This window comes from Megascapheus bottae, chromosome 38 (genome assembly GCF_031878675.1).
Source record: "Megascapheus bottae isolate mThoBot1 chromosome 38, mThoBot2.hap1, whole genome shotgun sequence".
Lineage (NCBI taxonomy): Eukaryota > Metazoa > Chordata > Mammalia > Rodentia > Geomyidae > Megascapheus > Megascapheus bottae.
Window position 1 is genome coordinate 4,242,072 of NC_143546.1, and position 139,211 is coordinate 4,381,282.

The following is a 139,211-nucleotide window of genomic DNA, read 5'->3' on the forward strand; positions in this document are numbered from 1 at the left end:
TATCACTTGATCTACAGCTCCACTTTTCTCTCTCTCTCTTTTTTTCCCCCCTTCTTCAGTTGTGGGGCTTGAACTCAGGGCCTGGGCACTGTCCCTAAGCTTTTCATTCAAGGCTAGCATTCTACTACTTGAATTTTTGAGCCACACTGGCACTTGTGGTTTCCTGGCAATTCATTGGAGATGAGCGTCTCGTGGACTTTCCTGCCTGCACTGGCTTGGAATCATGATCCTTAGCTCTCAGCTTCCTGTGTAGCTGGGGTTACAGACGTGAGCCACTACGCCCAGCTTGCTTGGCTTTTTCACTTCAAGGCTGGCACTTTCCCACTTGAACCACAGCTCCACTCTCAGCTTGCGACACAGACCTACTCAAACACCTCCAGGATGGCATGGATTTGTTCAGGTATGGATATGGGGACAGAATCAGGTTTATCCGCTCCAAAGGCAGACTGATTCGTGCTAAGTGACACAGAGATCCTGCCACAGTTACAGAATTGGGGCTCAGGTTGTTATAGCCTGGGCTCTGTCCCCCTTTTTTTTTTGCCCAAAACTAGCTCCATTCTCGCTAGAGATAAGAGTCTCCCTGACTTTCCTGCCCTGAGAGCCTCAGATCTCAGCCTCCTGAGAAACTAGGATTGCAGGCATGAGTCACTGGTGCTTTCCTTCCTGGTTTTCAAATGGTCCATTTTTGCTGTCTTCCTGTGGCCACGGGTAGACTGGAAGGGGGCATGCTCTCTCCTGTCGAGTCTTATGTGGGTGTTCCCTCCTCATGATTTAATTACCTCCAAAAGGCCTCATCACTAACACCCTCAAAGACTATCACATTAGGGGTTTTGTTCTGATGATCAAGGACAAAAGGTCTTTTTTCTTTTGAGATCGCCTCTCATTAGGTTGGCTAAGCCAGCCTCAAACTCTTGGGTTCAAATGATCTTCCTGCTTCAGTTTCATGAATTGGCCTCATTTTCCTTTTATCTCCTTTTCTGCTCTTCCTCCTCTTCCTTCTCCAATGAGGATTGAACCCAAGGCCTTGTGTATGCTAGAGAAACACTTTACCACTAAGCTACACTCTCAGCCCTAGTATTTCAACATAGGAGGCACCTGATTTCCCAGACTTCTTTGCAGTGGTTCAAGACACTGAAGAGGCTGGTGTGTACCCACCTTTGGGTGATTGGATACAGGAAACAACAAGGCTCCAGAGCCTTGTTGGTTTGTGGTTCTACAGAGTTGGTGCGTGCAGGCATGGAAGCCCGCCATCTACCAATCCACAACAGTTATAAAAGCTCTCCAGAAATAAACTGGCTAGGCCCAGGAGTGTGGCCTAGTGGTAGAGTGCTTGCCTAGCATGCACGAGGCCCTGGGTTTGATTCCTTGGTACCACAAACACAGAGCAAGCCAAAAGTGGTGCTGTGGCTCAAGTAGAATAGCATAGAAACACAGACCTGAGCCGCCACCACTAGCCTAGAAGCCAACAGCGCATCTCTCTCCTTGGTCACAGTCCAGTGCTTAAATCCCCTCCTGTGTCTCCCTCCCCTGTCATGCGTCTGTTTCTCCATCAGGAAGGCCAATCCCGAGTGTTTCCACAGGCTGACCCTGAGATTTCCCTCTTCTTCACTCTCATCTAGCTTTCCCTGCTTCTCAAGAGTGCACAGACCCCTGTTCTTGGCTTCTCTTTCCCTAGCTCCCCACAGCTGATCACTGAATATATATAATTTTATTATTTTTTTTTGCTAGTCCCGAGGCTTGAACTTAGGGCCCTGTCCTTGGACACTTTTTGCTCAAGGCTAACTCTCTGCCACTTGAGCCACAGCGCCACTTCTGGCCTTTTTTTGTTGATGTTGTAGGCTCAAAGCTTGGAAGAAGATCGAGTAAGATCAAGAATTCCTAAATTCTGGGAGTGTGGCCTAGTGGTAAAGTGCTCACCTAGCATGCATGAAGCCCTGGGTTCATTCCTTGGTATTACATCTACAGAAAAAGCTAGAGGTGGTCCCATGGCTTAAGTGAAATTGTACTAGCCTTGAGAAAGCCCATAATCTAGTTCTACCTTGCCTAATTCTATTCTGCCTATCCAGCACACCCACTGGACCCAGCACACCCCCTGGACTCACCTCTCCGACCTCTCTTGGTCCTGAAGTTGAACCAGTCCTGCCCATCAGTTGTTGGACACAGTTCCTAGTGTCATGGTGTGAGCTCTGGGGCCGCATGACGAGTCTTGGTCCTTGTTGGTCTTCTCTGGCAAGAAGCAGCTCCAGCAGGCCAAAGATCCTCGACCCACAGTCTTGGTTAAGGCCAGCAGAACTGCTGTCCTTCATTCTGGGTCCTTGGCTTATATCCATCTTTGGCTGCTCCTTTCTGGCCCAAACTCCTTCTTGTTTGATTTGGATTGGGCCAGAAAAGTCTCTTTCCGATTGGTTGTGCCCAGGGGTGCACTGGTGTCTTACTCTGTCTCCTACGGCCAGGTGTCTGGACTCTTAGTCATTCACGACTACTCTGTCTCGTGTGCCTGGGTGTTGTCACTGCCATGCTGTTCTAGTGCTTTTATCTTTTATGCCCATATGCCCTTAGATACAAGCTGGCATTGACAATATACTTCTTTAAGTATTAGTCATTATATTAGTATTTTTCACATCATATTCATTTAGCGTTGTCATATCGTATTCACCATTCTAGCATTTTCACATCAGATCCATCGTTATTCTTTATTGTTAATTAATTAGTTAATGATTTTGCCAGTCCTGGGCTTGAGCTCAGGGTCTGTCCTTGGGCTTTCTCAAGGCCACCTGAGCTTTTACCACGCGAGCACCCCTTACAGCTCTGTCTACGTATGTGGTACCGAGGAATCAAACCCAGATCTTCACGCGTGCTAGGCAAGCACGCTACCACCAGGCCAAGCTCCTGGCCCCTCATTAGGGTATTATTTGCACAGCATATCCATTATGTCAGTATTTTCACATCATTATCCCCTGTTTTACCTTCACATCTTCACCCTCCTCACAGTGTGCCAGGGTCTGGGTGCTCTCCTAGAGCTTTTTTTCCACCCAAGCTCTGCTATTTCAACTCCCGCTCCACTTCTGGCTTTCTCTGGTGCTTACATGGAATGAGAGTCTCTCGGTCTCTCCTGCCCAGGCTGGCTTCGAACCGTGATCCTCAGACCTCAGCCTCCTGAGTGGCCAGGATGAGCCCCCTGGCACTTCCCTGGGGCTTTTCAAGAGGTGTGGGAAACTAGCTAGGGGAATCAGACCCTTTTAAAGGTCCCTCCCCAGCTACCCAAGGTGGCTCAAGGATGGAGAACGCCTTCAGAGCCCCTTTCCCCACCCCCAGACTGAGAAAATTCACCCTGAGGCCCGACCTGTGGCCGGCAGCCCCGGCCACAGGACATTCTGCGAGTCCAGCTCCCGGGCGCAGCCCTGAAAACTACAAGTTCCAGGATGCTCCGCTCCCAAGGTCCCGCCCCACCGCTGCCGTCGCTCAAACCATTCCTCCGCTCCTCATTGGCTCACAGGCCTAACGTGCTGCTCCGCGATTGGTTTGCGGTCTTGTCACTCTTAAGAGCGCCTTGCCGAGGCCGGCTGACTGGGGCTTTGTAACCTCCAAGAGGATGGGGAGGCCGACGATCCAGACGCGGGGCTGTCCGGCCCGTCCATCCGCTGGCCGCCTTGCCTGCGGGGCTTTGCCTTTGAGCTCCTCGGGGACGCCGGGGTGGCAGGGCTTCCGGCCGGAGGCCGTTGGGTGGGACACCCGGAAGGCGGAAGTCCGGGGGCGGAAGTGGCCCCGAGGAGACGAGGATGGCGGCCGAGCGCTGGTTTTGGCGCTGGGGCTGGGGCCAGCGGTGCCCGGGGAGGCCTGGGCTTCCTGGCCCCGGCCCTGGCCCCGCTCCACTTCTTCATTTCCTCCTGTTGTTCGGCTCGGTGGCCGCCGACATCACCGACGGCAACAGTGAACACCTGAAGCGCGAGCATTCGCTCATCAAACCCTACCAGGGTGAGCGGCCTGAGGCGGGAAGGAGTCCGGGGTGGGGGGGAGGCCGAGGCCGCGCCGGGGTCCCCGGGCCACCTGAGCGTCTGCCCGTCTCTGCCCCCCCCCCTCCACAGGCGTCGGCTCCAGTTCCATGCCGCTCTGGGACTTCCAGGGCAGCACCATGCTCACCAGCCAGTACGTGCGACTGACCCCCGACGAGCGCAGCAAAGAGGGCTCGATCTGGAATCACCAGGTGAGGAGCCGAGCCCCGGCCGTGTGCTCCACGGGGCCCTCGTCTCCCGGGTCCTTCTCCATCCTGATCACGCTCGGAGAAGGTTGCCCGGGTCAGGAGCTGCACCCGACTTGGTACCGTCGGCCCTGGGGCTGGAACTCAAGGCCTGGAACAGTGTGTGTGTGAGCTTTTCCACCCAAGGCCGGCTTTCTACAACAACTTGAGCCCCAGCGCCAGTTCATCAGAGGTTAAGAGTCTCATGAACTTGGCCAAAGCTTCTGCTGGAGGCCCACTGGGATGGGACCCTCAGATCTCAGCCTCTAGCCATGATAGGCGTGAGTCACGAATATCTGGCTTTTCTTACCTTTCTTTTTCGTGTGCGTGTGTGATGTCTGTCCTGGGATTGAACTCAGGGCCTTAGCACTTTCGTTTTGGATGGTTGTTGGGCTTGAACTCTGGGCCTGGGCGCTGTCCCTGAGCCCTTCAGCTCAAGGCTAGGGCTTTACCACTTTTACGCCATATCATCGCTTCTGGTTTTTCCCGTGGTAGCTTTGAACCTTGATCCTCAGATCCCCAGCCTTCTGGGTAGCTAGGGTGACAGGTGTGACAGAGCCACCTCACCCCGCGCAGTTTAACTTTGCTCTGGTTAATTAGCGATAGTTTGGCAGGCTCTTCTGCCTAGGCTGGTTTCGGGTGTTCTGTATCTGGATTGCATCAGCTTCCAGAGTAGCTAGGGTTACAGGTGAGCCCGCCATGTTCAGGCTCATTTAATGTCTTAAAAAGCCATGCCAAGGTTTGCTGAGAAGCTAAATAAACCTTGGAGTCGAAAGCGCCCTTTCACCCAGTGTCACATAGCCAGAAAGCAGAGTTGATATTGCATGAAGTGGATCTTCTTACAAGCGGGAAGAAGGGAACAAACTGGATCTTTCTTGGCTCTGTGTTAGGCTTGCCCCAATCATACCTTGTAAGATTTCATTCTTACACATCCACTCTTTGGAATACAGAGCCTTCATGATGAGCCGCAGAAAGAAATGTCTTCAACTGACATGTCTGGTGTTTGTTCCTCGCCGTTTGTTTGTTCCTCTTGCCTCTTCCCTTGAACATTTTTGAGGACTTAGGCTTCTTCTCCAGGGCTTGGCTGAGGATCTCGTCAGCAGTGCTACAGAGGGTCTGGAATCAGGGGCAGTTTTAGTTCTGCGACTCTTGCCTGGACGGTGGGTAGCTTGAGTTGGCATGACACGTGTGAGCAGTAGCCACACATCAACCTCACAGTGTTGATACAAAGGAAGTCCCCGACGTGAAAGGGAAGTAATCTTGGACTAGGTCATGGCCTGGCAAGGAGCCTGTCTCTGCTTGATCCAGCCTACCACAGTCTTCACTGTTGGCTCTCTGCTCTCCTAGCCTGACTGGCTGACTTTCTCATGTGCTTCGAGAAGCCTGCATTGCCCCGTCGTGCCTCTGCACAGCTGTTAGGGGACTCCGGGGTTACTTTCTCTAGCTTTTGCCAGCAGAGCCTGTAGCCTCCTCTGAAGGTGTAACTGTGTATCTTCCTAATTGTGCTCCCTTATCCTTTTGTCAGCTTTTCTGGCTGCCTTCCTGCCTCAGGGCCTTTGCACTTGTTCTCTCCGTCTGGGACACTGCCTCCTGGTTCTTCATGCCTACTTGGCTCCTTTTCATCTGTGAAGTCTCAGTTCAAGTGCCACCCACTCAGTACTTTAACCATCTCTCCCAGATTGCATGCTGTTATGTTCTATTTTGGGCCTTGTTCTCTTGGTTCTTTTTTTTTTTTTTTGTGGTGTTGCATTTGAACCTACCACTGAGCCCCATGCCCAACTTGGGTAACATTTTTTAGGCAATAACATAGCCTTACGTTTTCCATAGACATGGATTTACTGTAGTTTTAAATGAGAAAGAAGAGAGCAAGGTACTGTAGCAGCAGTACTCTGGTTCAGCCACAGAGTTAGGTGCATTTGAGACAGGTGGCTTAGATTATGTTTGCAGGTCGCTGCCAGTTTACACTGCCAGTGGTTTTCTGGGGCCCACCTGTCTTAACTTTCAAAGCCCCTTCCTTCCCCCACATCTCAGCTCCACATCCTTTTCTTGCAGGCCCTTCTCTCCTATTTGCCTCATACTTGGAGTATTTCCTGTGTTTCTTGAGAGATGTAGCTCATAATTATTAAGACTTCTCTGCCTTCCCCTCCTTTCTTGGAGCTGGAGAGATGCTTCCTGCACTTTTCTCTGTGTCTCCTTCACTTGTTCCTGGAGAGACACTAGACAAGCACTGGTACTGTCTGAGCTGTGGCTGTGACTGAGAAAACTAGAGGCCTGTGTGCCTGAAGGCTGGAGCAGAGGACAAGGGGGCAAGAGGCCTGTCACTCTGTTAAATAGTGTTCTTTACTTTTGGTGATATACCCAATCAATCATTGCTTATATCTAATAATGTGTGTGTATGTGCGCGAGCGTGAACGTGTGTGCGTGTGTGAGCGCGTGTGCGTGCGCGAGCTAGGGCTTGAACTTGGGGCTTACCTTCTGTGCACTCTACCACTTTGAGCGGCATCTCTCACTTCCAGCTTTTGGGTTCATTGGGGATAAAAGTCTCATGGACTTTTTGGCCCAGGCTGGCTTTGAACCATAATGTTCAGACCTGAGCCACCAGGGCCCGGCTAATCATTTTTTATGTTATAAAAGCTGTATTGTTAGCCAGGTGTGGTGGCTCACGTCTGTCATCCTAGCTACTCAGGAGGCTGAGATCTGAGGATCATGGTTCAAAGCCAGCCCAGGCACTAACGTGAGATTCTTATATCCAATTAACCACTAGAAAACAGGAAGTGGGGCCGAGGTTCAAGGTGTAGGGCGGTAGCCTTGAGCTGAAGAGTTCAGGGACAGTGCCCAGGCCCAGAGTTCAAGCCCTGTGACCAACAACAATAACCACCAAAAAAAAAAAAAAAAAAGCTGTATTATTTAGCTTTTAAGTTTGTGTTATTGATCCTTTGCTTTTTAGTTGAATTTTTAGTTGAAATAGTTGTCATTTCATGTGCAGTTGTAAAAAATATTAATGGTGTTGTCTTAGGGGCCCCAAGGATTTGTTTTGTTGTGACACTGCCATTTAACCAAATTACTGACACATCCATTTACGCTCTTGCTGTCTTGTGCTCTTTCTGTTGTGTCCTGTTCTCTGCTCATCTTCTCCTGAATCTTGATTTCTTTGCAGTGGTGGGGTTTGAACCCGAGGCCTTGGGTACACACAAGGCGAGCATTCTGCCACTGGTACCATACTCCTAAGTCCTGTTATTTTCTCCTTTGGTTTTGAGATAGGTGTCTCACTAACCTGGCCAATATTGGTGTCTACTGGAAAGGCTCCGCCGTTTCCCCTGCTGCAGCCCTTACCCCGTGTTCTCAGGCCTGGCTGCATGGCATTGGCGGGTTCTCGGTGCCCTGATAAAGAACAGAGCAGCTGGTGGCTCCAGCCCCAGAGCCAGACTGCCTGTCTGTGCTGGAACATAGTGGTTCGGAATCATGGAGCCAGCAAGACTGGGTACCGGCTGTGCTGGCATGGAGGCCTTTTCTCCTGACCAAGAGTGGATGTGGGAGCTAAACTCCCACATCAGCCTCAGCCCTCGTGGGGGCTGAGAGCTCAGAGGTGAGAGATGTGCAGGGACAGCATTGATTCTTTTTTTTTTTGGTCCAGTACTGGATCTTAGTACTTGACACCTTTGCTCACTGGCCAGTGCTCTACCAATGGAGCCACGCCTCCAACCCCTGCAGAGAATATTCATGCTTCAATAGTTGCCAGTCTAATAGATCAACAATGTCGCGTTGTAGTGTGTCTTTCCTTTGCTTATTTCTGTTTGTGGTACTGGGGTTTTGAACTTTGGACTCGCCTTGCTTGGCGTACTGCTCTTTTCTCTTACCTATCTGCCCCTTCCTCAAGGTGACGCTCGTGAAGGTTGGTCTGGCCATTTTCTCCACGGGCAAGTGTTTCTCTTGATTTGCCTCCACGATCCAGGGTGGAACACATGGCGGTGACAGGAAAAGGGGCGCAAGAGTTTGTCTGATATGGAGAGGGCGGGCCTCAGGCAGCCCCGCCCCCCTGGTCCTCTGAGGTCAGGGGCACCTTGCCCCGTCTGTGTGTGGCTAGAGTCTGTGCCAGGGTCACCTGTGTGGCCCGAGGCGTCTGAGCGGTCCCCTGTCCCCCTCCACCAGCCCTGCTTCCTGAAGGACTGGGAGTTGCATGTCCACTTCAAAGTCCACGGCACGGGCAAGAAGAACCTGCACGGAGATGGCATCGCCTTGTGGTACGCCCGGGACCGCCTGGTGCCAGGTGAGCCATGCTGGCTCGGGTGGTGCCCCCCTTGCCCTGTGCCCAGGCGAAGGGGGGAGAGGTGAGCAGGGGAGAGGCCAAAGCTTACCACCTAGTGCCATGCGCTGTGTCGCCTGGCTTTGTCCTCCACGTTCAGGGCCTGTGTTTGGAAGCAAAGACAACTTCCACGGCCTGGCCGTCTTCCTGGACACGTATCCCAATGACGAGACCACCGAGGTAGGCCCCGCCCTGCCCTGCAGCGGGTTCAAGGCCAGGCCGGGGGCTTTCCCTGGGCCCAGGGTGGCGGGGTCCTGGCTTCTCCTCACAGGCCAGGCCAGGCGTGGAGTAACCGGAGTCTTGGTCCCAGCGCGTGTTTCCATACGTGTCGGTGATGGTGAACAATGGCTCCCTGTCCTACGACCACAGCAAGGATGGCCGCTGGACCGAGCTGGCGGGCTGCACCGCCGACTTCCGCAACCGGGACCACGACACCTTCCTGGCCGTGCGCTACTCACGGGGCCGCCTGACGGTGAGTGCCAGGGCCGTGGGGGGCAGCGGGGGCCAGGGCCGAGCTGACTGCAGACCCGCCGCAGGTGAAGACGGACCTGGAAGACAGGAACGAGTGGAAGAACTGCATCGACCTCACAGGCGTGCGGCTGCCCACCGGGTATTATTTTGGAGCCTCGGCTGGCACCGGTGACCTGTCTGGTGAGTGGGGACCCACGCGCAGAGCCCATTCTCCTTGGTGTTTTTTTTTGCCTGTCCTGGGGCTTGAACTCCAGACCTGGGCACTATTTCTGAGCTATTTTTGTTCAAGGCTAGCGCTCTCCTGAAATAACCACGGAGTGGTTAAAGGTGACAAAGGAGGTTATGTGGTCAGCCAGCGGCCGTCCTGGCCTGGCCTCCCACATTCCTATTTCATATTTTCATGAGGAATTTTCCTCAACCATTTCACGAGGTCACATGCCGGAGCCATTAGGGCCAGGTGGCCCTTCTGCAGCTGTCCCTGCACATCAGAGGTAGCACATAGGCAGTGGGGGTGTGCACTGCATTCCGTTGAATCTGCCAGAGGCTGGAGCAAGAGTGACCCCGCTGAGCCCATGGGAGGTCTGCCTCAGCCCAGCTGGCCTAAGGGCCCCCCTGAACGGACTCGCAGCCTGCCCTCCTCACCCCTGTCTTCAGGGCTCCTTCTCTTGCTGGTTCATCCCCGGCTAGAGATCAAACCTACTTCTGCAGTTTCCCCTGCCCGGAGGGGGTGGGGCTGGGGCCGAGGGTGGCTGAGATGGACAGAGGCCATGCAGGGGACAGGGTGTTCTCTAGTCGAGGGCAGCAACTTCTCTGGACCCTGGCCACCCGTGGCGGCTGGCTGCAGCCGTTCTAGATTCCTCCTCGATCCTGCAGACAACCACGACATCATCTCCATCAAGCTCTTCCAGCTCATGGTGGAGCACACGGCGGACGAGGAAAACATTGACTGGACCAAGATCGAGCCTAGCGTCAACTTCCTGAAGTCACCGAAAGGTACGTGGGCACGCGCCTTCCCCTGCCACAGCCCCACGCTTGCTCCACGGCTGTCTGCCTTTCCTGGCGCAGGCCAGGGCTCTTAGATGTCACTGCCACTGGTGATGGCTCCAGCCAGGGGCTCCCAGAAGCCAGGGGCGTGGACTGGCCTGGCTCTGGTGAGTTTCTGGAAGGATGAATGAGTGGGTATGGGTAGAGATGGGGAGTCCTCACCCCGTGGCATGGGGTGCCCTGGACCGCTGCTTCCATCCCGGATGGGCAGAGGGAGCTCGGGAAGCCCGATACAGGGTCACCGGGTCCGCACCTGCTCACCGCCCTCTTTCTCCCCTGTAGACAACGTGGACGACCCCACGGGGAACTTCCGCGGCGGGCCGCTCACGGGGTGGCGGGTGTTCCTGCTGCTGCTGTGTGCGCTGCTGGGCATCATCGTGTGTGCCGTGGTGGGCGCGGTGGTGTTTCAGAAGCGCCAGGAGCGGAACAAGCGTTTCTACTGAGAGGCCGGGCGCCGGGGCCCCGCGCTGAATGTGAACTCTCTCTCTCTTTTTCTTTTTTTCTTTTTTTTTACTGGGATTGTAAAAGAACAACAAGGCGACCTTATTTCTTAACTGTTTCAAAGAATTGATTAAAGTATTTTCATACACTTGGCTTCTTGCCCAGCAGGGCCGGGGGCAGCAGCTCATGGCTGGAGGCCTGGCCCGGGACGCCTCTCAGGAAGTGGGGTGCCCGGCCCTGCAGGTGGCTGCTGAACACTGGAAGGCCCCCAGGCTGCGGGGGGTGGCTCCTGGACATTCGGGGGGGGGTGTGTACGTGTGGGTGCGGTCGTGGGCAGAGTTGGGAACCCTGGCCTTCTATGCAGCACCCCTACAACTCCTTCTGGGTGAGACTGGACGAGCCGTGTGGTCGGCCCATAGCGGCCAGTCGGCTAAATAAAGTGAAATCGCCAACCTCAGCGGTGTGCTGTTCTGAAGGCCTCATTTCCTTTCTGGTAACGCCAGCCAGTGCCCGCTTCCCAGTGCCTGGCCTCATTCCTGCCCACAGCAGACACTGGCGGGCTGGGGATACGGGGGTCCCCAGGCAGGGAAGCATGGGCAAGCATAGCCACTCAGGCCCTGCACGTGGAGTGGCTCCCCTCCCTGGCCTCCAGTCCATCTCTGATCCCATCTGGGTCCTCAGGGAGCTGTAGGTCAGTTCCGGTCACCCCCCCCCCCTTGTGCGGTAGTCCCGTCCTCCTGGGTGTCATGCTTGTCACTGGGGGCTTTGCCACATGCTTAAAGAATTATTAGCTGAGTGCTGGTGGGTCACGCCTGTAATCCTCAGATCTGAGCCTCCTGAGAGTAGGGTTATAGTCATGAGCCACCAGGGTCCCCCTCTATTTTGCTTTTCAAAGCTTGCTTTTTTTTTTTTTGAAACTTGTCCGTAGGGCGAGTTTGAGCTGTCTTCACCCGTGCCTCTTCCCCACCCGAAGCGCCCACTTCTGGTGATGTTTTGGTGGAGGGGTGGGGCAGGGCAGAGCCACAGGCCTGCTGAGGTCTCAGGTTGTGTGAAGCTCCTGTTTACCGCCCTCCCTTCCGCCTGGATCTGGGCAGGGATCCCTTAGGGGCAGAAACCTGCAATCCCAGGGGCCGAAGGAGGTACACGGAGTGGCATTAGGCCGCAGGCCCTTAGTGACAGGCCTAGGTTCCGCCCCAGCCCTAGACTGCTGACAGCTTGGCTTTTTCTGTGTGTGTATGTGTGTGTGTGTGGGGGGAATCCTGGGTCATGAGCATATTTTATTAGTAGAGTGCCTGCCTCTCATGCATGAAGCCCTGGGTTCGGTTCCTCAGTGCCACATACACAGAAAACGCTGGAAGTGGTGCTGTGGCTTTAGTGGCAGAGTGCTAGCCTTGAGCCCAGGTCTTGAGTTCAAGCCCCAGGACTGGCCCCCCAAAAAAAAAAATCCCTATTTGTTTAAACGCTTTTTTTTTTCTGTCCATGTGGGGCTTGAACTCAGGGCCTAGGCCATGTCCCTGAGCGCCTTTGCTCAAAGCTAGTTGTACTTTCCCACCTTGAGCCACATCTCCACGTCTGGTTTTTCAGTGGTACATTGGAGATCAGTCTCATGATGACTTTTTTGCCCCGGCTGGCTTTGAACTGTCAACCTCTCACCTCAGCCTGCTGAGTAGCTTGGATTCCAGGCATGAGCCACCAGTGGCCAGGTTATAATTTATTTATTTAAAATCATACGGGGCAGCCAGAAGTCCCAGCTGAAGTTGGCAGGGCTAAGACCATCTCACGTGACCTAGTATCTAGGTCGTGAAACTGGCATAACCTGGCATTTTGGAACTCCTTGGCTGCAGCCATGCCTCTGTGCTTTCGGATTCCATGAATCCACAGCTGCCTTCCCTCTGCAGCGTCTCCAGACTTCTTGTCTGGGCACACAGCCATACATGAGGCTCTGCCTGCCTCCATTTCACCTGATAACCCTGTCCCTAGCTCCAGTCCCATTCTGGTACCATGGGTTAGAACTTGAATGTTTCTCATTTGGGGAAAGAGAACTGAACTCAGTAGAACTTGAAGGAGGTGGGGGAAGGCCTGGGATTTTGTTCTAGTACCCTAGGGGAGGAAGAGTGAAACCTCATCAGCCATTCACTGAAGACACATGAACCTTCTGTTGTTGGCCTCATACTTGCTAGGCAGGTGCTCTGCCATCAAACCTTTGAAAGAGCTGATTATTACCCAGTTAAGTGCCAGGTTCAAGCCTGGCATGCAGTCTGCCTCTTGTAGGCGTCCTGCCACAGCCAAGTCATGCACAGACCTGAGCGACTGCACCCAGCTTCCTCAGTTGGGATGGAATCTTGCAGATTTTCCTGCCTGCACTGGGTTGGGAACCAAACCTTCCCATTCTCAGCCTCCTTGCCTGAGTGGCTAGGGCGATAGACTGAGCCCCTGGCACAGCACATCCATCATAAAAGGAATGGTTTTATTGTTACATTCTCCCATTTCCTTTATGTCTAAGCATGTAGACCAGTTCCTCATGAGACCAAACTGGGGCAAAATGTGAGACTCTATCTTAACAAAACAAGCCAGTAACAGTGATTCAGTCCTATAATCCCAGCTACAGAAGATGGTGGGGTCCAGGGTAAAAAAAAAAAAAAAAAAAAAAAAAAAAAAAAAACTTGGAAGACCCTATTTTAGAATTAAAGATATTTATGAAGCCCCACGGGAGAGTTAGAATGGAAGAATATGGGAAACAGAGTCGCTAAGGGAGGGAAAATGGGAAGTTGGCATTCTCAGCCACAGCCAAGAAGGCATAGACATCCACGTAACCTCCAGGAGCCGGTGAGGTCACCCGAGTCCATGCAGGCCGCTGTCCCTTTGCCATACAAAGGCCCAGTGTACCCTGCAGATCCCAGCAGCGGCAGAAGCTTGCAAGCGCCCCCTAGTGGCCTCTCCTTGGAATGACACACTGGACCAGAATAGAGCCATTTGAGAAAGTAATTTTGAGGTAACATAGAGCATAGGCTCCATGGCGTCTCTCCTTTGTAATGATTAGTGCACATCTAAGATTCTCCTAGCAGAGGTTCACAATAATCCAAAAGCTATATATATATGTGTGGTTCATACAGGATGAGACTAAAGGAAATGATCCAGGTTATGGAAGTAAGAGGTTTATCTTTGGTTTATCTTTGTGATTGTTCTTAATGTACAATGTGAAGTTATTTCTTTTTTTTTCCACTTATATTGTTAACTGGGCCTGACTTTGTTACCTGGTATATTGTGTATATGTGTATCTGCTTATTTGAAATGGGGAAGGGAAGAGGGAAAACAAGATGACTGGAAGGGTGGGGAAGGAAAAGGGGGCAAAAACATGAGAAAAGGGGTATCAAGGTTTGAGAAGTAATGTACCCATTACCTGACGAAAGTAACTGTACACATTATCTATACAATAAATAAAAATAAAAAAACAAGAACCTAAAATATTCCTTGTGTCTCAGATGCTGTGTGGCAGTCTTTATTTTATTGGTGGTGGAGGGGGAGAGGCCCTCCAGGTGTGTGGCCTGTAGCCTGGGATGCCATGGGTGGGATTGGCCAGTCACCCTGTCCTGGTCTACCACAGGGAGGTGCAGATGCTCAGGGTGGAGTCAAAGGACCAGAACGGCCAGCTCAAGTTTTCCAGACCACACTGGTGAGACTTAGCGACAGGCAGAGGAGCTGGAATGGACAACGGCGTGAGGGTCTCATTCACTATTTCTCCCAGCTGGCCCCAAATCACAAGCCTCCATATCTCCATCTCCCAAACAGCTGGGATCATAGGCGTGGGCCACCTTACCAGGCTCACTGCTTCTTTACCTGTTTTTCTGTCCATGGTCACCTAGGATGGTTCGATATCTAGGCAGTCAAGAAGAGGCTCATCTTAGCTAGCCAGGAGTGCAGCTCAATGGTAAAACATTGCTGAACAAGTGCCCAGGACCTGAGTTCAAGCCCCAGGACTGGCAAAATAATAATAATAATAATAATAATAATACTATCCTGTATTATGTGCTAAAACATTGTTCACCAAATTCGCCATGAGATACAAGTTAGGCAGGGGAAGAGACGACGCGAGTGTGTGCGGTGGCATCATACGACGGACTAGGTGTCCCCACTCGGGGCTTACCTGGGCCTTGGTCTGGCCAGGGATCTGCTCTGATTAGGGGACTGCGCCCTTTGCAGGGGCCTGGGCCACTTTGAGGGAGTCGCGCCGTTTTATGGGGGGGCTGCTCGGAGCTCCATTGCGTCGTGACTCCGCCACGGCCGAGGGGACAGCAGAGGATCCCGGCTCCGGGACGGGCCCAGGCACGGCTGCGGAGGACGGAGCCGGTCACCGCTCCGCACAGCAGGGAGCTGAGCCCCGCCGGGCCTCCGGGGGGGAACGGACGCCAGGGCCCGGGGCCAGGGTCCGCGGCTCCCCGCGCCTGCGCACTGAGGAACGCTTCCCCGCTCAATCCTGCCGCCGCCGTCTGGGTTTTCAAATTTGAAACCTGCGGCTTTTCCCGCTCGAACGTGAGGACCAGCGGGGAGGGAGGGCGGGGCCACTCCCCAGCCAATAGTGTGTTACAAGTTTCAAGGCCCCGCCCCGAAGATGACGACAGCGAGCCCTGGCAGGTAGCCCACCAATGGGCGAGCAGTTCTAGGACGCCCCGCCCCCACGGCGCCCACGTGCAGCCACGGCGCCTGGGACCTCCCCGGGGCCGCTTGGCCCTTCCTGCCCAGTGCTCCCTCCGAGGCGCGCCCCACCTGCGCGGGTCTGGGACGCCGGCCCCAATATGCTGAGGAACCGGCAGGGGCGGCTGAGCGAGGCGGGGGTGACGGGGCCCCGCAGGCCTGGGGTGCGGACGCGGGCGGGCGGGCGGGCCGGCAGGCGCGGTGCGGGCTGCGGCGGCCCGGCGCGCCGGGGGCGTGGCCACGCGCGGGGCGGGGCCGGGGGCGGGGCCGGGCCTCAGTGTTTGTTGCTCCGTGTCAGTTACATTGTAACAAAAGTAGAGTGGCGGCGGCGGGGCCAGCGCTCCCGGCGCTCCCGCCAGCAGCTGTCGCCGACATGGAGCCCGTGGCCAGCAGCATCCAGGTTCTGTTGCAGGCGGCCGAGTTCCTGGAGCGCCGCGAGCGAGGTGAGGGCGGCCCCGGGCCCGACGCCCCGCTGACACGGCCCGGACCTGGACTGGGCTCCAACTTGAGCGGTGCCCGGCGTTGTTGCCGGGCTTGGGACGGGCGGGCGGGCGGGCCGGCGGGGTCCTGCCCCAGCCTGGCTGTGTCAGGGGTATCTGCCGGCCCTGGCCCCGGCCCGGCCTGACCCGGGCCGGGCACTGTCTCTGGCAGAGGCGGAACACGGCTACGCGTCCCTGTGCCCGCACCGCAGCCCCGGCCCCGGTCCCGGGAGGAGGAAGCGGCCGCTGCAGGCGCCCGGCGCGCTGGACGGCGGGCGGTGAGCGGGGCTGGGACGGGCAGGGGCAGGGGGCTGAGCTCGCCCCTTCATCAGCATGGACCCCGCTGCTGCTCCTTCTCTCTGCTCCGCTCCACCTCCCAAACATCCACTGCCCCCCGTTCGTGTTCAAAGACTACTTCCTGCGCGCCTTGGCCTTTCCAGGAAGTGTGAACAAGACAGCTGTGGGTTCCCGGTGTGCCCCACACGGCAGCCCCCGCTCCCCTCAACTCTCTGCATATGCTTCTTCCTCCGGTTCGAAGCCCTCCACTGTCCTCTGAGGAAAACATGTTTAGGCTCATCGCCACCTCTGCCCCCAAAGCTGGTCTCGCCTGGCTGTCAGGGGAACCGCCTTTGAATCCACAGTCACCTGGGCAGGAATCGCACAGCATTTGGCTCTGGGCTGTGACACTCAGATTCCTCTTGTCCCTCCCTGGGGGGCCAGCACAGGATCCCAGTAGGGGCTTCACTGGGGGAAGGGATCTGCTGTGGATGTGTGTCTCTGTGCATGCATGTGGGCGTGTGCCATTACTAAGGCTGGGTGCTGTTGTCCCTGAGCTTTTTACTCAAGGCTGGGACTCTGCCCCTCGAGCTCCACTTGCAGCTTTTTGGTGCTTCCCTGGAGATAAGAGTCTCGCAGACCTTCCTTCTCCCGGTTGGCTTTGAACCCTCATTCTCAGGCCTCGGCTTCCAGAGTAGCTGGGATGACAGGCATGATCCCTCTGCTCCTGGCTTGGGGGGCTTTTGAGGGGCGCTGGGTGAGGGTGTGGACCAGTCCTTTTCATCCCGTGTTTCTTGGCATTGGCAGGTCTGTGCACAATGAGCTGGAGAAACGCAGGTGAGTCCCCCCTGGGCTCGGACAGCTGCAGACCCTGGAACCACCTCCCTTTTGCCTGCCCCCTTCCCTCCCCCGGCTGGCCAGGGGGACTGGCACTGCCCTCCAAACCCCTTCCCCTGCAGGAGGGCCCAGCTGAAGCGGTGTCTGGAGCAGCTAAAGCAGCAGATGCCTCTGGGCTCTGACTGTGCACGGTTCACCACACTAAGCCTGCTGCGCCGTGCCAGGATGCACATACAGGTAGGTGGGGGGGGGCTGCCCTCTTCCTGGCAGCTGGCCCGCTGTGCAGAAGGGTGCACTGGGGGAAGAAGCATGCGTGAACTGTGCAACTTGGACATTTCTCTTTGCTTTTAGTTTCCACTTCTACTAGGTGGAAAGAAACATAATGACAAGTTTGAGGCTTTAGCAAATTCACATTGCTGTTGTTTTTGTGCCAGGACTGGGACAATGTCAGGGACACTGTCCCTGAGCTTTTTTTTTTTTTTTCCCAAGGGTGGCACTCTACCAGTTGCACCACAACTCTACTTCTGTCTGGCTTTTTGCTGGTTTGTTGCAGATAAGAGTCTTGTAGATGTTTTCATCCCATCTGGCTTTGAATCCTGATTCTTAGCCCTCAATGTTCCAAGTAGCTGGATTACAGGTGTGAGCTTCTGGCTGTGTTATTGCAACCATTGCTACTTAGATATCAGCTGCAAGATCTCAGGCAAGTCCCTTGTCTGGCTTGGACCTTGTGTGGGGATGTGGGGATGGCTGTGATGTCCTGGGTCACAGTCTCTTAGAGGGCTGACGTCTGTCCTTCAGAGCTTCTGGCTGTGGTGGCTGTTGGACCAGGGAAGCCAAAGCCTAGGGCTGGTGCTCCTGGGCCTTGCTGCTGCCAGGATGGAGCCTGCCCCCTGGCGGACAGGCATGGGTGTGCAGGTATAAAGGCCCAGGAAGCTCCAGGATGGTGTGGGCACCAGATGCCTTTTAGATGGGAAGTTAGCCACTGAGGACATTCAGGACCTGGCCCCCTGATGTGCATTCTTCATCCACAAGTCTAATTTGAGCACCATCCACTGTGAGAGCTGTGACAGATCCACGTGCCATCCAGCCGTGGGAGGGTGTGCGAGTCACAGCCCGTCTCCAGCTCCACTGTGCCCGAGTACTCAGGTTGGCATGTGGCTCCCGCTTCCTCACGCGGAGCTGGCAGGCTGGCCCCAGGGCACGACTGGAGAGCAGGCCTTCCTTGAAGTCCCGCCATCTTGGCACATACTACTCCAGCTTCCTCGCTTCCTGTTTGGCAGGTCTTTCACTTTGCCCTAGAAAGAGCTTCACTGTACACAGCTCTGTCCAGGCCCATCGCTGACAGGACTCTTGACAGGACACAGCCACAGGATGAAAGTCTAGGCCCTCTCTAGCCCAGTAGCCTGCTTTTTTTTGGGGGGGGGGAAGGGGGGCATATATCTCCCATCTACGCCAGAAAAAAACATGGAGTTCTGACCTGGTGTCCACTTCTTTGTCTACATAACTTCTCCACCTTCTCCACCCTGACCACTCCCCCTGCCCCCTTTATTTGTGCTGATAATGGGGCTTGAACTCTGGGCCAGGGCACTGTTTTGCTCAAGGCTAGCACTCAATGTTTGAACCACTGTCTCACTTCCAGCTGTTTGGTAGTTCATTAGAGTCGAAGTCTTATGGACTTCCTACCCCAGGCTGGCTTTGAATTCCGATCCTCAGATCTCAGCCTCCCGAGTAGCCAGGATGACAGGCGTGAGCCACTGGCACCCAACCCATTCCCCCCTTTTTATTGGATAACTGAGGGCTGGGCATGGCAGAATCCTTGGCTTTCCAGACCCTGAACTCCAGTGGGGCTACTGGCCGGGGAAAGAGGGTCTTGAAGGCTCATGCTTCCCTGGGGTTCCCCAGAGGATTAAGAACCCAGTAGCTTAAGAACTGAGGGCGCACACCTGGAATCTTACTCAGGAGGCTGAGATCTGAGGACTGCGATTTAAAGCCAGCCAGGGCCGAAAAGTCCCTCTGAGACTCTTATCAACAGTGAACCATCTGACACCCAGAAGTTGGAGCTGTGGCTCAGGGTGGTAGAGCAAAATAGCCCAGGGACAGTGCCCAGGCCCCGAGTTTAAGCCCCACAACTGGCATTTGATAAGGAAAAAAAAAAATCACCATTCTTGGGGTGCCCCTCCATGCTGTATCTGCGGGCAGTCTGCTTCCCGGGTGTGGAGAGCCTCAGGTCTAGCTGGCACGGGCCGTGTGTCCACACCGGTGCCCAGGTGCTGACCCCACTCGTGGCCTGTGCTTCTGCAGAGGCTGGAGGAGCAGGAGATGCGGGCACAGCGGCTTAAAGAGCAGCTGCGCAGCCAGCAGCGGCGTCTGTGTCGGCGGCTGGAGCAGCTGCGGGGCCCGGCCGGGGCCGGCGAGTGGGAGCGGCTGCGAACCGACAGCCTGGACTCCTCAGGCCTCTCCTCTGAGCGCTCAGACTCCGATCAAGGTGGGTGGCCAGGGTTGGGGGCCCGTGGGCCCGGAGACCCCAGCCTGCTGAACCAACCCCTCTCTGTACAGAGGAGCTGGAGGTGGACGTGGAGAGCCTGGTGTTTGGGGGTGAGGCCGACCTGCTGCGGGGCTTCAGTGCGGGTCAAGAGCACAGCTACTCGCACAAGGCCGGCGCCTGGCTATGACACGGCCTGCTGGAGTGGACTGATGGACTCCTCAGGGGACAGCGGTCCCTGGACCCTGCTGTGTGCACACGGGACTGCGCCGCCTTCCCAGGCACTTTTGTGTAGCATCAGCTCCCGAGGCCCCGGGCCTCTCCCCCCAGCCCCCACTGTACAGTATTTCATTAAAAGCCTCTTTCCTAACTTCCCGTCCATTTGTGCCTGGCCTGCCAAGAAGAGGAAGTCACAGCCAGGCAGGATCCACCACGCCCCGGGCCTCTCCTTTTAGGGCGCCTGAGTGTTGACTTGCCCAAGATGTAAACCAAACCAAAGCTCTCCAGGGCTGGGGCCAAATGAATTGAAAGAAGGTATTTATTGAGCGCCTATTATGTGCTAGCGTTTGTGGGACACATAAGAGAAAAGCAAGGCGCCTGCCCTCAAGGGGCGCACAGTCTAGCATTCCGTCCCCCCCCTTGGCAACCCACACCTGCGGTCCGTGGAGGGGACACGCAGGCAGGGCTTGACGAGCCACGGTTGCCATGCGGGGCCCCTGCCCACCACCCAGACAACAGAGAGGACTCAAGTTGATTTTTAATCATGAATGATGGGGAGTGCGGCTGGGCGGCTATACAAACTGCTGCTGCTGCTGCTGCTGTTTGCTGGCGGCCTTGTTGGCGAGGTCCTTGGCCTTTTCCGTAGCTGCCAGCGCCGTCTCCTTGGCCTTCTCCTTGGCTTCCTTGGCTGTCTCCGCGAGTGTTCTGGAAGGGGCTTCACCTGTAGCCGAGGGCAGGAGGCTGTCTTCAGGGGGTGTTACTGATGGCCTGTGAGGGCCCTCCCCTCTGGGGGGGGCAGTCACCCCTGGCTCAGAGCACCCCCACAAGGCCCCTCTCACCTTGAAGTTTGGCCAGGATGTACTCAAAGCCCTTCATCGTCTTGGTCACATTGCTTTTAAACCGGGCGAGACCAAATTCCTGGCAGAAGACGGAAGAGGGAAGAAGGAAAGCTTGGGATTTGTCCCCAGAGCCCAGAGCCCCGGGCCCCGGCCTCCAGCGCTCACCTGGACGGCTCTGGAGACGCCAAACAAGCTGGAGGAGACCCAGGCTTCCCGGCGAATTTCGGTCCAGCTGTTGTTGTCAGAGTTCACACAGTAAACGCACCGTTCCTCCACCATCTGCGTGGGGCAGTCAGCAAACACGCCAAGACGCTGGCACCCTGACCACTCAGCCACACGGGCAGAGTTTGTTTTGCCAACTCACAAAAAGACTCAATCCATGCTATGCTGACCAGCCCAGCACCCATTTCCTAGGCTCCCTCCATCCCCAAATACAGATTCCCGAGCAACTGGGTCTACAGATGGGTGCCAGGATGCTAGCCCGGAGAGGGGGCGCTACCCTCCCTACATTGCATGTCTGCTGGGTATTAAAGGAGGCCAACCGACCTCCCCAGACCCCTGCTGGTTCTGGCGGGGACAGGGGCTTGCTGCTCTAGGCCCTGTGTCTACACGACACGTGGATGGCTACTTCCATAAGCTCTACACTGACTGCACACCACATGGTGTTTACAAGCAGGGATGGTGCCCTCTCAAGCTGTAGCCTTCCAGGGCACCTCCTGATCTCTCCCACTTCCCTCTTGGTACAACTGAGTCTTCTCAAGGTTACTGACACATGTCTGAAAGGTCATAGGCACTCACAAACAGAGTGTTTCTAATACTTCTCTATGATTAGGGGTTATTTTGTGCGTCTGAGCACTGTCCCAGAGCTCTTCAGCTCAAGGCTACCACCCTACCTTTGAGCCAAGCTCCACTTCCCAGTTTTCTAGAGGTTAACTGGAGATAAAAGTGTTTTGTGCCCAGGCTGGCTTTGAACCTTGATCCTCATAGCTCAGCCTCCTGATTAGATAAGATTACAGGCAGTGAGCCACCACTGCAGATAGATTAAGTTTTTTTGGTGCTTGAATTCAGGGCCTGGGTGTTATCCCTTCTTAGCTTTCTTGCTCACGGCTGGCGCTCTACGACAGTTCCAAATCTGGCATTTTGCTGCATAAGAGGCTCATGGACTTTCCAGCCTGCGCTTGGCTTTGAACCTCGTTCCTCAGATCTCAGCATTTTGTCAAAAGCCATTTTGAAAAAGCAAGAAATGAATGGCATGTGGGACATTTTTGCCCCAAATCTCCGGAGGCTGCGATCTCACTTGGTGACCAGAAACGAGAGGCTGCAACTAGGTTAAAACAGGACAAGGGCTGGGAGCCGTTACCCCGGCACATCCTAGAAAGGCTGGAAGACCAAGTTGAAACCAAACGCCTCTCCTTCCTCCCGCAGCCCTGAGCTCGGGGAGCAGACTGGTTTTGTGTTGGGGGGAGTCGCTGGGGGCCTCACCATCAGCCGGGCGTGGTTGATGTTCCAGGTGAAGGTGGTCATGGTCTGATTCTGTGGGTCCACAATTGAGTCCTCCAGAATGTACACTGAGTGGGCCACGTTGGCAGGGAACAGTCGCTCCGCCCAGCGGGGCATCCTGTTGGTCTTGGTCAGGAGTCTCCGGGACAGAAGCTTCTGGTCGGGGGTTACCTCCCTGTGTACTATGTCTTCCGTCAAGACATGTTTGCTGCAGATGCAGAGGAAAGGCGACCGTCGCTCGGGAAGGCTGGCTGACAGGCGGGCCTGCTGGGTTTCCCCCTGGGAGGCCTCTCTGGCTCAGGCCTTCCTGCAGTCTGGCACACGTGAGCGGCCATGGGGACGGGTGTGAGACCTCGAACCTTTTCATCTGGGGGGGCAAATTCCATCCTCCTCGACCTGGATTTCCAGGGACTTCGGCCCCATCGTGGCTCCGCTAGAGGGCGGCGGGGGGCGGGCGAGGCCCGAACGGCTACCCGGATCCCTTCCCCGGTTCTCCAGCCACCGCCTTTTCCTTCCTCATCAACCCCCAGAGGTCACAGCGGGGCCGGGGGACCCCGGAACGGATCCCCGCCCGGGCCCAGCCTCCCCCCCCTCCTCCCCCGGCCCCAGCCCCCCGATCCCCGCGCACCTGTACGGGTTCGGGTACCGCTGCCAGAAGGCGGCGAACACTTGGTCCCAGGAACTTCGGAGCACGCTCTGGCCCAGGAAATACTTGACCATCGTCCCGGCCTGGGCGGGCTCAGCACCCGCGCAGCATCAGGGGTGCGGGGCCCGGGTGTGAGGGAGGGGGGCGCACGCGCGGGGAGCGGGGGAGGCCGGGCCGTGGTCCGGTCGGTGCACGGCCGCCGCCAGGCTCGCAGCTCACTCGGCACCGCGCCGCGCCCGTGTGGTGACCGCCGGCGCCGCCACAGCCGCCGCCGCCGCCGCGGCCGCCGCCATGAGGGTGTGTTCCGCCGCGCACCACTTCCGGCGCGGCCCGAGCGGAGCCGCCCAGCCGCTTCCGGCGGGCCGGGCCACGTGACCCGAGGCCCCGCCCCTGCCGCCCCCGCCCGCGGGAGTCGCGACGCTGCGGGTCGGAGCCGGATCGCCGGGTCGGCCCGCGCCGCCGCCCCCACCCCCCACCCCGTGCTGCCCGCCCGTCACCCCACCCGTCCCGGGCTGGGAATCGGAGCCGGCGAGTGGGTGAGCGTCGCGCGGGCGCCCCGGGCCGAGCAGCCGGGGAGGGAGGCGGGCGCCGCCGAGGTGCGGGGCGCTGCGGCCGGGGTCGGGGCTGCGGCTGCGGCGCCGCCCGGGCCGCGGGGACCCCGGCGCGCGGCGGCGGCGGCCCCGGGAGTATGAGCGGGCAGCGCGTGGACGTCAAGGTGGTGATGCTGGGCAAGGAGTACGTGGGCAAGACCAGCCTGGTGGAGCGCTACGTGCACGACCGCTTCCTGGTGGGGCCGTACCAGAACGTGAGTGCCCGCCCGCCGCGGGGGGGATCGGCGCCCGCCGCGGGGGGATCGGCCGCGCCCCCGCCCCCCGTCCTCACCCCCGATCCCCTTGCAGACCATCGGCGCCGCCTTCGTCGCCAAGGTGATGCCCGTCGGGGACCGCACGGTGACGCTGGGCATCTGGGTGAGTGCCCCGGGGCAGCCGGGCGGGGGCTGCGGGCGGCCGGGCAACCCCCGGAGGACCTGGAGCTGGTGGTGACCGGGTCCGATCGGCTCTCCGCCCCGCCCCGCAGGACACGGCCGGCTCTGAGCGCTACGAGGCCATGAGCAGGATCTACTACCGGGGAGCCAAGGCGGCCATCGTGTGCTACGGTAAGGAGGGAGGGGGGCCCTGGGTGCCAGGCTGATCGCCGCCCACCCGCCGGGCCCTGATCGCCACCCGTGTCTCCTGCACGCTCGTGTCTCCAGACCTCACCGACAGCAGCAGCTTCGAGAGAGCCAAGTTCTGGGTGAAGGAGCTGCGCAGCCAGGAAGAGGTGATGGATGGTCCGGGGGTCACGGAGGGTGTTCCCCGTGTTGGGGTGACCCCCACAGTGCGTGTCTTCTGCCCCCCCTGCCCCTTCAGGGTTGTCAAATCTACCTGTGTGGCACCAAGAGTGACCTGCTGGAGGAGGACCGCCGGCGGCGGCGGGTGGACTTCCATGATGTCCAGGACTATGCCGAAAGTAGCTATGCCTCAGCCCCTGGGGCGGGGGACCCGGGGTTGGGGGGGGGACGGCCTGCCCTGGCTGGGGTGGCCAGGCACCCTCCCAGGACCTGCCCTGAGCTGCTGGCGTGTGTGTGTGTGTGTCGACCTGGACCCCAGGTGCAAGGCCTTAGTCGCTCTCTGTCTCTCTCCACAGATATCCAAGCCCAGCTCTTCGAGACATCCAGCAAGACTGGCCAGAGCGTGGGTGAGTGCATCCTGAGGGCCTGACAGGGCCGGGTCACTGGGAGTTCCCAGGGCCCCTGGCACCAGGCCCTCACTGAGCCTCTTCTTGCCAGACGAGCTCTTCCAGAAAGTGGCAGAGGATTACGTCAGTGTGGCAAACTTCCAGGAGATGACAGGTGTGCTTCCAGGCTTCCTCTAGCTTCTCCATCTCCCAGCCCCCTTCAGGACTACCCAGATCCCACCTCAATGGCGCTCAACTGCCCCTCTCTCTTTGACAGAGGACAAGGGCGTGGATCTGGCCCAGAAGGCAAACCCCTACTTCTACAGCTGTTGCCATCACTGAGTCACCATCACTCACCTGGCTTGGGGGATGAAAGGAATTCCTCCAGGGGCCGGATGCACAGCTCTTGCCCGGGCTTGGGTGGCCCAGGGCTCCTCAGGGTAGAGGTGGCCCTGCCTGTGCTGGCCCTGGCGATGGAGGCAGTACTGGCTGACTGCAGGCAGGTTTGGATTCCAGGCTTCTGTCATGGACAGTGCTTGCTTCTACAGACTATTTAAGTGGCTTCTGATCTGTAAATAAAATCAGTGCACTGTGACTCTCCCTTGGCCCCTTTCCCTGCCGGCTGGACTGGGTGGTGAGATGCTGTGTTCTTCCGAGGACTGGCTGGCCTCTGTGGCTCTATTGAGACCCATTTCTTACTTTGCTTGGGAAACCAAGCGCCTCGTCCATACACAGGGTTGTCACTGAGATGTTAAGCTTTTCTTTCTCTACTCACTTTTATTGGAGCTGGCTAAGGATTAAACTCAGGGCTTTCCTTACACATGCCTGTACCAACATTTCCAGCACATTTTTGTTGGTGTTAAGCTAGGGTGAGGCCCCAGGGCAGGGCAGCATCCCCCCTTATTCCTGCTGGGGGAGCACCTCGTGTTGGGATGACAAGACCAGCCACTCACTCAAAGCTCAAGACATGTGGGTCTGGAGGGGACCCATGGCACACACCTGGGAATTCCTGTGTTGCCCTGCAGTGCAGCTTAATGATGGAGAGAAAGAGTTTTGAGAGAGAAAAATGGTTTGATGGCTGCACTGTAAATTCTAATTCAGGCTGGAAGGGATCAAAGCTGATGGGGGGAAAAAAGAAAAACAATTGGGGGCAGTGGCTCATGCCTAGTCCTGGAGGGCTGAGGGCTGAGGGTCTGGGTTCAAGGCCAGTGTGGGCACTAAAGAACAAAACTCTTGTCTCTAATTAATCATTAGGAAACTGGGAAGTGGGGTTGAGGCTCAGGGGGTAGGGTGGTAGCCTGGAGCTGAAGAGCTTAGGGACAGCGCCCAGGCTGAGTTCAAGCCCCCATGACACCCCCCCCCCCAAAGAAGCAGTGGTTTGTAAGTTAGAACCTAGCCATCAGCTTGGGCTTCTCATTCTAAAACCTTGCTCAGAATTATTAATGTCCTAAGTGAAAATTCCATCCTTATCTCAGGGAGTTAAGGATGAGAGCAAAAATGGAGTGCAATGTCCAAGGCCCTCTGTACCTCCCCCATGCTGGGCCCTCCGACACCTGGGCAATAACTACTGGAGGATTATAACCCTTCGGGTGGGGTGCCTGTGAGGGTGTGGCCTGGCTTCTCTCCAGGTGGGTTGAGGCTCAGGGCCCCTGGCATCCCACACCCTCAGCAAGAGAGTTAAGAGCAGCTTGGGCAAGGCTGCCTTGCACTTCATACCTTCTTTTTAGTTCTTTTTTAATCTGCTTTGGTTTCACTTCTGTTTTCCTGGTTTCACTTCCTTAAGTACCAAATTCCTCAAAAGGCCTTCACTCTTAAGCAACTAAGAATTTCACTGGAGGGGATGGAGATCCTCACAGGAGACCGCAGGCGGGACCCTGCATCCCCTGACTTGTGCCAGGAGAATGGTTGAGGGGTTTTGCCTCTATCCCAGCCAAAGCGGTCCCCCCAGCCCTCTGGGCCCTGCCACCCACAGCCCACAAAACAAGACAGGGCAAGGGCACTTCAGAAGAGTAAAGTTAAACTTTACTTTACAGTATTTTTTTTCTATATACAAAGAATTACAGTACATGTTTACGGGGACTCCTAGCACAGGGCTCCGCTTTCACTAGGAGTTCCGTATCCAGCTGACCATCTGCGAGGACAGGGGTGGAAAAGTGATGGATCTTGGTTGAGCTTCCCCCCCTGCCCCCCCTTCTTAAAAATATATAGATCTCTGATCAGTTTGCTTGCTTTGCCAAGACCTAGAACGCTGCTCTTCCATGAGCTCCTGCTGCACTCACCGCCCTCCCCACGCACGCGCACGCACGCACATGCACACGCACACACACGTAGCAGCACCTTGACCACGAGGCCAGCTGCTCTGCTCACACTGAAGCCCTAGTGCCCGACTACTGCTGCTCCCGTCGGAGATGGCCGAACCACGGGGCTGTGCTGGATCGGGGCTAGCCCCGCAGCCCCCACAGACTGTGGTCTCAGCATCCCGGGGGAGGCCGCACGGGTGACTTGTACTTAGGCTGGTAAGGAGACATTTCTCAAGTGGTGGATCTCTAAAATAAACTCTTTCCACTTGCTGGGGGAGAACCCCCCCCCCCCCAGTCTGCATGAATGGCAGAGGTGTTCCCGTGAGGGTGGCCGGAGGGGGCTGTGGACACAGGGCCCCTTCCCCTGCACCTCGCCCACCTCTGGACTGTGCAGGCAGGACTGGGGGGGGGGGGGGCTCTGCCTTCTCCCTGCTCCTCTTCACAAGAAAACCCTTCTACTTGAACAAATTAACCCTTTTCCTCCCCAAAAGCCAGGCTTCTCAAGTCACCAGACCCTCAACACTTGGCAGTGCTTATTTATACCGTGAAGTTAGCACCATCGTTACTGTGTATGAAGCGATTATCTATTCGGATTGCAGTTTCCACTACAGCTGCCCGGGGGGCCAAGGAAGCTGGGCTGGGGGAGCCGCTGGCCAGGGCTCACCATCCGGAATGTCTACCAGAGAACCTGGCAGGGCACAGGCGAGAGGGGGGGGGCAGCTCTTGGCCTGCTGAGGGCTCAGGGGGGGCCCCGAGAGGGTGACAATATCCTAAGAAAAGTCACTTTGTGGAAGCTCGGGGCATGCATGGGCTCTGCTGCTCTCTGGTTTGCTCTCCATGAGGAACTGCGGGGACCAGGCCTTCTTCTGCTCTTTGGTTCCACAAGGCGACAGCAGAAGTCAGCCGGGAGTCCAGCTCCGGCGAGCAGACTGGCCTGGCCTGGAAGGAGCGCTTCCTTCCCTGGCTGTAGTGTGGTGGTGTGGGAGGAGATGACAGAGAATTCTAGCAACGCTGAAGATGTGGGTTTGGTTCGGAGGGCCTGCACAGTGACTTCGGGCATCCTGCACAGAATGATTTTAGAAGACAGCAGATGTCTGAAAGCACGGATGCTGCAGAAGCAAGGACGGCCGTTCTCTACTTGCATGGACTGGCTCCAGCAGGCACGGTGGGCGAATCTTTGCGGATTCCAGCAGCTGTGTGACCGGGCAGGGATGGAGAGGGTGGTCTCACAGCTACCTGTGGGGCAGCTGAGCTTTGACTTGCTGCTTGCTGCAAGTGGCCTCCAGGGAGCTGGCTCCATACTGTCCAACTGCTAAGCAGCCATACAGGACTAGAAGTGTGTCATGTTTTCCCAGCACTCGTGCTCTGCTTCCAATTACACTGTGACTCTTGCCGTGATTCCAGTGACTTGATGGTGCGTCCGGCAGCTCGAATCTCTACTTTCCACTTGATCATCTAGGAGTCTTTCATGTCCCTGAACAGAAGAGTTGCTGTTGCGAAGGACTGCCCCAAAATGAAGGACACAGCTCAGAAGTCGTATTCTCAGGCAGGTCTGGAATGATGCCTCCATGAAAGGAAAGAACCAAAACAAAACCACAGAGTGGTCCATCTCAGTCCCCGTCCCTCACTCCCTCTTGTCTGTGAGAAATTTCTAGAGAGCTGTCAAAACCACCTAACCAAAACCTACTGTAGAGAAGCTAGTTCAGGATCAAACTTCTCCGTGAAAAATTTTATATAGCCTGCAACACCCCCACACCAAAAAATAAAAAATAAAAAAAAATTCACAGTTTATTTCATGAAACAAAGAGCTACGGTAATCGAAACACACAACAGCGAAGGGTTCTGACGGTGCAGTGCAGATATCATTTCCTGATTACAACTACAGATGACAGGGCACAGGGCACAGGACTGGCACCAGGCAAACCTACTCACACGACCTAAGCGATTAGGAAAGGGGCTACTAGCTGCAGTTATATACTTATTATTCTCACACATGATAAATACTTAATATAATGAACTTTAATGTTCTGGATGAATTTCTTTAAAAATATCTTTCTTGTGGTTTAAAATCTTTAAAAACAAAATAAGATGCTTCACGCTTGGCTCTTCCTTTTGAACAAAGAGCTTTTCCTCTCTGCCGATGTGGGGGGAGAGAAGATAAAGGGGGTCCCAGGCAGGGGGAACTCGCCAAGGAGGCCCTGAGGTCTCAGCGGAGCGCAGGGATTGGCCCCTAAGCCAGGGACAGTCCCGCCCAGCAGTGTCCCTCTGCCTGAGCTCAAGTGTCTCAAGCCGAGACAGACTTTGGGAAATAAAAGCAGGTTCTATCTTCATTTTTTATATAAAGCACAAATGTTTCTGTAACAACTATTGTTTTTTCTCCTCAGAAGCGATGGGACTAACATCGGTGGGCATGGAGGAGGAGGAAATTGGGAAAGATATGGAATCTTGTTGAGGATGCAGAAGCCATAACCGAGATGGAGAATTCAGGAGATGTCTGGGCCAGGAGGTGGCCTGCTGAGTAAAGCTGCTGGCTGGTTGGCAAGAGAGAGGTAAACACATTCGGTCCGGGGACAAAGGGTGGGGTGCAGAAGAGAACTAGCCAAACAGCCTTTCCTGTTGGCAGTCAGTGAGCTGGGGAAGCAGTAGGGCAGGCTAGCACCAACAGATTTCCCAGCCCTTGGGCCCCAGCTCAGGGCAGCAGTAACAGATAATCAGCAGTGATGAGGACTCGTCTCTAAGAGGGAACATTGCTCCAACCGCCACGCATCTCCAGTCTCTCGGAAGGGCTCTGGCTTGCCTGGCGTAGGCTAAGTGAGCAGGCAGGAGCTCTCGTGAGAGCTCAGCAGTGCTCAGGCAGGGGGTGAGGAGACCTGACTCCTTCCCTCAGGAAGGTGTACGGAAGTCAAGGAGAGGAGAGATTTTCCATCTAGATCTGGCACTTTTCCTGAAGCTGGTGTGTCTAGCATGCCAGACACTCCCTGTGTTCACTGCCCGAGGCTGAAATCTGAAAGCACCTGAGTGTTTGAGGAATAGGGTGGGGTGGGTTCAGGGAAAAGGAGGGGACTCAGAGGAAGGGGAGGGGAAGCTTGCCCGGACGGTCTGCTCTAGGACTCCGCCTTCTCACAGCCTGGGTGAGCCCAGGAACCATTTTCAGACTGCAGGAGCACACAGGGACAGTGGTGACCCAGCCAATGGCAACCTTGACCTTAACATACAGCACACTTCCAGCTCAGAGAACCGTGTTGGTAAAGGAGCGCGCACACATCCGTGCACAGCCCAGCTAGGCGATACCAGCTCCACAGACACTTCTGGTCCCCCCTGCTCCTCCCCACACATAAAAATCGTGCCCCTCAAGACTGCAACAGCCTGGGAACCAAGCTGGGCAAACGCTGGGTATTTTTGCATCAGTGACTGACCAGCTGGCCTGGGACCCACGAACGCTCAAGAAACCGCCCCAGTCCAGACGAGCTCCTCCCCGGGGTTCACGGGGCGCCCTCAATGGTGGGCTGGAAAACAGCTCTGAGGGCCTCTAAACTTGCAAACTTGACCAGCCGAATTGAATCCCATGCTCGACTCCACAGCGGACCTTTTATTTTAATTGACCATGGTAAAGCTGGGGCAGAGAGACAAGCGTGTGTCTCTGGCCGGGACCCACGGATTTCCACACACGGTTCATACACGCACAAGCCGGCACTGGCTCCCATCATCAGAGTTCTGAGTGCAGGGAGGTAAGAAAGGACCTAACAGTGGAAGGTGGCGGGAAGGGTCTGCTTTTCAAGAGGGAAAAAGAAAGAAATGAAGATTCCCTTTCCCAGAGGGTGCCCGGCAGCTTGCGCGGTGGGCTGGCGCTGGCGGTGTCACTTCTGCTCGGGATCTGCGCGCTTGTGACCGCAGGGGGCCTGCTTGAGAGTGGGAAGCGGGTTTTTCTCTGCTTTGGGGTCTTGTCCTCTTCCAAGGGACCAGCAAGTCTGTGCCAGTGTCTGTGTACCCGCCGAAGACCAGCAAGACTGTGCCAGTGTCTGTCCAGCTACGATGGGCCAGAGGCCTGCCCCTGTGGACGCTTTGCCCAGGCCCCAGGGACTTTGCTCTGTGCTGCCCACTTTCTTCTCTTCGGTGGGGAGGGAAGTCGGGGCCTTCCCCAGGGACCGGAAGGACTGCCCGTTCCTGGCAGGAAGTCCGGGGAGCTGCTGGCTTCTGGCCAACTGCTTCACCAGGCCTGAAGCTTGGCTGAGGGGCCCGGGGGGGAGCTCAGAGCCCACGGGAGCTCTGGAGGAGGCCTGCGTGGCTGGCTCATATAAAAAGGCCTTGGCAGGAGCCTGGGACAGCAGTCTGGCCTGGGTGAGCGACTTGACAGCCTGCCAGGGGTGCTCTGAAAGCGTGGCCGGTTTCCCGGGTGTTTGCAGAAGAGGGCCTGCCATGCTGCTTTTCTCCCCGGAGCGGGGCATGTGCCCCAGGCCCTTGCTGGCAGGCCACGAGCTGGACTCCAGCGCCGGCGTCTTGTCATCGGCGTGCGGGGTGACCTCCTGGGGAGGGGTGGTCCGATCCTTCTGGCGTGGGGTGAGGTCTATGAGATCCATCACCAGAGCGGCTCTGTTTTTGGACTGCGTGTTCTGGTCCACGGGCCTCAGTGCCTTTTCCTTGGCTACCAGGCTTTGGACTACCGCGGACAGCACTTTCTCGGGAGGTGGAAGTCTCTGGGACAAGGACGCGTGGGATTTGTCAGGGTTCTGGGGCTTGGGACTGTTGGTGGCTAGCAGCCTGTCTGGCGGGGGGAGTCTCAGGCCAGCTGGCGCTGGGGTTTTCTCCAGGGACGGAGGCCTTGGGCTGGCAGCACCTATGGATTTCTCCAGCTTCGGGTCGGTCTTCCTCAGAGGTCTGTCCGGGGGCTGGGGCCTGGCTGCGGGGGCGGGGCTCGGGCTAGTCACTGGAGAGGGCTTATCGGAGAGCTGAGGTCTTGGTCCTTCCACTGCTGGTGGCCGGTCTGGTGGCCTCTGGTTGGATAACAAGGGTTGGGATTTGGTCCCTGTCCCAGCAAGTTCTCGGACCCTATCTAAGAGCTGGGAGCCCGAGCCAGTTCTCTCCAGAGGTCTCTCCGGGAGAAGCGGCCTCTGACAAGTCCCTGCGGAAGCCTTTTTGGAGGGTGGCAGCATCTGGTTGGAGCCAGCAGATGACTTGTCTGACATCTTGGACCCCGGAGTGGCCATTTCGGATGACCGCTCCGCCAAATGGCTGCTGGGAGACAGTGGGCCTGCAGGAGGCACATACTCACGGATCTCCCCCGGCTCCAGCGGGTTGGGCCCACAGGGGTCGTGCTCAGTGCAGGACAGGCGCCCGTCCAACTTGGAGATGAAGAGCATCCCTTCCCGATGCTGCTTGCAGAAGGAGCTGGGGCACATCTCGCAGAAGGAGGCGGCCTCCTTCCCACACACGTCACACTGGTGCCAAGGACACTCCCACTTCCCTGGAAACAGAATGAAGGAGGGCAAGATCAGCGGGACAAGCGTGAGACCCGGGCCAGGGCTCTGAGCCCGGTCCCTGAGGCCGTGGAGGGTGTGTGTTTGTCTCCTTCTGTGTGTCACCTTCTTCAGGTTTCACACTGCTTGCCCAGAACCTCAGCTAGCTGAGATTACAGGCATGAGCCATGGGTGGCTGGCAATCTGGGAGATTCTTATCTTCAAGTAAGTGGTAGAGCACTAGCCTTGAGCAGAAAAACTCAAGGACATTACCCAGGCCTTACGACCTCATTTCAAGCCTAACGATCAACCACCACAACAAACCCCCAAATCAGCGCAGTAATCAAGGCCCAGCAAGTCGAGTTATCAATGAAATACACACAGAAGGAAATCTGTTTCTCTGTGACCATTTTCAGCAAGAAGAAAGAAAAGAAAAATAACAGAAGTGAACTCCAAAGCTCCCGTTAGAGGAAATGGGGAGGTAATACTTTTGCATATCCTAGAAACCTCTGGGTTTTTATTTGTAAGTCTACAGGGCCTCCCGCCCCAGCCTTCTAGCTCCAGACAGCTTTTAAATAACCAACTCTAGTAGGAGCAGCTCAGTTATTTACACTTCTGCTCATTTGGTTACAAATAGGAACGTGACACAGATAGGGTGGTTGCAAAGGCAGAAACATGTCCAATCTGTTCAGGTTTAAGTCTCGAGACCAGCACTCCTCCATTCATGTTGTTTAGAGAGAATCAGCAGAAAAGACCCAGAGTAAATCTAAACTTTGCATCTATTTCCATTCGCTCCTTCAAACCTGAGCCTCACCTGTGAGCCCTGACCTCAACAGAGCTCCCTAGACAGACCAGACCATTAGCAAACACTGAAGTAAACTGAGGTCCCCTGTAGTCTTAAAGCATACTTTCTTGAAAGGAGGCCTCAGTGAGGTCTGGAATGGCTCCCAGCTGGCTCTATCAGGAGGGTGAACGGTGCAGTCATCAATCAGGGACCACAACAACCCAACAGCTTCACTACCACTCTACCGTCCACTTCCAGAAAGGCAACACGATTCAGGGGCCTTAGACCCAGAATCCTGGCTTCAGTCCAGCCGTGACAAGGCAGGCACACCATCAACACCCCCCACCCCCGAAGTCCTAGAGATTGAACTGTGAGCCTATGCTCCTTTGCTCGAGGTGAAGTGCTCTACCACTTGAGCCACAGCTCCCATGTCTGACTTTTTCTGATTTACTGGAGATAGCACCCACCTGCTGGCCGCTTGGTGAGATTGAGGCAGTCCGCATGGTACACTTTCGGGCAGCCTGGCTTCTTGCAGGAGACCAGCTGCCCAGCGTCCCCGCAGCTGAAACACTCGTCCTCTCTCTCTTTGGTGACTTCGCCTTGGCTCCGGCGCTTTCCCTGCTGTTTCTTCTTGAATCTCTTGGACTTTTCCTCAGTGGCAATGGGTTGATTCTAGAGGTCAGATATGGAGCCGTCAACATTCTGTCAACACCTGTGCTACTGCATCCTGACCAGGTTAACCACCCCTTCTGAGTTTCACCTTCCCTCTGGGAAAAGACAGTCCTCAGACTGTGCCAGAGCCGAGAAAACGTAGGGAAGGCACCTGGTACATCACACACGGTGGTGGCATCACTGACTCAGCGGTCACAAGGCACCGTGCTCTTATCACATATGCATCTTAGCCTAGACTTGCCCAGGGCCACCGCCAAAGTTAATCAGGTTCCCCCATATCAAACTCATCCTCCACCACTGCCCAGCACCTCTCTTATTGTTTGGAAATCAAAGAAACAACCACCACGGAAGTTTCCCTTCTAGTGTTGTCAGGCCAGCAGTTGTGACTACTAAACTTCCATACGTATGTCCCACTTTTCAACTTGTGCTCTGGCATGCTACAAAGTCCCTGGAGATGTAGAAACCTGACACCACCAACTATGAGATAAACTCACCCCATCCCAACGTAACAGTTTAAAATCTCCTAGCTGCCAAGGCAATGCCGCCCAGCCTTAGTTAATTTTCGGAATGGATCTCATCTGTGCTCGGGCTGAACTGTGATTCAATTTATGTTTCTTATAAACTGGGATGATAGATTTCATTGGTGGATCCAGGTCTTACAAACGTTTGCCCAGCCTAGCCTCAAAAGCATGTACCTAGATATCTTTACTTCCCAAGTAGCAAGGATTACACTTGTGAGCCACCTGACGACTGTTTTAACTCACAGAAAACAAAACCAGTTGACATCACTAAGATCATCTAAGGAACCAAGTAAACCAAACCCAGTATAATATGGATGATTTTCCTCATCTTAATAAAATACAGGATTAGTGGGTACTCTTCATTTTCATATACTCTTGCTTAAAATAATTTACTCTCCAATTTGCTTTTTTTCACTTTTAATGTTGAGCTATTGAACAAACATACATAACAGAAAATACTCAAATGAAATGGCTGTGTAATCTATTTTGCATTAAAACTGAGTTTCAATTTTCAGTTATTTTTGATAGAAAAACCTTTAGGTATACACATGTTCATCAATTATGATCAGACCGCTGTATTTAAAAAAAAAATTACCCACCAAAAAGTCTATATAACAGTCAAGGAAGTTTTTAAATAACAAAAAAGCAGGATAAAGACTTATAACAGTTGCTCCTTAACAGTTACAGAATTATAAAGCAGTGTACAATCATGTTCACACTTGTTTACAATGTTACAAAGTTGGCAGCACTGAGGATCAGGCCTATGGCATGTACATGCCAGGCTGTACGCTGGTACACTGCGCCACTGGAAGATTTCCCCACCCCACCATCTCCTTCCATCCACAGAACCACCCTGTGGATGACACTAGAATCGTAAAATCAACTCTAGATTCTTTGGTATCTTTACACAGAGAAAGGAGACACAATCACAGATATACCAGAGAATCTGAGTAGTTTATTGGCATATATGAGATGACCTGAAACCAATTCAGACATGGGATATAACCTATTTTACAGGTTCCTGATATTGTACATGTTGGCTAGAAAATTGCCACCAGTTCAAGTCAGATTGTTCAAACCACGTCAGCGATACCCAAAAATCTACCTCCAGATAACCATATGGGTATCAGAATGCTCAGTGCACTGCCAGTGGCTCAACTGACACCAACTCAATGTCACTATTTCAGAGAAGCATCTTCAATCTGGAAGGCAGTACCTTTGGCCTCACTCCCAAGAAGCCACTGCAGTTTGGGGCTCCACATTTGCAAACAGTCTTTCCATTCCCAAGACACTCTAGGTTGTAATTGAAGGTAAGTTCAGTACCTGTGTGAGAGACAGTGAAAAATTAGTACCTCTGCTTTCAGTTGTGTCACGGATTAACTTCCAAGTCCACAAATGAACTTTATTAATAAGTTTCAAACATTCATGAGCTAATACAACTTATTTCTCAATGATTTTGGTTGGAAACTATAAACTCAATTAAAAAAAACAAACAAACTCGAACATACAGGCATACACACAAAAGCTTATGTTTTACTGGTGTGCCATGCCTAGGGGGTACAACAAATATAAGCATCACCTGCTGGTCTGTCCGGACGCACTCTTCTTCTTCCCTGAGAGTACTCAAGGAGCGGATGCCTCAAGACAGCCATACGAAAGAGACTATGCTGCGTGCCAGTGGCTCACACCTGTCATCCTAGCTACTTAGAAGGCTGAGATCTGAGCAATGCGGTTCAAAGCTAACCTGGGCAGCTATTTCTGTGGTAGGCAGGCATTCACCATTTTTGCCCACACTGGACAGAAATCCTCCTACTTAAACTTCCCACATCGTGTCACTGGGATACAAGACACTTGAGGAAGGATTTGCCATTCAGTCTGAGCAGGCCTTGAATTTTGAATTTTCTTTATCACTGAATTGCTGGGATTACACATGTAGTAGAAAAAGATATAGTAATGGTAGAGTAGAAAAAAATGCCTTTAGTTCTTGTCAGTTGTCTTTTTTTTTTGGAGGGGGAGGAGTTTCAGAAAGGTGATACGCCACAAATTTCAAATAATCCACACAAGTCACTATTTAAAAAATTAGTCAGGCCAGGAGTTTGACCTAGTGGTAGAGTGCTTGCCTTGCATGCACGAAGACCTAGGTTCGAGTCCTTGGTCCCATATATATAGAAAAAGCCAGAAGTGGTGCTGTGGCTCAAGTGGTAGAGCTCTAGACTTGAGAAAGTCCAAGGACAGTGCTCAGGCCCTGAGTTCAAGGGCCAGGACTGGTTAAAGTGACTGAGTCAAGTGCTAAGTCATGCTGCACTAGTTTTACCTTATTCACTTAACACTTTATGGGAAGCAAAAACAAAACAGGAAGAACAACTAGTTGCTCAATTTTTTTTGGGGGGGGGGGAGGGGTTGTGGCCTGGGCATTGTTCCTGAGCTCTTCAGCTCAAGTCTACCGTCCTACCCCTTGAGCCACAGCACCCCCCTTTCGGTTTTCTAGGCCCTGAGTTCAAGCCAGGACTGGCAAAAAGAAAAGAAAAAAACATTAGGTTGAGTCAAGTGCCAAGTCATGCTTCAGTACTTTTATCTTCATCACTTACTTAACACTTTATGGGAAGCAAAAACAAAACAGGAAGAACTAGTTGCTCATTTGTTTTTTGTTTTTTTTTTGGGGGGGGGGGGGGGGGGACGGTTCCTGGGCTTGGGCATTCATTGTCCCTGAGGTCTTCAGTTCAAGGCTACAGTCCTACCCCTGGAGCCACAGCACCTCTTCTGGTTTTCTAGTGATCAATGTGAGAGAAAGAGTCTCACAGACTTTTTTTAGTGCCTGGGCTGGTTTTGAACCACAATCCTCAGCTCTCAGTTTCCTGAGTAGCCAGCGTGAGCCACTGTGTCTGGCTTAGCTAAAAATCATATGAACTTTGAAAATTCTAAGATATCTAGGAGACAGCTGAGAAACATTTTCTAAAGAAAAGGTACATGGGGAAGGAGAACTAACGCCATTTCACCGATAAAGCAACAACAAAACACAGGTATACACAAACAAATCTCTTTTTCTTTCTTTTATCAGTCCTGGGGCTTGAACTCAGGGCCTAAGCACTGTCCTTGGCCTTTATCTCCACCTGAGTCACAGCAGCACTTCCAGTCTTTTCTCTGTATGTGGTGCAAAGGAATCTAATCCAAGGCTTCGTGCATGCTAGGTGAGCACTCTACTGCTGGATTATCTTCCTGGCCCACAAATCGCTTCTTCTTTCTGATCTTTTGAGACAGTCAGCAAAGGGTGACCTCAAATTCACAAACACACACCTGTCCTGACTTAACTACCTGGTGCAGAGAGTACAAATTTGCACCACTACATCTGGTGAGTCACTCATTCAGCATTTTTGTTCACAACCGATACTTTATCACTCCTATCTAGAGTCCCCAGGACTTTTCTGCCAGGCTGGCTTCAACATTCAATCAATCTACAGATGCTTTTTAATTTTTTTTTGCCAGTCCTAGGCCTTGAACTCAGGGTCTGGACACTATCCTTGGACACAAGCTTAGTGCTCTACCACTTGAGCCACAGCACCACTTCCAGCCTTTTTTGTGTATATGGTACCAAAGAATTGAACCTAAGGTTTTGTGCGTGCTAGGCAAGCACTCTACCACTAGACAATACTCCCAGCCCCTTAACTCAACTCTTTACATCATTACTTCTTAGCGTGGTGCTGGTGGCTCCCATCTGTTATCCCAGCTACTCCAAAGGCTGAAATCTGACGGCCACATTCTAAAACCAGACTGTGCAGGAAAGTCAATGTCATCTCTGGCTAACCAGCAAAACGCCAGAAGTAGAAGCTTTGAGTGAAACAGAACTCAAGATTCTGACTTCAAGTACTAGTATTAGTACAAAATAAATAAATCAAATCAAATAAAAACAGATCAATGCTTCTTCAGGTCAAGAAAACTAAGCAGCTGGGTGCTGGTTGTTCATGCCTGTAATCCTAGCTACTCTGGAGGCTGAGATCTGAGGATTGTGGTTCAAAGCCAACTCGGGCACTAAGTATAAATTCTCAGTTTGAGCATAATGGTATCCAACTGTTTCGCACATTTTGAGATCCATATAATTTCTGCACATTTGAAAATTCATAAAATACGCTGGGTATTAGGGATCTCATCTGTAATCCCAGCTACTTAGGAGTCTGACATCTAAGGATCTGAAGCCAGCCCAAGTGGAAAAGTCATGAGACTCTTATGCCCAAATTAACCAGCAAAAAGCTGAACATGCGGTGTTACCAGAGGCTCGAGCCTGGATCTGGTTCAGACCCAACCCGGACAGAAGCTTCTGAAGTGAAGGCATGGCCCAAGTGGTAAAGTGCTAGCCTTGACCAAAAAGAAGCTCAAGGACAGCGCTCAGGGCCTGAGTTCCAGTCCACGGAGTAGCACAAAACAAAACAGAACAAAAAAAAACAAAAGAAAACAAAAGCTGAAAGTAGAGATGTACATCTCAAGTGAGTGTACCAGCCCTGAGAGAAAGACCTGAACAAGAGCTCAAGGTACAAAATTCAAAGCCCCAGTAATGACAAGGTAAAGCACACTCATGCCCACACACAGTCTCTAAACAGCAAAATATTCATAAACTTTACGTAAGTATGAGTACCACCTCTGAAACATGAGTCAACATAAATCCTTGTATCCTTTCCATGTTTATGTCAAGCTGGGTACTGGTGGCTCACACCAGTCCTGGGCTTGAGCTCAGGGCCTGAGCACTGTCCTTGGACTTTCTCAAGGCTAGAGCTCTACCACTTGAGCCTCAGCACCACTTCTGGCTTTTTCTAAGTACGTGGTACTGAGGAATCGAACCCGGGTCTTCATGCATGCATGCTAGGCAAGCAAGCACTCGACCACTAGGCCAAACTCCCGGTCCTTGGGATAGATTTTTATGAAGATGCTAGTAGTACAGGACACAGCAACCCTCTGGGAAATCGCAAAGCTAAAAGTCAATCAGACCAGGCCAAGAATGAACTTCCTTAAATGACACGACCTGCCATGCAGAAGCTTTAAATGTCTCTTACCTGCTTTAATGTCACTCAAGGCAAAGAGGCCAACACGAGTGTCTCCATTCACAGACCATTTCTGTGTTTCGCAGTTGGGTTGGCAACAGTGATTCATGAACCGAGCATAATTTCCTTTGGGACCAGCATCAATGATTCGATCCTAGGATGCCAAGAAAGTATGTTAATCACATTTCTCAAGAACTCTGGTACTCATCAGCATTATACTATCTGCTGGGTACCAGTGGCTCATGCCTGTCATCCTAGCTGTTCAGAAGGCTGAGACTTGACAATCACAGTTCAAGGTGTTTGTCATGAGGCTTGAACTCTGGGTTTGGGCACTGTCTCTGAGTGCTTCAGCTCAAGGCTATCGCTCTGCCATGTTGAGCCACAGCACTACTTCCAGTTTTCTGGTGGTTCACTGGAGATGAGATGGACTTTTGTGCACAAGCTGGCTTTGAACTGCTATCCTCAGACCTCAGCCTTCCGAGTAGCTAGGATTAAAGGCGTAAGCCACCACATGGCTCCATGAGATACCACGTAAGCACCACTTGCGGCTTTTTTGATGTTTGTGGTACCAAGGAATAGAACCTGGGTCTTTGTGCATGGTAGGCAAGCACTCTGACCATTAGGCCAAACTCCTGGCCCTCCATGAGACTCTTATCTCCAATTAACTACCAAAAATGCAGAAGGAAAATGTGGTTCAAGTGGTAAAACACTAGCCTTGAACGTAAAGCTGAGGAACAGTGCCCAGACCCTGAAGTCCAAGTACACACACACAAAACAAGAAAATACAGTATCCTTTCTAATAAGCTGAAGTTATTTCTGGTATCTGACTATTCCAGCATGATGGTTTTCAGCTACACAGCAACAGCACCAATTCAGTCTGGATATGTAAGAGGTATAAATTCTTGGATATTTCAGATACATGAACACAGTGTAACTTGAATCAACTTTAAGAAGCCCCCTAGTGGACACCAACATGTACTGCAGTATGAACTACTGACCTAGAAGCCGTCATTTATCTAGATCGCTTGAGAAATTTTCTACCCGAAGAAAACAGAACTAACCTGAGATATAAATTCTTTTTTGAAGGGAAGCCAGTCCTGGAGCTTGAACTCAGGGTCTGGACACTTTCCCTGAGTCTCTCTGTGCCGAAGGCTTGTGCTCTACCACTTAAGGCCACTTCTATTTATGTGGTACTGAGTAACTGAACCCAAGGCTACCACTAAACCAGATGCCCAGCCACTGAGATTTAAACGCTACATGGATTATCTACAAGTGAGAGTACAATTTAACACCAGCTCCAGGCTCACACTGTAATCCAGGTATGGGTGACTGGGCCCTGGGCAAAAAAAGTAAGACCTTATCTGAAATAAACTACAACAAAAGAGAGCTAAAAGGACTGCATGACTACTAAAGTGGTAGAAAGGGTCAGAGTTGATACCACAAGACTACCTGAATAAATACAATTAATTTACAGAGGTAAGTATCAGGAAAAAGGCTGTAGGGAAAGTGAGTAGATAAGGCCAGTTATGATGGCATACACATATTATCCTGATGGAGGCTAAAGCAAGACAGCAATTTCTATGCAAGTATGGACAACTTAAGTGACTATCTCAAAACAAAACAAAAAAATGCTGAAGATGCAGCCAAAATGGTAAGAGTGCATGACCAGCATGTGAGACCCTGGGGTCAAACTTACACCAGGAAGAAAGAGGAAGAGAAAGGACAGGGATAAATACTGAGTTAAGCAGGGGGAGGGAAGATTCTAAGTTGGGTGCCAGTGGCTATAATCCTAGCTACTCAAGAGGCTGAGGTCCAAGGATCACAGTTGAAAGCTAGCCCAGGCAGGAAAGTATATGATGCTTTTATCTCCAATTAATCACACAGAGTTCAAGCCGCAAGATTAGCATGCATGCATGTCTACATAAGTAAATGTTCTGAACCTAATACTTAGGTACAAAAAGGAATTACAGATTCACAGAAAACAAACATACATTATAAATCAATTTTAAAATATGCCAGGCACCAGTGAAAACTATTTTTTCTATTAATTAGAAAATAACTTTAAAGATGAAATAATATTAAAGAAGATTTCTATTGTGTAAATAGAAAGATTTTGCAGAAAAATAATTAAGCCATTCTACGAATCTGGAGAAACAGCTGCATTGGGGAGAGCTCGAATCCTCGTGATATACCCACGAATACTGGCTAAGGTGAAATGATTTCACTATGCTAACAACTCTGCGTTACTGACCTTGTCTAGGGTGAGCATGTAGAAGTTAGTGATATCATGTTCCTGGGCGTGGCGAATCCGGGCTCTGCACTCTTCTTCATCTATTAGCTCACCCACATATTCATTCACAAATTCGCCCTAGAAGAAACAAGAGAGCTCCTGGCTTAATGTGAAAATGAGTGTTCAGACAGTCACGGTGGCTTACGCCTGTAACCCTAACTACTCAGGAGGCTGAGTAGCTCCTCAGGGCTCAAAGCCAGCAGGGCCCCAAAAGGACCTGAGACTCTTATCTTTAACTAAATGGGAAGTGGGGCTTGGGTCAAGGGCAGGGTGGTAGACTTGGGCTGAAGAGCTCAGGGACAGCGCCCAGGCCAAGTTCAAGCCCCATGACACCCCCCTCCCCAAAAAAAGAAAGTGTGTCCACAGGTTAGCACTCAAGAAATTATTTAATCAGGGGCCTGGGAGTTTGGCTAGTAGTAGAGTGCTTGCCTAGCATGCATGAAGACCTGGGTTCAATTCCTTAATGTCACATATGTAGAAAAGGCTGGAAATGGTGCTGTGGCAAATGGTGAAGTGCCATCCTTGAGAAAGCCCAAGGATAGTGCCCAGGCCCTGAGTTCAAGCACTAACACTGCCCCCCCCCCAAAAGGGATCCTAAATAATACCTCTTCCCTCTCTTAAATGCAACTTCTAGGACTATCACAAAAAGGTAAATAATGATATAGGACCTTCTTTTTGCCAGTCCTGGGACTTGAATTCAGGGTCTGAGCACTGTCCTTGGGCTCTCTCAGGGCTAGAGCTCTACCACTTGAGCCACAGCACCACTTCCGGCTTTTCCTGTGCTCGTGATACTGAGGAACTGAACCCAGGGCTTCATGCATACTAGATGAGCACTCTTCCACTAGGCTACGCTCCTGGCCTGACATAGAATCTTTAAAAAAAATTAAACTTCTGAGTTAAACTCTCAGCTCTGGAGGGCTAATAATATACAATAAGATTAATCCATAAACTGTACTGTCTTCCTCTATAATGCGCATTTTCAAGAAGTAATCATATGTGGCAATCTAAAATAATAATCTTATGACTAAGGAGAGGTGTTTTTTGGTACCTTTTTGATATCTGTTTTTGTCCGCAGGCCCCAGCCCCTCTGTAAGGTGCGGAAAATCTCCACCTCTGGATACTGGCGTTTGCTGAAGCACTGGTTCTGGCAGCGTCCGCCAGCAGGACACACTGTCGGGTGGCACTCGTACAGCAGCATGCGGTTGATGCACTCGGAGTCAATCCCACAGGGATTCTCATCAGTAGCTTTACAGTTACAGCGGGGAATTTCAGAAAGGTCAGCTGTGAAGATCTGCACCCTCCCGATAGGACGGTTCACCTGGAGAGGAAGCACACACGATGGTCCGCCTGCCAAGTCATCAACAAGCAGCACAAAGCTGGAAGTGGAAGCGTGGCTCAAATGGGAAAGCATCAGCCATCAGTGAAAAAGCAAAGTGAGAATAAGAGGCCAGACTCAAGCCCTTGACCGACATAATGACACACAGGTTTTGGCAGTTTGATATAAACACAAAGCCTCACTTGAATCAGAAAATGTATAAAGTCCTGGGTTTCAATTCCTCAGTACCACATAAACAGAAAAGGCTAGAAGTAGTGTTGTAGCTCAAATGTTAGAGCTCTACCCTTCAGAAAGCCCAAGGACAGTGCCCAGGCCCTGAGTCCAAGACCCAGGATTGGGGGGGGGGGGTGGAAGCTATACATTGCTAGGCACAGTGGCTCACGCCTGTAATCCTAGCTACTCAGGAGGCTGAGATCTGAGAATTAAGGTTCAAAGCCAGCTCAGGCATGAAAATCCCACGACACTCATCTCCAATTAACCATGAGGAAATAGGAAGTACTGCTGTGGCTCAAAGGGTAGAGCAGTAGCCTTGAGCTGAAGAGCTCAGGGACAGCGCCAGTTCAAGACCCACAAACATTAAAAAATGGAGTTGCCTTCTCTGTAGTCAGGCACAGTCTCTGTAGTCAGGCTGACAGTCTCACCTTGCTGTTGTCACCCAAGGATTAAGCAGCCAATACACTGTTTTCCATGTAGCTTGGGCTGACAGATGCAAATCTGGCAATGCACCTAGTTCTGGGGTCAGAAGTGGTCTTTGAACATTTCCACGTGGGCTGGAATGGACCTGAGTGTGACTTTTCCATTCACAATCTCCCAAGTAGCTAGGACTGCAGGTGTGAGCCACACAAGGCGAGCCACTGCTTATACACTTCACTGGAAAGTCTCACTAAGTACCTTTCTCTTCTTTTTCTTTTTTTGCCAGTCCTGGGCTTAAGCTCAGGGCCTGAGCACTGTCCTTGGATTTTTCTCAAGGCTAGAACTTAAGGCTACCACTTGAGCCCCAGCACCACTTCTGGCTTTTTCTAAGTATGTGGTACCAAGGAACCGAACCCGCGTCTTTGTGCATGCTAGGCAAGCACTCTACCACTAGGCCAAACTCCCGGCCCCCTTTCTCTTCTTTTATACTCCAATCTCTGTCCCAAAGTAACATTTCTTTTTGCCCAGGGCTTGAACTCAGGCATTGTCCTTGAGCATTCTTAAGGTCAGTGCTCTACCACTTGAGCCACAGCACTACTTTTGGCTTTTTCTTCTCTGGGCCTGGGTGCGGTCCCTGAGCACTTCAGCTCAAGGCTACCATCCTACACCTCCCCCCCCCCCGCCCCCCCGTAGCCACAGCCCCACTTCCTGTTTTCTAGTGATTGATTGGAGATAAGAGTCTCAAGGTCTTTTGTGCCTGGGCTGCCTTTGAACCTTGATCCTCAGATCTCAGCCTCCTGAGCAGCCAGGATTACAGGCGTGCACCATGGCACTTGCCTTTACTTTTGGCTTTTCTTGGGGGTACTGAGGAATTGAATGAACTGAACGAAGAGCCTCACTCATGCTAGGCAAGCATTCTACCAATAGGCCATTCTCCCAGCCCCAAAGTAACTTTTCTTAAACTTCCCATTCTACATATGAACAAAGTAGGAAGAGAAAAAACTGTAGAGACTCTCCTAGACAGTCTCAAGATTTCTTCTCACCTTTATGTGTTTATAAGGTGGGGGTTTCTTGTCATTCTTTCGATCTTCCTGAAGCTGCCTTAGCTCTTTTTGGGCCTTTAACTCTTCAAATCTTGCTGCAGCTTCCTGAAGAGCTAAGAAACAAAGCAAATGTAAGTTTATGATTGGAGATCTAGAGTGGGGTATAGCAGTAAAGTGCTTGACTGGCATGCATAAAGTCCTGAGTTGTATTCCCCACTACCACATACACAGAAAAGGACAGAAGTGGTAGAGTGCAGCCGTGAGCAAAAGAAACTCAAGGAGAGTTCCCAGGCCCTGAGTTCAAGCCCCAGGACTGCCCCCCCCCAAAAATGAAAAAGATTGGAGTTATCCACACCCCGCTCCTGCCTCCTACACCTGAAGTTGGGAGAAAAATATGTATTTCACACACACAAAAAGTCAACACTAAATTTTAAAAAAAGACAGTTGTTTTCAAATGGATTATAGTATTTCAGTATTACAAAAAAACAATGTATCCTGCAACTCAATGTCAATATATACCCTGTTGGAAGAAAAATACTGTACAGCAGAATGACATGAAAAAGCTCACACACATCATCTTCTAACAAATACCTTTTTATCTCAGTTCTCAATCTTTACCTCCACATTCTAGTCTTTTAGGCAACGTGCACATTAACCTCCAGAAGAGATCTGAATCCTTAGATCTAGCAAAAGGAAGTGTCTGATCTACAAGACAGTTTTCAAACTCTACTGCACGAGTGCTCAGAAAACAGAATACCCTTCCTCAGGGAAGCTACATTTAAGTAAAGGTTGAATTATAAAGCAATGAGTTATGTAAATTGAGTTTTCCACAAAATCTTATAGCTATAGCCACAAAAAGACCTGAGACAGCACACATCTGTTAATGTACACTATACCAACTGGGGCAGAGCACATATATACTCAAGCAAGAAACAGCCTTTTTTAAGCCTGAGAAATCAGATGAAGTTACTTACCTTTTTTGTAAGTCCCATCCACTCCTTTGCCCATCTTATCCTTGCTGCTAACATCCCCCTCCATGTAAGGAAACACTCGGGCCTGATGGGTCCATAAATAGTCATTAGACCCAAAGAAGAGAACAGGGAATTCACCCACATCGTGTCTCATTTTATCAATGTTGGAAGGAACAGCGCGAGGATGGCAGATTTCAGCTGGCCACCACCTAGAAAAAGGGGTAAAGAGGGAAGAAAGCTCTAGAAAATTATAAGGCTCTAGCAAAAGAACCTACCTAAGACAGGAACAAGAAATTTTGGTGGGGAAGGGTCACTGCTCTATACTGAGTATATGTGCAAAACCAGTGGCAATCGATCTTGGTGAGGTTATGTGTGGCTGCAAATCATTACATTTACTTGCTCTTTCTTATAAGAGAAAATTAACTGCAGAATGGGGGCGGGGGGAATGCTGTGTTTAATCACAAAAAAAGATCATTTCTTCAAAAGTAAAGTAGTTTCCAACAATTAGGATGGTAAGAGAAATATGCCATCCTTTTTTTGGCTTACTCACCTGTACCGTCCAACTTTTACCCAGACAATCTCCCTGTAGTGTGGCTTTTTGCCTGCCTTACAGTCATTGCAATACCAGTTTCCTTCAGGGATATCAATGTTTAAGCATTCTCGATGAAAAGCAGCAGGACAAGAATCACAGCACAGGAGGCTACCTCCTGCAGGAATCAGAACATCTGACGATCAGACCCAGAGGACTAGGCTTAAGTAGCTTTTGCTCAACCCTAACCAATGAAACAAAATTAAGGTGAAAAACAAAGTTAGAGCCGGGAGCCTGTGGCTCGCGCCTGTAATCCTAGCTACTCAGGAGGCAGAGATCTGAGGATCGAGGTTCAAAGCCAATCCTGGGCACAAACGTCCATGAGACTCTTATCTCCAATTAACCACCAGAAAACTGGAAGTGGTGCTGTGGCTCACAGTGATATAGGGCTTAGCCTTGAGCTGAAGAGCTCAGGGACAGCATCCAGGCCCAGAGTTCAAGCCCTACGACCAACCCACCGCCACTGCCACCCTCCCCTAAAAGGTAGAAAAGACATGTATGTATACACAGATTTATATTTTATCTTGAATCAACCGTCAAAAAGCTGAAAGTAGAGCTATGGCTCAAGCGGTATAGCACTAGCCTTGAGTACAAAAGCTCAGAAATTAGCACAGGACTGGCACAAAAAAAGAAAAAAACAAAACAAGAAAAGAAAGGGGAAAAATTGACACCATTTTCTAATGATATCAAAATTGGGCATGGTAAGCCGGGCACAGTGGCTCATGCCTGTAATCCTAGCTACTCAGGAGACTGAGATCTGAGGATCGAGGGTCAAAGCCAGCCTGGGCACTAAAGTCCATGAGACTCAAATGGGAAATGGGAGGCTGTAGCTCAAGGGTAGGATAGTAGCCTTGACCTGAAGAGCTCAGGGACAGCACCCAGGCTGAGTTCAAGCCCCATGACCTGCCAAAAGAAAAAAAAGAGAGGGGGAGGTAGAATGGTAAGCAAGAGAAAGTAGGCAGGACTCCTGAGTGTTCCCACAACACCTGTGTGGCAGAGGGAGCACCTCTTTTCAAAGAAAAGAAAAGAAAAACAAATATGTGATAATAACATTGGCTGCAACTGTTTCTTAATAGATATTTATCTTCTGGTCTGTTTAGAGCAATAGGACTCCAAATTACGCCATTAATTTTTTTTCCATATTGGAAGGACTGCATTCTTTTTTATTCTTCAGTGCTTTAATTTATCATTTTTAACAAAAAACAAGTCCACTTTTCAAAATAACTAGTGAACCTCTCCTAAGAAGGAACCAAACCAAGTTTTCACTCATCACTTCTAAATAATTTCTTCCGCTGACAACCTCAAAAAAAAGTAACTCTTTCCCAAGTACAATGGTGTATTAATCACTTTTCTGGTCCAACACAGAGAGGCAGAGGTAGCGTCTTACCTTCTGAGCACACAAAACACCAGCTCACATTCACATGCTCGTGATTTCGGCAGCCCCGTCTAGGGGTAAAGTGATTAGGGCAGATGATACTATTCGATGCAAGGATTTTTGACCCAGCAGCCAGACAGAAGTCATTGGCATGGTAGGCCACGGGGCAGCGGACACAACGCATCAGACGACCTACGGGGAAACCAGATAGGAGCAAAACCACCAGCTTACATATGAGAACAATGTCACTTACTCAGGCCCGTTTTGCTGGATGGGTAGGAAAAAAATGTCCATAATCAAAGGACCATTAATGGATGGACTGTAAACATGTTTACTAACATAGCAACCATGTGTCAAGTCTGCAAACAGAGTCAAGATCCCACAACAACAAAGGGGCATGCCCGCCCACAGAGAACACTGCCCAAATCCCTGACTCAACGCCTAGGACTGCTGGGATGACACTGGGGGGGTGGCAGGTAGAACATGCATTCTTGCATTCTACTCTATGGTTTGAAAGTCTTTGAGCTAAATGAACCTCTCCCCTCCTTCCAAATGAAGTCCATCTAATATCAACGAAACCATCATCAAACCACTGAAATGCAATCTACACATTAACAGCAACTTAAAAAGGAAATGAATAGGCCGGGAGTTTGGCCTAGTGGTAGAGTGCTTGCCTAGGATGCAGCAAGGCCCAGGTTCCATTCCTCAGTACCACGTATATAGAAAAAAGCCGGAAGAGGTGCTAAGGCTCAAGTGGTAGAGCTCTAGCCTTGAGAAAGTCCAAGGACAGTGCTCAGAGCCTGGGCTCAACCCAGGACTGGTTTAAAAAAAAAAAAGGGGGTGGGGGGAATGAATAAATACTTTCTCAAACTAAATTGCACATTAAATCCAAATCTTTCAAACTACACACAAGACCAGAAAACACAATGTGCTGTTTATGGAAGCAGTCCATTTCCTGCTGTCTACCTACCTGACAAGCCAAGAGAAGCTGGGAAGAGCTACCCAATACTTCATCCGAGAAGACCACTGCCCACAGAGCTGAGGTCCCACCGCTCGATTGCTCTGCATGAGCAACCCTTACCTTTGGATGCAGAAACGCTGGCGGGGTTGGCAGCATGGCAGGTTATGCACATGTGCAGGGAGCACCGGAAGCCCTTGTTCTGCATGACAGTTGGCGGGTACTTCTGGACACACTCTTCATGGTAAAACTTTCCACACAAGGGCAGAAGGCACCTTTTAACATCTTCACCACTCTGCTTACACACGAAACACGTGTGGATTCCTAGGGGGGAAGGGGAGAGAATCAAACTAGTTCAAAAATCCTCACCATTACTAATGATTAGGTGAGATTGTAGATACCAACAACACCCACCCCGCTACACACCACAGTGCTGGGTTTAGGCAGGCCCTTGTCCTCTGAGCTACATCTCTAGGCTTTTTTTTTTTTTTTTTGGTGGGTCATGGGGCTTGGGCGCTGTCCCTGAGCTCTTCAGCTCAAGGCTACCACCCCACCCCTGAGCCATAGCCCACTTCCCATTTTCTAGTGATTAATTGGAGATAGGAGCCCAGGTTCTTTAGTGCCTGGGCTGGCTTTGAACCGTACTCCTCAGTACTCCTCAGATCTCCGCCTCCTAAGCAACTGAGATTACAGGCATGAGCCCTCTCGCCTGGCCCCCAGGCCTTCATTTGTGAGGCACGGTCTTGCTATTCAGCTCAGGCTGGCGGGGGATACCAGCTTGGAAGGACGGTATCTTCTGCTGGTTTGGGTGGTACTGAGATTTTGACTCCAGGGAGTTAACTTGCAAATAAAGTGCTTCACTACCCGAGATAGACCCCAGATGTGGCCCCTCCCAGGCATTGCTGAAGAGGGTCTGGCGTATTTGCCAGGGCAGTCTGGACACATGGCGCATGTCGCCAGGCTGACAATCACAAGTCTCTACACACAGCTAATCGTCTGATGGCATCTGGCTTTTTTGCCTAGGAGGCCTCACGCTATAATCATTCCAATATTCCCCTCCTGACAGCCAGAACAGCAGACAGCCATCTCAACCACCAGACAGAAGACAAAACTGGAGGCCAGGTGCAGTGGCTCATTCCTGCAATGCTAGCTACTGAGGAGGCTAAGAGCTGAGGATCTCGATTCAAAGCGAGACCAGGCATGGGGCTCTTATCTTTAATGAATCATTGGAAAACCTGCTGAAGTGGTGCTGTGAATCAAGTGGTAGAGTTCCAGCCTTGAGATGAAGAGCTCAGGGATGGCACCCAGGCCCAGGGTTCACGCCCCACACTGACCAAAAACAGAACAAAACTTATTTTCAGTGTAATTATGCTGATTATGACATGTCAAATAATATATGTAATATACAGATATTCCCTATTATATATATGGTGAAGAGGGGGAGGGGGAAAGAGAAGGAGAAGGACAGAGAGGCAGGCTCACCTAGACTGGTCTGCTCCAGGCTCATACATGCTAACTCCAAAATCATGTATTTTACATTTACTGTAAATCAACTGCAGCTCAATAGAGCTGTTTACAAAGACATAATCATCTACTGATACTCTTACCAGCCTAGGAGTCTCAAACGCATTACGATTAGACACAAATGAATCCAAGTGTCATTTCACTTAGTTAAAACTTGCACACACACAAAAATAAGAAAACAGTGCCAGGCGTGGTGGCTCACACCTGTAATCCTAGCTACTCAGGAGGCTGAGATCTGAGGACTGAGGTTCAAATTCAAAGCCAGCTCGAGCACAACAAAGCTGTGAGACTCTCATCTACAGTTAACCACTAGAAAATGGGAAGTGGGGCTATGGCTCAAGGGTAGGGTGGTAGCCTTGAGCTAAAGAGCTCAAGGACAGTGCCCAGGCCTTAGAGTTCAAGCTCCATGACACTCCAAAATAAAACATTTCTTACCGCCCCCCCCCCCAGTTGTGGAGCTTGAACTCAGGGCCTGGGTGCTGTCCCTGCGCTCTTTATACTCAAGGCTAGTGCTGTTCTACTACTCTGAGCCACAATACCACTTCCCAAGACTTTTTTTTTTTTGCCAGTTCCGGGACTTGAACTCAGAGCCTGTGTGCTGTCCCTGAGCTCTTAAGCTCAAGGTTATTGTTCTACCTCTTGAGCCACAGCACCACTTCCAAGAAGACATTTCTAAGGACAAAACAATGAAAACATGAATAGATCTATGATTTTCTAAATTTCACTCACTGAACTGTATGGCATTATTTCTCAATTTGACAGAAGGGAAAATAAAGTATCTCAACTATCTTTTTTCCATCACAATGAAATGATCTGCAAAAGAAATCCTAAATAACTACAATTCACTGATACCTCAATCTCAGTTAACTAAGACATGAGATTATTGTCTCTTTCTCAGTGGAATTTTCTAACGCTATACTCTATACTTCAAGATAGAAATGTGAATGACTTTCACTAACTGTAAGGCAAAAAAGGTCTTTACACTTCCTATTTGAGCCTAACAACTTTCCTTTCTTCAGGATTACTATACTTTTCTGTGGAAAATCATTGTATATTCAGAAGTTCCTGCTTGACCATCAAAAGGTCTCTGCCTTCAGGTACTACATTCCTTCCTAGTGGAATCCAAGTAACCTGATGGAATACATCAGCCTCAGGCAGAAAGTTAACGTGTGGGGCCAGGAGTTTGGCCTAGTGGTAGAGTGCTTGCCTAGCATGCACGAAGACCGGGTTCGATTCCTCAGCACCACATATAGAAAAAGCCAGAAGTGGTGCTGTGGCTCCAGTGGTAGAGCTCTAGCCTTGAGAAAACCCAAGGACAGTGCTCAGGCCCTGAGCTCAAGCCCAGGACTGGCAAAAAAAAAGAAAGAAAAAAGTTAACGTACGTGTGTGTGTGTGTGTGTGTGTGTGTGTGTGTGTGTGTGTGTGTGTCTATCCACTGGCTTCAACACTCAGGAGCCTGGGCACCATCCCTGAGCTTCTGTGGCTCAAGGCTAACATTCTACCATTGGAGCCACAACTCCACTTCTAGAGCGTCCCGTGAACTTTCCTGCCCTGTCTAATTTCCAATGCTGCTCTTTCTAAGAAGTTGGACCACAGGTGTAGACCACTGGTGCCGGGCTAAAAATCAAGATCCCCTGTGGTCTGTGTCCCATCTGTCTCTACTGATGACATCCCACTCACCAACTGCTTCCTCTTCACATCCATGGCTCTGCATAATCAGGAAGCCCCAGCCTGCTTATATGGACACTTTCTCTTTGGGTAGAATCATTTAGGCAAGGGCTGTAGTCCAAGACCCTCAGATCTCAGCTCCATGAGTAACAAAGATTACAGGCAGGAAGTACTTGCACCAGGCCAGCCAGAAGCTCTAATCACTTGTGACTGTCAGGCCAACACCTCCACCCAAACTTCTTCACTGCTTAAATGTTTTCACACCTGCATACCACGACGAACAAATAACACTTTCCTTAGCACCGTTTATAATACGGTACTATCACAGGCCAGTCTCAGCTGACCATTACCATTTCTGACTCAAGCCCTCTGTAAGTTTCCCAAATATTCTTCCTTGTGCTGGCATTTTTTTTTTTTTTTTGTATTTTTGTTTTTGCCAGTCCTGGAGCTTGAACTCAGGGCCTGGGCACTGTCCTTGGGCTTTTTCAAGGCTGGCACTGTATCTAGCACTTGAGCCACAGCACCACTTCCAGCTTTTTTTTTTTTCTATGTATGTGGTACTGAGGAATCAAATCCAGGGCTTTGTGCATGGCAGGCAAGCACTTGACCACTAGGCCATACTCCCAGCCCTGGTAATTACTTTTTTTTTTTTGATGAAGTATATTTACCATAGAAAAGTGTGTGTATCATGAACAATGGGATATCATTTTCATGAAGTGACATGTGCACAGAACCATCACCCAGCCAGCCAAAGAAATAGAAAATATAGCCAGTAACTAGAAAGCCTTCTGTGTCCCCGTATCACTACCTATGACCCAGAACTAAAATATTTTAACATCTATACTACCTGCTTCCCAAATATTCCATGTAATTCCACTGTTACTCCTTTCCCCTTTAATTCCTGCTGGTACTAGTCAGAACACTGGGCCTTCCACACACTAAGCAGGCGCACTAGCCGCCCCCTCCCTCTTTTGCATTGATTGTTGTTTTAATAACATCTCAAAAGAGTGTAGGCCTGTGGGGACAGGAATTCCTCTACTTAAGGTTCCCGCTGTCACTGGGATAACAACACGGGCAGTGTGCCTTGCAACAGCATTCCTCTCTAGTATCTTGGGAAGACAAGTACATACAACCACCCTCACAGGATCTGGAGAGTCCTGAACCTGTGAGTCCAGGTCAAATCACAATTCTATGACCTCTGCCTCTCAAGTAGTTAGGATTTAAGGGTTGTCACTAAATCCAACCTTTAATTCTCTTTTAAACCATCCCTCAAGGATGGTTTAACAGTGCCTTTTGTGCTGTATAAACTTAACTCACTGGTATCTCAACAAGCTGTTTTTCTATCCTCTGACCCCATGGCACCTCTATTTCTATGTGTAGCAACTACCCTCATCTTGCCAAAAAAGTAACATCTCCAAAATACTTTCACTTAAAAACTTAAAACTTGAGATTTCTTTGGCAGAAGGCTTCTGTGAATCCGTTTTACCTGTGCGACATTCATTGCAGATAAACTTTCCCCTTGGCATCTCAGTCAAGCCCAGGCACTCCAGGTGGAAAGCCCCACAGCACTGAGCCTCACACAAGAGCAGCTCACCAAGCTTCTCACAGTTCTGTGAAAGAAAAGAAACACATCTGTCTATAGAAAGAGGTTTAAGGAAAGTAAAAATAAAAAGCTCTTATAAAGGCAAAAGAAGCAACTTTGGAAAACAATATGAAATGCCTTCAGCCATGCAAAATAATAATAATACAATAATCATAATCCTTTTCATGTGCCACGTACCACCAGGCCTTGACTCTGATTCTAGGTAAAGAAAATATAAGCAAATGACAGAAAACAAAAACAAACAAAAGGCCAAAAAAAGTAAAGATATAGGAGAATGCTTAGTATTAAGTATAAAATTCAAACAGCATGTTAGCATTGGTGATTAGGATGGCCTCAGACGTGGACTCTGAATGAAGATACAAAAGTCTATAGACAGAAAAAAAATATATTTGTCAGTGCACTACCATAAAGTATAGTCACAAGTGACAGAAAGAAGCAGTGAAAAGAGCCAGGCACAGTGGCTCATGCCTGTAATCCTAGCTACAGTGCTTGACTAGAATGCATGAAGCCATGGGTTCAATTCTTCAGTACTACATATAAAGAAAAGGCTGGAAGTAGCAGGGTAGCTCAAGTGGTAGAGTGCTAGCCTTGAGCAAAAGAAGCTCAAGGACAGTGACCAGGCTGAATTGAAGTCCCAGAACTGGCATAAATAAATAAATCACTCATTCACTCAAGGCATCACATTCCAGTGTCCCTCCTCTACCACTCATCTTAAAATCCTGGTAACACAGGTTTGCTCCCATTACGTAAGCAAGAGATAACATTGATAACTTAAGGCAAGAGTATAGAAACTTAGGTCTAAATTTGTCATTACAAAGAATATTTCCCCCATGCCCTGGTGATATTACTAGGGCTTGAACTTAGGGGGCCTGCCTGGGTGCTATCACTTAGTATTTTCAGCTCTACCACTTGAGTCACAACTCCCATTTCTGGCTCTTCAGGAGTCAGTAAGAGATTCATGGACCTTCCTGATCAGGCTGGCTTTGAATCTGGATCTACAGATCTTATCTTCCTATGTGGCTGGGATTACAGGGGGTTAAGACAGCAATACCTGGCTACTATGAAAAAAAAATTAAGATGAAGATTCTGCAAATTTCTAACATTTGTTAACTTGCCCATTCCAAAACCCTGATCTATATAGCTCTATAGAAATCAGAAGAAAATGCTAAACTCAGGCTCCTCCATGACTTACTTCCATAATCCCAGCTACTCAGAAAGGAGAGATCTAACGATCACAGTTCAAAGCCAGCCCAGGCAAGAAAGTCCATGAGATACACCACCAAAATAGCTAGAAGTGGAGCTGTGGCTCAAGTGGAACAGCACTAGCCTTGAGCAAAAAAACTCAAGGAAGCCGGGCAATGGTGGCTCACACCTGTAATGCTAGCTACTCAGGAGGCTGAAATCTGAGGACTGTGGTTCAAAGCCAGCCAGGGCAAGAAAGTCTATGAGACATCTCCAATTAACCACCAGAAAAACCAAAAAACTAGCCTTGAGCTGAAGACCAAAGGGACAGTGCTCAAGTCCAGAGTTCAAGCACACAGCCAAAGGGGGAGGAGAGGGAGAGAAACTCAGTGATTCCATAGCTTATTCAGGAGGCTGAGATCTGAGGGCCAAGGTTCAAAGCCACCCAGGGAAGTAAAATCACAGAGACTAGTCACCAGAAAACAAGTAGAGCAGTTGGTCAAAGTGGTAGATCACTAGCCTTGAGTGAAAAAACTCAGGGACATGGGCCAGGAGTTTGGCCTAGTGGTAGAGTGCTTGCCCAGCATGCACGAAGACCCGGGCTCTATTCTTCGGTACCACATACATAGAAAAAAGCTGGAAGTGGTGCTGTGGCTCAAGTGGTAGAGCACTAGCTTGAGAATAGTCCAAGGACAGTGCTCAGGCCCCGAGTTCAAGCCCAGGACCGCCTGCCCTCCCCCCGACACACAGAAAAAGCTCAGGGACAGTGCCTGGACCCTGAGTTCAAGCCACAGGACTGACAAAATAAATATTAAAAAAAAAACGAATTTTCCATGTTTGCCACTGTGTATGTGCTGGATGGGGGGGGGGAGGCGCCTTCAGGGACAGCTCAGTCTCTGCGTTCATGCATGGGGGGCAGGGATAGAAGGTAGGAAGAGAAAAAGTCAAAATAAACATAAACCTCATATAGTCAATGAGCTACTTACTCAGGGCTACAATTTGGATGTTCAAGTGCTTCATATAAAATAAAATAACTAGTGCATGCAACCTGCACAATTCTCCCATGTGCATTTGTGTGTGTACACGTATTCATATGCATATGTTATGTTTTTTCATCTTGTTTCTGTTTAGTTACTGTTTTAGAGGTAGTAATCAAAATTCAAACCCAGGACTTCAAGCTTCGTTGTTGTTGTTGTGCCAGTCCTAGGGCTTGAATTCAGGGCTTTCTCAAAGCCTAGTGCTCTACCATTTGAACAACTGTATCACTTCTGGCTTTTTCTATGTATGTAGTCCAAGGAATCAAATTCGTGTCTTTATGCATACTAGGCAAGCACTCTTAGCACTAGGCCAAACTCCTGGCTCACATACTATTTTTGTTTGTTTGTTTTTGCTAGTCCTGAGATGAGAACTCAGGGCCTGGGCACTGACCTTGGACACTTTTTTTGCTCCTGGCTCCTTTTCAAAAATTTTGTATACACAGTGATACTGAATCTACCAAGGTGAACTAGTGAAAACCAGAGCTGACTATAATTATTATTTAAGTTAAGAGAGGGGAAAGGTAAGATCAATAAATCTAACATGCTAAGTAACTAATCTATTATCTTTAAGAAATCAAAGAGCTCACGCCTGTAATCCTAGATAGTCAGGATGCTGAGATCTGAGGATCAAGGTTCAAAGCCAGCACAGGCACAAAAGGACCTGAGACTCTTATCTCTAATTAACCCCTAGAAAATGGGCTGAGGAGACCAGGGACAATGCCCAGGCCTAGGGGTAGGGCAGCAGCCTTGAGCTGAAAAGCTCAGGGACAGTGACCAGGCTGAATTCAAGCCCCATGATGGATAAAGATAGGAGGGGGGGATGGGGGAGAGGGACAGAGGGAAGGAAGAGATAGATCAAAGAAACAAACCAATCTTGGTTATTTGAAAACAGCAAAGCTTAATATAGGTGCCTGTGACTCCTGACCAAATCCCCTCAATACTCAGGAGATACTCAACAGACACTGTGGTGACAAGGAACTATGTAAGTTATGGGCTGGACACGAAGGAAAAACAAACAAACAACAGAAAAAAGGCATGACATTACCAAAAAGAAATACTTATTATCTGACGTGTATGAAACATAACCCTCCTGTACATTGCCTTAGTAATAACAATTCCAACCCAGACAGATAGTAGACTTATCTTCAATAAAAATATGGAAAGCTAGCCAGGCATGGGGATAGACGCCTGTAATCCTAGCTACTCAGGAGGCTGAGATCTGAGGTTCAAAGCCAGCCCAAGCATTAAAGACAATTAAGCACTAGAAAATGGAAAGTGGGGCTGTGACTCAAAGGGTAGGATGGTAGCCTTGAGCTGAAGAGCTTAGGGACAACGTCCAGGCCCAGAATCCAAGCCCCAGAACTGACCCCCCCGCCCCCCAAAAAAAGACTAGGAGAGCTCTGGGAACAAAGGCCAAAATGACAAGGCAAGTTTCAAAGAACAATATAGGATGAACCTTAACCTATAATACGTTTGTCATTCCCATTATTAACAACTCACATATGAAAATTGAGATATGCCATATTATACTATGTTTTATATCATCGGTGTCAATAATTTTTATAGACAAATTTAACTTCCTATTGTATTATTTTTTAGTTTTGCAGTTCTTAGGGCTGAACTCTAGAATTAGGACTGTTCCTGAGTTTTTGTGCTCCAGGCTAGCACTCTACCATTTGAGCCTCAGAGCCACTTCTGCCTTTTTATAACTAGAGAAGAATCACAAAGACTTTCGTGCCCAGGCTGGCTTTGAACCATGATCCTCAGATCTCAGCCTTCTTTTTCTTTTTTTGCCAGTCCTGGGGCTTGAACTCAAGGCCTGAGCACTGCCCTTGGGCTTTCTCAAGGCTAGAGTTCTACCACTTGAGCCACAGCACCAGTTCTGGCTTTTTCTATATATGTGGTTACTGAGGAATCAAACCCGGGTCTTCATGCATGATAGAAAAGCACTTTACCACTAGGCCAAACTCTTGGCCTCAACCTTCTTAGTAGCTAGCATTATAGCCTTGAGCCACCAGCACCCAGCTAACTTCCTATTTTAAATACCCAATTTTCAAATATATTATTAGTTGAAGAACGAATTTTTAGGACTAATCCTTTAGTGATGTAATTTTACTTAAGTATGAAATAAGATGCTACTAGTAAATGTTAACTGGAAAACAACAAATTTACACAATACAAGCCAGGACCATGGGGTCGCTTTCCCCATTTCTTTTTTTCCTTTTTGTCAGTCGTAGGACTTGAACTCTGGGCCTGGGCACTGTCTCTAAGCTCTTCAGCTCAAGGTTACCACCTTACCCCTTGAGCCATAGCCCCACTTCTGGTTTTCTGGTGGTTGATTGGAGATAAAGAGTCTCTCGTTATTTTAAGATCTGATCCTCAGATCTCAGTCTTCTGAGTAACTAGGATTACAGGTGTGAGCCACTGAGTCCGGCCTTTTTCTCCATGGGTGGGTGGGGGAGGGGCCCGCGTGCATGTGTGTATGTGTGTGTGTGTGTGTGTGTGTTTGTGTGTGTGTGTGTGTGCGCCAGTCCTGGGCTTGAGCTCAGGGCCTGAGCATTGTCCTTGTACTTCTTTTTCCCCTCAAGGCCAGAGCTCTACCACTTGAGCACCATTTCTGGCTTTTTTTTCCCCTATGTATATGGTACCAAGGAAATGAAACTGGATCTTTGTGCATGCCAGGCAAGCACTCTACCACTAGGCCAAACTCCCAGCCCCTCTCCATTTCTCAGGACAAATTCTCCACATGTAGATCACACAGCCTAGGACTTGTAGTGCAGAAGCTAGAGAAAAACAGATTACACTGCTAAACAAGGAAGAAGACAACAGGAAGGGGCCAGAACCACTCTTCTATGAAAACTCACTAGAGCTGCTTACCAGTTCGTATCTTTACTTTTAGCTACTGAGGAGGCAGAAGTATGAGGACAGCAGCTCAAAAACAGCCTGGGCAGACAAATTTGAGAGACACTTATCAACTATTAATAAGAGGATGGATCTGAAGGCAGAATGTACACTATGAGTAATAACACTCAGAGGCTCTGAGCTCAATCCAGGCTCTGGCACAAAACAAACTTCATACAAGAACTAGGTAGGGCTGGAATGTGGCTTACTGGTGGAGTGCTTCCTAGCATTCATGAAAAGTCCTGGATTGCATTCCTCAGTACTGCTGCCCTTGAGCAAAAGAAGCTCAAGGAACAGTGCTCAGACCCTGAGTTCAATCCCAGACTGGCAAAGTAAAAAATAGATTAAAAATAAATTTAAAAAATTCCTGGGTTCAATTCCTTGGTATCATATATAGAGAGAAAGCCAGAGGTGGTGCTGTGGCTTAAGTGGTAAAGCACTAGCCTCAAGCAAAAGTGCAACGGACAGTGCAACCCCAGCATTGGCCAAAAAAAAAAAAAAAAAAAAAAATTTACATAGGCAAACAAAGACCTTAAAATTAGAACACATCGGCCGGGAGTTTGGCCTAGTGGTAGAGTGCTTGCCTAGCATGCACGAAGACTCAGGTACAATTCCTTGGTACCACATACATAGAAAAAAGCCAGAGGTGGTGCTGTGGCTCAAGTGGTAGAGCTCTAGCCTTCAGCTGAAGAGCCCATAGATAGTGCCCAGGCCCGGAGTTCAAGCCCCACCCCACACACACACCTCCAAAAGAACACATTGAAATCACCATTTAATTGACTACTCCAATATTCCAAAGCAGAGGGGAGGGGAGGGGAGGGGAGGAAAGGAAGGAAAGAAAGTCAACAATGTAATCAATTACTAGTACTTCAAAGCCAGAGTACCTAGGCTTGAATTCAGGCTTAGTGTATGACTAATACCGAAGCAAGCTAACTTTCTTCACTGGCATAAGCTGGGCATGTGATTTGATTCATGTCTGTAATTCTAGTTACTAAGGAGACTGAGCTCTGAGGATCACAGTTCCAAGCTAGTCTGACTCTTAATTCCAATTAACTAGCAAAAAGCTGGAACTGGTGACACAGATCTAATGGTAGAACACTAGCTGTGAGTGAAAAAAGACAGTTTTCTGAATTCAAACACCAGCAAAGGGAGCACGGGAGGAAGAAGGGGGACAAAGGTGAGGGGCTTCATAGAGACTTATGCCTATAATTCTAGATACTAAGATGCTAAGATGCCTTGAGTCCAGCCTAGGCAAGAAGTATATGACACTCCCATCTCAACTAAGAACTGTCTATTACCTTAGCTACTCAGAAGACTGAGGTAGGGATAGCAATTCCAGACCAACTGAAAAATAAGGAAGAGTTGGATCCAGGCGTAGTGACTCATGCTCATAATTCTAGCTAATCAGATTTGAGGATCAAGTTCAAAGTCAGCCCATGCACTAAAGAAAGTGAGGCTCTTACCCCCAATTAACCACCAGAAAATGGAAGTGGTACGCTGTGGCTCAAGGGGTAGCTGAAGAGCTCAGGGACAATGCCCAGGGCCAGAGTTCAAGCCCCATGACAAAGAAAGGAAGAAAGGAAGAAAAGAAGGAAGGAAGGAAGAAAGGAAGGAAGAAGGAAGGAAGGAGTTGGAAAGAGATCTCTTCTCAGCAGAAAAAGATGGATTTAGTGGAATATGCCTGGCATACCAGTTAAGTCAGGAGTGTAAATAGGGTGACAGGCAAAAAGACAGACCCACAAAAATGACAAAACTGGGCTGGGAATGTGGCTTATTGGTAGACTGCTTCCTACTAGCATACATGAAGCCTTGGATTTGATTCTTCAGTACCAAATAAACAGAAAGGGCTGGAAATGACACTGTGGCTTAAGTAATAGAGTGCCAGCCTTGAGCAAAGAAGCTCAAAGACAGAGGCTGGGAGTTTAGCCTAGTGGTAGAGCGCTTGCCTAGCATGCACAAAGACCCGGGTTCAACTCCTTGGTACCACATACATAGAAAAAAAAAAAAAAAGCCAGAAGTGGTGCTATGGCTCAAGAGGTAGAGCTCTAGCCTTGAGAAAGCCCAAGGACAGTGCCCAGGCCCAAGTGCAAGCCCCAGGACTAACAAAAAAATAAAAATAAAATAAATAACAACAAGACAAACCAGAAAGGAGCACAAAACTTCTGAGTTCAAACTTCAATAACAAAAAGCTAGAAATTTACCTTATGGTTTCTTAGGATGATTAAAAAATGCAATACTTATAAATTCATTATTAAAAATAATACTTGGGGGCGGGGAGGTTGGCCTCGTGGTAAGAGTGCCTGCCTAGCGTGCCCGGGGGTTTGACTCCTAGGTACCACATACACAGAAAAAGCTGGAAATGGTGCTTTGGCTCAAGCGGTACAGGCTAGCCTTCAGAAAACCCAAGGACAGTGCTCAGGCTCTGAGTTCAAGCCCCAGAACTGGCCAAAAAAAAAAAAATTAGTAACACAGTAAAATGTATTCTTAATTAAGTGGAAAAATGCAGGTCAAAGATCTTCCAAAGGGACCTCTTTAGAGAATAAAGAAAATCAAAATGAGCCGGGTGTCGTGGCTCACGCCTGTCATCCTAGCTACTCAGGAGGCTAAGATCTGGGGATCAAGGTTCAAAGCCAGCCTGGTCACAAAAGGACCTAAGACTCTCATCTCCAATTAACTACAAAAAAACAACAACAACAACAAAAAAAAACAAGGAAGTGGGACTGTGGCTCCAGGGGTAGGGAGGTAGCCTTGAGCTAAAGAGCACAGGAACGGAGCCCAGACCCAGAGTTCTGGCCCCACGACCGACCCCCCTCCCCCCAAAAAATAGGGCCTAGAGTTTGGCCTAGTGGTAGAGTACTTGCCTAGCACACAGGAAAAGACCTGGATTCGATTCTTTGGTACCATATACATAGAAAAAAGCTGGAAGTGGTGCTCTTGTTCAAGGGTAGAGCTCTAGCCTTGAGAAAAAAAAAGTCCAAGGACAGTGCTCAGGCCTTCAGATCAAGCCTCACAACTGGCAAAAAATAAAAATAAATAAATAAATAAAAAATAAAACAAGAACTAAAAAAAAAATCATTGCGAAATCCCTACACTAAGACCTATTCTCATACTACGACAGGTACAGAAGATGAAAACTATGATAGAGTATTCACAGATGCAGAGGACTTGTTCTGACCTGCTTCAAGGCCATAAACTCAAAACATTCCATGGAACACAAGGGGTAAGCATCCTCTACCTGGCAAACGTTCTCTTTAAGCGCCGCTCCTCCTCCTCGTTCAGCCTGCAACTTCTTAGATGCAGACATCCCAGAGTCATGTTCTATACCCTCCTCAACAGTGTCTTTGGGGCTTGCAGCAGTCCTGTGAGTCATCAGTTCTCCCTTGTAGAGAAAAACATAAAGTTCCACATCTGTATTACTGGTGTCTCCTCCATCTGACCCCTCCCTCTGGGCTGCTATTTGTCTAGCCATTTAGCACTTACAGATGTTCAGCCAATCACGCGGGCGGACTGCATGCAATGTTAGTTCTAACCCTGCTGTGATTGGGCGGGTAGTGGGCGCCTCATGCCCTGCCACTAACTGCTCTGAGGCTGTTCCACTGGAACTTTTTTGGCTGTTCCATTTAAAGGGTTCACTAAGGGAGAGAAAACATTCTTAAGTTTATTTGCTTACTTAGCTATTGTTCCAAGACCGAATCTCCTATATAACGCCCTGCTCGGGCATTCTATTCAAATTTTCTGGAAAGAGACATTCTGCATCATTATGTGTGATGCTGGCCTGACTGGTTTTTATCCTCTCTTAACCTGACTTGCAAGTCCAGTCAATCCAACTAGAGTGACACTGCAAAGAAATGATTTAAAATGTATCTGTGTCCTGAAAGCTAATTGATCCCCAAATGAAGTAAATGAATGGTAAAGAAAAAAAGCCAAAGAATTTTCCAGCTCATCTCAGTAGTCTCAACTAAAGGGCATTCATTATCTAAGGCAAGTGTTTACTAGTTTTAGAACAACGACACAGTTATATTTCATCTGACATAGCGTAGACCTTTTAAAAAGGCGATCTGTGTCTTATTTTCCTGACTTCAAGTTCTCTCATTGCAGGATTTCTTAACCTATGAGCTATTCTATTAGCCATATTATACTTTAAAAAAAAAAAAATCAGGGGAGAGGGCTGTGACTTCTAATGTGAACAGTAGCTTCCCTTTGGAAGGTCAAAAGATGAAGAACTGACTAGTACCTCTGAGCTTGCAGTCTCTTTTGATGAGTCTTCCGTTTTCACTCTTTTACACTGCATCTTGGCTGTAATATGTCTCTGTCGTTTTCGCTTCCTTGGTTTATCAAATATCTTGGTAGTCCCTATAACAGAAGAACAAGTGTTAGTGGTACTGTGGCTCAAAGTGGTAGAGCAGTAGCCTTGAGCTGAAGAGCCCAGGAACAGCTCCCAGGCCCTGAGCTCCACGACTGACAAAAAAAAAAAGAAAGACTAGTGTTACCTAACCATTCATTATATGGTTAGGAACTTCTATGCTGAAATAAAATGAATCTCATAGAATTACGGTGGGTTACAGTAAAAATCAGTTTTAAAACTTAATACTCTTTAGTTTCATGAATTAGAAAACAGGAGAAAAGGAAAAAAATGACACCCATGACTGACTACATAACTAGTTGGGGAAATAACTACATGCAAATATTGCTTTCCATATGTTAGATAATAAACATGTAAGTTACTATTATTAAAGTTACACAATTTCTATAGTTTCTCAAGGATTTTAATATCTTGCACATTGAGAGATGCCACTTAAGAGCCAGGGTGTGTAGAGAGAGAGAGACAGACAGAGAGAGGTCACTGACAATAAACTGTATCACTACATAGAATTAAAATGAATGACTCAATGATAGCACACTTAGTTGGGAAGGAGCCCTGTTGAACAAAATGAATGCTGAGGAGGAGGAAAGGGCCTGTGAAAAGCATTACAGCTGCCGTCGGTGGCTCACACCTGAATGTTACCTACAAGGTGGATCTGAGAATCACCATTCTAACCTGGCAGGAAAATCTGTGAGACTTTTATCTCCAATTAACTAACAAAAAAGATGGAAGTAAAACTGAGGCTTAAGTGACAGAGTGCTAACCTAAAGCACAAAAGTTCAGGGCTCATGTTTGTCATCCTAGCTACTCAGGAGGCTGAGGACTATGGTTCAAAACCAGCCCATGCAGAAAAAAGTCCCTGTGATACTCATCCAATTAACCACTCAAAAAACAATGGAGAAGTAGAGCTTTGGCTCAAAGCCTTGAGCAAAAGAGCTCAGGGACAGTGTACAGGCCCTGATTTCAAGCCAAGCACCCACCCCTTGCCAAACACACACACACACACACACAAAATAGGTTCACATGTATATGAAATCCTTTTCAAGCACATGCTAACGGCTGCAAAAGCCAGTCAAGTTAGATATGATTAAGTGCCTCGGGCAATTTGTACTTTCCTTCTCCATTTAGATCCCATAGTTTATAATCTACTGAGTTGAAACTGAAGTAGCTCAATTTCTCTATGGTGACAAATACTTACTAATGCAAACATAATTATAAGTTAACTGGTAAGTATTAAAGCCTGAATTTTCTAGTGTTAAACAGTTTTAGGAAGGGAATTTGATTAGTCATGAATACATACGTAATGCATTTTCTGCACAACGAAGTAGTTCAAATTTGTATCTCCATTAACGTGGTCTATATTTCAAAACTACTCACCTCCACCAAACTCTTTCAAATGAGCTCCAGTACATGAATCTGCAATGCCATTCCCCAGGCGAACAGCTTCGTAACACTAAAAGTAAATCAAAGGCAATGTGATTTACCAAAGATACAAAATGAACTCTTCACCTAGCCTATGCGCAGAAGTAAATTGTACTACTTTTACTGAAACTAAATCAGAAGGTTTGCTTAGGTCAAAGTGGTAATAGAGGATGGCTGAGCACAATCTACGTAGGAAAGAGAATATATAAATAAAAGTTACCAGGTGGGGTTCAAAAGGGAGAGTTCAAACAATAGCACTGACAAAATCCAAAACAATGCAAGCAAACAAAAAATAAACATGCTCAGAACTAGGTAGCAGGAGCTCAGACCTATAATGCTAGCCAGATGGGAGTGAGAGGCCCACAGGATCCAGTCTCACCAGAAGGGAGCTAACCACAGGGCCCACACCTGTGATCCCACAAATGAAAGGAAGCCCCGAGTCCAGATGTGGGCAGAGGCAGTAATTAAGACCTTATTTCAGTACCACACAAAATAAACTAAAGCTGGGCACAGTGGCTCATGCCTGTCATCCCAGTTACTCAGGAAGCTGAGATCTGAGAATCGCAGTTCAAAGCCAGCCTGGGCAGAGAAGTCCATGGGACTGTCATCTCCAATTAACCACTAGCAAACCGGAAGTGGTGCTGTGGTTCAAGGGGTAGGGCAGTAGCCTTGAGCTGAAGAGCTCAGGGACAGCGCCCAAGGCCAAGAGTTCAAGCAAAAGAAAAAAGACTAGGTATATAGATCAAATGGTAGAGTGGTTTGCTGGCAAACTTGAAGCCCTGGGTTCAAACTCCAGTAACATATGGAGCCACCACCACTGCCCCCAACCCTCACCAAAAAAAAGAAAAGAAAAGAAAACCTTTCTGAAGAAATAATATCTAGGTCCTAGTGGTAGAGTGCTTGCCTGGCATGCACGAAGACCCAGGTTCAATTCCTCAGTACCACATACATAGAAAAAAAGCCAGAAGTGGTGCTAAGGCTCAAGTGGTAGAGCTCTAGCCTTGAGAAAACCCAAGGACAGTGCAAAGGAAGGAAGGAAGGAAGGAAGGAAGGAAGGAAGGAAGGAAGGAAGGAAGGAAGGAAGGAAGGAAGGAAGGAACTGAATTAATGTGCTAGTCTATCAACCACTTAAAGATGCTTTCTTGATTACTAAAACCAAAATCTGTGAGCTCATTAAAGCTAAGTTTTTCCTGCAGCGTCATACAGTGTAATTTGATAAGAGTAAACAAGTGGCAGTAAGTCAGACAAGAGGATTTCAGTCAGGAAAAATCCATGTGAATGGGGTTTCCCTCTTTCTGTCTCAGAACATCTAACTGTGTCCACACCTTGTACCCTAAGCCCGGTGCCTCCTTGGTAGCTTTATCCAAGTGTAGGGTGGCCTGGACATCTTGTTTCAAAGGCTGGGTTTCTTCTCAACTGAACACTTTGATTTGGGTCACCTTTCCTTTTTTTTTTTTTTTTCCAGTCCTGGGGCTTGAACTCGGTCAGGGCCTGGGCACTGTCCCTGAGATTCATTCGTCAAGGCTGCCACAGTACCACTTCCACCTTTTCCTGTGTATGTGGCACTGAGGAATGGAACCCACCAGGGCTTGGTGCTGCTAGGCAAGTACTCTACCACGGAGCCGCCTTCCCAGCCTCTTAATCACCGTCTTCAGCTGTGGCAGGTGTTTTACAGAGCCTCTCCAAACGGCTGAGACTTTCCTGAAATCTGTAAAAACCATGCTACCCACGAAAAGTGGCTTCATGCCATTGGTACAGGTTACTTTCCAAAGTCTGTATGTCTAGTACACTCAGTGCTTTGTGACACAACACCTGGCCATCAATCCAATCATTTTTCTCTTCTCACATTCCACCCACAAAAACAGAGGTCATCAATACTGCGTTTGGACTCAGATTATTCTGAGTACAAGGTAAGCATTCTACCATGCGAACCACACGCAAAAACTTTTAATTTGGGGGCATTTTTTCAGATAGGTTGTCTTGTTCTTTACCTGGCAGGCTTCAGACCTCAGTTCTCTTACCTACACTCCCACTGGCTGAAATTACAAGCTTAAATTACTATGCCTAGCTTGCAGCTAGAGACACAAGGTCTTAAATTTTTGAACAGGCTTGGCTTGCCTCCTAAATTGTTGATATATTACAGGTACAAGCCATTACAGCTGGCTTTACCAACATATTTTAATGTCTGCTGGACTTTAAACAACCACTTCTGCAGGACAAGGGGTAACAGAGAAACGTGGTCAAATTTCTCTTTCCTCCTTCACAATTTCCTGCAGTCTGCAGGAGTCTCAACACGATTGAAAGTGTTTCCCCTTTCCTTATCACACTGAAAATTTTCACTTGAAGGATTCACTTTGGAGTCTCTCTTGGCATATCTGAATTGCTACTAGTATCACTACTTTTGGACTCCAGAGCCATTATGAAGTGACAGAGGGGTTACTTGAACTATACCAGAATGGCTGATCTACTGCTTCACATCCCCTAAAAGTAACTGACACATGCCAGTAAGACCAGCCAGCCAGGAACACTGTGGACGTGTATGATACCACTCAGAAATGTGTGTATTTTACATTTAGCAGTTGTTCATTTAATTACTATTTTCAAGCTGTAACTGACCAGTTGCCTGAACTTTCAGAAAGCAACCCCCCCCCAAAAGAGGACTACTACATAAGGCATTTATTACTTCAGTGTGCTTTATAATGAAAAGAGTATTTTTTTTAATTTTGTATTTCAAGAGCTTAACTCTATTTAACAATTGACAAAAATAACATACCTTTCTAGAAAGGCCAAGGTCTCCTTTCTTGGGCATAAATCCAGGGTCTAAATCATTGGATTCAAGAAGTTTCTTTGTTGGTTTTCTTTGACGTTTACTTTCATAATTCCCTGAAATACATGTACTTTTCGTTAAATGATTCAGAAACCAGGCACAAGTAAAGTTTGAAAGAAAAATCTGTGCAATATAAAAAGCACGGTATCTTATGTATTATCCATACCATCTGAGGATAGACAGGAAGAGAATTTATTTATTCTAAAGTATTTCTTCCAAGAAAATAAGGTGGGTGCTGGTGGCTCACACCTATAATCCTAGCTACTCAGGAAGCTGAGATCTGAGGATCATAGTTCAAAGCCAGTCTGGACAGGAAAATCCATGAGACTTTTTTGTTGTTGTTGTTGGTCGTGGGGCTTGACCTCTGGGCCTGGGCACTATCCCTGAGCTCTTCCAAGGCTACTGCCCTACCCCTGGGCCTGGGTGTTGTCCCTGAGCTCTTAAGTTAGGGATGGGACCTAGGTACAGAGTTGAAGCCCCAGGACCAAAAAGAAAGAAAAGAAAAATAAGCAAGTAAGTAGGTTAATTTCAAATTGAAAATATAAATTAATGTGAAATGGGTGCTATCCCTGAGTTTTTATTACTCAAAGCTAGCACTCTATCACTTGAGCCACAGCTCCAAATCTGGTTTTATTTTTGGTGGTTAATTAGAGATAAGAGGTTTAGAGACTTTCCTGTCTAAATTGGCTTCAAACTACGGTCCTCAGATCTTAGCCTCCTTAGTAAGTAGGATTACAGGAGTAAGCCACCAGTGTGCCTAGCTTTGACTATGAGAATATTCTTATGTGTATTTATTTTTCAATCATAAACAAAGAGCAATGAGCTAGGGAAACAATTCTAGTGATAGAATGTCATCAGAGCCAGGAAAACAATGCTGAGTTTGAATCCTGGTGCCAGCAAAACAATAAGAATAAAATAGAAAGTTACTCTGCCTAGTGGCAGAGTGTTTGCCTAATACACATGAAGACCTGGGTTCAATTCCTCGGTACCACATACATAGGAAAAAAAAAAAGCTGGAAATGATGCTGAGGCTCAAGTGGTAGAGCTCTAGCCTTGAGAAAGTCCAAGGACAGTGCTCAGACCCCAAGCGCAAGCCCAGGACTGGCAAAAAAAAAAAAAAAAAAAGTTACTAAAAATAAACAAGGGAGAAATCAAATAATAGGACATAAAATATATTTAGGGCATTTATTTGGAGGTAAGGACAAAGAAAGCTAAATTCAGGCTAAATTCTAGGCATAAATGAACCAGGTAATTATAATGTTTTCTCTGGCCTTAAAGTTAAATAAACATTAAATAATGAAAGGCTGCTGTTAAAAATTATAAGAACTGCAGGCATGGTGGCTCCATGCCTGTAATCCTAGCTACTCAGGAGGCTAAGATCTGAAAATTGGGGTTTAAAGCCAGCCCCCGGAACCTAAGTCTATGAGACTCTTATCTCCAATTAACCACCAAAAAACCTGGAGTGGTGCTGTGGCTCTCAAAATGGTAACACACTACTTTGAACAAAACTGCTCAGCAGGGGGCTGGAAGTATGACCTAGTGGTAGAGTGCTTGCTTAACATGCATGAAGACCTGGGTTTCGATCCCTCGGTACCACATACATAGAAAAAGCTGTAAGTGGTGCTGTGGCTCAAGCCCAAGGACAATGCTCAGACCCTGAGTTCAAGCCCCAGGCCTGGAAAAAAAAAGAAAACAACAACAACAACAACAAAAAAAGAGCTCAGAGACAGCATCCAAGCCCTGACTTCAAGCCCCCAAACTGGGGGCTGGGGTGGGGGTGTGGGGAGGGGGAATACTTAGTCAGGTATTGGGGCTCACACCTGTAACTAGCTACTCAGGAAAATGAGATCTGAGGATCTTGGTTCAAACCCAGCCACAGCAGGAAAACTTGTGAGACTCCAACTAAGCAGCAAAAAAAAAACAAAAACAAAAAACCCAGAAGTGGTGCTTTGGCTCAAGTGATAGAGTGCTTGCCTTTAAGTTTAAAAAAAAAAAAAAAAAAAAAGCTCAAAGATAGTACCAAGGCTCTGAGTTCAAGCCCCCAAACTGACATTAAAAACAAAACAAATAGATGGGCAAGGTGACTCATGCCTGTAATCCTAGCTACTCAGGAGGCTGAAATCTAAGGATCAAGGTTCAAAGCCAGCCCAGGCACAAAGACCTGAGACTCTATCTCCAATTAACCTCTAAGAAACAGGAAGTGGGGCTTGGCTCTAGGGTAGGGCCGCAGCCTTGAGCTGAAGAGCATCCAGGCAGAGTTTGAGCCCCATGATCCCCCCTCCCCCACCCACCCAAAAAAGCAAAAAACATACAGGGCCGGGAATGTGGCCTAGTGGTAGAATGCCCACCTAGCATGCACAAAGCCCTAGGTTTGATTCCCTGGTACTACATACACACAAAAAGCCAGAAATGGTGCTGTGGGTCAAGTGGCAGAGCACTAGTCTTGAGAAAAAAGTATCTCTGAGGTCAAGCCCCAGGACTAGCAAAATATAAAAATAAAAGAGAGAGAGGAAGAGGGATAGGGAGGGCAGGGGGAGGGGGAGGAAGCAGAGAGGGGGAGAGGGAGAGAGAGAAAGTACCTGGGATGCCATGTTTAGACCTAACTTTCCTCTGGTGACATGCATGTAAAGGATTATAAATTGGGAAGAAATTGTTAATTTTAGGGAATAATTATGCTTATTAGCTGCTTACTCAGTTCAAATATCGCATTATACATTATTATAGTATGTTCTCTATTTTACACATGAAGAAACAAGTTCAAAGTTTAAATTTTGAAGAAACAGAGGATGGTAGACCTGGGGCCTGGGATTTAGGGATTTATTCCAAGTTCTGCTATTCTGATTGGGTGGATGTCAATACCATGAAGAGCAAAATGAAACAAATAGGGTATGTTTACAACCATGTCCTCTTCAAAATGCACCACAAACTAATTTGTACTCAAAAAACTGCATCAAACCAGTAACTATTTTAAGGATTTCCTACCAAAAAAGTGGACAGTTTGCTGTTTGTAGTCAAATTTGCGTTAAATCTAATGATACAAAAAATATTCTACTTGGCCTAGTGTTAAGAGTGCTCGCCTAACATTTATGAAGCCCTGGACTCCTCTGTGCTACACATACAGAAAAAGCAGGAAGTGGTGCTGTGTCTTAGAGGTAGAGTACTAACCCCAAGTATAAGGAAGGCTCAGGGACAACGTCCAAGCCCTGAGTTCAAGGCCCAGGACTAGGGGAGGGAGGAGGGGTTAACTGACCATAATCAGATCTGCTTTTACTCTGACATCCCATCTCCACCTTACCTGGGGTTTTAACAACCACGTCCTCAGACTCAAGAGCTGGCTGTGGCGACACTTCTTGAGCCACAGGTACAGACAAGGTCAGCTGTGGCAACTCAGCATGTCCACCTCCAAGGTCTGAATGAGCCAAAGGCCCTTCTAGAAACGGGGCTTCCCTCTCAAGAACTGGAGGTTCCTCTTTGGTTGAAATCAAAGAATTCTCATCCACCTGCTTGTTTTGAGCATTAGCACGACATCGACCTAGGTTTTCTTCTTCACTTCGGGAACTTACCTAAAATCAGAAAGCATAATAGAATGCAAAAGACAAATTTGCAGAAGGGCAATTTTCTATCTATGTGGTTCCAGGGAATTGAACCCAGGGCTTCGTGCATGCTAGGCAAGCATGCTATGCCCCACTCCCCCCCCACCACAAACCCCTTAAGTCTTTATTGGAGAACTAACACGGGTAGGTCTTTAAATAGGAAAATGAATGTAATCGATGCAATTTCCTCTTTTAGTGCTATATGAAGACATTTTGATTTGTAGATTACATTAATTATTAGCTAATGGTTGGCAGATTTTGAAGACCAATGCCATAGTAAAGTTTTGTCTTCAGGTCATGTAGAGTAAGCGTGTCATTAAAGACTAAGTGTCCTTGTGAGAAAGCATCCTATGTCTGGAAACCTTTATTTTAAGGGAATTAGAAGTACTGAGATGCTATGGAATTAGTAGCAAAAACTATACTGTAACAAGTTAATGTTAAAGAGGACAGGTAAAATACATGGCCAATAAGACACTGTCTCGTTTTAGCTTGTGTTATGTGTTAATGTGCTTTACACATTTGATAAGAAATATATATATATTTTTTGCCTTCCAGTGCAATGCAATGAGCCAGAATACATTTAGACAAAGCGTTATGCCACAACATGTACTGATGAACTCAAACAATGAGCTGGGCTGGGAGTGGAACTCAGTGATAGGAGGCATACCTATCATATGTGAACCTCTGGGACTGATCCTAAGCACAAAAAAGAAAGAAAAGAATAGTGCCTGTTAGCTGACATAGAATCTTTTGGCTCTAAATGTTTAGTTAGAAAAGGAGTCAAGTGTGGGGGCACAAACATATTCCCAGCATCAGTCTGAGTCCATCCTGGGCAATCTGTCAGACCCTATCTTCAAAGTTTGAGTCAAGATGATGTAGGGTTCACATGGCATGCGCAAACTGGTTTCAAGCGCCACTACTGAAGAGAAGAGATAAAAGAAGGAAAGAAATTGAGATAAACAAAGTTAGATTCTGGACAGGACCTACAGGAATCTGTGAGCTCACTTATTGTTGAGTTGAAAATCTCAAGCTGGTGTGTATATGTTTACTGGCCCATGTTGTGTCTGCATTTCATCTGGCAACAAAAATATCTAAAACATATGGAAAAATCCTGATCTCTTACAGACTACTGTTTAGTAAGTTTTAGAATATATGCACATCAGTGTTTTCAACTACTTTGTGGACATTTCACTGATATTTACAGAAAATAATAGGTTTGCGTATAATCACCAAAATGATGAGACAATAATCAAATATGTAATATGTATACATTCATGAAATAAGAAACTTTCATTATAGGAAATTAGAGAGGGATGAGATTCAGTGCTCTCTTAAGCAGGAAGTATACAACTTCAAATGCAATAATTTGGGTCCCTTTAAAGGAGAAAAGAAAAACAGACATTAGTTTCTACTATCTTTAGCATAAAAATTGAAGAATACATCTCAAGTCACCAATCAGCTTGGATTTCCAGTGATTTCTATGGAACATGGGACCCTGGAAAGGTGGAGAAGGGACTACAGAAGGGAAGATTGCCTAGTTGAAGCCCACAGTCCTACACTGTCATAGGTAGCTTTAGTCCTTGCCTGAAGGAGGAAAATACTGAAGAATTTCAAGTGGAATTATGTGATTTGGATTCTTACTTTGTCCATTACCTTTGTCAATTAATACTTGTGTTTTATCCACTAGAACACTTAAAAACTTGTTAATGAGAAGTTCACTGGAGAACTTTCAAAATGTTGGAAAATAAAATAGTATCTAGTTAAAAAAAAAGAAAATTTGCAGAAGGACTCCAGTGGCTCACATTGGTAATCCTAGCTGCTTGGGAGGCCTGAGGACCCCAGTTCAAAGCCAGCCCAGGCACATAAGTCTGATAGACTTATCTCCAATTAACTACCAGAAAACTGGAAGTGAACTTAAGTGGTAGAGCACTTGCCTTGAGCTGAAAAGCTCAGGAACAGTGCCCAGGCCAAGGGCCCGGAGTTTGGTCTAGTAGTATAGTGCTTGCCTAGTGTGCACAAAGACCTGGGTTCGATTTCTTGGTACCATATACATAGAAAAGCCAGAAGTAGTACTGTGGCTCAAGTTCTACCCCAAGGACAGTGTTCAGGCCCTGGTTCAATGATTCCTCAGTAGATAAAAAGCTGTTGCTCACACCTGTCATCCTAGCTACTGAGGAGGCTGAGCTCTGAGGATCTCAGTTCAAAGCCAGCCCAGACACTGAAGACCATGAGACTCTTATCTCCAATTAACCACCAGAAAACTGGAAGTAGCGCTGTGGCACAAGGGGTAAGGTGATATCCTTGCTCAAGGACAGCGCCCATGCTCAGAGTCCAAGGTCCATGACCAACAAAAAAAAGAAGAAAAACAAAGAAAAAAACTGAAAATGGTGCTGTGGCTCAACTGGTATGGCTCTAGCCTTGAGAAAGCCCAGGGAAAGCATTCAGCCCATTAGTTCCAAGCCCCAGGACTGGCAAAAAAAAAAGAGGAGGGGAGAGAGGAAGAGGAAGAGAAATCAAACTAAGCTAGGTACCAGTGGCTGATATCTGTGATCCTAACTACTGAGGAAGCCGAAATCTGAGGACAGTGATTTTGAAGCCAGCCCAGTCAGGCAAGTTTGAGTCCTATCTCCAATTAATCAGCAAATAGGTAAAAGTGGAACTGTGGCTCAACTGGTAGAGTGTCATCCTTGAATGAAAAAAGCTAAGGAATAGTGCCCAGGCTGTGAGTTCAAGCCCAAATACTGGCACAAGAAAGAGGGGGGAGGGCCAGGAGTGTGGCCTAGTGGTTAAAGTGCTTGCCTAGCATGCGCGAAGACCCAGGTTCGATTCCTTGGTACCACATACATACAAAAAAGCTGGAAGTGGTGCTGAGGCTCAAGTGGTAGAGCTCTAGTCTTGAGAAAGCACAAGGACAGTGCTCAGGCCCTGAGCTCAAGCCCAGGACTGGCAAAAAAAAAAAAAAAAAAAAAAAAAGGGGGGAGAGGGAGAGAAAAGTGGGGGAGGGAGAGGAAGAAAAAGAAGAAGAGAGAGGGGGAAAGAGAGCACCAGAGAGAAAAGGAGAGAAAATAATTTTGAAGTACATAGCAAACATAAAGAAAACAGCATAAATAACCTCCATGAAAGCTGTTAATCAACAGGAGTTTGAAAGGGATAAGGAAAGAGAACCAAATTCTGCTGGAGATGGGTATTAGCAGGAAGGGAGGTTGTGCTGAGATGGAGATATGTATGAAAACAGAACAATGAAATTACTTTAGGAAGCAGGGGAAGGGAGCCATGAGGTGAGATTAATTGGATTACATTGCATAAATGAGTGGAAATTTTACAATGAAATAAATCCATTCTCTGTGGAAAACAATTATTGTCTCATGAAGGCGAAACTGCAATTTCCAAATAGGGCCAAGCTGCTGAAATGTTGAAACATACCTTGTGCACCTGTTCCTGTACCTTCTTTTGTTTTTTTTTAGGAGCAAATATCTGATCATATTCTTCTGTATATTCTAGAAGCCACTTGCTTGGCTTCCTAAGGCGTTTCTTCTCTAATGGCACAGCTAAATAAGGAGAAATACGTTCAGTATTAACCAAAAACCTAGAGGAAATGTCACTATTTCATACAACTATCCCCACAGTCCCAAAGCATCAAGATGCAAAAAAAATCCTAGCTTAAATGAAAGAGTCTCAAAATTTTTTATGGTAAACCGTATGCAAAAACTGATGAATGGAAGTGAGGTAATATTATACAGAAACATATATCAAACATGCAGCTTATCTAATCATAAGAAAATGTGAAATTGAAAATTACTCTTCTATACTGGTTGACACTAATAGAAATAGTTAATATGTTCTTAGAAATACAGGACAGAAATCAAGTAAATCTACAATTTACTTGATAGCAACTTTTTGACCCTATCTTTACAAATATAAATAAACAAACACATGCTAAGCAATTTGCTTCGGGAATATACAAAATATATATTTGCTCCATTTTACTTACATTGTTTTGACTTTAATAGACACCACAGGTTGGTTTTTGGTGGGTTTTTTTTGGCCAGTCCTGGAGCTTGAACTCAGGACCTGAACACTGTCCTTGGGCTTTCTCAAGGCTAGTAATCCATCACTAGAGCCACAGCACCACTTCCACCTTTTTTCTATGTATGAGGTACGGAAGAAGCCAGGTCTTCGTGCATGCTAGGCAAACACTCTACCACTAGGCCAAACTCCCGGCCACCACAGGTTGTATTAAGTAACATAACTCTGAATTACGTAGAATGCTAGCTAGACATTGAGACATATATTTACCTAATCAAAATCACTTCACAATTATTTAGAGAAATAATTAAAATTAGTTTCATACAGAAATGAATAATATATTTCTGAACAGAAATTATAAATAGATTTAGCTATATATATAATTTCAGTGTTTAAAAAAAATTATACCCCATGCATACAAGATAGAAAAAAAAATATAGCCATCCACCAGTGCCTGTCAGAGGCTCTTCCCAGTAGCCTACGTATACATCAAAATTGACAGATCCATCAGTTAATGGTTGATAATCCTAACTACTCAGGAGGATGAGTAGTTTTGGTCTCTCTCTCTCTTTCTCTCTCTCTCTCTCTCTCTCTCTCTCTCTCTCTCTCTCTCTCTCTCTGTGTGTGTGTGTGTGTGTGTGTGTGTGTGTGTGTGTGTGTCTGTCTCTGTCTCCGTCTCTGCCTTTCTCTCTCTCTCCAGTCCTAGGGCTTGAACTCAGGGTGTGGGAACTGTCCTTGGGCTTTCTCAAGACTAGCACTCCACCACTTGAACCCACAGCACCACTTCCAGCTTTTTCCATATATGGAGTACTGACGAGTTGAACCCAGGGCTTTTGGCATGCTAGTCAAGCACTCTACCACCAGGCCACAGTCCTGGCCCAACGTTTTTAAATAATTTCTTAATCTGAATATCATCAAATGTCCCTAAAAGGCATCATGTTTGCACATATTTTACACAAAATCCTCCCCTGAACCTTAAATAACCTTTAGATTACTTATAATTCCTAACATAATAAAAATGTTATATAGTTACATAATCACTTACAGAATAACAAAAAAGCAATACCTAGATGTGGGCCAGTAGTTCCTATCTATAGTCCTTGTAAATCAGGAGGATCAAGGTTCAAAGCTAGCCCAAGCAGGAAAGCCCTTGAAACTCAGCTCCATTCAATCACCAGAAAGCTGGGAGTGCTGTCATGGCCCAAAATGGTAGAGCACTAGCCTTAAGCAAAAAAGCTCAGGGATGGGGCTGGGAGTTTGGCCTAGTGGTTAAAGTGCTTGCCTAGCATGCACGAAGACCCGGGTTCAATTCCTCGGTACTCCACATACATAGCAAAAAGCTGGAAGTGGTGCTGAGGCTCAAGTGGTAGAGCTCTAGCCTTGAGAAAGTCCAAGGACAGTGCTCAAGCCCTGAGCCCAAGCCCAGGACTGGCAAGAAAAAAAAAAAGCTCAGGGAGGCCAGGAATTTGGCCTCATGGTAGAGTGCTTGCCTGGCATGCACAAGGACCTGGGTTCGATTCCTCAGTACCACATACATAGAAAAAAGCTGGAAATGTGCTATGGCTGCTGGAAATGTGCTATGGCTCAAGTGGCAGAGCTCTATCTAGCCTTGAGAAAGCTCAAGGACAGTGCTCACGCCCTGAGTTCAAGCCCCAGGACTGGCAATAATAATAATAATAATAATTTAAAAAAAAAAAGCTCAGGGACAGCACTCAGGCCCTGAATTCAAACCTCACCACCAACAAAAAGAAAAAAAGAAAGATCTAAATGTCTTCCTTACAGGCTCCATTTGTACTTTACTGATTACTTTTGATCCATAATGGGTTCCACCCATGAACCTAAAGACAACAGAATGTTAACATTCTGTGACATTTTTCTTGGAATGAATAGTGGAAATATCTATTACAATGTCTCACTATACCATTGTCCCGCTTTGTGTGTGAATGAGAAGCAATGGGGGAGGAGGGTGCACAGAAGGGAGGGAAACACTCACACAAAGAGGGGTTGAGTCTGTAGATCTAGACATCAAACCCATGGCCTCAGGCATGCTCGGTAAGCAGTCTCCTACTGAGGCACACCCTCAACCCACTTTTATGTTCACAAACCAATATGCTATAATCACATTACTAAACAGTCACTCAACTGTAGGGCTTTTATTGGGAGAATAAACAGATAGGTATTTCAAGTCTTAGTCCTCTCACACGACAAGAGACATTCTGCAAGTGTTATGTTAGCCTCATAGAAGCACTTCCTGTCTCAGCTCAAAGTGGTTAACTCATATCCTCTCAATAAAAGGAAGAGTAAGCTCAGTATTGCAAGGACAGCCAACTTTGGAACACAGTAAGACTGAAAACATACCTAAGCACAAGCAAAGCAAACTGTAAGTTAAGCCAAAGCAAAAAAAGGTTACAACAGGTACCACAAACTTCTCCAAAGCTTTCATTTCTTTGATGCTGTTTTTGGAACACTGGTGGTTCATGCCTGTCATCCTAGCTACTCATGAGATCTGAGGACTCCAAGTTCAAAGCCAGCCTGGGCAGGAAAGTGCCAGTGAGACTCCAATTAACCACCAGAAACCAGAAGTTGAACTGTGGCTCACAGAGTTTGGCCTAGTAGTAGAGTGCACAAAGACCTGGATTCAATTCCTCAGTACCACACACAGAAAAAGCAGGAAGTGGCTCAAATGCAGAGCTCTAGCCTTGAGAAAGCCCAAGGACAAGGCTCAGGCCCTGACTTCAAGCCCTAGGACTGCTTACCACCCCACCCCACCCCCCAAAATAAAAAAATCTCAAGAGACAGGACCTGAGACCTTAGTTCAGGCCCCACAGTCAATATGAACAAGAACAAAAGACTTAAAAGCTTTAATTACAGCAAAACATGAAAGTCAGTTTCTTTTTACTTGCCCTAATGGTCATAATTTCATGGTGGCTCATGTCAGAAAGCTATTCAGAAAGCTGAGATCTGGGGATCACGGTTCAAAGCCAGGCCAGGCCCCAGGCACTAAAGTACGTGAGACTCATCTCCAATTAACCACCAGAAAAACAGAGTGGTAAGATGGCTCGATGTGGTAGAGCACTAGCCTTGAGGAAAGTAGACTAGTAATTTTGAGGTGAAGAGCTCAGAGAGTGCCCAGGTCCAGAGTCCAAGCTCCACGACCGACCCCCCCCCCAAAAAAAAATCAAAAAAAGCACAAAACCCCCCACCACATATACATATATGCCTTAGGCTGAGAGTGTGGCCTAGCATGCATGAAGCCCTGGATGGGACTCCTTGGTACCACATACATAGAAAAAGCCAGAGCCAACACAGTGGCTCTCAGTGGTTCTCGCCTGTAATCCTAGCTACTCAGGAAGCTGAGAGCTGAGGATCATGGTTCAAAGCCAGCTGGGCACAAAAGGAAATGAGACTCATTTCCAATTAACCTCTAGAAAATAGAAAGTGGGGCTTGGCTCAAGGGTAGGGCGGTAGTCTTGAGTTGAAGAGCTCAAAGACAGCGCCCAGGCCAAGTTCAAGCCCCATGACCTACCAAAAGAAAGAAAGAAAGAAAGAAAGAAAGAAAGAAAGAAAGAAAGAAAGAAAGAAAGAAAGAAAGAAAGAAAGAAAAAAAGGCAGAAGTGGTACTCTGGCTCAAGTCGCAGAGCACTAGCCTTGAGCAAAAAATGTCCAAGGACAGTGCCCAGGCCCTGAGTTTAAGCCCCAGGACTAGCAAAAGAGAAAGGGAGGGTGGGGGGGAAAGCAGCTGGGCACTGATGGTTCACTTCATAATTCTAGCTACTCAGGAGGCTGAGATCTGAGGATTGCAGTTCAAAGCACTTAAGTCCATTCTAATTTCGAATTATCCATCAGAAAACTGGAAATGGTGCTGTGGTTCAAGGGGTAGGGCAGTAGTCTTGAGCTGAAGAGCTCAGGGAGAGTGTCCAGGCCCAGAGTTCAAGCCCCACAACCAACAACAACAAAAAAAAGATGAAAGGGCCAGGAGTGTGGCCTAGTGGTACAGTGCTTGCCTAGCATGCACAAAGACCCAGGTTCAATTCCTGGGTACCACATATATAGAAAAAGCTAGAAGTAGTGCTGTGGCTCAAGTGGTAGAGCTCTAGCCTTGAGAAAAGCCCAAGGACAGTGCTCAGGCCCTGAGTTCAAGCCCCAGGACTGGCAAAATATATATAATATATATATAATATATATATAATATATATAATATATATAATATATATATATAATATATATACCCCCCAAAAGGAGGGGTGACTCCAAGACCCTCCCCCCTACTATGACCTCCGAACACAGGAAACAAAACAAATAGGTTGCATCAAATTCGGAAACTTCTATGTAACAAGTTACCAACCAAGTGAAAAGGAGCAGGATTTCTTGGCTACAGAACGCTTGTTTTATAAAAGCACATCTCTAAATGAAGTTGTAGAGGTATTTGGCATCAAAGGAAGCATTTCTATCATTAAATCTTGTCATCTGTTATCCAGAATCGTAACTGGTCCCACGTTTGAGGATTAGAGAGCTTCTCACTTACCTATAGTTACAGACTGGGTCCCAAAATGTCAGTATATTTTTACAAAGATAGGGAATGGGGAAAAGGAGCAAAAATGTTGTTAGGACTTAAGAAGAAGAAGAAAAAAAGACTTCTGGCAAAAATGTCTGAAAATATACTGAAATCCAACCTCAATCTTCAAATTCCACAGCCAGCCACATAAAGTCCTTTTGTCAAATGAAAACCTTTCCCTCCCAGTTTCAGGTTTCCATTAAAACGTCACCATCAAAGAACGATGTATGGTCGGTCTTCCACTCCCTTAAGGACAGTCAAGAGCCCTTACCTGGTTCCGGGAGCTCAGCCTGCGGGGTCAAACTGGGAATCCCTGGCTCCTTTTCCACATCCTCCACGCTGGTCCTGGACTTATCACAAGCCTTCAGCGGAGGCCCCACCGAATCCGAACTGGTATGCTTCGGATCTGTCAGGGGGTCCTCAGGCACATTTGTAGGAGGAGTTCTGCGCTCTGGGTACTCGTCCAGCCCCTTTCGGACTACAGGGTCAGCAGGAAGCAAGACCCCAAAGGCACCCTTGGAGTTCTCTTTCTCTCGCAGTCTGTTAGTGCGCTTTCCAGGTTGCTTTCCAGGTTTCGGGCGCCTTTGGTTTAAAGGCTGCCACCGCTTTTTAGGCACCACTTGATGGGTTTCCACATTCTCATTATTCATTTCAGAGTCCAGCTCTGGGTCTTTTCTATCCTCAAAAAAGAGTCCTTTTTCAGGAATTTTGTCGGGGTCAGACTGTTTAACCTTGTTATCAAAATGGGTTTCTTCACTAGTTAAATGGCCCATTAACTGAAGTGGTTCTGCAGCCACTTCTTGGGAGGTGTCCTCCGCCCCACCCCTCAAGGGGCCATTCACCGGGCCATTCACAGTACTTTCAGGGTCTTTGTCTCCTTCAAGTGCGGCTTCCCGGGTCACAGCTGGAAGCCGGTGTACTTTCCGGTGGTGCACTTTTCTTTTCCGCTCCGTCTTTAAGGCTCGCCAGTTCGTTGCATTCCTGACTAGCTGCGCTGAAAAAGCTTCTCGCAATTTGGAGGATGGTTTCGCTCCGCCACAGTGGCGTCTGGTCACACAGTTTGAACGGCTTTTCCCAGTGGAAGAAGGCAGGTCTCCTCTGTCAGATGCTAAGCGAGGTAGGGAGGCAGACATCTCCCCAGACAAGGAAGAGTCACCTCCTCTAGGATTAGGCCGCCCACAGTCCTCAGAGCCATCTCCATTTCTTTCTTGAGTGTGAGTGGAGCTTCCCGAACCCAAGACCTTGGATGTCACTACAGGACTACTGGCAGAAGAGTCCCCTCCGCCAGGACTCCTGTAAGGAGCCATGCTTTGAGCCGTCATCAGCCGTTGCTCCTTGGTCTTACTATCGTGCATATCCTTTAACATCATCAGTAATGTGCTGAATTTGTAGTCTGGTTCAATAGGTAAATGATTCTGGCTAGAAGCAGAAGAAAAAAGTAATGGTTTTGATGGCTTTGATGTTACAGAGTCATTGATGTCCTCACTTAAGGATCTGTAAGAGAGCTCCTTTAATTCGGACAGAACATGCTTTACCACGGCCGTTTCTATGTCGCTGGAATCCCTGGTTTTCTCATGCATGTTATTCAGTAGTTTTAGCCCATCTACTTTCCCACTTTTAGGAATGCTGGCCAAAGAAGCAGCTTTGGCATCACTAGAGCAGTATTTCAAATTGTGGTCCTCACTTGTAACCTGAGGCTCTTCCACAACTGGACTTTTATGTTTGTACTTGATATTTCGGAACTTCGGCTGTTTGCTTTTTGAATGTAAAAGGAGTTGATTAGTACCTCTGTCTTTTATTAGTGAGTTCTCACTAGGAATACTGGCTGGGGTGGTGAATTTTGGAGAGAGACCATCATTTCTAAATTCTGTTTGGGTTTTGTGGACAAGAGTAGACACATTAAGATCAGAGAGTTTAACCTGAGACATCTCAGTTTCTGGCTCTGCTGTCTTAGTACAATCCACCAAGTGGTCAGTATGTGAATTAGTCATGACAGATTTCTGTTTTTCTTTAATCCTAGAAGTTTTGGCAGGAAACCTAGAATGCTTTAACTTTTCATTTTTCTGCATGGACAACAGGTTCTCTGTTCTATCAAAAGAATCTGTAATTTCAAGGACACTGTCATCAGAATCTGAACTCTGTTCCTCGGCATCCAGGTCACTGCTTCCATCATCGGAGGTGGTACAGATACTAATGGAGTCACTTCGCTTCTCCTCATCACCAGCTCCAATATAGCAGAGCTGCACTTTTGAGCTGCACACCAGGCCTGACTGCAGTTTCTTTTTCTCCCCAACACGTTTAGAGAGCAAGGCACCCTCAGATAAGTCCACTAAGGAATCACAATTTGAGGCCTCAAATTCTTTCTTCGCAGTATTTTTTCCACACGACGAAAAGAGGAAACTTCCCGGGGCAGTGCTAGACCCGGTAAGGCTATTTGCAATCCTGGAAAGTTCATTAGAAGCCTGCTTATCAGATATATCCCCAGAAATGAAGTTTAGGCCAAAGCTATCTGGAATCTTTCCCCTCCGTTCCTCATTATTTGATTCAAATTGTATGGAACCCTTTTTCACACTAGTCCTTTTTGGATTATCAGAGTTCTTTCTGGCTCGAGACTTAGCACAGGGTTTTTCCTTCTCATCTCCAGAATGTTCAGAGTCAAAAGCCAGAGATTTCAAGCAGCCATTAAGCAACAGCTCATGTTCTGATTCAGGATCATTTGTACAATCTTCAAATGGCATATCCTCCTCACTGTCCAGCTTGATGGAAGTGTTGACACATTTTCTGGTCTTTGATCCTCTGGGAACATCATACTGTTCAGCAAGGCCAACACTGGCTTCCCATTTGCTCAAAATTTTCTGAGGAACCTTCAATTTAAAGGGAAAAGAAAAAAAAAGATCAGTTATCACAGAAATGAAAGTTAATGAATACCATCTTTCAAAGCAAAGCTTTCTCCAACCCTCTTGCCCTTATTCAAGGCCCTTTTACGGAACCAGCCAGGTTATATCCTACTGCCAGCACAACTGTCACCAGATGATGAGACATTCTAGGAGGGAGCAGTCTCACAAGCCCTCCGCTTCCCTGCCTTTGTAAGGACCAACTAGTGGACTGTAACTTAACATAAAATCGCTCACTTTCCTTCCTTGCCTCTGAACAATAGAGTCAACGTTCTAGACCATTACTATTCACACATATTTGAGTTCTTGTGAAAGAAACCAACAAGGTTACCAGAGAATGGGGGCTGGGGAAGAGACATGGAGTCCTTTCATTTTTTTTGCTGCTACTAAAAAAAGTATAAACTTAGAGCTTCTCACTCATTAAGCTTGTTTATTATTTACGCGTGTTAGTGCAGTACCGGGGCATGAACTCAGTGATCCAGGTCTGCTTAGTCTCTTCTACCACTTGCACTATGCCACCACCACTTTCAACGTTTTCCTTTTTTGGTGCCAGTACTCAGGCACCACAGCACTATCTCTTAGCTCTTTCATTCATGGCTAGTCCTTTATCACATGAGCCATAGCTCTATTTCTGGCCTTTTGGTGATTAACTGAGGGAGGGTAAAAGCCTCATTGGTTCTTGCCTAGGCTGGCATCAAACCAAGATCCTCAGATCTCAGTCTCCTGAGTAGCTAGGATTATAAGAATAAGCTACCAGAATCCAGCTTGGAGTTCCAATTTTAGCAAATAAAGGGTCTGGAGCCGGGCAAGGTGGCTCATGCCTGTAATCCTACTCAGGAGACTGAGATTTGAGGATCGCAGATTAAAGCCAGCCTGGGCACTAAAGTCTTGGAGACTCTTATCTCCAATTAACCACTAGAAAACCCGAAGTGGAGCTATGGCTCAAAGTGTAGAGCAGCAGCCTTTAGCTAAAGAGCTCAGGGACAATGCCCGGGCCCAGAGTTCAAGAAAGAAAGAAATAAGGGACCAGGAGCGTAGTCTAGCGGTAAAGCGCTCGCCTAGCAGACACAAAGCCCTGGGTTAAATTCCTCAATACCACGTACACAGAAAAGGCCACAAGTGGTGCTGTGGCTCAAGGCTCAAGTGGTAAAATGCTATCCTTGAGAAAGCTCAAGGACAGTGTCCAGTACAAGGCCCAGGACTGGTGCCAAAAAAAAGAGAAAATTATGTAGTAGTAGAATACATTCCCTGTACCCACAAGGCTCTGAGTTCAATGCTCAAGACCACAAAACCAAAAGAGAATATGAACAGTTTCATACGTGTAGACAGTGCCCAGGCCCTGAGTTCAGGCCACAGGACTGGCAAAAAAAAAAAAAAAAGAAAAAGAAGCCGGTTTCGGTGGCTCAAGCCTGTAATCCTGGCTACTCAGGAGGCTAAGATCTGAGGATCGCAATTCAAAAGCCAGCCTGGGAACTAAAAGGTCCGTGAGACTCTTATCTCCAATTAACCATCAGAAAATTAGAAATGGCACTGTGGCTCAAGGTCATATTTCCAATATAAACACTGCTATCCTTCATGCTGGTCACCCCTAAATATAAATAGTTCTGCAAATAATTCTTCATTCTTTGATTGTTTTGTTTTACCTTATGCCTATATCCTTTTTCTTTCTGCTTCCCCCTTTTCCTAAGGACAGGTAGTTCTTCAAACTGATGCCTGCCTTCAAACATGACGATTGCTTTTCCAGCCACCCAGGCTCTCTCAGAGGGGTCTCCAAAAGCCTCCACGTAGTACTCACGATAGGGTCTCCGATTGGCAACTAGACAGGGATAAAACTCAGTGCCATTAATTCAAAAATATAAGTGTTCATCATCTAGACAACAGTTCTTTTATCTGGTACCAAAAAAAGCATCTAGTAACATTTAACATAGTGAAATACCCAAAAAAAAACTAGGCAATCTGAAGCACTAAAGGAAAATTTTAAATATTTAATTATGTGGCAAGAAAATGCTTTTGAAAGAATCAATGGTTTATAGTTTGTGGACATGTATGAAAATGGAACAGTGAAACTTGTTGAAATTCTATTAGGAAGTGGGTACCAGCGAGTGATATATGTATGTGGTGGTGAAGTTGATTATAATACAATGTTTAAGTGTGAAAAAGTCACAAGGGTTTTTTGTTTTGTTTTGTTTTTGCGGGGGTGGGGGGGTGGGGTGGGGAGGGCTTGGGGCTTGAACTCAGCCCGGACGCTGTCCTTGAGCTCTTCAATTCAAAGCTACCACCCTACCCTAGAGCCACAGCCCCACTTCCCATTTTCTAACGGTAAACTGAAGATAAGAGTCTAATTAGAAATAAAAGTCTCTGGCTTTGTAGGCTTTGTATTGCCCCGCCTGGCTTTGAACCTTGACCCTAAGATCTCAGCCTCCTGAGTAGCTAAGATTACAGGTGTGAGCCACCTAGCCCCCTCGTCCAGCTTCACAAGCTCTTTATACAGCTACTATATGGAAATTAGAGAAAAACAGCCTGGGATACATAAGTCCCAGTCTTTGAGTTAATGAATGAGTGAATGACTCATATTTAATTCCCTTATTACAAAATACATATTTTTTCAAAACAGAAAAAAAGAGCTCTAAATGTTCTTTTCAAAAAAATAGAAAAGGGCTGGGAATGTGGCTTTGTGATAAGAGTGCTTGCCTAGCCTAGCATACATGAAACCCTGGATTCGATTCCTCAGTTCCATGTGAACTGAAAAAGCCAGAAGTGATGCTGTGGCCTAAGTGGTAGCGCGTTAGCCTTGAGCACAGAGGGGCTCAGGGACAGTGTCCAGGCCTTGAGTTCAAGACCCATAACTGCCTCCCCCCCACAAAAAAAAAAAATTAGAAAAGGCTCCAGGCATTGGTAGCTCTTGTCTATAATCCTAGCCACACAGTTCAAAGCAAGCCTGGGCAGAAAAGTACATGAGACTCATCTGCAGATTACCACCAAAAATTAACTACCAGAAAACTAAAAGTAGCATTTTAGTGGTGCAAAGTGTTTGAGCACTAGCTTTGAACAAAAGAGCGCAGGGACAGCACCGGGGCAGAGTTCAAGCCCCAAGATGACAAGCAGGAATGAAGAAAAGTAAGGGAAGGAAGGAAGGAAGGAAGGAAGGAAGGAAGGAAGAGAGGGAGGGCGGGCGGGCGGGCCTACATCATTTAAAATACAAACAAAGGGAAGAGATCTAAAAGTTGAAGGAACACGTACAAGTATAAAGACTTGATTGCTGGGTGACAATGGCTCTTGCCTGTCATACTAGCTAATCAGGAGGCTAAGATCCAAGGATCACGGCTCATAAAGAAGCCTGAGCAGGAAGTCTATGAGACTCTTACCTCTAATAAACTACTCAGAAAAAGCCGGAAGTGGCAGCACTGTGACTCAAGTGGTAAGAGTGCTAGCCTGGAGCACAATGGTTTAGGGATAGTATCTAGGAACTGAGTTCAAAGCTTCAGGTGGGGGGAGATTATTTCTAAAATTTCTGCTAGAATAGCTAATATATACAAAGAAAAAGTTAATAGCAGCTTCACTTATTTTTAAAGTGAACGAGAGATTGTTTTTTTCTTTCTTTTCTTATTTTTGCCAGGCTTGAACTCAGGGCCTGGGCATTGTCCTTGGACACTTTTTGCTCAAGGCTAGTGCTTTGCCACTTGAACCACAGAGCCACTTCTGGCTTTTTCTGTGTATGTGGTATCCAGGAATCGAACTCAGGGCTCTGTGCATGCTAGGCAGGCACTCTACCATTTTTTGTTTTGCCTTTTTTGGTCTGTTGTGGGACTTGAATTCTGGGCCTGGGCGATGTCCCTGAGCTCTTCAGCTAAAGGTTACCCCTTGAACCACAGTGCCACTTCCAGTTTTCAGGTCTTAATTAGAGATAAGAATCTCTTTGGACTTTTGTGTAGAGCTGGCTTAGACTGGCTTTGAACTGTGATTCTCCTGAGTAGCTAGGATTACAGGTGTGAACTACCAGTGCATGGCAAGGGATTGTTTTTCTATAACAACAGAGCTTAAAATTGGCTATATTTTAGGTTTTGGGGGTTTTTTTTAGCTCATTTTAAAGAGAAGCTACGTTTAAAAAACAAGCATAAAATTTCCTAAATTCTCTTCTAAATGAACAAAATTTTTCAACAAAAACAACCTATAAAGGATTTAACAGCTGAGCAGCAGTGGCTGACACCTTATAATCTTAGCTGTTTAGGATCTGAGAATCACTGCTGCCTTACTAATTCAGCCACATCTTCACTTCTGGGATTTTGCTGATAAAGAAGCAAAATCTCCTTGATTTGTCTGCCTGAGCTGGTTCTGAACCTTTCTGAATAGCTAGGATTACAGGTGTGAGCAAAGGGCATCTGGTAGAATCAACATTTCAAAAGAAAAGCAAGGAGTGGTGTTGTGGCACAAAGGGTAGAGTTTTACCCTTGAGAAAGCTCAGGCCCTGAGTTCAAGCCCCAGGACTGGCAGCCGTTTTGAACACTGAATATATTACACTGAGTTTGAACTTACTTTATTTAAATATATATATATATAATATATATACACATATATAATTAATAAATCCAAACATAGTTATACATACTGAGTGATTGAACTTATATGAGGTACCTTGAAAAGTCACGTTCATAAACAAAAAAGAGTAACGGTTACCAAGGGCTACAGGGTCATAAGAATGTCAAATTTATGAGGATGAAAAGTTCTGGAGATGATTAGTATTAATCACAGAACAATAATCAGAATATACTTAGTATCACTGACCTTTATACTAAAATGGCAAGTTAATACTATGCACTTTTACCTAAATACAAAAAGAAAATGGAACAGTGTTGCTGAGTATGTGGAAAATCAGAACCCTCAGACGCTGATAGGAATGTAAAATAGGTGAACTTTGCAAAACTCCTGGAAGCACAGTACAGTAATAATCAACTATGGTAGGTACTGTTTCAGTCAGCAATCCCAAAGTATATATACGAAATACAGACCAATACAAAACCTTTACAGATGTTCACAGCAGAATTATCTGCTAAAGATGGAAATAACGCACATCTGTTAATCAAAGTGGGATAAGCATATAACATAACATCTTTCCTGGAAGAAACCAGATGTGGTAGCACATGCCTATAATCAAGAATACTCAGAAAATTGAGATAATAGAATGCTGAGTTCAATTCTGGCCTGGGGAATGATAACCCCCATTCAAAAAAAAAAACAACAGAAAAAGAGGGGCCAGGAGTGTGGTCTAGTTGGTAGAGTGCTCACCTAGCATGCACGAAGCCCTGTGCTTTGATTCCGAAAGTGGTGCTGTTGTTCAAGGGTAGAGTGCTAGCCTTGAGGGAACTCAAGGACAGTACCCAGGCCCTGAGCTCAAGCCCCAGGCCTGACAAAAATGAAAATAAAATAAACAGAAAGAGCCAGTGCTGTTGGCTCACGCCTGTAAAAGCCAGAAGTGGTGCTGAGGCTCAAGTGGTAGAGCTCTAGCCTTGAGAAAGCCCAAGGACAGTTCTCTGACCCCGAGTTCAAGCCCCTGGACTGGCAAAAAAAAAAAAAGTGGGTAGCCAGCCACCCGTGGCTCATGCCAGTAATCCTAGCTACCAAGAAGACTAAGATCTGAGAATCCAGGTTCAAAGCCAACCCAGGCACAAAGTCCATGGGACTCTTACTTCCAATTAACCACCAGAAAACCAGAAGTGGCGCTGTGGCTCAAAGTGGTAGATCACTAGCTTTGTGCTGAAGGACTCAGAGACAGTGCCCAGGCCCAGAGTTCAAGCCCCACAACCAAAAAAAAAAAAAAAGGGGGGGGGAGAAAAGTAGAAGTGATGTATGCACGAATAAACCACAATAAACCACAAGTATAGAATATAGATCGACCTTGAAAACATTACACAAAGTGGACAAAACCAAAACAAAAACACAGCCATATCCTACAACGTCAACAAAATGTCAGGTGCTGGCAACACTTTGCACCTTTGAAGTACAGATTATTTAAAGCTGCTGAGCAGATTAGCTATATAGTTTCCCTCAGGGCCGGGAGTTTAGCCTAGTGGTGGAGTGCTTGCCTAGCCTGCACGAAGACCCAGATTCAATTCCTCAGTACCACATACATAGAAAAAGCAAGGAGTGGTGTTGTGGCACAAAGGGTAAAGCTTTACCCTTAAGAAAGCTCAAGGACAGGGCTCAGGCCCTGAGTTCAAGCCCCAGGACTGGCAATAAATAAATAAAACTGCTGAGTAGCTTAGCTATATATAACCTCAACTCCAAACCATTGCATCATTGCATCTAACTCCCCAGCAAAAGACTGGGCAGAAGCCTGTAGGGAATCAAGCTACTGTCTTTCTACTGAAAAGAATATAGTTAACCAACACCCAATTATCACAGGAGTATTACTATAAGATAATCAGAGGGAAGGAGCCATGAATATATATAGTCTAGTGGCAGAGTATTTGCTTAGCATGCACAAAGACCAGGGTTTGATTCTTCAGGACCTCATAAAAAGCCAGAAGTGGTGTTGACTCAAGTAGTAGAGCTCTAGCCTTGACACAGCCCAAGGACAATGCTCAGGCCCTGACTTCAAGCCCCAGGACTGAAAAAAGAAAAAGAAAATAAGAGGCAAAAGACTTAAAAAAAATTTTTTAATCCATATTCACTGTATCTGATAAAATATCGCTAAATGAAGGGTAGCAGAGGCCGGGAGCGTGGCCTAGTGGTGGAGTGCTTGCCTAGCAAGCACAAAGCCCCGGGTTCAATTCCTTGGTACCACATACATAGAAAAAGCTAGCCTTGAAAATGCTCAAGGACAGTGTCCAAGCCCTGAGATCAAGCCCCAGGACTCCCTCTGCGCCTCCCTGCACCCCCACCCCCACCTAAAATAAAAAGAACAAGGGTAGCAGACTATTGGGTACTGAGGACTGTTTTAATTATGCATACTTTCTAACCCTCAATTTTACCCATTTAACCCATCTGTGCTCCCCAAGATGTGCTGTCTTCCCATGCCTGTAATAAATCTCCTCTGGTTCTTCACTGACTCTTAATTTGGTATTTACTTACAAGTAAAGAGCTGGACGGAATATGTAAGACTCCAAGAGTTAAAGCTTGGTTATAGCTGGGCGCGGTGGCTCACACCTGTAATCCTAGCTACTCAGGAGGCTGAGATCTGAGGATCAAGGTTCAAAGCCAGTTGAGTACAAAAGGACCTGAGACTCTTATCTCCAATTAACCTCTAGAAAAAATGGAAGTGGGGCTTGGCTCAAAGGTAGGATGGTAGCCTTGAGCTGAAGAGCTCAGAGACAACACCCAGGCCCAGAGGTAGGGAGGTAGCCTTGAGCTGAAGTGCTCAGGGACAGCACCCAGGCCGAGTTCAAGCCCCAGAACCCACCAGAAAAAAAAGAAAAAAGAAAAAAGAAAAAAAAAAAACACTTGGTTACAGGGCCAAGAGCATGGCCTGGGGTAGAGTGCTTGCCTAGCATGCACAAAGCCCCGGGTTCAATTCCTTGGTATCAAAAGTGGTACTGTGGCTCAAGTGGCAGAGCACTAGCCTTGAGAAAAATCCAAGGACAGTGTCCAGGACCTGTGTTCAAGCCCCAGGACTGGGGGGGAGAAAAAAAAAATTTGGTTACAGTCCTGTGTCAGATACTTAAAAGTTCTGACATTATAGGAATATGCCACTATGCTCAATTTCACAATAAACTCGTGTGTGTGTGTGTGTGTGTGTGTGTGTGCGCGCGCGCGCGCGCGCTGAGGCTTGAACTCAGGGCCTGAGAACTGCCCTGAGCTTTTATGCTCAAGGCAAGCACTTTACCACTTGAGATACAGCTCTACTTTCAGCCTTTTTGGTACTTAATTGGAGAAAAGAGTCTTATGGGGTCTTTCGTGCCTGCAATCCGCAAATCTTAGCCTGCTGAAGAGCTAGGATTACAGGCATGAGCTACCCAGTGCCTGGCTTTCACCATGAACTTTTCAGACGCGCAGGTGATATCCCCTCAACTCCTAGCCCTCTACAGCCACTGCCTGATTTGGCCCACATCTATTCCTTGCTTCGTACTACGTCACCGTCTATTATCCTGTGGGCTAGAGATCTCGTAGTTACACAGAATTACTCTTCTTAGAGCCATTTTCTCCTTTTACAAGTACTCCTTCCTTCGCCCTCCCTTGACTTTTTTGAGACAAAGTCTCACTGTGTTAGCTCAGGCTGGCCTTAAATGTGATCCCCCTGCCTCTGCCTCCTTACTGGTGGAATCAGCAGCTCTAGTCATAATGCATCCTTTCAAGATTTTAATCCAAGTTACTTTAATGTGTTGCCTAGCATGTACAAAGAAGGCCCCAAATTCCATTCAAATACCACCAAAAATAACAACAGCAGCAGCAGCAGCAACAGTTTTTTTTACTAACTAAACACCCCTGGAACAGCTTTAAATTAAAATTTTAGATTGGGTATCTCCAATCAGTAATTACTTAAAGGCCAACATTTTTCATTGGAAACCCTTCTTAAGTAATCATCTATTAGGTGGTGACTTGTCTCTTCTACTGGTCTCTCAATTTCCATGAAGACAAATGGTATTGATGCTGTGCCCATTTCTGGATCCTGCCACCACCACAGTACTCAAGCCTATACAATGTATATAGGATATGACAAATAAATACATGGACCCTATTAACACACACAAAGAATACTTGTGAAGAAACCAAGAGTTCTAGCCGGGTGCCAGTGATCGGCTTAGTTTAGCTGAGATCTGAGGACTGTAGTTCAAAACCAGGCTAGACAGGAAAGTTTATGAAAATCTTATCCCCAATTAACTACCAAAAAGCCAAAAGAAGAGCTATGGCCCAAGTGATAGAACACTAGCAAAAATACTCAAGGCGCCTGGCTTCAGTGGCTCATGCCTGTAATAGTAGCTACTGAGATTTGAGGACTGGGGAAGAAAGTCTGACACTCATATCTCCAGTTAACCAACAAAAAGGAATAAAGAGCTGAAAGTAGAGCTCAAGTGGCAGAGTGCTAGTCTTGAGCAAAGAAGCTCAGGAACAGCACCCAGGCCCTGAGTTCAAGAACCAGAACTAACATACATATACACACAAAAGAAAGATGACTGGAAGTGCACCTGTGACTTACCTAGCCACTCAGGAGGATGGGACCTAGGTTCAAAATCAGTATGGTCAGGGGGGCCAGGAGTTTGGCCTAGTGGTTAAAGTGCTTGCCTAGCATGCATGAAGACCCGGGTTCAATTCCTTGGTACCATATACATAGAAAAAAGCCAGAAGTGGTGCTGAGGCTCAAGTGGTAGAGCTCTAGCCTTGAGAAAGTCCAAGGACAGTGCTCAGGCCCTGAGCTCAAGCCCAGGACTGGCAAAAAAAAAAAAAAAAAAAAAAATCAGTATGGCCAAAAAAATTCTGAAAGACTATATTTCTCATCAGGAAAAATGCAAGATGAGCTGTGGCTCAAGGGCAAAACACCAGCCATGAGAAAGAAAGGTATAAGAGAGTTAAAGGCCCTCAATTCAAGCCCTGGTATTGGGCACAATGGAGGAAAAAAAAAAAAAAAAGACTAAAATATGTTCACTATTAATGACTAATTCACAAAATGCTCAAAGGACAAGATATATCATTGCTAAGAAAAACTATAATGTACTAAAAAGAAAGGTGATCATTTCACACTGTGTTTTATCATAGAGAATAAACTGTGCGTTATTACCTTTCATTTTTGAGTGGGTGTTAATCAATGGGTCAGAGCAAATCCTGCAGGGCCACCATGGGCGTCTCTTGAATTTTGCCCAAATCAAATCTCCAACCTCATACTTGAGTGGTGTAGGCTTTTTCTTCGGTTGACACTTTAGACAGACAAAACACATGGGCATCAATAAGAATCAAAGATCTTTTGAAACAGTATTATCATTTTCCTATTTGTCTTCGGAAAAGGCAATGCCTAAAAAAATTCAAGAGGGAAACACCAAGCCAGATAGGAATTATAAAATGAGTATAACTGATTACTTAGCCTTAATTTTCACTATGTATCTTTGAATACAACATAAGTTCTCAATTAGCATTTGCTTTAAAAAAAACCTAGTTTACTTCAATCTAAAGAAACATAGCCAAGTGCCAGTAGCTCATACCTATAATGCTATCTCCTCAAGAGGCTAAAGATCTGATGGCAGAAGCCAGGTCAGGAAAGACCTTGAGACTCTTATCTCCAATTAAGAACCAAAAAAGGCAGAAGTGAGCTAGGCTGGACAGCACTCAGGCTAAGTTCAAACCAGAAGACAGGTACAAAAAAAATAAAAATAAAAATAATCTGTTTGGGGGCCGGGAGTGGGGCCTGTGGAAGAGTACTTGCCTAGCATGTACAAAGACCCAGGTTCGATTCCTCAGTACCACATACATAGAAAAAAGCTGGAGGTGGTGCTGTGACTCAAGTGGTAGAGCTCTAGCCTTGAGAAAAAGTCCAAGGACAAGTGCTCAGGCCCTGAGTTCAAGCCCCACGACTGGCAAATAAAAAAATTAATAATAACGTTTTGATTTAAAGAATAAAAATACAGATATACATAAAATCATCCTAAGGAAAGTATTTTTTTCTTTCTTTTGTTTTTCTTTGAGGGGGGCCTGGGCACTGTCCCTGAGCTCTTCAGCTCAAGGCTACCACCCTACCCCTGAGCTACAGTCCCCCATTTCCCATTTGAGTCTCATGGACTTTAGTGCCGGGGCTGGCATAGGCCACTTTGCCAGGCAGAAAAGTATTCCTTTCAACTAGAAGTTGAACTATAACATGGAAGGAGCCAGGAATGGTGGCTCACGCCTGTAATCCTTACTCAGGAGGCTGAGATCTGAGGATCTCAGTTCAAAGTCAGCCTAGGCCCTGAAGAGCATGAGACTCTCACCTCCAATTAACCACTGGAAAACCAGAAGTGATGCTATGGCTCAAGGGCATAGGGCGGTAGCCTTGAGCTGAAGAGCCCCAGAGGCTGGAGAGTTCAAGCCCCACAACCACACCCCCACAAAAAAAAACAAGGAAGGAAAGTGAAACAAAACAACAAAACACCATGGAATGTGTTATCTTTAAAATAAAATAAAATCAAGCCAGATGCTGGTGGCTCACGCCTGTAATTCTAGCTACTCGGGAGGTTGCGATCTGAGGATCACAGTTTAAAGCCAGCTGGGGCAGGAAAGTCCATGAGCCTCATCTCAATTAATTACCAGAAAACCAGAAGTGGAGCTGTGGCTCAAAGGGGGAGAGCACTAACCCTGAGCAGAGAAACTCAAGGACAATGCCCAGACTCTGTGCTCAAACTTCACAATCAACAACCAAAAAGCCTTATGTGGAGGAGACAGAGGAAGACCCAGGCAAGGTCTGAGCATGCAGTCCAAGCTGACCTCAAACTTATGATCCTCCTGCCTCAGTATACCCAGTAGTATTGTGCTTCTAAGCTCTGAGTTCTAAATGTTTTTAGTGTTACATTAGATCCTTTGGTAGGTGATATTCTACATCCTTCTAAAGCACAGATATGACTATTATTTAATCCGCATAATGACTCCTAAACGCTATACACAATCTAGACTAGACTTAGGCATAGTCTGTACAAATGATCTTAGGGTTTATGAAAGAAGAAAACCAGTCATGTACAGTACAACTGCAACAAGGATAGAATACAATACAGTGAAGCTCTTTGAAAATGTCAGACAGGTGTAAAATGTTCAAACCTGAAATCCTAGCTACTTGGGAGACTAAGATCTGAAGATCATGGTTCAAAAATCAGCTCTTAAGACTCCCATCTGCAATTAACCACCAAAATTCTAGAAGTGTTGCTCTGGCTCAAATAGTAGAGCATTATTTTTCCCCCCAGGCCTGGGGCTTGAACTTGAGCCACTTGAGCCACAGTGCTACTTCCAGCTTTTTCTGTTTATGTGGTAGTAAGAAACCAAACCCAGGGCTACAAGAATGCTAGACAAGCACTCTACCACTAAGCTACATTGCTAGCATAGAGCACTGTTCCTGAGTCTAACAGCTCGGGAACAGTCACAAGGCCCTGAGTTCAAGCCCCAGCACACACACACACACACACACACACACACACACACACACACACACACACACACACACACACACACACACACACACACACACACACACACACACACACACACACACACAGAAAGAACGTGGTGAAAAAGGGTTATCCAAGTACTTAGGGGACTCAGTTCTGAAGAAGGAGATTCAAAGTCAGCCAGGGCAGGAAATTCTATTAAGACTCTATTCCAGGGCTGGGATTTTGGCCTAGTGGAAGCCCTGGGTTCCCTTCCTCGGTACCACATACATAGAAAAAGCCAAAAAGGGGCCGGGAGTTTGGCCTAGTGATAGAGTGCCTACCTAGCATGCACGAAGACCCAGGTTCGATTCCTTGGTACCACATACATAGAAAAGGCCAGAAGTGGTGCAGTGGCTGAGGATAGAGCACTAGCCTTGAGGAAAGCCCAAGGACAGTGCTCAGGCCGAGCTCAAGCCCAGGACTGGCAAAAAAAAAAAAAAAAAAAAAAAGCGAGAAAGGGTGCTGTGGCTCAAGTGGAAGAGCTCTACCCTTGAGAAAGTCCAAGGACAGTGGGCAGGCCCTGGGTTCAAGTCCCAGGACTGGCAGGGAAAAAAAAGTCTCTTTATTCTCATCAATCATCCAAAAGCTAGAAGTGGAGAGTGGCTCAAGTGGTAAGAGCACTAGCTATAAATGAAAAAGCTTAGGGACGGCACAATGACGCTGAGAACAAGCACACAAGCACACGCGCATGCACGTTCAAGGCCCAGGACTAGCAAAAAATAATTCTCTACTTGATATACTATTCCCAAAAAGTATGAAAGGAAGATCAAATGATTTTTCAAGCTCTTAAGCAGACTTGAAAGCAGAGTAAATGCAGGGACAGGGAACATGGACATACATTCATGAAGCCCTGGGTTTGATTCCTCAATACTATACACAGAAAAGGCTGGAGGTGGCGCTGTGGCTCAAGTGACAGAATGCTAGCCTTGAGCAAAGATCAGACAGTGTCCAGTCCCTGAGTTCAAGGCCTTCCCTTCCTTTCCCCTTAAGAAAAGTATCCCCCCTCCCCAGAGAAAGATAAATACTTACACTGGACAGGGGCTGGGATGTAGCCTAGGGACTAAACACTTGCCTAGCAAGTATAACATCCTAGGTTTGATCCCCAGTACCGAAAAAGACAAAGATACAACAAAGAATCCCTGCATTATACTGGAAATGCAAACTATCGGTGAGATTTTACAAAGTTATATCACAGCCAGGAGTGGTGGCTCATGCCTGTAATCCTAGCTACTCAGGAGGCTGAGATCTGAGGATCATGGTTCAAAGCCAGTCTAGGCACTAAAAAATGTTAGATTCTTATCTCCACTGGAAAACAAGAAGTAGTACTATGGTTCAAGGAGTAGGGAGGTAGCCTTGAGCTGAAGAGCTCAGGGACAGCACCCAGGCCCCAGAGTTCAAGCTCCACGACTGACCAAAAAAAAACTTCATGTTAGTTGATGGTGGCTCATAACTGTAATTCTAGCTCCTCAGGAGGCTGAGAGGGTCACGGTTCAAAGCCATCCCTGGCAAGAAGCTCCTTAAGACCAAAAAAAAAAAAAAAATGGAACTGTAGCTTAAGTAGGAGAGTGCTAGCACTAAGCACAAAAGCTCAGAGACAGTGCCTAGGCTTTGAGTTCAGGCCCCGGGACCAACAAACACACAGAATGGAAAGGAAGGAAGGAAGGAAGTTATTTCTTTTTGAGTCAGGGTCTTTCTTTTTTGTCAGTCGTGGGCTTGAGCTCAGGGCCTGAGCACTGTCCTTGGATTTTCTCAAGGCCAGAGCTCTACCACTTGAGCCTCAGCACCACTTCTGGCTTTTTCTAAGTATGTGGTACCAAGGAATCGAACCCAGGTCTTCATGCATGCTAGGCAAGCACTTTAACCACTAGGCCAAACTCCTGGCCCTTGAGTCAGGCTCTTTCTACACAGGTCAAGCTGTCCTCAAACTTTTGGTCCTCCTGCCTCTACCTTCCAAGGCTGGGATTATAGGTATGCACCACCTGGTGTGGAGATTATGTTTTACCTACAAAATAGGAATGATACCTGCTCTAATTTTGTAGGAAATGGTGTTTATCAAATGAGTGGTAAGATCATTCAAAACCTAGTATGGTACAGCAGGGAGCAGCTAGTTTTAGGGGGCAAATACACCTATTGTGTAAGAATTAAGATTTACTTTCCCAATCTTAACTCCAAATTGCCAATGGTTTCCTTCCAGTCTAGAATGACAAACTGAACTACTACTATAAAGATATTGGTCAGGAGCCGGGAGTTTGACCCAGTGGTAGAGTGCTTGCCTAGCATTCATGAAGACCGGGGTTCGATTCCTCGGTACCACATACAAAGAAAAAAAAAAAAAAGCTGGAAGTGATGCTGTGGCTCAAGTGGTAGAGCTCTAGCCTTGAGAAAAGTCCAAGGACAGTGCTCAGGCCCTGAGTTCAAGCCCCATAACTGGCGAAAAATAAATAAATAAATAAATAAATAAATAACGATACTGGTCAGTACTCATAACCACATAATCTAGCAATGACATGTATGTCCAAACTCCTTTAATACTCATTATGCCACTTTAATTTAAAATTAATCAGGTGAGATAGCCAGCATAGATTTACTCTCCTATATTTACAAATAAGGAAACCATTTCAAGGTGACTCTGCCAAGGGTCCAGAGCACAAAACAAGGACCAGGGCCACCAACACCTCACTACTTCTCACACAGAAACCACAGGTCAACGAAATCCTACCTAACTGTCTCTTCATGGTAGATTCAAAAGCTCTATCTGCCAAGATTTACAGTAACAACTGAGACGCAGTTAGTAGTAAATCTATTGAGGAGGGCCAGGTGGTCTCAGGCAGCATTAAAATTAGATCCCAGGACAATAAACTCAAAAGAGAAAATTTGAATAAACAAGAAGGAATGATTTGGAAAGGGGCAGAGTAAAATCAGGGAAATGAAACGATGAAATCTGGGAAACAGAACAGCAGCAGACAAGCATACTAACTAAGGACCATGTGGTAAGACCAAGTAGAAACCTTCCAGGAAGCCTAGCCTGGAACATCTTAAGACAGGGCAGCATGCTCAAGAGACAGAACAGACATATCCAGGCCAAAGCATTGTTGTTATTCCAAGAATCTGACTACGACTTATAAATCCTCCTCCTAAAATAAAATAGATGCTGGGCAATGGTGACGTATGCTTTTAATTCTAGCTACTCAGGAGGCTGAGATCTGAGAATCACAGTTCAAAGCCAGACAGATAAAGTGGTAGAGCATTAGCCTTGAGCAAAGCGCAAGAATAACACCCAGGCCCTGAGTTGAAGTCCTATGACTGAAATAAATGAAAGGTTTGGCAATAGTGCAGAGGAAATGCCTCCAATGTACGGTCATAAAGTGTGGTATTAAAAGACTGTACTTTCTAGGCCTAAGGTACCAAAAGAAACATGTAAGCCTGTGCCTTCATTATTCTGAAACTGGAAAATTTAACACATTACTTTCAGGGTCTCCTTTGGGCTCTTTAGAGAGAGCTATTTCTAAATACTGACTACAGGCATTTTTGTTACGAGACTCAAACTCTAAATACTTTTCCTGCCTAAAATATTTTCTCTTTTAGCTGGCGCAGTGGCTCACGCCTGTAATCCTACTCAGGAGGCTGAGATCTGAAGATCATGGTTCAAGGCCAACCACAGCATGAGGCTTTCATTTCCAATTAACCACAAGAAATCCAGATGTGGTTTAAAAAAAAAAAATAGAAAGAAAACCAGGAGTGGTGCTGTGGCTCAATGGGTAGGGTGACAGCCTTGAGCTGAAGAGCTCAGGGACAGCCTCCAGGCTGAATTCAAGCCCCACGACTGACTAAATAAATAAAATTGATCAGTGGTTGCGATTCTGGTTACAAATCAAAGTCACCAAGAGCCACTTTATAAAATAACAAATCTTTTAAGTTTGTTTAAAAGTCCAGAAAGTGTTTAAAGCAGACAGAGCAACTTTATTTGAAAGCAAAGGAAACAGAAAGGGCCTGGCACTGGTAGCAAAAGCCTGTAATCCTAGCTACTCAGAAGCTGAGATTTGAAGTTTGTGGTTCAAAGCCAGCCCAGGCAGGAAAGTTCATGAGATTCTTAGCTCCATTATCTACCAGAAAACCAGATGTGGTGCTGTGGTTCTAAGTGGTAGAGTGTTAGCCTTAAGAAAAAGAGCTCAGGGACAGTGTCCAGGCTCTGAGTTCAAGCCCCAAGACCAAAAAAAAAAAGAAAAGAAAAGAAAAAAGAAAAGGACTACTTGTGCAAGAAGTAGTCCAGAACCAGTATCCCTAATATAACAAACTTTACCAGATACCCACCATTGGTAGCTCACATTTACCTACTCAGCTTGACAGAAAAGTCCTCAAGCTGGAAACCACTGGCTTATACCTGTAATCCTCGTTACTTAGGGGCTTATATCTAAGGATCAAGGTTCAAAGCCAACGGACTCAGGAAAGCCCAGGAGACTTTTATCTGCAATTAACCTCCTAAAAGCTAAAGTGGAAGAATGGCTCAAGTAATGTGATGCTAGTTTTGAGCAAAAAGAAAACCTCAGGGACAGCACCCAAGCCCTGAGTTCAAGCCTCAGTGCCAGCATCAAAAAATAAATAGCCAGAGGTGGATCCGTGGTTCCAGTGAAAAGCACTATCCTTGAACCAAAGCAGATACTAGCAGGCTATCACTGTGACTATTCATTGTTTCAGGAGTAGGATTTGAGGCTCAGAAATGGAAAGTGTGTTTCCATCTCCCCACCCCCAAACACACACTATTTTGTAATACAGAAAGATAAACACAGCAGTTTCTTTTAGCCTAACTTGTTAAACTAGATACAGTAGGCCCCCCCGCAAGTGGGGAGGGGGGGAGGGCCTCACACCTGTAATCCTAGTTGCTCAAAAGGCTAAGATCTAAGGATTTCAATTCAGAATCGACCTGAGGCCGGGAGCTTGGCCTAGTGGTAGAGTGCTTGCCTAGCATGCACGAAGACCCGGGTTCGATTCCTCACTCCCACATACATAGAAAAGAGACGGAAGTGGTGCTGAGGCTCAAATGATAGAGCTCCAGCCTTGACAAAGTCCAAGGTCAGGGCTCAGACCCTGAGCTCAAAAAAAAAACAGCTTAGACAGAAGAGTCTGTGAGACTCTTATCTCCAATTAACCACCCCCATACCAGAAGTGAAGCTGTAACTCAAAGTGGTAGAGCACTAGCCCTGAGCAAAAAGCTCAAGGACTGCCTTCAAGCCCTGAATTCAACCCCCTGACCTACCAAAAAAACAACTGAAAGACTTGATACAATGTCATATCCACTTACTAAAAGGGGAATTCTGCTTAGAGATTTTCAGCAGGAAGTTGTTCCTAGAAGACTTTTAAGCCCCAAATCAACAAATAGGTTCCTTTAAAACAGATGCATCAGCCAGGAGCTTGAAGCCTCACACTTGTAAACCCTACCTTACTCAGCAGGCTGAGATCTGAAGATCAGGGTTCAAAGCCAGCCCAGGTAGGAAAAAAATCTCTTATTTCTAATTAACTACCAAAAAGCCAGACATGGACCTGTGGCTCAAGTGGTACAAAAAAAAAAAAAGTGCAAAGAAAAAGATCAGAAATAGTGCCCAGGCCCTCAGTTGAAGCCCTAAGACTGGAACAACAACAAAAAAAAAAAGATAAAAAACTCTGCTTATCTAGTCAGTCGTTGGATCACAGAGTCTTAGTGACTCATATCCACCAGACCTCTGACTCCTACCAGAGCCTATCTAAATCAGCTACTGCCAACCCAGCGTAGAAAGAAAATAGGAAAAGCAGGTCATTCACAAGGATAAGAGTTTGCTTTTGTGATCTAAGGAGGGTTTGGGGTGTATGTCTATTGACAGGTAGTAATTTAAAAAAACTAAACCAAATTAGCCTATAAAATATAACTTTTATTCACTGACTCAACATTTACCAGACTAATGGTTCTGAGACTATAAATACATAATTTCTCTGAAAAAACTCAGTCCAGGGGCCAGGAGTTTGGCCTAGTGGTAGAGTGCTTGCCTAATATACACGACACTCTGGGTTCGATTCCTCACCTACCGCATACACTAAAAAAGCCAAAAGTGGTGCTGTGGCTCAAGTGGTAGAGCACTGGTCTTGAGGAAGGCCCAAGGACAGTGCTCAGGCCCTGAGTTTAAGCCCCAGGACTGGCAAAGAAAAAAACAACAAAAAAAACTTGGTCCAGAGCCAAACACTGTGGCTCAAGCCTATAATCCTAGCTACTCAGAAGGCTGAGATCTGAGGATCAAGGTTCAAACCCAGCCTGAGCATAAAGACTGTGAGACTCATATCTTCAATTAACCACTAGAAAACTGGAAGTGGTGCCAAGGCTCTAGCGGTAGTGTGGCAGCCTTGAGCTTAAGAGTTCAGGGACAGCACCCAGGCCCAGCGTCCCAGCCTACAGTATGGGCTAATATTCTGATCAAGTCACCCAGCTAAGCTGCTCCCTAATTCCTAATACTTTTTTGATACAAGTCTGAGTTAGACCCTGTCTTGGGTGCTACCCCTGAGTTTTTTTGCTCAAAGCTTGCGCTCTAGCACTTGGCCATGGCTCTATTTCTGGCTTTTTGGTAGTTAACTTGAGGTCAGAGTAAGAGTCTTATGGACCTCCCTGCCTGGCTAAAATCAAACTCCATCATCCTCCCTCTTCACATCTCATAGTTGTGAGCCACTGGTGCCCAACTACTTTAGTTTTTTGTTTGTTTTGTCAGTCATGGGGCCTGAACTCTGGGCCTAGGTGCTGTCCTGAGCTCTTCAGCTCAAGGGTACTGCTCTACCCGCTGAGCCGCAAGACCACTTCCAGTTTTCTACTGGTTAATTGTAGATAAGAGTCTCACAGTTGGGGCGGGGAGTTTGGCCTAGTGGTTAAAGTGCTTGCCTAGCATGCATGAAGACCCGGGTTTGATTCCTCGGCACCACATACATAGAAAAAAGCCGGAAGTGGTGCTGAGGCTCAAGTGGTAGAGCTCTAGCCTTGAGAAAGTCCAAGGACAGTGCTCAGGCCCTGAGCTCAAGCCCAGGACTGGTAAAAAAAAAAAAAAAAAAAGTCTCACAGTCTTTAGTGCCTGGGCTGGCTTTGAACCGTGATCCTCAGATCTTAGCCTCCTGAGTAGTTAGGATTACAGGCATGAGCCACTGCATTTGGGCTTCTTCTTTAGTTTCGAAGGTATTGAAGTATGAACTCGGAATCCAGTCAGGTTACTAGGCAGAAGCCACGCCCTTTTTTATTTTTCACCTATGTCAGAGCTTTATACTTCCAAGTGGATCTGAGATGACAAGCATGCTGGGACCTTCTCTTTTCTCTTTGTTGTCAATCATGAGGCTTGAACTCAGGGCCTGGGTACTGTCCCTGAACTCTGCTCAAGGCTAGTAGTCTACCACTTTGAGCCATAGCACCACTTCCAGTTTTCTGATGGTTAACTGGACTGAAGAGTCTCACAGACTTTCTTGCTGATACTGGCATTGAACTGTGATCCCCTGATCTCAGCCTCCTGAAATATTTAGGATTTAAAGCACTGAGTCACAGTACCCAATCTAACGTTACAACTGATTATTACAGATCATATTACAGCATGATAGAAGTGTTTTTTTCTTGATGTACGAATTATCAAAATACAGGGCTGCAGGGCATAACTGGTGGTAATAAACAAGTTCCAGACCTGGGATTCAAACCCCAGTACCTCCCCAGCCCCAAACAAAACACATTTAATACATTTTCTTTCATTTTTTTCATTGTTTTATTTATTTATTTGAGCCAGGCTCTGGATATGTGTATATATAGCCCAGGTTGGTCTCAAACTGTCTAATCTTTTCTTAGCCTCTCAGGCACTGATTACATGCATGTGTGCCACCATACTGGCTCTTTAATACATTTTCAACTGCATCAATTGCAATGTTAAGGAAATGCCACTGGTACATGGAACTAAATTGTCAACTTCCAATTAAATCTTTCAAAAATGCTGTTGAATATGAAATTCCAATAACAATTAGTGTGGCATTAAAGTCTGTAATTTCCTCTCAGTTCACTTATGGTTTGAACATGACTTATTTTCATCAGGGAATTCCAATAGCTTCAATTACAGCACCAGGAGAAATAAGAGATGACATGGGGACTATATCCTCATAATTTACAAAGAAAATCCTTCTTCAGACTCTTCCTGGTATATGAGGGGATATCATATAACCAGTAATTATTTTTAATTTAATCTAATTTGTAAATATAATTGCTTATCCTCCAATATATTCTAACCTTCCAGCAATCTTTAAGAATATTACTATATCTTACATAAGGCAAGTGGAGATGTATTAAAAAAATGTAAAGACCCTAATAAACTGATTTTACCTGATTACAACACTAAAATTTAAAACCAGCCCCAATTACTGACAGCAAATAATAAATAAATATATATGATTTTATTTGTTCTCTATCAAGTTTGTAAAAATGAAAATGTTTTGAAACCTATTTATCCATAACCACTGAAAAGAGTATAGATCATTAAATTACATGAAAAGAATTGTAAAACTTCAATATCCCAGTTCTGAGGCAGGAGAATCAAGGCCAGAATGGGCTACAATATGAAACACGCACACACGCAGAGGACAATGAAAAACCCAACTCAACAATGCACAAAATAGCTCTTCAATCTTGGTGTAGAGGCTCATGTCTATAATCCTAGCTGCTCAGGAGGCATTAAAGACCCAGAGATTTTTTTTTCTGGTCAGTTGTGGGGCTTGAACTCTAGGCTAGGCACTATCCCTGAGCCCCTCAGCTCAAGGCTACTATCCTACCCCTTGAGCCACAGCACCACTTCCTGTTTCTAGTGGCTAGAGATAAGAGTGAACTGGGATCTCTTCAGATCTCAGTCTCCTGAATCACTAGGATTACAGGTATAAGCCATGGCACCAGTTATTTAGCAAGATGTAGAGACACCTCTGATCTCCAATGAACCACTAGAAAATGCAAGTGGGGAGGGTGGTAGCCTTGAGTTGAAGAGCTCAGAGACAGCCCCCAGGCCCAGAGTTGAAGCCCAATGACCCACCAAAAAGTAAATAAATAAATAAATTCTGTGTATCACTCAATTTTGACAGGAAGAAAGAAAAAGAACAAAACGTAATCAATCACTATACAATCTAATAATACTTCTACTGGATAATTATCCCACAGTAGTAAAATCTTATGCACTCCGCCCCCCAAAAAAACCTGTAAACAAATGTACTTATCAATCCGTACTTTTCCCAAAAGGCAGAATGAGCCCAAATGTCCTCCAACAGTCAATAGCTATGAAATCTATGGAATATTGGACTACAGGCAAGTATCAGCTCCAGAATTCAAAGCCCAATACTACCCTCCAGCCCCAAATCACTAAAAACAAATAACAACAACATCAAACACTTATGCTATCACCCATGCGTGATGGCATATGCCTGTAAGTACCAAACTAGAGGGAAGCTAATGCAGAACGGCAAGGTCCAGGTCAGGCTGGAGTACAATAAGACCCTGTCTCAAAACAAAATCAGGGACTGGGAGTTTGGCCCAGTGGTAGAGTGCTTGCCTAACATGCACAAAGACCCACATTCAATTCTTTGGTACTGCATATACAGGAAAAACCAGAAGTGGTAGAGCTCTGACCTTGAGAAAGTCCAAGGACAGTGCTCAGGCCCTGAGCTCAAACCCAGGACTGGCAAAAAGAAAAAAACAAAAACAAAAAACTGAAAATGATGCCCTGGATCAAAGTGATAGAGCCCTATCATTGAGCAACTGATCCCCCCTCCACCCCCTCAAAAAAAGTTTCAGCAAACTGGGGATACAGAAGCAAAACTACAAAGTATTAAGAAGCTGTAAACAAAGTAGATGTCTTTTTCAAGAATTCACACACAAACAGAACTGTAACTTGGAAGTTAAAATAAAAGATGTTGTTGAGTACCCATGACTTACACTGTACCCAGCATGCTGAGATTCAGAGGGTCAGTATTTAAAGCCGGCTTGGGCAGGAAAAAGAATCCAAAACCAGCAAAAAGCCAGGCTGGTGGCTGGCACAAATAGTAAAATTCTAGTGGGCAAATAAGTCAAGCAAGTGTGAGACCTTGAGTTCAAACCCTATACTGTCAGAAAAAGAAAAAAGAAACTACTTCAAATCAGCAGACAGAAATGTAGGAGATAGTGCAGACTCAGTTAAAAATGTTCAAGACTTTCAGAAGCAACAAAAGAAAAACAACAGTATTCAGACTAAATGAGACAAACAAAACTTAATAAATTATTTCCTGTTCAAGCTTTCTTCCAGATTTTAGCAATCACCACTTTGTGCAAACAAAAGCTTTCCACACTTGAAGGAATCCTACAGTGTCAACTCACATATAAAAGCTTGAGATCAGGATTATAAACTAACATCCTTTTTTTTTTTTTTTTGCCAGTCTTGTGGCTTGAACCCAGGGATTTGTGCATGCTAGGCTAATACTCTACCACTAGGCCACTCCCCGCCCCTAAAATCGTTTTTTTTTTTGGTTCATCATGAGGCTTGAACTCTGGGCCTTGGCACTGTCCCTGAGCTCTTCTTCAGCTCAAGACTAGCTCTCTACCACTTAAGCCACAGCACCACTTCCCTAACAATTATTGTGTATCAGTGTACCCAGAGAAAATTATTGGAAATGAACTGAGAGGTGTAACTCAGTGGAGTAAGAGTACTTGCCTAGTATGCATAAGGCTTAGGGATTCCATCTCTAGAAAAAATACTCAGCTAGCAGTGCTTTGCACCTGTAATCCTAGCTGAGATGGCGGTTCAAAGCCAGCCCAGGTACTAAAAACAAGAGACTCTCATCTCCAACTTATCACTAGAAAATGGGAAATGGGGCTGTGGCTCAGAGAGGTAGGACAGTAGCCTTGAGCTGAAGAAAAAGCTCAGGGACAGTGCCCAGGCCCTAGAGTTCAAGCCCCAAGACCCACCAAAAAAAAAAAGAAAACAGGAAGTAGCATTGTGGCTTAAATGGTAGAGCACTAGCTTTGAGCTGAAGAGCCCAGGGACAGTGCCCAGCCCACAGTTCAAGCTCCAGGACTGACAAAAAGAGAAAACAAACAAAAAATACTCAGCTAACATCTTACATTATTATTATTATTAAAGAGTACATGAAGATGAATTGAAAAGCTGCTCCCTCCCTTGGGCCAGGAGTTCGGACTAGTGGTAGAGTGCTTGCCTACCATGCATGAAGCTCTAGGTTAGGTTCCTCAGTACTAAATACACAGAAAAGCCGGAAATGGTGCTGTGGCTCAAGTGGTAGCGCTTTGAGGAAGCCCAGAGACAGTGCTCAGATCCTGAGTTCAAGCCCCAGGACTGGCAAAAAAAAAAAAAAAAAATTTAAATTAAATAAAACTACATATGAGACTGGGAATGTGGCTTAGTGGCAGAATGCTTGCCTAACAAGCATGAAGCTCTAGGTTAGGTTCCTCAGTACCACATAAACAGAAAAAGCCAGAAGTATCGCTATAGCTCACGTGGTAAAGTACTAGCCTTGAGCACAAAGAGGGGATTAGTGCTCAGGCCCCCCAAAACTGGCAAAATAAATAAAGCCAAGTCCCTCAACCATGGTGTCAGAGAAAAGATCCAATAGAAAAGCCAATTCTCTTCTAAGGAGAAAAAGACTACAGACAGGTACCAGTGCTACCTAGCTAATCCTAGCTACTCAGAAGACTGAGATCTGAAGGTTGTGGTTCAAAGCCAGCCAGAGCAGAAAAGCCTGTGAGACTCTTATCCCCAATTAACCATCAAAAAAACCAGACACAGTGGTTTAAAGTGGTAGAGCACTAGACTTGAAAAGCTCAGGAACAGAGCCCAAGTACTGAATTCAAACCCCACAACCAACTTAAAAAAAACAAAAAAAACAAAAAAAAAAGACATTTGCTAGGTATTTTCCTTTCTGCAACAATAAACTTAGTAAGTCTAATTGTCTCAACAGCCTAAGACTACATGTAAGGGTTTTTATTGCCAGTCCTGGGTCTGGGCACTGTCCTTGCACTTTCTCATGGCTAGTGCTTCACCTCCTGAGTCACTGTTTGGTAACTACTATTAGATACATAACATTGGATCCATCAGCCTCAAGATTCTTGAGTTGAACCGATACTCCACTAACATCTGTTAGATGATAACCATCCAGGTTTAATTTCTATTTGTATGCGTCTAGCAAAACATCCATGTCCATTCTCCAAAATAAATTTGTGTGTGTAAATAAAGACAAAACTATCATACACAAGGTCAACATGAACCACAGAAAGATTGGCCTGCAAAGATCTGCCGGTAGGTTTTCAAAATAGCCTTTCCACTGTTAGCAGTGGACAATAAATCCTTAAAAATCTGCCAATGCCAAGGAAAGAATCAGAGTATCAAAGCATATTTAAGATATGAATCAACAGAAACAAAAGTGACACACCCATATTCTCCCCCTGTAACTTTAAAGATTAACAGATTAAATGCATGGTAAAGTTAAATGTTTAAGGATTGCAAATACCAGGTTTTAAGTGGTTTTTGTTTTTTTTCTCATAGTATCTGTTTTCAGGCATCTGTTGTTATTACACAAATCCGTTTTTACAAATAAATCTTCTTTGGTGACAAAAGGACCCTGACTGTGGTGTGTGGGAAGAAACACAACTCGGAATCCACAGCTAACGCTGAAAGTCAATAATTTGGAAATTAAGTACTTTTGGATTTTTCTAAGTGATGATTTAGAAGTCAAATGATTCTGCCTACATCCAAGAACTTCAGTTACTATCCTCTAGAAGCATTACAGCACTAATAGAAACTTGGTTCACTTCTATACACATATATACACACATTCTTCAAATTTTACAACTAGAAGAATTAAAGAGCCTCTTACCCTGATACGCCAGTGATCAAAAGTATAGATGCTGTCCCTTCAGGAGTAGTTCAGAGAAAGCAATCTAATTTGAATTTTGACTGATGTCCAAGAAAGCTTCCTCAGACACTTTAACTCTGTGCCCAACAGGCACTTGAACCTACAAGCAAGTCACCTATTAAGTAAAAGTAATAAACTATGTTTCTTTATGTGGAAACTGGACTTCAGTAAGTAACAAATTGGTTGTCACCTGCACCTATAATACTGCCAGGCCAACGTTTTTTGTTAAAAACTAACATCTACTTATATCTTACAAATCAAATCAATGGAAGAATGAGGGAACGGATGACACTGCACAAAACAAAATGAATGTACTTATTACCTGACTCATGTAAATGTAACTCCTCTATATATCATCTCTATAGAAAATAACAAGAAATCATTTGTTTAAAAATCAAATGCCTGTAAAAACCTAAACACTGATCCAGTCCTCACTGAAATTAAGTGGAAAAGAGAACCAAAAACCACACAACAGAACTAAATTTTAAGACCAAAGTAAAATCCCCTCCCCCCAAATAACCTTATATAACCCTTTCAACTATGTACGGATAAACAACAAAAACAAATCAAGTTTCCCATTCAGTGGCACAAGTATTATATACAACCGTGTATATATGTAAGTGGTACCAAAAACTGCTTACAAATGGCAATTCCTGTGAAGTAGATGGTGATGAAGTTCCAGGTAATTCTAGCATGTTTCCTAATGTACTGGAACTGGAGTCTGGATCATCCTGAAAAGATAAATTTATTGAGTTAAACCGCTCTTCTATGGTACTGCTCGTATCTCCTAGTGAAAGGGGGTCTGGGAGAAGGGTTGCCTCGTCATGGGTGGCGTCCACTTCTCTTCTTTGCTTATTTGTCTGTGTTTCAGTCTGAGGAGCTAATGGCAAGAATGGCGATTTGACTGCACCAGCACCATCTCTACTCTCTGGTGTGCTGTCTTGTTCACTTTCCATGGCCACTTCTACACCATTCTGTGACTTAGGCTCATAATTGCAGGTGGCAGTGGTCTGAGTTTCCTCAAAGATCTCTATACTCTCATCCTCTGTGACTGGCTGTTCTGGGTCCATTTCAGAATTTACGTGTGCATCGTCCACACGAGTAAAACTCTCAAAGTGCAGAAAGCCATTCTTGATCGTCTTTGTTACTTTTAACTGGAGTTCAGGGGAGTTATTACAAGAGGGTTCCTGTTTCATAGCAAGTGCTGTTGGACCACCAGGACTCAAGGAAGTGCAAACAACTGGCGACTGAGCTCTTGAATCACTTTTTGCCGGGTCTTGAAAGGATTCTGATCCATCAGCAGACCCATTTAAATACTCTACATTGATCATGGAGGCCAAATCCTGTAGTCTCCGCAGTGGAATGTAACAAGATGGAGAATCTTGTCCATAAGCATTTTGGGATGTTCCACTGGCTGTCGGTAACTGCATAGTACACCCGTTAACTGGCTCAGAAAAAGTGGATTGACCATTACCGAAAGGGCTGTCCTTGTCTTCAGGAGCATCTACATTCACCGGATTAGAAAAGGGCGGCGGCAGACAATTCCTTCTGGATAGTTCACAGGTCTGATCCATCCTGGGCCCGCATCAACCTGGAATCCAAACACACCAGTCATTAATCCGAGGGGACAAGCCATCCGACTCTTCCCTTCAAAATGGCAGCCACTTCCCAAGGCCTTCGTGGCCTCTCGTGTGCCTTTCTGCTGCACTTCCAAGGGCGGAAAAAAAAAAAAAAAAAGTTCTCCCGGCTGACGATGGGGAGGAAAAAAAAAAAAAAAATGGCCTCGGCAGCGACGACGACGACGACGAACCCTCCACCAACTCCATCTTCCCCTCCCCTCCCCGCACACACACGCCGGAGCCCAGGCAGATCCTGCCACATGGAACTCGCCCGTTCCTTTTCTCCTGCGCTGCTGGCTCTCCAACACTTGGGCTGGGCTTACCATGAAAAAAAAAATTCCCCCCCCCAAAAAATATATAAAATATCTCCAAAGAGGAATCGTCTTTTTCCTCCTCCTCCTTCTCCACCCGGAGAATCCAACGAACCTCACAGGCCTGGCTCTGCTGAATAGGAGGAGGGGGCTGCGACAGGGTGGAAGAGGCCGAGGAGGGTGGACATGGCCCCCCCCCCAAAAGAACAAGCGCCCCCTCCTCCTGCTGCTGCTGCTGCTGCTCCGGGCGCAGCGGTCACAATAGCGCGGCCCCCCCACCCCCCCACCCCACCCCGCGCCCGGGGCCTCCGGGGCCTGGGCAGCGGCCGAGCGCAGGCCGCAGGCGGGGCGGCCGGGACCCCGGCGCAGGCCCGGCGGGGGCCGCGCGGCCTGTGCGCCCCGGGGAAGAGATCGGAGGCGCGCGGCGCGGGGTGGAGGTGGCGGCGGTGATGGTGGCGGTGGTGCGGAGGCCCCTCCGGGGGGTGCGGAGGGGAGGGCGGCCGGCCGGGCGCACAGCCGCCGCCGCTTCACGGCTTGACAAACATGGCTGCTGCCGCCGCCCGCCCGCCCGCCCGCCCGCCCGCCCGTCCGTCCGTCCGTCCGTCCGTCCGTCCGTCCGTCCGTCCGTCCGTCCCCGGGGCCCTCGAGCTGCTGCTCCTCCTCGATCGGCAGCCGGGAAACTTGTTGGGGGTTTGGGGGGGGAGGTTTGGCCTCACTTCCCTTCCGCACACCTCGATGGCGACCCCGCGGGGCGGCCCCCCTAGGGCGCACGCGCGGAAGTTGGCGGCGGCGGCCCGGTCAGCTAGGCCGGAGCCCGGCTGGTCGTGATGGAGGAAGGAGGGGAAGCGACGCCGGCGGCCACCCCGGGCTCCTCCGCCTCCGCCCCGACCCCGCGGCGCCCCCGCCTTCCCGCCGTCCCCCCCCCGCCCGCCCGCCCCGCACCCCCGCACCCCCGCCCCGAGCGCACTAGTTACCGTGCCCCGCGCCCCCTCCCGGGCCAGCTGAGGGGAGGGGGGGACCCTCATGACACCGGGGCGCGAGCGCAGCCGAGGGGAGGGAGGGAGGGAGGGGGGCAGCCGCGGCCCGCACCGCCCTCGCCCTCCCCGCTGTCGCTCTTCGGCAGGGAGAAGAGGCAGGCGAGCGAGCGCGACCGGCCCCGGCCTGATTCCACCTCCTCCTCCTCCTCCTCCTCCTCCTCCGCCGCGGCCGCCGCCGTCGCCTCACACCCCCCCCACCGCGCGCGCCCCCGCGGCGGCGCGTGCGACCCTGCGCCGGCCCCGCGCGCGCGCCCCCGCGCCGCCCCTCCCCCGCCGCGCGCGCGCGCCCACGCCGCCCTCTTCAGGGGGGTTCAGGGCGGGTGAAGCCGCCGCCCCCCCCTCCTCCTCCTCTTCTTCCCCCCCCCCCGCGGCCATGCGCTCGCCCGTTCGCGGCCGGGGCCCGGGGTGTGGCTGAGGCCTCGCGGGAACGTCGCGGGGTGGCATCCCGGGCCCCCCCGGTGCCCACGGCGCCTCGAACCCCCGGTTCCTCCCCCAGCTCCCGGGTCCCCTGGAAGCGCTCGAGGCTCAGGCCCAGCGCGCGGCCTCCATCTTAGGTTACACAGCCCGTGCGCTGGGCACCTGCCTCGGGGGCCCCGCCGGCCTCGGCCCGGGGCCCGGCCGCCCCCCTCCCGCCGCGGGGCTCACCTGACGGCGAGGCGGCCTAGGCTGGGGCCTGGGGCGGGGGTGGGGGCCTGGAGGCCTCGGGGGACCCCGGGCGGGCGCGGCCGCAGGTGAACCCCGTGCCGGGCCGCACCCCGAGCCCACACCACCACCACCACCACCACCACCGACCCAGCTGCACAAGGAAACAAAATGGAGGCCGCAGCCAGCCCGGGTCCTGCCTCCCCGCGTCCGGCCCGGGGCTCCGTCCGGACGCAGCCTCGACGCCCGCCCGCGACGCGGAGGCGGCAGCCGCGCCCGGAGCCCCGCGCACACACACACACACGGGGCCCGGGCCTGCTCGGGGCCTGCGGCGCCCGCGGCCCCGCACCCGCCACCCCCCTCGCCTCCCCGCCCTCCTCCTCCTCCTCCTCCTCCCCACACACCCGGGCCGCGGCCGTGCGGGGCCTCCGGGGGGAGCCGGGTCGGGTGGATCCTCCCGGGGCGCAGCCCGCTCCCCCTGCGCCCGGCCCCGGGGGCTGAACCGCACCTCGGCCGGCCTCCGGGAAGGCCGCGTCTCCCCCCCGGTTTCCCCCGGTTCCCCCGGTTCCCCAGATCGAGCACCGCCGGGACGAAGCTTCCCCGGCCACCCACGGGCCTCGGGGTCTTCGCGGCCTCGGGCGGAGCAGTGGTGGGGAGGGGGGGGAGGCGACCACGGATTCCCCCCCCCCACACGTCCTGCACCGCCTCCCGCGCCTCGTCTGGGTCCGGGCCCTGCACCGGGGCGGGCGCGGGGTCGGTGCGTGCGCGGGGGGCCGGGAGGGGCCTGGCTCGTTCGTTCGCTCGCACGGCGGTGGAGGCTGCAGTTCCCCGCACCCAGGCAGATGGCCCTCTTCGTGCCACACGCAGCCCGGCTCCCCCACCCCGGGCATCGGGGGGGCCCCCCCGCCACGCCTGCGAGGCCTGCACCCCGGGGTCAGGGCGGCGGTGCCCTCGGGGGAGCAGGGGGGAGAGGGAGGAGGGGGGATCCCCGGGCCTGCGCCCGGGCTCGGAAGCACCGACCTAGCGTGGCCCCGGCCGCATCCATTCCTCAAAGCCCGCGCCAGGGCATGTCGGGAGCCGGGCCCGGGCCCCGCACGCCCGCCCGCCCCTCCTCCGGGGGCACCGGGGCCGGGGAGCGGGGGGAGGCACGACCACGGCTCGCCCGAGGAGACACTTGGCCCCCTAGATGGCGAAGCCCATCGTCGCTGAGTCACAGAAAGCGACCATGCACCGCCATCTGATTCCCGCCTCCTCCTCCTCCTCCTCCTCCAGAAAGCCTTCAGTGATTGGAGTCCATTTCCAGGCCCACCGAGGAGAAGGGAAGACGGAGGGGCCCTCAGGTGCTGCAGCCCGGTGTGGGCCCTGGGCTCCTCAACTCCACCCTCCCGCTCCCCAACTCCCCCCCTCCTCCCCAGACATCCACCCCAGCAGACAGACAGACATCCCTCGGCTTATCCTAAACCCACAGTCCAACATGGGGGCTGGCGAGGGCCGGGAAGAGGCGCCCCCTGGAACTGGAACTGGGAGGAGGACAGCGCCTTGACCTGGGTGGGGGTGAGGGGGTCCTTCTCCCAGGTGCCAAGATGATTGATTGGCACTTTTATGCCAGGAGAGCTGGGTCTGCTGCACCTCAGGCCTTTTGTTTCACTGAAAAAGCCACTCCTCCAGTCCCATCTGGCAATTCTATGTGGAAACTTCCCTGAGTGTTTCCTTCACACCTAATAAATAATCCCAGCTGATCAAGCTGATTAATGCTCCTCCCTCTCCCTCCTGTGTCTTCCCTGGGTCGGGCCCAGACTTTCTGTAGGCCTGGGAATTGAGGTTTGCTCCCACACACCATCCACCCCCAGCCTCAGTTTCCTCATCTGTGGCTTTCATTTCCAATGCACAGGGCCTCCGTGAGGATCTTAGGAAATACAATGTTTGCAAGCTGTACTTCAGCTTGGTTACAGATCCAGCACTTGACCATAGAGAAATGTGTGCAGCCGCCTTGTCTGCAAGTCTTGGCAGTAGGTTAGGGAGCCGGGAATAAATGAATGAGATGTTTGCACCCCCTAAATTTCAGGGGGAAAGTTCCAAGTGTTAAACCCGGGTGCAGATGGCTCATAGCAGTCATCCTAGCTGCTCAGAAGGCTTAGATCTGAGGATGGAAGTTCTAAGCCAGGCCAGGCAGGAAGTCCATAACACACTTATCTCCCACATGGGGAAAGTAGAGCTGTTTCCCCCCTGGTCTGTTCATCTCATCTAAAGACAGAGCTCAGAAAACCAATGCCAGGGGCTTCACGTCTGTCATCCTAGCTCTTTGGCAGGCTGAGCTCTGAGGATGATGGTTCAAAGCCAGCCTGGTCAGGAAAGTCCATGAGACTATTCTCTCTAATGAACCACTAAAAAGCCAGCACTGGAGGTGTGGCTCAAATGGTAGAACACCAACTGGGAGTGAAAAGCCTAAGGGAGAGCTTGAGGCACTGAGTTCAAGCCCCAGTACTAGCATACTAGCACACACACACACACACACACACACACACACACACACAATAATAATAAGTGCTCATAGCTCTATAGATTTGTGATACCGCACACTGACACTCAGAAATGTAAATGCCCAGCAAGATCAGACTACCTTAGTTTCCCCACCTGTAAACCACGCCTCCAGTCTACCCTGTGGACGGATACCTGGCTAGTCCATGACCTCTTTACTTTTCCTCTTAAAATTGTGTCGTTTTCATTCCCGAATTCAACTCACGGAGCTTTCTTTTCAGAGCCTTGTGGGAAAGGCAAAGAAGTCACAAGGAGACAGCTGAGGACAGAGGTCAGAGTGGCCAGGAAAAAGCAGACTTGGCAGCGGTGCCTGCAGGAAGGACAACCAGAGCGACTGGAAGATTCTGTAGGAAGAGCCAGCCAAAGAGGAAAGGAAGCTGCCATGCCAGCAGGCAAGGCCAGAGAACACTGTGGAGGAAGAGATCCCATCTGAGCATGACCGGAATCACTGCATGTGCCAGCACAGGTGACTAGTGCCATAAGAGGCTGAAAGAAAGATAGGAAAGACTGTTTTCTTCAAGGCCTTTTTAGTCAAGTTGAAGACTATAGGCTTGGCTGGGAGTTTGGCCTAGTAGTCGAGTGCTTGCCCAACATGCACAAAGCCCTGGGTTTGATTCCTCAGTATCACATACACAGAAAAAGTCAGAAGGGGTGCAGTAGCTCAAGCACTAGCCTTGAGGAAGCTGAAGGACAGTGCCTAGGCCCTGAGTTCAAGCCCCAGGACCAGACTCCTGCTAGTGTCTAAAAGAATGTGTTGGGTTTCTTTTCTGGAAACACATTCCAATCATGGATTTGCCTCAGCTGTGGCACAATCAGATTATATATAATTATATACACTTGTTGTTTTCTGTACTCATCCAGGCTAGTTTAGAATCATGATTCTCAGATCTTACCCTCTGGAGTAGTTAGGATTACAGGCCTAAGCCACCAGCACCCAGCTTTTTTGTTGGTGGTGGTGTTTTTTGTTTTTGTTTTTTCCCAGTCCTGGGGCTCGAACTCAGGGCCTGAGCACTGTCCTTAGGCTTTCTCAAGGCTAGAGCTCTACCACTTGAGCTACAGCACCACCTCTTGTCTTTTTTCTATGTATATGGTACTGAGGAATCGAACCCTGGTCTTCATGCATGCTAAGCAAGCACTCTACCCACTAGGCCAAACTCCCGGCCCTAATGTTTTTGTGATTGTTTTCAGTCAGTCATGGAGCTTGATCTCAGGGCTTGGACACTCTGTCCAAGACTAATGCTCTACCACTTAGAGCCACAGCTCTACTTCCAGCTTTTGTGCTCCTTCATAAGGAGATCAGAATCTCAGGAACTTTCCTGCCCGGGCTTGCTTTGGATCATGAACCTCAGATCTCAGCATCCTGAGCAGCTGGGATTTCAGGCATGAGCCACCAGCAGCCAGCTTTCTACATCTAATTTGTTTCGTTGTATCCCTAGCACCCAGCCAAGCTCTACCAAACACTGTTTGGATTCCAGGGAAAAGAGAACAGGTGAGAGGACATTGGACTCTGGAGGGGAGGAGACAGAAAGCAGGAGGGCTGCAAACAGTTGTTAAGAAATAGCTTTCGCTTCTGTTCCTATGAGAGTTCTCTCTGTCTCGCTATATCTCTCTGTCTCTGTCTCTCCTTCTGTCTCTCTCTGTCTGTCTGTCTGTCTGTCTGTCTCTCTCTGTCAGTCCTAGGGCTCAAACTCAGGGCCTGGGCACTCCCTGAGCTCCTTTTTTTGCTTAAGACTAACATTCTACCACTTGAGCCACAACACCACGTCCAGCTTTTTCTGTGATTAACTGGAGTTAAGAGTCTCAAGAACTTTCCCACCCAGGGTGGCTTTGAACTTGGATCCTCCTTAGTGAGAGTTCTGTTTTGTAGCTCTGTTTCCTCGGTTTGGAGGAAGCAATTTTGTTTGCCAGATGAACACAAGAGGCTTCGAAGCAGCTTGGGAAAGGCCTTGCTCTGGCAAGTGGTAGGATGCTACAATTTATAACTAGTAGTTGCTCAATCAAGGCTAAAAATAGGTCAAGGGAGCTAAAGGTGAGATAAGACCCTGGATAAGCATTTAGCACCGTTAGGAAAACTTCAGTATATAGTGGGTGGCAGATAAAGAAAAACAGGTCATAATCCAAGAACTTGGGTGACCCATAGTTTTCCAATTTGTGAGTGAGTGAGTGTGTGTGTGTGTGTGTGTGTGTGTGTGTGTGTGTGAATAATTGAATCTAGGGGCTTGCATGTTCTAAATAAGTCCTCTTCCTCCTCCTCCTCCTTCTCGTCCTCCTTCTCGTCCTCCTCCTTCTTCTTCTGTTGGTCATGGGGCTTGAACTCTGGGCCTGGGTGCTGTCCCTGAGCTCTACAGGCTAGTGCTCTATCACTGGAGCCACAGCACCATTTCCAGTTTTCTAGTGGTTAATTGAAGATAAAAGTCTCACAGACTTGAGTGCCCCGGTTGGCTTTAAACCACGATCCTCATATCTCAGTCTCCTAAGTAGCTAGGATTACAAGCTTGAGCCACCACACCTGGGAAGGTGGCTAGGTGCTTGCCTAGCATGCATGAAACCCTAGGTTCAATTCCTCAGTACTGCATGCACAGAAAAAGCTGGAAGTGACATTGTGGCTCAAGTGGTAGAGTGCTAGCCTTTAGCCTTAAGCAAAAGAAGCTCAGGGACAGCACCCAGGCCCTGAGTTCAAGTCCTAGGATAGCCGAAAACAAACAAAAACAACAACAACAAAAAACTTTGGGGAGCCAGGAGTCAGTGGCTCACATTTATAAGCCTGGCTACTCAGGAAAATGAGATCTGAGGCTACTGCTTGAAAGCTAATCCAGGCAGGAAAGTCCCAGAAACTCCTATCTCCAATTAAACTGCAAGAAAGTCAGAAGTGTCGCTGTGAATCAAGTGGTAAAGCTCTAGTCTAGAGCAAAAGAACTCAGGACAGCACCCAGGCCCTGAGGTCAACCCCCCAATACCAACAGAAAAACAAATGAAACCAGCAAACAAACAGGAAAAGCCAGTGTGTTAGGCTGAGGATGTGGGTCTGTGGCAGAAGCCCTAAGTACAAACTGTAGCTCTCAACAAAAACCCCATGAAGACCACCCACCCACCAGATCTGAAATCTAACTCCAGGATGGGTGGGAAAATTCAAAGATCAGAATCTTGGAGAATTTGCTAGAGGAGGGGGAGACACTGTAGGCTGCCCCAGAGCCTTCTGTCCCCACACTCCAGACCCCCTATCTGACAGATTTGCATTTGAGTGACTTGGAGCTCCCTCCCTCTCCCCCCTTCCCTCTTCTCTTTTGTGCTGTTACCTAAGCTTGAACTCAGGGCCTGGGGATTGTCTCTGAGCTCCTCAGCTCAAGGCTAACACTCTACTACTTGAGCCACAGTGCCATTTCCAGTTTTCTGGTAGTTCATTGAAGATAAGAGTCTCACGGGGCCTAGTGGTACAGTGCTTGCCTAGCATGCACAAAGACCTGGGTTCGATTCCTGGGTACCACATATATAGAAAAACCAGAACTAGTGCTGTAGCTCAAGTGGTGGAACACTAACCTTGAGGGAAGCCCAAGGACAGTGCTCAGGCCCTGAGTTCAAGCCCCAAGTTCTGGTGCTAGGGGAGAGTCTCAAGGGGCCTAAGTGGTAGAATACCTGGATGAGAGGCCCTGAGTTTAATTCCCGCTAACACACACACACACACACCCACAAATAGAAAAATTATTCTTGGAAACTTGTCAGCTACACTCAGAACAATCTGGAAAATCTGTCCATTCCCTAGGCAGAGGCCTTAAACAAAGTGAGGATTGGCAAACCTGGCAGGGGAGGGGAAGGTAGAGTCAGGATTAGGTTAGCAGTTTCGCCTCAAGGGCTGGTGTTGATAGTCACTGGGCAATTCCAGGTACTCCTGTCAATCAGTCCTGGAGTCCCGCCCCAAGCTGACGGTCCCGCCCCCTCCCCCTCCACCACACAGGCCACTCAGTGTCCACTTCCCGTAGAATTATTGCTTTGTAACTCTTAGGAAACTGCTTCACGTTTTTCCTATGTATCTCTTCCTATCCAGATATAATTCTCATGGAGCTGTTTTTTTTTTTTTTTTTTTTTTTTTTGCCAGTCTTCCCCTCCTCCCCCCCCCTCTCTCTTTCTTTCTTTCTTCCTTTTTTGATAATTAATTGGACATAAGACACTCCCAGACTTTCCTTTCTGGGCTGGCTTCAAATCCTGATCCTCAGATCTCGACTTCCTGAGCAGTAGGATGACAGGATAACAGGCATACAGCCATGAACACTCAGCTAAGGCCTATCTCTTTAATTTAAGTTTATATTTATAGTATTGTGGTACTGGGCTGTTGGACTTTGGGCCTCATACTTGAAGTCTACCACGTAGCAATAAGCCCTAGCCCTAGCCACCCCCATTTTCGTTGTTGTTATTATTATTATTATTATTATTATTGTCAGTCCTGGGCCTTGAATTCAGGGCCTGAGCACTGTCCTTGGGTTTTTTTTTCCTCAAAGCTAGAGCTCTATCACTTGAGCCACAGCACCATTTCCGGCTTTTTGCTATGTATGTGGTACTGAGGAATCAAACCCAGGTCTTCGTACACGCTAGGCAAGCACTCTACCACCAGGCCACACTCCTGGCCCGTGTTGTTGGTTTTATACACCTAGATGTCTCACTGACCTGCATGCCTAGATGTTGTTTATTAGAAACAGGTTCTCAATTATACAGATCAGGCTTGGCCTTGACTCATAGTCCTAATATCTCAGTCTCCCAAGGGCTAGGATTGAAGATATACACCCCTCCCCTTCCTCTTCCCTTTCCCTTCTCCTTTGCCTTTCCTCCCTTTCTCTTCCCTTCCTTTTCTTTCTTTCCTCCCACACCATCTTTCTCACTGTCAACAATGGGAATACCAAGAAGCACAAATTTACTGCTCTGTCTCCAAGGCTTAGAATGAGGCCCTAGTACAAAGTAAGTGCTCAATAAATATCTGTGAACCAAATGAGCAATTTAAGAAGAGCAAGTTCAGGTCTGGAGTCTACTGAGGACAAGGCGGTCAGGGTTCATGCCCGAGGCCACAAGTGGAAGAATGGACCACAGACCAGAGGAGAAACATTCCTGTCTCTGAGACCATAAGCAAAGATAAACTGTGGCCTGGGCTGTGTTTGAAGTAGAAGGAAGGAAACTGAGGGAAAGCCCAGCTGGTGCCTGTTTTCTTAAAGACACAGGAAGTGAGATTATAAAGTAAGGCAGGAAGGAGGGGGCCGTAGGTTCAAGGTAGCTCAGAACAGCCCAGTGACAGTAGGGCCTTGCCCAGGTTTAGGCCTTAGAAGAAACTCAGCTAGGACACTGGCCAGAAGCATGGTCAGCAATTTGAAAAACAAAACAAAACAGAAAGGTGTTATTGGGATATTTTTAGATCATACAGAAAATTCGAAGGTAGCTGGGTGCCAATGGTTTACACCTGTAATCCTTACTACTCAAGAGGCTTAAGTTCTGAGGCCTAGAGTTCAAAGCCAACCAAGTAGGAAATTCCCTAGAATTTGTGTGTGTGTGTGTGTGTGTGTGTGTGTGTTTAACTCAGGGCCTGGATGCCATCTCAGAACTCTTTTGCTCAAGGCTAATGCCCTACTACCATTTTATACCCCAGCAGCATTTCTGGTTTCCTGATGGTTCGCTGAAGGTAGGAATCTCTTAGACTTTCCTGGCTTTAAACTGTGATCCACAGATCTCAACCTCCCGAGTAGCTAGAATCACAAGCATGAGCCAATGGCACCTGGCAAACAAAACTCTTGTTTTTTGTTTTTCTGTTTTTGCCAGTCTTGGGCTTGAGCTCAGGGCCTGAGCGCTGTCCTTGGACTTTCTCAAAGCTAGAGCTCTACCACTTGAGCCTCAGCACCACTTCCAGCTTTTTTCTATGTATGTGGTACCGAGGAATCGAACCCGGGTCTTCGTGCATGCTAGGCAAGCACTCTGCTACTAGGCCAAACTCCCGGCCCCGCAAACAAAACTCTTGTCTCCAAGTAAGCACCAAAAAAACCCTAGGAGTGGATCTGTGACTCAAGTGCTAGAGTGCTAGCCTTGAGAAAACTAACCAGGCTGGGATGGTGGCTTAGTGGTAGAGTGCTCGCCTTGCATGCATGAAGCTCTGGGTTTGATTCCTCAGTACCACATACACAGAAAAGAGAAAAGGCTGGAAGTGGTTCTGTAGCAAATGTGATAGAGTGCTATCCTGGAGCAAAACAAACTCAGGGTCAGTGCCCAGGCCCTGAGTTCAAGCCCCAGTGCTAAATACATGAAAAAAAAAAACCCAAAATGGTGGTTTAGGGGTCGGAATGTAGAATCAGTTTAATAGGACTCAGGGAATATTTGGCATAGTATCGGGTGCAGAGAAATGAGAGTTAAAAGAACCTGGAAAGCCATTCTCAGGGGCCTAGGCAGATATAAAGGGCGGGAGAAAAGAGAGCTTGTCCCTCAGACCATGCTTTCACCCCAGAAAGCATGGCATCTGCCATGCAGACACTGCAGAAGGCACCTGAACTTCAGAGGGAAGGTCGGGCATGGTGGCACATGTGGAAAGCCACCTCTGATCAGGCAGCTCAGGGAAGCCAGCCCTGCCCTGGGATGGCTTCCCACGGGGTTGGAGAGGAGGCTGGAAACGTCTCACAGGCCTCTGGCATGGGCTCTGCCCTGCCCTGCCCAGGGCCTGCCAGTCACTCAGAAAACTTCAGTCCTCAGCTTTTGTTTTGGGGAAAGCGTTGGTGGGGCGCGACTGCCACCTCGTGGCAATCATGGGAACTACAAGGGCAGGTTCTGGCTCCCACAGAATGGGGCTTTCTGCTTCCCTTTGCCCTTTTCCTTGCACCTCTCAAGCTTCCAGAGCCAGAGGGAAAGAGCAGATCACCGCCCCCCCCATGCCTTCCCCAAATTCTAGAACCTTTGGCAGCTCCTGAGTGGGGCATTCAGTGCTCCTCTTAGCTTTCTCTCTGTCTTACTCTCTGTCCCATCCTGGGCCCTCATTTTTCAGCAGAGAACATGGAGTGGAGGATCTGATGGGATTGCCCATCTGAGGTGATGGGCAGACTGCTGCTCACGATGCACACCCCAAGTTTGCACCTCTTTGTTCAAGCCCCAGGACTGGTGCACACCTATGTGGGTATACACACACACACACACACACACACACACACACACACACACACACCATCCAGGGGGCAGTGGTAGTTTTGCTTGTCAGTGACTGCCCTGAGCAAGCACCATTCTGAAAAAATAGAGCAGGAGTGATCTGATTACCCTCAGCAAGGAACCCCAACTCAGAGACCTTAGACCAGGCGGAAGTGGAAGTCTGCAATTCCCACGATCGCCTGCAGGTGGCGCCAACAGCCCAGTGTGTGCACCACAGGCTTCCTGGCAGGGGAGCGCTCTCCTAGGACAGCCTCACACTGGTGAGTGAGTGAGGAGGGTGATGGGCCAGGACAGAACAGAGCTCGGTTGGGGTGCAGGTCACAAGAGGGATGGAACTGGGGTGCCGGTGGCTCACGCTTGTCATCCTAGCTGCTCAGGAGGCTGAGATCTGAGTGAAAACTCAAGGCTAGGGATCTATCACTTTGAACCACAGCTCCTCTACTGGTTTTCTGGTGGTTCCTTGGGGCTGAGAGTGTTGTGAACTTTCATGCCTGGACTGGTTTTGAACTGCAATCCTCATAGCTCAGTCTCCTGAGTAGCAAGGATTAGAGGTGTGAGCCATCCCTGCCTGGCTATTTATTTTTATACTACTACTACTGTGTGTGTGTGTGTGTGTGTGTGTGTGTGTGTGTGTGTGTGTGTGTGTGTGTGTGTGCTGGTGTCCTGGGGCTTGATCTTAAGGTGTAGTTGCTGTCCATTAACATTTTTGCTTAATGGCACATGCATCCCTTACTGTCACCTCTCCTTGGGGACTTTTGCGTTTTGTCTATGGGCTCGACAGGTCCTGGCTTCTCAGAGGGTATTTTCTGTTTAGTTTTGTTTTGCCATTCCTGGGGATTGAACTCGGGGCCTGAGTACTGTCCTTGGGTTTTCTCAGCGCTAGAGCTCAGAACCGTTGTCAGCTTTTTCTATGTATGCGGTACCGAGGAATTGAACCCCTGGTCTTTGTGCATGCTAGGCGAGCACTCTACCACTAGGCCAAACTCCTGGCCTCCAGAGGTGATTCTTAAAGAAGAAAACAAATAAGAGGCTATGAATATGGAGTAATAGAAGAGGACTTTAGCCAGCATGGTCAGGAGAGGGCCTCCTTAAGAGATGGCCAAGTTAGGAGAAGCTGTGGAGCAGCGATGCAGGCCGAGGGCCCTGCCAGTGCAAAGGCCCTGGGGTGTAACTAGGCTTAGGATGACAGCAAAACAAAACACTCAGAGACAGTGCTCACCCAAGCCCTGAGTTCCAGCCCCAGTAGCCTTACATCCAGGCACACACACCACCAATGTGGATGTGAGCCACAAGCCTGGCCCTGGAGTCCAGAAGACACTGGCTGTGGAATGTGGGGGACGGGGTTGGGGAGGAAGTGGGGTAGCTGGCTGCCTTCAGCTGCTGGCGATTTCATGCCCGGGTCCTCAGGGGCTGGTGCAGGGCTCCCACCATGGGGCCCAGGTGCCAGGGGGGGTCAGATTTCATCCATGGCTAAGGGAATAGAAAGGGAGATTTCCTTCTCTGGAAGAGACCTGCAGCTGCCTCCTAAAGTCCCAGGATTAGGCTAAATCCCCGCAGCAGGTGAAGGGTGCTGGAGTGTGGGAAGAGGACAGTGGGGAGCCTGGTCCCCCCCCACCCCCGCTGCATCCTGGGAATGGGCCCTCATCTGTCCTTCCAGTCCTCACAAACCCCTGGTTTTGTGAGCCTGGTGTGGATCTGGGTGGGGTGGGGGAGGGCAGGAGGCATTGGGGCAGTTAGAGAGGGTCAAAGGAGGGGAGGGCTGACAGGAAGACCAACTAAGGCAGGGTTTCCTGTTTAGGGAAGGAAAAGGGTGATTTGAGACCCCTCCACTCCACCCAGGGCTAAGCCTACCAGGCTCCCTCCAAGCCACCTCTTCAGCTCTGGAAATATTTTAACTATTTAACCAAATATATTTCAATCAACCATGGCTATGAAGTAACTTTTTTTTTTTTTCCTTTTCTTTTTGTACCAGTCCTGGGGGCTTGAATTCAGGACCTCACACTCTTTTGCTTGGATGGAGCTCTATCACTTGAACCATGCCTCCAGCTCAGCATTTTGCTGGTTAATTGGAGCTAGGGTCTCTCTGACTTTGCCACTTAGATTCTGAACCCCTGCATCCTCAGATCTCAGACTTCTCAGTAGCTAGAATGACAGGTATAAGCCACCAGTGAATAATCCTTTTTTTTTTCTTTTGTCAGTCGTGGGATTTGACCTCTGGGCCTGAACGCTGTCCCTGTGTTCTTTAGCTCAAGGCCTTATCCCTGGGCCTGGGTTTTGTCCCCAAGCTCTTCAGCTCAAAGCTACTGCTCTACCCCTTGAGCCACAGCGGTTAATGGAGATAAGAGTCTCACAGTCTTTATAGTGCCTGGGCTGGTTTTGAACCTCGATCCTCAGATCTCACCCTCCTGAGCCACCTTGCTCTGCTAGCAGTGAATAATCTTGTTTACTTTTGTTATGAGAGTAGGGCTTGAACTCAGGGCCTGAGCTCTGTCCTTGGGCTTACCACTAGAGCAACAGCACCACTTCCGGCCTTTTTTTCTGTGTCTGTGGTGCTGAGGAATCGAACCCAGGGCTTCCTACATGCTAGGCAAGCGCTCCACAACTAGGCCACGTGCCCAGCCCCACAGAGTCTTGAGGACAGCATTGCTGATGACCAGAGGAAGTAGAGAAAATCTTTTTCCCAGAAGCCCCTCTGGCAGATACAGAAATGGGGGGGGGCATCATGGTGGCACACCCCACTGGTGTGCCCCTTTAACTCCACACCAACAAGCGTTACCAGCCCCACCCCACTAGCCAGTGTGTGGTGAGGATGAAAATGCAGCCCCACCAGCCGATGGCCCAGTATCCCAGAGCCACATGGCCGGCTAGCCTTCAGTGTTTACACTCAAGCCTGATATTCTACCCTTGGAGCTGTGCTTGCACACTTAGCTTTTCTGCAGTGGTTTATTGGAGATAAGACTCTCAGGGGCCTGGCTGGGCGCTGGTGGCTCACGCCTGTCATCCTAGCTACTCAGGAGGCTGAGATCTGAGGATCGCAGTTCAAAGCCAGCCAGGGCAAGAAAGTCTGTGAGCCTCTCCTCTCCAATGACCCACCAGAAAAATGGAAGTTAGCATTGAGATTCCACATAGTAGAGAGTGCGATCCTTGAGCTGAAGAGCTCAGGGACAGTGCCCAGGCCCAGAATTCAAGCCCCACAAGAGACCGAAAGAAGGAAGAAAGAAAGAAAGAAAGAAGAGAAGATTCTCAGGGTCTTCCTGCCCCAGCTCGCTTTCAATCATGATCCTGGGCTCTCAGCCTTCTCTTCAGAGCCTCATCTGAGAAGTGGAGAGCAAGCAAGAGTCTTTCTTCCTGGAAAGATTGCCGAGAGACACGAATGAGGTCACAATTGCTAGCAGCGAGCCAGTCAGTCCCAGAGGCCATTGCCCGCTAATCTCTGTGCAGGGACAGCTGTTGTTTATAGAGCAATTGTTGGGGGGGGGTTCAGAACCCTAACGCACCTTGGACCCAGTGTGTAACCCTGACCCCAGGGGCCCTCTCTATACCCAGCAGCCACCTGTTCCTTAGCCATGAGGCTTTCTTTTTTTTTTTTTTTTTTTTTTTGCCAGTCCTGGGCTTGAGCTCAGGGCCTGAGCACTGTCCTTGGACTTTCTCAAGGCTAGAGCTCTACCACTTGAGCCTCAGCACCACTTCCGGCTTTTTTCTATGTATGTGGTACCAAGGAATCGAATCCAGGTCTTCATGCATGCTAGACAAGCACTTTAACCACTAGGTCAAACTCCCGGCCCAGCCATGAGGCTTTCTAGACCTCTCTTTCTGTCTGTCCTTCTGTCTGTCACTCAAACCAGAACCTCACTGATGCAAACATTCTGCAAGTGGGAGTCTGGAGCGGGGCCCAGAGCCCAGACCACCCTGGTGCCAGGCTCCAGCTGCTGTCAGGCCCAGAGCAGACCAGTGAGGAAACAGCAAAGCTTCTCCTGGGAAATTAGTAGCATCTGTCTCCCTGTGACATGGGACATCAGGAATGTGGCAAGAGCCCCCGTGCCATGTGCCTGCCAGGGGACCCAGGGTGGCGTAGCCCTCCCCCACCCCTCTGTACATGGTTCTGATCCATGGTTTTATGCCACGGGGCTTGATGAGAGCCCACTCCCCTTTTGACATTTTATTTTTTGCTTTTTCTTCAGTGCTGTTTATGTTGTTGTTATTGCCAGTCCCGGGGCTTGAACTCAGGGCCTGGGTAATGTCCTTGGGCTTTCTCAAGGCTAAACATCTACCACTTTGAGCCATAGTGCCACTTCTAGTTTTCTGGTGGTTCACTGGAGATGAGAGTCTTACACATTTTCTTACCCTGGCAGGCTTTGAAACTTGATCCTTAGATCTCAGCTTCCTGAAGCCAGGCATGGTGGCTCATGCCTGTAAGCCTAGCTACTCCGGATGCTGAGATCTGAGGATCAATGTTCAGAACCAACCCGGGCACAAAAGACTATGAGACTCTTATCTCCAATTAATCTCTAGAAAATGGGAAATGGGGCTTTGGCTCCAGGGGTAGGGCACTAGCCTTGAGCTGAAGAGCTCAGGGACAGCACCTGAGCCCAGAGTTCAAGTCCCATGACCCACAAAAAAAGGGGGAGGGGGATCTCAGCTTATGAGCCACCGATGCCAGGCTATGCCTCAGCTTCTGAGTTGAGATTACAGATGTGAACCACTAGGCTAGCTTAAGCCTAGGGTTTTATGCGTGAATAATAATAAAAAAAAGAGCCAGATGTGAGCCATCAGTATTCAGCTTAATTTTGTTGTTGTTGGTGGTGGTGGTCATGGTGGAGCTTGAACTCAGGGCCTGAGTGTTGTGTCTGAGCTCTTTTGTTCAGGGCTCCTGCTTTATCCCTTTGAGTTATTGAGCTATAATACTACTTCTGGTTTTTTAAACCATTATGCTCAGATCTCAGCCTCCTGAGTAGCTGGAATTACAGCATCTGGCTCAGCTTAATTTTTTTTTTGATTCATTCAGACATTTGTTGAGCAGTTATGAAGATACAAAGTGGATTAAAGCATGCTCAAAAAGATGGCATATATGCACAATAGAAAGCAATATACAAAGATTATGCAATCAATCACAGTGGCCACCACAGAAGTGCATTAGGAAATGAAAAGATTGCTTCCAGCCCTGAACGGGAAATGGGTGGCAAATCAAGAAAGGGGATTGAGATTCAGAGAGAAGACTTCAGTCTGGATTGTTGATAATAATGGGTTTTGACTCTAGCTCTTGCTCCTTTTTCTCTTTCCCCATCTATAGGTTTTAATTTACCAGCAGTGCCCAGGACTATTCAATGTGCTTTTTCTATACTTGCTTGCCTTTTTGCTTTAACGTCTTCCACTGAACTAGGTCCATTTGGTGTTTTAGGAGGTTTTTTTTTTTTTTTGAAGGATTCTTGACCTTTTGATGTTGATGTTGTTGGTTTTGAATCTTTTCCATTCTGGTTTGATTTTTGTGCATTTTTTGGTTGGAGTAACTCGTATAGATTTCTTCACTGGAACTTTTTCTTCTGTTTCCTCATCATCGAAATCCTCCTCTTCCTCCTCCTCCTCTTCCTCCTCCTACTCCTCCTCCTCTTCCTTGGCAAGTTTTACCTTTTTCTGTGGAATCTTGCTGCCATCTCCAGGGGCAGACCGCTTTCCAGACATACTCAGGAGTTTCACGGCCTCTTCCTCTTCCTCTTCTAACTCTGCTCCCTCCTCCAGGGCAATCACCTGATATGCACAGGTCCTGAGTCACACTTTAGCCTCAGCACGACGGACCCTGTGAGTTCAAAGCCCCCCCCCGCCCAGGGAACCCTTGGCTGTTCAGACATTTTCAACGTTGCCAGTGTAACTTTAATTGGACTTGCCTCATCATTCATCACCACTGCTTTGACGATATGTAACTCATTTTTTGTACCAGCCCCTAAACTAACGGTTCATAGTGATAACTGTGCTGGTTTTTATCATTAGCCACCTTAAAGTGATCACAACAGTTCACAACAGGCAGTTCTGGGGCAGCAGCGGGCTCATGTCTGTGTCCATCAAGCCTGCCACGAGCGGTAGAGACACAGGACAGAATCACACCAAGGACTTTTTATTTTTGGCCAGGCCTGGGCTTGAACTCAGGGCCTGAGCACTGTCCTTGGACTTTCTCAAGGCTAGAGCTCTACCACTTGAGCCTCGGCACCATTTCCGGCTTTTTTCTATGTATGAGGTACTGAGGAATCGAACCCGGGTCTTCGTGCATGCTAGGCAAGCACTTTAACCACTAGGCCAAACTCCCGGCCCATGCTTAAATTTTTATATTCAGTCTTTTGGGGGCCTAGATACATTTTCAGCCTGCACTGCCTGAAAGTGGACTGGTATGACCCAGGCCTGTGTGGAGGGCAGTTCTATCCTGGAAGCTGGCAGGGGCTGCTGAGATTGTCTCCACACAGGTGGGAAACGACTGGGACCAGGAGCTGGGAACCAAGGAAGGTTCCAGGCTCAGTGCTCCGGGAAGCTGATCTCTCTGAGAACAAGGCCACGACGGCTTCGATGACTGAGGTAGGGACAGCTGCAGCCCAGCCAGACGGCAAGCAGCTGCTGCCCGGGAGAGCAGCCAGGCCAGGCGGGATGGGCACAGCCCCAGGAACTTGGCACTGGCAGAGCGTGGGAGCAGGCAGTGGCTGTAGGCTCAGATTCACGGTCAGTTGGGTTCATACTGGGACAGGGGTGGGGGCACCCCAAAAATCTCAGGGGCCCACCCTACGATGGTGTTACATTTCTTCAAGACAGTCCTGGCAGGACAGACAGACAAAGGCAGATGCACGTAGCCTTCCCTGGCTGTGTCTAGACCTTGGGCAGGGGGCTCCACCCCTTATTTCTGCCCATAGGCTTCCAGGGGCGGACAGGGGTGGGGGGGTGGGGGGAAGAGATACCAAAGCACACGAGAGATTTTATTTCACAAAAATAATTTATAAAAGGTCATTTGCTCTTGTGGTTTTTCTGGCAGGTTTCCAGACTCTTAAGGGTAACCAGTCAATGCTGTTTTTCTGCCCCCAGATTGGGGGAACAAGCAGAGGGGGTGGGGGTCCCAGGCTGTACTGAAGCAAAGGGGAATTCAGGATAGAAAATCTGCAGCCAGGCATGGGGAGGCTCCAGCAGTGAGGCCTGAGTACCAAGGCTCACGAGTCTGAGCAGTTCCAATCACTCCAGCTCCGGTGCTGGTGGCTCATACCCAAGGATCCTAGTTCAAAGCCAGCCTAGGCGGCAAGTCCATGAGACTCTTATCCCCGATAAGCCACTCAAGGGCCAGAAGTGCAGTTGTGGCTCTAGTGGTAGAGCTCTAGTCTTGAGGGAAACAAAATCAGGGACAGTGCTCAGGCCTTGAGTTCAAGCCCCAGGATTGGCACAAAAACCAATGAAAATCTCCCACACAGTGGCACGGAGTCTCCAAACGGCAAGGTGGGGGTGAGCTGTGGAACTGAAGGCTGCAGCAGGAGGCTTTATGGAGGAGACAGAGATGGGTATCCCCAAAGCGGAGATCTGAAGTGACACTGTGCCAGCCTGTAGCTGAGCCAGGAGGCCCAGGGCCACGGGGTCCTGCCTGCCAGCACCGCCTCATGCCCCAGTTCCTGTCTGCACCCCGGGAAAGGGGAAGGGAGAGGGCGCAAGGGGCAGGGGGTCGTGGCTGAAGACAGAGTCACTGGAGGAGCAGGTGCTGTTGGTGTCCCCACCGGAAGAGGCGTAGGGGCCAAAGGTCAGGCGAAGGTCAAGGTACTGGGAAAGACAGACAGGTCAGTTTCCAGCCACTTAGGAGAGGGTACCTGTGTTCCCAGGTTGATGGGGCCCAATGAAGGGGGCAGAGGGGGCAAGAAGGGGGAGGGCAGTACCTCTTCAGAGACAGCCAGCAGAACTTTGTCCAAGGCCTCCACCAGCTGTTTGAAAGTGGGTCTCTGGGAGGGCACAGCATGCCAGCACTCCCGCATCAGCCCGTACCTGAGATAAGTGGGGGGGAGGCTCAGGGCCCCTGGAGTTGGTCCTGGGTAAGGTTTTTGTTGTGATTATTGCTGCTGGGGTGGGGGGACTTGAACTCAGGGCCTGGGTGCTATCCCTGCGCTCTTTCACTCATGGCTGGAGCTCTACCATGATGAGCCACAGTGCCACCTCTGGTGGGTTTTCTGGTGGTTCTTTGGTGATGACAGCCTCCAGGACTTTCCTGCCTGGCTGGCTGCAAATCACCACCTGCCGATCTCAGCCTCCGGAGTATGCACGGGGTCATGGATGAGGGTTTAACGACTGGTGTAGGCCATTCCAGGCTCTCTGAATGGTTGGCTCCCCACCCCCCCACAAGCATGCTATGTGTTGGACCCGAGAAAGAAGAGGAAGAGCAGGCAGCTGAACCCCAAAGCCAGGGTCAAGTCCCAAGGTCACTGCAGAGGATGAGGACGGGAGACATGGGGGATGGCAGGGCCAGGCCTCACAGTTCTGGAGGGCAATTGGAGGGCCGATCCATCCGATGTCCTTCCCGCAGCAGCGAGAACAGCTCCTCCACCGGGATGCCAGGGTACGGAGACCCTCCGAGAGTGAAAATCTCCCATAGCAGGATCCCGAAAGACCACCTGGGGGCGGGAGCAGGGCTCAGAGGGGCTCAGCTTGTCCTCTACTCCTGGGGCCCTAGGGGGGGGGACACGATTGTATCCCCCGGGGCCTGGTTCTACACAAGTCCCAGGCCTGTTCAGAAGAAAGTCTTACAGCTGGGGTGCTTGTGGGTCATGCCTGTCATTGCAGATACTCAGAAGGCTGAGGTCTGAAGATGGCAGTTCGAAGCCAGCCCAGGCAAACAAGTCTGTAAGACTCTTATCGCCCATTTACTGCCAGAAAACTGGACGTATGGCTCAAGTGGTAGAATGCCAGCCTTGAGTAAAAGAAGCCCAGCCAGATCCTGAGGCTCGGAGCGGTCCTCAGAAAGGCCAGTGGTGATGATAAAGAACACGCCAGCCCCTGGGGACTCACACGTCGCTCTGGTGTGTGTACACGCGGTCGAACAAGGCCTCGGGCGCCATCCACTTGACTGGCAGGCGGCCCTGAAGGGGAGGAGGGGGGACACTGCTGAGTCCCCAGGTCTCTGGGGGTGGCCAGCATCACCCTAGACCCTGCCCCCACCCTGGTGGCATCCAGCTCTGCCCCACCCCGCCTCACATTGCTTGTTTTCTTGTAGTAGTCAATGTGGTGGACGCCGCGGGCCAGTCCGAAGTCTGCAATCTTCATGACATTATCCTCGGTCACCAACACATTACGAGCAGCCAGGTCCCGGTGGATGCACTGGGGGCAGGACGGGGGACAGAAGAGGGGACATGTGGCTGAGCGTCATGCCCAGCATCTGTGTGCCTGGCAGGGGATATGTGCCCAGAGGCATCCACCCGATTTACAGATGAGGAGGTGGAGGGGATTCAGAAAATGTACTACAGTAAGAGGAGAGGAGGGAGGGGAGGAGAGAGGGAGAGGAAGGAGAAAGGGAGGAGGGACAGAGGAAGGAAAAAAACAGAAGAGAGGGAGAGAATGATAGAGGAAGAGATAAAAGGAAGGAAGAGGGGAGTTTGGCCTAGTGGCAGAGTGCTTGCCCAGCATGCACAAAGACACAGGTTCGATTCCTCGGTACTACATACATAGAAAAAAGCCGGAAATGGTGCTGAGGCTCAAGTGGTAGAGCTCTAGCCTTGAGAAAGTCCAAGGACAGTGCTCAGGCCTTGAGTTCAAGCCCCAGGACTGGCAAAAAAAAAAGGGGGGGGGGAGGAGAGAGAAAAGAAGCAAGCAAGCAAGCAAGGGAGGAGAGAGAAACCTAAAGCAGATGGTCTCAAGGGCTGCCATTCCCCCCACCTTGCGGGACTCCAGGTACTGCATGCCCCGGGCCACTTGGTAGGCACAGGAGACCAGGCCTGGGAAAGCCAGGGGCCCCTCGCTGCTCCTTGGCCCATCAGGGCTGAGGTCGGGGCCTGGGGGGCGCCGGGCCCGGAGGAACTCGCGGAGATTTCCCTTGGCTGCATACTCCACAATCACATACAGAGGCCCTACAGAGGGGATGGGAGTGAGGGGAAGAGGAGGGGGAGGGGGAGGGGTCAGCCAGGCTGCTGCAGAGACTGTCCACCTCCTGGCTGTCCCCCAGGCTCTGCCTCACCTCCCTGGGTGCAGACACCCAGCAGGTTGATGATGTTTTTGTGTCGGCCAATCAACTTCATAACCTCCATCTCTGAGACCAGGTCTGCCAGGTCCTTGCCAGAGGCGTTGTCTGCAAGGACAGCGACCAGTTGAGGACCCTGCCGTCCAGCCAGCCACAAGAGGGATGTGGTGGGACTGGACAGAGACCAAGAAACACCAGAACCCACACTCAGGTGGGTTGTGCCTATCACCCTACCTACTTAGGAGGGGGCTGAGATCTGAGGATTGAGGTTCAAAGCCGGCCCAGGCAGGAAAGTCTGAGACGCCTTTCTCCAAGGAACCACCAGAAAACCGGAAGTAGAACTATGGCTCAAAGTGGTAGCGTGAGTGCTAGCCTTGAGCAAAACTGCCCTGAGTTCAAGAAAAACCAGAAAGGATCTGAAAGGAAGCCTTCTTGTAAGAAGGTTCAGGAAGTAAGAGACAGGCAAAAGTTAAGGCCTCTAAACAGGAAGGAAGCTGTATCTGGGGGGGGGGGATTGGCATGGATCCCTGAGTGGGGGTGGGAGGTATGGGGAATTGGGGGGGGAGGGAGAGCTCATGGGATAGAAAGTGCAGTGGCACCCTGAGGTGAGGGTAGGACCTGCCACCCATCTGTGCTGCCAGGGCACAGCTGAGGACAGCTTTGGCTTCTCCAGAGAGAGAGCTGAGCCTGACCTGGGGGTGAATGGCCTTGGGACAATGATACAATGCTATAACCCTCCCTCCCCCCACAGTAATTATGGTAAGACATATTTCTCAATCCCTGCTGTTCACAAAGCACCAGGTGGCTCCAGCTGTGCAGAGAGGAGGGAAGGGGGAGGGAGAGAGTGGAATGGCGGCTGGGGCCATATTTTTGCAGAAAGGGGCTAGAGACAGCAGTCTGAGGCTCCTGTGGGCAAGTTCCCAGTGTATTCTTTTTTTTTTTTCAGTCCTGGGGCTTGAACTCTGGGCCTGGGTGCTGTCCCTGAGCTCTTCAGCTCAAGCTTAGTGCTCTACCACTTTGAGCCACAGCTCCACTTCCTGTTTTCTGGTGGTTCGGTGGAGGCAGAGAGTCTCACGGATTTTCCTGCCCAGGCTGGCTTCGAACCATAATTTGCAGATCTCTGTCTCCTGAGGATCTGGCATGACAAGCGTGAACCACGGACATCTGGCTACTGAGTGTAGTCTATGCAACACTTGGGGGTCTAGAACTTTGTGTGTGTGTGTGTGTGTGTTGTGGGCGTCATTCCTGGGGCTTGAACTCAAGGCCTGGGCACTCAGAAGTAATTCTCCAGGATAGCAATGTAGCTGGAATCCTGAAGTCTCTCTCAGCACCCCATATCTGGGACCCGCACTGGGGTCCCCTTCTGTGACTTCCGGTCTCCACGTCCCCCACCCCACAGCTGGTAGTCACAGCCACCTTTGAGCATCTTGACAGCCACAGTGCTGGCTTGTTCCGGCTGGGCGGGGTCCATCCCGAAGGCCTCTGCGCGAACCACCTGCCCAAAGCAGCCCTCACCCAGTGGCTTTCCGAGCACCAGCCTGGAGACCAAGAAAGCCCAGGCCTCAGAGCTGTGGGGACCCAGCAGTCCCCTCCTCTCCTCCTGCTCCATGTACCTGTCCCGAGGGAACTCCCACAGTGGGTCCAGAGGAAGATCCAAGTTCACCAGGCCAGCCACCAAGGTAGGGACAGCGGAGGACACGTGGACACCCCGCACCAAGAACGAGCTTGACTTGCCAGAGGAACCGGACTCCAGAGAGAACTGCACAGTGGGAGACCAGCCTGCTGTATGCCATTGGAGCTCAGAGCCTGGCAGGGATGGGGCGTGCAGGGGTTGACACAGTACCTGACGAGCCAAAGGGAAGCGAGACAATTTCTGCACCGTGGTGGGCTGGCGTGGCCGGCGGCCGTGGAGTGCCTGCCCCCGGTACAGGCCGGCCAGCAGCAACAGAACAGCCAAGACGAAGGCACCCGAAGCATACAGGATGATGTCCGTATACCTGTTTTCGGGCGATGCTGCTGTCCACGTGAGATCTTCCTCTGCACCCCCACGGATGAATGACAGACAGGAAACAGCAAGTGAAATCACCGTCTACCCTTGCCCTCAGCGAGGCCCCTTCCCACCCTGCCACCAACACAGGAGGGACACATGAAAGAAAACTGCATTTTCTGCAGTTGTTTTTTGTTTTGCAGGCTCTGGTGGCTCGCGCCAACCATCCCAGCTACTCAGGAGGCTGAGATCGGAGGATTGGGGTTCAAAGCCAGCTCGGGCAGGAAAGTCCGTGAGACGCTCCAGTGAACCGCCAGAAAACCAGAAGTGGAGCTGTGGTTCAAACGGGACAGCGCTAGCCTTGAACTGAAGCACTCAGGAACAGCACCCAGGCCATGAGTTCAAGCCTCAGGACTGACAAACAAAACTGCATGTTTACAGAGTCCCCTGTTCCTGAGAACTGCATGGGTGGTGGCATACACAGGATCAAACACAAGTCCTGGCTTGGGTATGTGTGAACTAGGGCCTTGAACTCAGGGCCTTGTGTTCTTGCTTCACTAGAACCCTACCACTTGAGCCATAGCTCTTCTCCCCCTTTCTTTTTTGTAGTTAATTGGCATTAAAGAGTATCATGGGGGACTGGGCATTTGGCCTAGTGGTAGAGTGCTTGCCTAGCATGCATGAAGACCCGGGTTCGATTCCTGGGTACCACATACATAGGAAAAAGCCGGAAGTGGTGCTGAGGCTCAAGTGGTAGAGTTCTAGCCTTGAGAAAATCCAAGGACAGTGCTCAGGCCCTGAGTTCAAGCCCAAGGACTAGCAAAAAAAAAAAAAAGGAGCCACGATTACAGGCGTGAGCCACGCTCAGGTGCCTGCTGTAGAATTCTTACCCACAGATTCACACAGCCAGATCCCACAGGCCGAGCAAGACAGGCCAGAGTAGCAGGGTGTCCCCGGGGGCCCACCTGGCAGCACGGTGAGCCAGGCCGACTGGTAGGAGAGGCCGATGGAGTTGCCAGCCAGGCAAGTGTACTCGCCGGCGTCCTCAGCAGATACATTCCTCAGGTACAGGACTTCCACCTCCGAGCTGTTGATGTCTGCGGTCTGTGGGGTGGGGGGAGCAGGGGTCACCAAGGAGGGGGAGGGCCTGGGGGAGGGCAGGCATTGACCTCCCCACCCTGGCAGGAGCCCGATCACACCTTCAGGACTTGGACGTAGGGGAAACCGTCGGCGCCAAAGCTGCTGCCGTTGATGACCATGTGTTTCAGCCACTGGATGTGCGGCTGCGCGTCGCTGTATACTTTGCACAGCAGCTCCACATCACTGCCCGCCACGGCTGTGGTGTTGGCCGGCAGCCCCGCCTGCAGGATGGGCCGGTGCGGGGACCGCTCTGGGGGCCAGGCCAGGCCGTCAACCCTGGTGAGTGGCACTCATACAAGGCGCCCTCTTTAGCTGCCCCCCACCCCCCCTGTGTGTGTGTGTGTGTGTGTGTGTGTGTGTGTGTGTGTGTGTGTGTGGAACTCCGAGCCTAGGTGCTGTCTCTTCGTTTTCACTCAAGTTCAATGCTCTACCGCTTTCATCACTGCTCTTCTACTGGAGATAAATAAGAGTCTCCTGGATTTTCCTGCCTGGGCTGGCTTCAAGCTGTGATCCTCAGATCTCAGCCTCCTGAGTAGCTAGAATGGCAGGCCGTGAGCCACCCAGCGCCTCGTTTTTCCATTGCTGGCTTTTTATCGGTAAATCTCACCAAGTTTCCTGCCCAGAGTTGGCTTTAAGCGTCCATCCTCACAGCAGCTGGGATTCCAGACGTGAGGGATGGGCTGCCCCTCCCCCTCCCCCTTCCCGATGGACAGTTCAGACCCTCTCCAGTTCAAGCCCTCCATGGCTCCCTTATCACCCCTGAGCTCAGAGCAGCTTCTCAGCCTGACAAACACTCAACCCCCTTCTAGAGCCTGGCGGCCCATCTATATGCCATGTAGTGCCACCTGCCTGCAAGTCACTATAGTATTCTTCCGTTCCAGTCCACGCTTATCCCGGGCACTACCACTTGGACTGGACTGTGCCCCCGCCTCGAGGGCAAAGCCTGCCTTCCCTCCACTCACCCAGCACATCCAGCAGATAGCTATAGTGGATGCTGCCCACAGAGTTCTCCACGAGGCAGGTGTAGGTGCCACGGTCAGAGGGCACAACGCTTTCCATTACCAGGCTCCAGTGCTGGTGCCGCAGCTGGGGGTAGAGGAAAAACCCATGGGAAACCAGCAGGCATACACACTCCAGACGCCAGGGCAGGAGGCAGCCAGAGCTGCATATATAGGAAAGGGAGGGAGGGAGGGAGGGAGGGGGTAGGGAGGGATAAATCATTGCTGGGTGCCTTTTTTTGTGTGTATGCCAGTCCTGGGGCTTGAATTCAGGTCCCTGAGCTTCTGTGTTCAAGGCTAGCGTGTTACCACTGGACCCACAGGGCCACTTCCAGCTTTTTTGGGTAGTTGCTTGGAGATAAGAATCTTATGGACTTGCTGGACTGGCTTTGAACTGTGATCCTCAGATCACAGCCTCCTGAATAGCTGGGGTTACAGGCAGGAGCCACCCTGCCCGGCCACAACTGCCTTCTTCATTGGCTTTATCTGTATACAGAGACCTACCCGAATGCCACCAATGCGATTCTCTCCGTGGAAGGCCTGTCCATCTTTGAGCCAGCTGATGGTGGGGGTGGGGTTGCCTGCAGCTGGACAGCGGAACTTGACTGTGTTCCCAGCAGGCACTGCATGCAGTTTCTTCTCCATGCGCTGGGGGTGTGTCCAATAAGGTGCTGGGGGGCAGAGGGGGGTGGGCGGGTTAATATTTAGCTCTCCAGACACGACCACAGGCTCCCACGAGGTCTTCTTAGTGATCGGACAGATACCCACACCCACCCACAAGAGACAAGGGAGACACGAGTCCTGCAGGATTGATACCGACCTTGCTGGGGGTAGTCATTCAAGGAGCCCCCGGAGGCTTTGGGGTCCTCTCCATCATTGCTGAGGGTCAAGGAATCTGCTTTAGACACAGATGGCAAAAGGCAGCTGAGATCCAAGATGGGTGGCAGGGCATCCCTTCACCTCTGCCACACTCTTACCATCCGCAACCAAGGTGAGATTGTACAGGACGGTCAGAGACCCACGGGCCAGGCAGAAGTAATGGCCGGCATCCTCAGGCAGGAAGCTGGCAATCTCCAGACGGCCCCTCCAGCCTCGTACCCTGCCGGCAGGTGCCAGGCGACTGGATTCCTTGTACCAGTGGCCACCGCGCTCAGCATGCCCACAGCACAGCCGCACAACCTGCCCTACGGCCACCAGCATTTCCTGCTCTTGCTTCTCCAGGCTGGAGGCCAAGCAGGGATCTGAGGGCAGAAGGGAGATCTCAGAGAACCCCCAGAACCCCACCGGAAGCCGTCTCCTACCTCCAGGCAAACATGCATGGTAGTTTACACACAAGCGCCTGAGGACACATGCCACGCAGGCTTCAGATGCTCAACACAGAGCCTGTCACACACTGGACATGCCATCATTACACACACACACACACACACACACACACACACACACACACACACACACACAGCCAAGGGCTCACCACCAGCTGCACGGCCCACTTAGGGTCCTGTGACCCCCCCCAAAGGCCAGTCATCTCTGTAGACACAGACACTGATGCTTTCTGGGAGTCAAACAGGGTCTGGTAATGTTGGTGCCAAGTCCCTCCCCCCACAACCCCCCAATTCCCTTCACAGTGTCAGGCCCACAGCCCTCTCCAGGACCACTCAGCCACCAGCTACTTCCTGGTGCCCCCCCCCCCCAAAAAGCCCCTTCCACCCTCTCCCAGATCCATACCCAGCTCCGTTTCCTCAGAGGTCTCAAGGGACAAAGCTGGCACTCCAGGTGTCCCCAGAAGGACCCCCACAAGGGCCAACACCAGCTGCATCTCCTTTCTGATGCTCTGATGTGTGGTTTGTGGGGGGGTAGAGGGGGATCCACACAGGACTTCCCGGCAATCACCTTCCTAAGACAGGGGGAGGAGGGAAGAAAGAGTTTCTGCAACGTGAGTGTCTTTGCTGGCAGAGTTCCTCAGTTTACCGATGAGGAAACCTAGACAGGAAATGATCACCAGGTCATTCAAGCTGCCAGACCAGTCAGTGGTAGGGCAGAGACTAGAACCAGGTCTGTTGTTTCCAGAATCCATGGCTCTCCCCACGGGTGATTCTGCAGGAGGGCCAGGCTGGGCTTCCTGCTCGCCTCGGGTCTTGCTGAGACATTGGCACAAGTTCACAGAAAGAGCAGTTGGAGGATTCTTTCCTTGGAGAAAGGACAGAACTTTTGCTCTCTCTCTCAGCACACATCATTTATTTATGTTTGTTGAATAAATGAATTAATTGCTGAAGAGCCAAAAAGGGGGATGGCTGAGGGAGGGGTGTGAGAGAAATAGGAAACAAAGCCAAATGTTGTTTTTGTTTGTGCCAGTAGTGAGGCTTGAACTCAGCGACCTGTCACTGTCCCTTAGGTCTCTCAAACTCAAGGCTGGCAGCTCTACCACTGGAGCCACAACTCTACTTCTGGCTTTTTGGTGGTGATTTGTAGATAATACCCAGACTTACTTTCCTGCCAAGGTTGGCTTTGAACCACGATCCCCAGACCTCAGCCTCCAGAGTAGCTAGGATGACACAGGCATGAGCCACCAGTGTCCCGCAACACAAAGGTTTTGCTAGCTTCCACTTTTTGCAGTGCTGGGAAATGAACTCAAAGCCTTGTGCATGCTCGACAAGCATTCTACCGCCAAGCTAAGCCTCTCTGGCCATGTTTGTAAAAAATATAGACATTAAATGTCAGACAGTGCCAAATTCACATGCTGACTCCTCACAGCATTGCAAGTCTCTTTCTAGCATTATTCTAACAAGACTGCAATGTGGGTAAGAGTTAATATACGTAGAACCACTGCAATGTTGGTGAATTCTTCTCCCTACCCCATCCAATGACCTTTCACCTGTCACTCTGGGTCTGCCCTTGACCGGTCATCTCTGGCTCTAGCAGGATTTTTTGGGGGGGGGAGGAAGGAAGGAAGAAAGGGAGGGAGGGAGAGAAGGAGGGAAGGGAAGGCAGGCAATACTCAAGACCTTGTGTATGCTAAACAAGTGCATTTTACCACTCATGTATCCCCAGTAGGACATAATTCTCTTTTCTTTTGGTGGGTGGTACTGTGGATTGAACTCAAAGGCCTTGGATGCTCCTATATCCAGTCCAAAGGCATGATTATTATTATTATTTTTGAACTCAGAGCCTGGACACTGTCCTTGAGCTTTCTCAAGGCTAATGCTTTACCACTTGAGCCTCAGCACCACTTTTGGCTTTTTCTGAGTATGTGGTACCAAGGAATTGAACCCGGGGCTTCGTGCTTGCTAGGCGAGCACTCTACCAGGAGCCAAAGAGCATGATTCTTAAGAGCTATCCTCTGTGATTTACCAAACCGAACGCCTAGCCCAGAAAGCCCCCTGCGCTTGTCTCTGCCACTGACAACCTCTCTCTTGCACATGGCTCTGTGCCTTTTTCTGCTCAAGGCTGGCATTCATTCTAGCAATCTGAGCCACACTTCTACCTTCTGGCTTTCTGCTGATTTCCTGCCCTGGCTGGTCCCGAACCTGGATCCTCAGCTCTCAGTCTCCAGAGTAGCTAGGATTTCAGCTGCGAGCCACCAGCAGCACCCAGCTCAGATCCTCCCTGAACCCAGCCGGGCTCCACCGCCCGGTCCACGGCTTCTGTCCCCCCCCATCCCCGGGCTGCCTCGACCTGACAACCTCGGAATCCCTCGTCCAGCTGAGGCCAGAGCCGTCCTGGGGCTCCCGCAGCCCGGCTGCGCCCCTCGGAGCCCCGGCGCGCGCACGATCCCTCGGCCGCTGCCCCCCCCACCCCACCCCTGCCCGGTGGCCGTCGGGTCCCCCGGCCGGCAATGAGTAACCAGCGCGGCGGCCCCCGTGCTCTTTGGACGGAGCGGGACAAAAGGGCCTGTGTACGCCGCGGGTTACTGATTTACCGCCCCCGCCACCCCCCACTCGCGCTCCCCGGACGCCCGCGTCCCCGAGGAGGGCAGCGCCGCCGCCCACCCACCCCGGCGCGGGGAGCGCAGCCCGGGCTCCGGGGTCACCTCGGCGGCAATGGGTCCCGGCTCACCTGGCTCCTCCGCCGCCCCGCGGTGCCCGGCCGGGGCCGCCCCGTAGACTCAGCCCCCGAGCTCCTCGGCCCCGGGCGGGAGAGCCTGGAATGCACCGCAGCGGCAGCGGCGTGGCCGCCGGCCGCCCGCCTCCCCCGGAGGCGCTCGTACAAACCACGCCCATCTCGCGGCGGCCACGCCCCTTCCTAGAGCAGCTTCTCCCTAAGAGGCGTAACCCGGAGCCGCCCCGCCCCATGGCACGCCCACACACCACGCCCCCTACGGACCCGCCCCCAAATGGGCGTGGCTAAGGACTTCCCACCTATCCCGAAGCGCGCACGCAGGCCCTGCCCTGCTATGGCCACGCCCCCAGCTCTAGCCTAAGGGGCGTGGCCTCTCAGACCACGCCCATCGGCCCGGCCACGCCCCCACCCCCACCCTGGACTCCAGCGGTGCGGCCCAGCGGCGCCCAGCCCGCCTCCTCGTTACTCGTAACCCCACTTTGTGTGTGTGTGCGATGGCTACTGGAGGCTTGAACTTCAGGGGCTCAGGCTCTTGCTTGGCTCCCCCCACACCCTCTCAAGGATGGTGCGCCACCCCTTGGGCCACACCTCCACTTCTGGGTTTCTGATGGTTAACCCGAGGTCAGTCTCTTGGATTTGCCTTCTGCCCGCTGCCTGGAGCCCAGCTCCTCCCATCGCAGCCTCCTGGGAAGCTAGGTTTGCAGGTGGAGCGCCCAGTCTCCAGCCACGAGCCCTTTCAGAGCCCTGCCCTTTCCTCTCCACCCGGGCCCTGCTCAGACTTCCACGTGCGGGCGGGT

At 49.0% G+C, this 139,211-nt stretch overlaps 6 protein-coding genes and 1 pseudogene across 6 annotated transcripts; 3 read left to right on the forward strand and 4 right to left on the reverse strand.

Moving 5' to 3' along the window:
• Positions 1 to 3,725: 3,725 nt before the first annotated feature.
• Positions 3,726 to 10,953, forward strand: Lman2 (lectin, mannose binding 2). Its single transcript, XM_090325386.1, has 8 exons — positions 3,726 to 3,975; positions 4,086 to 4,204; positions 8,387 to 8,504; positions 8,641 to 8,720; positions 8,851 to 9,012; positions 9,077 to 9,191; positions 9,885 to 10,004; positions 10,338 to 10,953. Exons 1-8 carry the CDS (start codon positions 3,780 to 3,782, stop codon positions 10,496 to 10,498), a joined length of 1,071 nt encoding a protein of 356 aa, XP_090181512.1. The 5' UTR covers positions 3,726 to 3,779; the 3' UTR covers positions 10,499 to 10,953.
• A 4,544-nt stretch (positions 10,954 to 15,497) lies between these two features.
• Mxd3 (MAX dimerization protein 3) lies at positions 15,498 to 19,623 on the forward strand. Its single transcript, XM_090325370.1, has 6 exons — positions 15,498 to 15,631; positions 15,840 to 15,945; positions 16,751 to 16,780; positions 16,903 to 17,017; positions 19,082 to 19,265; positions 19,337 to 19,623. The coding sequence occupies exons 1-6, from the start codon at positions 15,562 to 15,564 to the stop codon at positions 19,450 to 19,452; spliced, it is 621 nt and encodes a 206-aa protein (XP_090181496.1). The 5' UTR covers positions 15,498 to 15,561; the 3' UTR covers positions 19,453 to 19,623.
• Positions 19,624 to 20,040: 417 nt separating this feature from the next.
• On the reverse strand, positions 20,041 to 22,785 carry Prelid1 (PRELI domain containing 1). Its single transcript, XM_090325423.1, has 5 exons — positions 22,449 to 22,785; positions 21,803 to 22,028; positions 20,486 to 20,599; positions 20,321 to 20,399; positions 20,041 to 20,202 (listed from the first exon to the last, which is right to left on the reverse strand). The coding sequence occupies exons 1-5, from the start codon at positions 22,538 to 22,540 to the stop codon at positions 20,054 to 20,056; spliced, it is 660 nt and encodes a 219-aa protein (XP_090181549.1). The 5' UTR covers positions 22,541 to 22,785; the 3' UTR covers positions 20,041 to 20,053.
• A 157-nt stretch (positions 22,786 to 22,942) lies between these two features.
• On the forward strand, positions 22,943 to 24,617 carry Rab24 (RAB24, member RAS oncogene family). Its single transcript, XM_090325559.1, has 8 exons — positions 22,943 to 23,271; positions 23,366 to 23,434; positions 23,544 to 23,622; positions 23,719 to 23,786; positions 23,876 to 23,975; positions 24,153 to 24,203; positions 24,295 to 24,357; positions 24,460 to 24,617. Exons 1-8 carry the CDS (start codon positions 23,155 to 23,157, stop codon positions 24,522 to 24,524), a joined length of 612 nt encoding a protein of 203 aa, XP_090181685.1. The 5' UTR covers positions 22,943 to 23,154; the 3' UTR covers positions 24,525 to 24,617.
• Positions 24,618 to 29,729: 5,112 nt separating this feature from the next.
• Nsd1 (nuclear receptor binding SET domain protein 1) lies at positions 29,730 to 108,330 on the reverse strand. The gene is made up of 23 exons (XM_090325555.1): positions 108,220 to 108,330; positions 107,387 to 107,476; positions 91,442 to 91,577; positions 83,376 to 83,548; positions 79,110 to 81,702; positions 73,681 to 73,805; positions 69,960 to 70,227; positions 66,611 to 66,720; positions 63,793 to 63,868; positions 62,287 to 62,405; positions 61,288 to 61,431; positions 52,816 to 52,939; positions 48,261 to 48,461; positions 47,192 to 47,371; positions 45,766 to 45,922; positions 45,219 to 45,424; positions 44,245 to 44,357; positions 42,281 to 42,550; positions 41,194 to 41,310; positions 38,955 to 39,096; positions 35,129 to 35,235; positions 33,187 to 33,391; positions 29,730 to 31,943 (listed from the first exon to the last, which is right to left on the reverse strand). The coding sequence occupies exons 1-23, from the start codon at positions 108,247 to 108,249 to the stop codon at positions 30,340 to 30,342; spliced, it is 7,290 nt and encodes a 2,429-aa protein (XP_090181681.1). The 5' UTR covers positions 108,250 to 108,330; the 3' UTR covers positions 29,730 to 30,339.
• A 16,991-nt stretch (positions 108,331 to 125,321) lies between these two features.
• LOC150041870 (nucleophosmin pseudogene) lies at positions 125,322 to 125,962 on the reverse strand (annotated as a pseudogene).
• A 1,053-nt stretch (positions 125,963 to 127,015) lies between these two features.
• Positions 127,016 to 136,228, reverse strand: Fgfr4 (fibroblast growth factor receptor 4). Its single transcript, XM_090325480.1, has 17 exons — positions 136,084 to 136,228; positions 135,333 to 135,596; positions 135,176 to 135,250; positions 134,860 to 135,026; positions 134,320 to 134,443; positions 133,417 to 133,607; positions 133,183 to 133,321; positions 132,074 to 132,267; positions 131,844 to 131,989; positions 131,647 to 131,768; positions 130,228 to 130,338; positions 129,930 to 130,120; positions 129,252 to 129,374; positions 129,066 to 129,136; positions 128,534 to 128,671; positions 127,943 to 128,048; positions 127,016 to 127,829 (listed from the first exon to the last, which is right to left on the reverse strand). The coding sequence occupies exons 1-17, from the start codon at positions 136,172 to 136,174 to the stop codon at positions 127,671 to 127,673; spliced, it is 2,412 nt and encodes an 803-aa protein (XP_090181606.1). The 5' UTR covers positions 136,175 to 136,228; the 3' UTR covers positions 127,016 to 127,670.
• Positions 136,229 to 139,211: the final 2,983 nt, after the last annotated feature.

What these genes read in the sequence shown, in the direction of transcription:
- Rab24 (XM_090325559.1), top strand. Translation starts at nt 23,155, where the DNA reads ATGAGCGGGCAGCGCGTGGACGTCAAGGTGGTGATGCTGGGCAAGGAG. An exon ending in TGGTGGGGCCGTACCAGAAC is followed by an intron (nt 23,272 to 23,365) that starts GTGAGTGCCCGC and finishes ATCCCCTTGCAG; the next exon opens with ACCATCGGCGCCGCCTTCGT. An exon ending in AGCTGCGCAGCCAGGAAGAG is followed by an intron (nt 23,787 to 23,875) that starts GTGATGGATGGT and finishes CTGCCCCTTCAG; the next exon opens with GGTTGTCAAATCTACCTGTG.
- Lman2 (XM_090325386.1), top strand. Translation starts at nt 3,780, where the DNA reads ATGGCGGCCGAGCGCTGGTTTTGGCGCTGGGGCTGGGGCCAGCGGTGC. An exon ending in GCTCATCAAACCCTACCAGG is followed by an intron (nt 3,976 to 4,085) that starts GTGAGCGGCCTG and finishes CCCCCTCCACAG; the next exon opens with GCGTCGGCTCCAGTTCCATG. An exon ending in GCTCGATCTGGAATCACCAG is followed by an intron (nt 4,205 to 8,386) that starts GTGAGGAGCCGA and finishes CCCCTCCACCAG; the next exon opens with CCCTGCTTCCTGAAGGACTG.
- Nsd1 (XM_090325555.1), bottom strand. Translation starts at nt 108,249, where the DNA reads ATGCTCCTGAAGACAAGGACAGCCCTTTCG. An exon ending in CGTGGTTGTTAAAACCCCAG is followed by an intron (nt 66,721 to 69,959) that starts GTAAGGTGGAGA and finishes CATGTATTTCAG; the next exon opens with GGAATTATGAAAGTAAACGT. An exon ending in CAAAAACAGATATCAAAAAG is followed by an intron (nt 41,311 to 42,280) that starts GTACCAAAAAAC and finishes TGTTTCTTCTAG; the next exon opens with GGCGAATTTGTGAATGAATA.
- Prelid1 (XM_090325423.1), bottom strand. Translation starts at nt 22,540, where the DNA reads ATGGTCAAGTATTTCCTGGGCCAGAGCGTGCTCCGAAGTTCCTGGGAC. An exon ending in CGGTACCCGAACCCGTACAG is followed by an intron (nt 22,029 to 22,448) that starts GTGCGCGGGGAT and finishes CTGCATCTGCAG; the next exon opens with CAAACATGTCTTGACGGAAG. An exon ending in GCGTCTCCAGAGCCGTCCAG is followed by an intron (nt 20,400 to 20,485) that starts GTGAGCGCTGGA and finishes GTCTTCTGCCAG; the next exon opens with GAATTTGGTCTCGCCCGGTT.
- Fgfr4 (XM_090325480.1), bottom strand. Translation starts at nt 136,174, where the DNA reads ATGCAGCTGGTGTTGGCCCTTGTGGGGGTCCTTCTGGGGACACCTGGA. An exon ending in GAATGACTACCCCCAGCAAG is followed by an intron (nt 135,027 to 135,175) that starts GTCGGTATCAAT and finishes TCTGCCCCCCAG; the next exon opens with CACCTTATTGGACACACCCC. An exon ending in TACACACACCAGAGCGACGT is followed by an intron (nt 128,672 to 129,065) that starts GTGAGTCCCCAG and finishes TCCCGCCCCCAG; the next exon opens with GTGGTCTTTCGGGATCCTGC.
- Mxd3 (XM_090325370.1), top strand. Translation starts at nt 15,562, where the DNA reads ATGGAGCCCGTGGCCAGCAGCATCCAGGTTCTGTTGCAGGCGGCCGAG. An exon ending in CCTGGAGCGCCGCGAGCGAG is followed by an intron (nt 15,632 to 15,839) that starts GTGAGGGCGGCC and finishes TGTCTCTGGCAG; the next exon opens with AGGCGGAACACGGCTACGCG. An exon ending in AATGAGCTGGAGAAACGCAG is followed by an intron (nt 16,781 to 16,902) that starts GTGAGTCCCCCC and finishes CTTCCCCTGCAG; the next exon opens with GAGGGCCCAGCTGAAGCGGT.